This window comes from Rhinoderma darwinii, chromosome 3 (assembly GCF_050947455.1).
Source record: "Rhinoderma darwinii isolate aRhiDar2 chromosome 3, aRhiDar2.hap1, whole genome shotgun sequence".
In the NCBI taxonomy this organism is placed as follows: domain Eukaryota; kingdom Metazoa; phylum Chordata; class Amphibia; order Anura; family Rhinodermatidae; genus Rhinoderma; species Rhinoderma darwinii.
In genome coordinates, this window is record NC_134689.1 from 292,491,771 (window position 1) to 292,635,949 (window position 144,179).

General features: G+C 43.7%; 2 protein-coding genes and 1 long non-coding RNA gene across 4 annotated transcripts in view; 2 read left to right on the forward strand and 1 right to left on the reverse strand.

Moving 5' to 3' along the window:
• LOC142748112 (uncharacterized) overlaps positions 1-780 on the forward strand; it is a 5,603-nt gene extending 4,823 nt beyond the window's left edge. Inside the window, exons 3-4 of the long non-coding RNA XR_012882142.1 lie at positions 1-66; positions 251-780. The exon at positions 1-66 is cut by the window's left edge and continues 45 nt beyond it. This is a non-coding gene — a long non-coding RNA (uncharacterized LOC142748112). The remainder of the gene's footprint in view (positions 67-250) is intronic.
• Positions 781-21,344: 20,564 nt separating this feature from the next.
• TM6SF1 (transmembrane 6 superfamily member 1) lies at positions 21,345-74,366 on the forward strand. The gene is made up of 10 exons (XM_075855239.1): positions 21,345-21,436; positions 27,902-28,005; positions 30,658-30,755; positions 44,045-44,148; positions 54,873-54,955; positions 59,113-59,234; positions 60,262-60,366; positions 67,803-67,895; positions 72,616-72,735; positions 74,175-74,366. Exons 1-10 carry the CDS (start codon positions 21,345-21,347, stop codon positions 74,364-74,366), a joined length of 1,113 nt encoding a protein of 370 aa, XP_075711354.1.
• Positions 74,367-92,037: 17,671 nt separating this feature from the next.
• On the reverse strand, positions 92,038-133,420 carry HDGFL3 (HDGF like 3). Of its 2 annotated transcripts, none has more exons than XM_075855240.1 (8): positions 132,942-133,420; positions 117,985-118,061; positions 116,003-116,141; positions 114,989-115,000; positions 109,680-109,838; positions 105,137-105,280; positions 100,900-100,986; positions 92,038-92,334 (listed from the first exon to the last, which is right to left on the reverse strand). In XM_075855240.1, exons 1-7 carry the CDS (start codon positions 133,023-133,025, stop codon positions 100,927-100,929), a joined length of 675 nt encoding a protein of 224 aa, XP_075711355.1. In that variant the 5' UTR covers positions 133,026-133,420; the 3' UTR covers positions 92,038-92,334; positions 100,900-100,926. The 2 variants fall into 2 exon arrangements, with proteins under 2 accessions (XP_075711355.1, XP_075711356.1); XM_075855241.1 differs by lacking the exon at positions 132,942-133,420 and adding an exon at positions 129,760-129,825.
• Between the last annotated feature and the right edge of the window lie 10,759 nt (positions 133,421-144,179).

The window sequence follows — 144,179 nt, forward strand, 5'->3', positions numbered from 1 at the left end:
AGAGCGGATTACCACCGTGGAGACGAACAGGCCATTCTGAGCAGCATAAGTAACGAATTATAGAAAGTAAGTAATCCCTAACATAGGGAGTTAATATAAACATACATGACACACAAGTTCACCAGAGGAGCCAAACTATGCAGAGTGATCAGACAGGGATGTCATTCTTCCAAAGCGACCATGTTGCGCATAGTGCAACGCTTGAAGTTGATCAATCCATTGATACATTTTTTATTTTATTCTTCTGTAGGAAATATAACTTTGACATGCCGCATGATTGGCTGAAACGTTCTGTAATACAATGTGAAGGTACGGTGGTATTATGTGACAAAGCAAGGTGTTTTCACCTGCTGCTAAAGGTCCGGTTGGATGATGAGATGAGAAAAAAAAAGTTGTTTTCATCTGCTGATGAAGGTCCAGTTCGATGATGTGACAAAGCAAGGTGTTTTCACCTGCTGCTAAAGGCTCCGGTTTGATGATGAGATGAGGAAAAAAAGTTGTTTTCATCTGCTGGTGAAGGTCCAGAAACATGATGTGACGAAGCAATGTTTTTTCATCTGCTGATAACTTCTTTGTGATTGTCGTTGACGTGTGTATTTTCAATGTAAATCTCTTTTACATTTTCGTCTTCCAATTTCTACTTTTATATGTTGGTCCCTATCCGTCAATGTTGACTTTTTAACTGAACTCTTTTTTGGTGACTATGTAACAAAAACTTTTTGTGTTCTGCATGTAAATTTTATATTTGTGTTTATGATGGAACACTTCTTCTGTGTTACTTTGGAAGGCAGTTATGGCTTCATCAATAAAAAAAAATTGGTTTATAAATGCTATTCTCTTTAATTCACTGTCTCTATTACATAAAAAAAAAAAAAAAAAAAAAATGGGTTGGTCAGCCAAAAAACCTATACTCAAACATTGACATGGTGAAACTGTCTGGCACTGAGATCATTGACGGTATTACAATGATCGTCTAAAACGACACACTATTTTGTGCCTTGGTCAACCGTAAATTCCCAGTGCCAAACAGTTACCTATAAACAATGTAACATGTTGAATACTCACTTCTCCACATGACAATCTACAACACACCATAGGCCACATTTGTGTGATAAATATGGGTGACTTCGCACGCGGTGACCCAAGAACTGCCACAAATGTGATGTTATGTCTTCAAAAACACGCTGTGGTTAATCTAATTTTAGACAAACTCTCGAGTTTTACTCTTGCACTTAGAAAAGGCAAACTCACACATCTAAATTGGAATAGTAAGTATGGTAGTACACAAATACACCTCATTCCGGGTATCAACTATCTTCATGTAATCCCTCGTTATTACCGTAATGATCTTTTCTCATGCCATAATATTTACATTTACTTTTTTGATAGAAATGCCGTCGTGCATTGTCTCTGGTTGTGACAGTCGGTCTAATCGAGCTACTTACTCTCAAGGAGTGACCCTGCATGTTTTTCCAGGCAACATTGACAAGATAAAAGTTTGGCTCCAACAGGCCAGACAATCGTTGGACAATCTAGATGCACTCTCACAAAGAATTTTGGATGGGAAAAAACAAGATTTATTTAGACTATGTTCAAAACACTTTGCAGAAGACTGTTATGTTTTTAAGTCGGAAAAGAAGATACGATGGCTGAAGGAAAGTGCAATTCCCACGATATTCCCTTATCAGGAAACAGAGTGTCCACCATCTAAACGGAAACGTACAGAAGAGGAACACAGTTATTCTTGTGCAACACAATGCATGCAATTGCCTTTGCCTACTACATCCACCAACAGAATTACATACGCTTCGACCGGTACCTCAATGCAAAACGATCCACCAACGTCAATGTCCAAAGTCATGGGAGTGAAACATGTAAAAATTGGTGTCAAGAGGAAATTTTTTGAAAGAAATGCAGCAACAAACACCCGACAGACGACATTGTCAACGAGAGCCACCAACACACCTTTCAAAAGCAAAAGAGATGCAACCACTCAATCACACATCTTCACAGTGGATACAGGATGCCAGTTTCCAGAGGAAGAACTTTCTTTTGATAACCAAATAACAATGAAGTTGGATCATTTTTACCCATCAACGTTCTCAACCCCCCGCTTACAAAGACAAACATCAAGCAAAGTCATATTGGAGGATCCAGAGGAAAGCTTTGTTTCTTCTACTGTCATAAATGATCCAAGAGATCTGGACTACGAACCACCATATTCTAGTTTATCATTTGACAACGTGACAACAAATTTGTTTTCAGAACGAGCAGATGAAGACCTAGTAAAAGAGCGGAAATTTTTGGTTTTTGAATCGGCTTTAGATGTACTGGTTGCTCAGTGCGCGTGTTTCTGTGGCCACAAAATAGAAAACACAGTCAAATTCCTTCAAGGTACCTATCTTTCACTACAAGGGAAATGTCCCAATGGACATGATTATTTTTGGGAAAGTCAACCTAAGTGTAATCGTATCCCGGTTGGGAATGTTCTGATTGCAGCTTCCATTTTATTTAATGGTGGGAACTATGCCAAGATGTCTGACATTTGTAAATCGATTGGGATGCAATTTATTTCACATTCCACTTACTTTCGTCACCAAAGAAAATTATTATTTCCAGTGGTGGACATTCACTGGAAACAAGAAAAAATGGAACTTCATAAAGAAATCAAAGAAACACCATTGTGTCTCCTTGGTGACGGACAATGTGATAGCCCTGGGCATAATGCAAAATATTGTGTGTACACATTGATGGATTACAAGAGCGACAAGATTGTTGACTTTGAAATCGTTCAGGTTACACAAACCACATCTTCTGTGGCTATGGAAAGTTTGGCCTTTCAAAACTGTCTTAACCGTGTTATTCAAGATGGGCTCAATGTGTATGTTCTTGCAACAGACCGTCATGTCTCCATACGTAAAAAAATACGTGAACAATACCCAGAGATTGGACATCAATTTGATATATGGCATTATGCTAAGTCCATTCGGAAGAAGCTGAAGGCTGCAAGTAAAAAAAAAAGCTGTTCCCAAATTGTTGATTGGATCACGTCAATAACCAATCATTTTTGGTACTGCTGTAGTACTAGTTGCGGTAATGTGGATGTGCTGCGGGAAAAATGGCTCTCTGTACTTCAACATATTTGTAATGTACATGAATTCCCGGGGGACATTGTCACACAATGTGATCACAGATGTTTAGACATTGATGACGATCGCAAACACAATTGGATGTCAACAACATCGGCAGCCTATCAGGAGCTTGAAAAGATTGTCAAAGATAAACAATTATTGAAAGACTTGCCCCACTTGTCATCTTTCTGTCATACAGGAAAAATCGAGGTATTCCACAGCTTTATTCTAAAATACAGACCGAAAAGAATACATTTTGCTTTAGACGGAATGGAAGCACGGACAAAACTTGCTGTTTTGGCCCATAATCATAATACAAAACGGGAACAATCTAGAGTCCACCGACAGACCACAAAGTCGGATCGGCTTGGTAGCATGAGGTATAATGTAGTTTTCTCTAAACTAAGCAAAAAATGGACTGCAAAGAAAGAGTACGTACCAATGTCGTTCTCACACCTCTTTCCTATGTTTGTAAATGTGATCAAATTGACAAAACAAGAAATTGAACATAGTTGGCAAACACGTACATTGACCCTACCACCAAACATAGCCACAGAACCACGGCCGGATAAAGCATCAACTGTTCTAGCTCACAAGTCACGTTTTTAATGTACTGAACTATGTTGTGTTTGCCCTTCTACAAAAAAAGCGTACAACTATTTGCCACTATTTATATTGCCTGTCACTGTAATAATTTGTAAGCAAACTATCTGTGGATATTGGGTGTTGATTCTGGGATTTAGTCTGATTGCCATATTTGGAGTCGGGAAGGAATTTCCCCCACTAATGAAGAACAAAACGTAAATAACCATGGGTTTTCGCCTTCCTCTGAATCAACACTAGCACTTTAGATCCTGTATATTTTGTTTTGTTATGTACAATACTTATGCTGTGTTAATATATTATAATAAATAAACATCTAAAGTTTGGATTTTAAAATTTTTTTATTGAAAAATATAGCATAATAAAGTAAACAAACACATTTCAAAAATCGGCCATTTCAGAAGCATTATTGTCAGTGGCTAGCTTGAAACCAACATATACTTGATTTTCTTCTGGAAACATTGCTCTGACTTTCTGAACTGCACATGCTGGAATAGTACGCCTGTTTTTTCGTCCAAGGTAACCGTGAACCCACACGGTGAACATTCTGTATGCAACCATCCGTAAGGACCTATACATCATAAAAAAAAAATGTTTAGGCAATCATATTTGCACACTATACAGACCACAATTGTATACTGTCACCCCTTACATGGTAAGATTATTTACAATAATACATAACGGCTCACAAACGCTGGAGCGACAGACATTCTTAAATTGGTGCGTGTAACAAGATCAAAATTTACTTCTAGTGTTACAGGGACCACAGAAGATTTGTCAGACACATATTAGACACATGCATGCTGCTGAAAGCACACATAATAATATTTATTTGGGCAATACGGTTTGGATCACAATACCATCATTGAAACTTGACTGGAACACAAACTAATTTCCTTACCTGTTATTTAGCGGTGCTTGACGTGTTGGACCCAAACATCTATAGCTTTCACATAGGGTCAGTTGTTCCTTGTCCAGACATGTGCCAATAAAAGTATGATGCTCTGTAATGCACCTCATCGGCTCATCTTCCTCCATTTTGTTTAGCACATTACGTATATCATTGCAACAGACGCATTCCTCTTCTGTTGGCAAATTAATGCAGTTCCCACACTGACACCACGATTCCACCGGTTTCACGGACGCTGAAGGAGTTTGTCTCGCACTCTGTTCTGCCCGTTTTCTCATTGGCTGTTGTACAAGAATTAGATTTGGATCCTGATATTTGGGACACCTTGCTCGTAGTTCCTGCTCTAATATTGCTCTCTAAAAACAAAAAAAAAAATTGGCACAATAAAATCCAATGTAAGTGAAGATTATCCAGATTGTGACAACAGTACAGAAAGGAACAGATGGACATTGACTTATTTATCATTGATTTTTGGAGTGGACATGTACATCTAATAATTACATTTTTCAAGCTAAAAATGTGACCCCAAACATAGGTATATTCCATAGTGTGCGCTCCACTAACGTCAATGGTGAAGGTGAGTGAAAAGACAATAAAAATATAGGAACCAATATTCGGAATGGAATGGAGGACCAAAAGTTGGCTTACAAATTTAACTTTTCTACCGGTTTGGTTTCCATTCAAACAAGTATATGGGGGTGTGCTTGGCCCCCCACAAATGCAAGAGTCAGCGTGCTATCCAACAGCACAGTGAAGCATTTCACAGACATCAACTGCACAAAGTCTTACCTCCTCGGCTCTTTTTGCTTTCTCCTCTGGGGTAAATGTTGGTGGTATTCGTTTTGCTATTGGTTTATTGTCATCAATGGATTTCCGACTTCTCTTGGGCGCCATAACTGACAATTTGAAACAAAAGTTGATACATATCTCTCCCAAGACGTCAAATAAAAAACAGTATACGCTGCCACATGCCTCCCTGCATATGCTGCCACACAACTTCCTTTGATATAATGGCACACCACCTTACTTGGTATGATGCCACACAATATCCCTGTATAGGATGCCACACAAGCTCATTTGATAAGATGCCACACACTATCCCTGTATATGATGCCACCCAATATCCCAGTATAGGATGCCACACAAGCTCATTTGATCGGATGACAGACAATATCCCTGTAAATGTTTCCACACTAGAAATGCGGCCACACCGTAAATGCTGCCACACTAGAAATGCTGCCACACTGTAAATGCTGCCACACTGTAAATGCTGCCACAGGCCTCCGCTGGTATGATGACACAGGCCTCCGCTGGTATGATGACACAGGGCTCCGCTGGTATGATGACACAGGGCTCCGCTGGTATGATGCCACACCGTACATGCAGCCACACCGTACATGCAGCCACACCGTACATGCAGACACACCGTAAATGCTGCCACACCGTAAATGCTGCCACACCGTAAATGCTGCCACACTGTAAATGCTGCCACACCGTAAATGCTGCCACACAATAAATGCTGCCACACTGTAAATGCTGCCACACTGTAAATGCTGCCACAGGCCTCCGCTGGTATGATGACACAGGGCTCCGCTGGTATGATGACACAGGGCTCCGCTGGTATGATGCCACACTGTACATGCAGCCACACCGTACATGCAGCCACACCGTAAACGCTGCCACAACGTAAATGCTGCCACACCGTAAATGCTGCCACACTGTAAATGCTGCCACACTGTAAATGCTGCCACAGCCCTCCGCTGGTATGATGACACAGGTCTCCGCTGGTATGATGACACAGGCCTCCGCTGGTATGATGACACAGGGCTCCGCTGGTATGATGACACACCGTACATGCAGGCACACCGTACATGCAGCCACACCGTACATGCTGCCACACCGTACATGCTGCCACACCGTAAATGCAGCCACACCGTACATGCTGCCACTCTATAAATGCTGCCACACCGTAAATGCTGCCACACTATAAATGCTGCCACACTATAAATGCTGCCACACTGTAAATGCTGCCACACTGTAAATGCTGCCACAGCCCTCCGCTGGTATGATGACACAGGTCTCCGCTGGTATGATGACACAGGGCTCCGCTGGTATGATGCCACACCGTACATGCAGCCACACCGTACATGCAGCCACACCGTAAACGCTCCCACAAATGCTGCCACAGCCCTCCGCTGGTATGATGACACAGGTCTCCGCTGGTATGATGACACAGGCCTCCGCTGGTATGATGACACAGGGCTCCGCTGGTATGATGCCACACCGTACATGCAGCCACACCGTACATGCAGCCACACCGTACATGCAGCCACACCGTAAATGCTGCCACACCGTAAATGCTGCCATACCGTAAATGCTGCCATACCGTAAATGCTGCCACACTGTAAATGCTGCCACAGCCCTCCCTTGGTATGATGACACAGGCCTCCAATGGTATGATGCCCCAACATATACGCTGCCACAACGGATACGCTGCCACAACGGATACGCTGCCACAACGGATACGCTGCCACAACGGATACGCTGCCACACCGTAAACGCTGCCACACCGTAAACGCTGCCACACCGTAAACGCTGCCACCCCGTAAATGTTGACACACCGTAAATGCTGCCACACCGTAAATGTTGACACTCTGTAAATGCTGCCACTCTGTAAATGCTGCCACTCTGTAAATGCTGCCACTCTGTAAATGCTGCCACTCTGTAAATGCTGCCACTGCCCTCCCTTGGTATGATGACACAGGCCTCCAATGTTATGATGCCACAACCTATACGCTGCCACAACCTATACGCTGCCACAACCTATACGCTGCCACAACCTATACGCTGCCACAACCTATACGCTGCCACAACCTATACGCTGCCACAACGTATACGCTCACACAACGTATACGCTCACACAAGGTATACGCTCACACAAGGTATACGCTGCCACAAGGTATACGCTGCCACAAGGTATACGCTGCCACAAGGTATACGCTGCCACAAGGTATACGCTGCCACAACGGATACGCTGCCACAACGGATACGCTGCCACAACGGATACGCTGCCACACCGTAAACGCTGCCACACCGTAAATGCTGCCACACCGTAAACGCTGCCACACCGTAAATGTTGACACACCGTAAATGCTGCCACACCGTAAATGTTGACACTCTGTAAATGCTGCCACTCTGTAAATGCTGCCACTCTGTAAATGCTGCCACTCTGTAAATGTTGACACACCGTAAATGCTGCCACACCGTAAATGCTGCCACTCTGTAAATGCTGCCACTCTGTAAATGCTGCCACTCTGTAAATGCTGCCACTCTGTAAATGCTGCCACTCTGTAAATGCTGCCACTGCCCTCCCTTGGTATGATGACACAGGCCTCCAATGTTATGATGCCACAACCTATACGCTGCCACAACCTATACGCTGCCACAACCTATACGCTGCCACAACCTATACGCTGCCACAACGTATACGCTGACACAACGTATACGCTCACACAACGTATACGCTCACACAAGGTATACGCTCACACAAGGTATACGCTGCCACAAGGTATACGCTGCCACAAGGTATACGCTGCCACAAGGTATACGCTGCCACAAGGTATACGCTGCCACAAGGTATACGCTGCCACAAGGTATACGCTGCCACAACCTATACGCTGACACAACCTATACGCTGACACAACGTATACGCTGACACAACGTATACGCTGACACAACGTATACGCTGCCACAACGTATACGCTGACACAACGGATACGCTGACACAACGGATACGCTGCCACAACGGATACGCTGCCACAACGGATACGCTGCCACACCGTAAACGCTGCCACACCGTAAACGCTGCCACACCGTAAACGCTGCCCCACCCTAAACGCTGCCACAACGTAAACGCTGCCACAACGTAAATGCTGCCACACTGTAAATGCTGCCACACTCTAAATGCTGCCACACTGTAAATACTAGCAGAGGCCTCCCTTGATATGATGCCACAGGCCTCCGCTGGTATGATGCCACAGGCCTACGCTGGTATGCTGCCACAGGCCTCCGCTGGTATGATGCCGCAGGCCTCCGCAAACATGATGCAACAAGGCCTCCCTGTTATGATGCCACAGGCCTCCTTGGTATGATGCCACAGGCCTCCTTGGTATGATGCCACAGGCCTCCTTGGTATGATGCCACAGGCCTCCTTGGTATGATGCCACAGGCCTCTGCTTGTATGCTGCCACAGGCCTCCCTTCGTATGATGCCGCAGGCCTCCACTGTTATGATGCCGCAGTCCTCCCTGTTATGATGCCACAGGCCTCCCTGGTATTATGCCACAGGCCTCCCTGGTATGATGGCAAAGGCTTCCCTGGTATGATGCCAAAGGCTGCTCACACAAACGCACATGAACAGAACTTACCTGCTCCTGACGCGACCTCCGCTCTGTCAAACTTCTTCAGACTGGTCTTCTTGCGCCTTCGCCTCGCTGCGAACACATGACCGGAAGCCGCGGCCGGAACTCGTCATCTCACAGTCCGGCCGCGGCTTCCGGTCGACATGAACATGGCGCCGGATTTCGCTCTAGCAAACGCCTCAGTTTTGGTCTGTGTGTGAGCGGCGCATGCGCCGCTCACACATAGACCGCGTACGCTATAGTGGATGGGACGGCTCCCGTTCCCATTCTCTATGGGGATGTGTGTGCCGTATTCCATCACTGTATGTGTCGTTAATCGACACACACAGTAATGGAAACAAAAATGGTAGCCCCCATAGAGAAGTAAATGAAGTAAAAACGTAAAAAGTACAACACAGCAACATACATTAATAAAATGTATTGATCTATCACACTAAAACACATAACATATTAAAAAAAAAGTTGGTCGTGACACTGTTCCTTTAATGAGAATATGGGTTTTGCGGCATTTCTATAACTGGTGTCCAGATCTCCCGTGTGGTGTTTTTAGGTGTCCTATGATGACATGATGGTTTTAATTATATAGATTCTTTTTCTTCTTTTTACACAGTATTTGTAGGTCCATCTGATGATCCATGAGTCTGTCTAGAGGTTTTCGTGTGTCCAGTATGAATATTTGCTCCAGTACTTTATTTCAGATGGCTAGATGATCGTCGTCCTTGGCGGCTACCACAACCCTTTTCCTCCTTTGAAATAATTTTTATTTCTTTTTCATCATTTTATATTTTTTATTTATATTCACTGAATATTTATAAATTCACATACATTTCTATATCTTTTGTTTAGTTATCACTTCGCGTACTTCACATTTTTATTCTATATTTTTATTTTTTCGTCTATTTATATGTTTAGATATGTATATATTTTTCACACACATATTTATATATACACATATATATTTGTTGTATATTTTTCATATTTATTATCTGGCAGTATTTATTCATTATTTATCATTTTATTTACACAATATTTTCCATCATTTATGTGTTTAAATTGGTATATGTGTATGGCATATTAATTATATGAGGTATATTGCACTTACACTTTATTGTTATGTGTCACGTTAGATCATTATCATTTTATTGATTTTATGTACCATTTGTGTGGATACATTCTTTATATTTTTTATATTTAATTTTTCAGATTTATATTTGCATTTGTTTGCATACACTTTTTAACTATTTTTGTCACATTTGGTTCACATTATTATTATTATTGTTGTTGTTACACGCTCTTATATGCACACAATCATGAAAGAAGGGCAAGGACATTATATGTTCTCCTCTCTTTCTTTTATAGAGCCTTATGGTTCTCTCATATATATTTGATTTATTATTGTGTATCTGTTCACTAACTAAAACACAATGAAAAAAAAAAAAAAAAAAAAAAATATATATATATATATAGTATATTTTTTATACTTCTCATTTTTTGGTTTATATATATATATATGTGTCTCTGTTTGTATATTTTTGAGTCAACTATTGGTGTGATATAATATATTGTAACACTCCCACGAATCAACTATATACATATATGCTGGTCACATGTATCGGAGTGGTGTTCGCACATGTGCTCACCACAGTAACGCTTTTGAGCAATGTGGTGTGTTATATGCATGACGCTTGGGGCGTTTCTTTGTCGACCTCTTACTCTTTGTTTTGCTCCAGATATGTCACAGCCCTTTCATCAGCTGTGACTGATGAAATTGGTTAGCTGATCCCACTTGTGATTGGTGGCTGGTCACATAAATACCTCCCACAGACTCTCTGGCACCACCCCCAGATGAAGGCTCTCAGCCGAAACGTACGTCGGGTGTGACGCCAGACATCACAAATCTATGGGTAAGTTGCTTATACTATATATCCACATATACTTTTTATGTAACCATTTGTTTGGGTCTGGTGCTGACTGCATCTATGCCCTCAAATGATTACTCAAACCTGGGACTCTTTGCATATTATCTAGAACACATTACATGTCTCCTGGGTTTATATATCTCATACACTATGTAGAGCACTGAATGTGCTTTCATGGTTGCAGTTACTCCAAGCCTTACTCATGATACTTCCAAAACACATATATGCTTATTTATTATCCAACTATTTACAACTGTCTGGCCTCATCTGCTTCACACTGTGGTAATCCTCTTTGATTTTAATGTGTGTGTTTTTTATATTTTGTACCAATAAAATTATATATTTTATCAGTATAAGCATGGTTTTGACTCTATTTTTAGGTTTTTATTCTGATTATGTTATGAGTCACCGCTGACGTCACCCGTAGTCATGGGCGTTTTCTAATATATGCCCTCCCCCCATATAATATATTATACATGACCTACTGATATCTATTTAGTTTCTTTATAGAGGGGTATTTAGGTTGTCCTCCATATTGGTTAAGTAACTTTATAAGATGGGAATGACCATTCAATGTTCAACTGGTATTGAGTGCTTGTTGTCTCATAAAAACAACCCCTTTCCGTATCTTGCATTACATAGTCGGCTATAACAGCTGATTGCTGGAGAGTTAAAGAAACCAGACCCTCGGCATTCGTCCAGCTCCTTTTTAAAAAGTGGTTGTTTCCCTTTTCTAATGGTTTTTTTAATATAACATTCTATTATGGAAAAAGTTGTTGTCTTTGTGGGACAGTTACTTTAAAGGGGTTGTTCCAGAATCTATCATTTTCTTATCGCTAGGGGCCTCACCGCTGGGACCTCTACCAATCGTGAGAACGGGGGTTTCGAACCCCCAGATTCCCCTCACTGCACCCCCACAGTGGGAAACGGTTTGAATAGAGCAGTTGTCAAACATGCTCAACCGCCGCTCCAATCAATGTTGTCCCAACTGATTCCAGCTGTGAGGAGGGACAGGGGGTTTGGGACCCCTGTACTCACTATTGCTGGGGGTCCCAGTGTTGGAGCCCCCAGCGATTAGAAAGTTATCACCTATGCTGTGGGTAGGTAATCATTTTTTATTCTGGGACAATCCCTTTAATGCAACACTTACCCAAAAAAATGGCATCTATACTTAGATGAGTTGCTTCATTATAAATTAGTGTTTCACAATGCAGTGCAAAAAACCAGCATACTCTAAATCAGGGGTGGGCAAACTTTTTGACTCGCGGGCCACAATGGGTTCTAAAATTTGACAGAGGGGCCGGGCCAGGAGCATTTGGAGGGAGTGTTTGGGCCGGATATACTAAAGCATTAAATGTAGTGTGTGCAAACCTCATAGCACAGTAAGAACACTACAACCCAATTTATTAACTGTCTTTCAAATGTGAAAAATAGCCCTTATCAGTTAATAAATTTGTCTCAAGGAATATGCAAGATATGGCATTTACATACTATTTCGCAGATACTGGGAGAAGGAAATGTAAATAGATTAAAATAACATACGCACTGTGATTTATCAAGAAAAAAGTTCTGTTGACTCTGTAAATTAGCTGCCAACCTCTGAGCAGTAGCCGCCCGTTCTTGTGTTGACTGCTTGCTAGCATAGTTTGCATGCTTCGTGGCAAAGTGACGGCTGATATTGTACTCTTTGAAAACCGAAGGGCTTAATGGTGACGTGAAACGAAGTGAAAATTAAAGTGAAATAAAGAGAAATACGCGCCACATTAACCCCTTAATGACCGGGCCATTTTGCACGTTAATGACCAAGGATTATTTTTTGTTTTTCCACGGTCGCATTCCAAGAGTCGTAACTCTTTTTTTATTCCGTCGACATAGCCGTATAAGGGCTTGTTTTTTCCGGGACGAGTTGTATTTTGTAATTGTACCATTTTTAGATGCTTATAACATATTGATTAACTTTTATTAACTTTATTTTAGGAGAGAATTGAAAATAAGCAGCTATTCCAGCATTAATTTTCACGTTATAAATTTACGCCGTTTACTATGCAGCGTAAATAACATGTTACCTTTATTCTATGGGTCGGCACGATTACAGGGATACCAAATGTGTAAAGGTTTTATATGTTTTTTCTACGTTTGCACAATAAAAACCCTTTTAGAAAAAAATTACTTGTTTTTGCATCGCCGCGTTCCAAGAGGCGTAATTTTTTTATTTTTCCGTCGATGTGGCCGTACGTGGGATTGATTTTTGCGGGACAATGTGTAGTTTTCATTAGTACTATTTTGGGGTACATAGGACTTATAGATGAACTTTTATTTTATTTTTTATGGGGGGAATGGGAGAAAAGAGAGAATTTTGCCGTTGTTTTTTGCGTTTTCTTTGGACGCCGTTCATCCGGCGGTTTAATTAATGTGTTCATTTTATTGGTCAAGTTGTTACGATCGCGGGGATACCATATATGTGTATGTGTGATTTGTTTTGACCGTTTTATTAAATAAAACCACTTTTTGGGGCAAAAAAGTAGTTTTATTTGACTTTGACTGTAATTTTTTTTATTTTTTTTTTCACAAACTTTATTTAACGGTTTTACTTTTTTTTTTTTAGTCCCACCAGGGGACTTCACTATGCGATGTGCCGATCGCATATATAATGCTTTGGTATACTTCGTATACCAAAGCATTATTGCCTGTCAGTGTAAAACTGACAGGCAACCTGTTAGGTCATGCCTCTGGCATCGCCTAACAGGCAGATGCTGAAGACAGACCTGGGGGTCTTTGTTAGACCCCCGGCTGTCATGGAAACCCGACGGCGACCCGCGATTTGTTTGCGGGGGCGCCGATCGGGAGACAGAGGGAGTTCCCCCCTCTGTCAAACACATTAAATGCCGCTGTCACTGTTGACAGCGGCATTTAATGGGTTAAACTGCCGGAATCGGCGCGTGCTTCGATTCCGGCAGTTGCAGCAGGAGCCAGGCTGTGTATAACAGCCGTGCTCCTGCCGCTGATCGCGTGGGTAAACTGTCAGTACCCGCGCGATCACAGGACGGATATATCCGTCCTCCTGCGCGAACTAGCAGCTGCTGAGGACGGATATATCTTGGACAAGTTCGGCGGGCCGGATTAAAAAGCCTAACGGGCCGTATGTGGCCCGCGGGCCGTAGTTTGCCCATGTCTGCTCTAAATGGTAGATGCTAAATCTGTACAAATGTATCAATGCTTCTTAGGCACTCCACATGCCGCCATATGGTTCCTCCCTGTTAAGCAATGCTAATACAACATGCGATAGAGCATGCCAAATTGTTTTTTTGTTTTTTACCATGCCTGCATTAGTATAAAGTTGAAGTCACACTGAGGTCATGTACATTATGGCATCATATTACCACACTGTACAAGAAGTAACTGTAATATAGTACTGTGCATGAGCACCTAGGCCCCATGCACACGAACGTGCTTTTGTGGCCGCAATTCCCTCGAAAATCCACGGGAGAATTGCGGCCCCATTCATTCCTATGGGGCCATGCACACGACCATGGTTTCCACGATCCGTGCATGGCCCAGGAGCCCGGACCACAGAAAGAACGAGCAACTCTTATTACGGCTGTGTTCTGAGGTCCCGGCTCATCGAAAATGATGGCCGCGGCCATGTGCACAGCCCGCGATTTGCGGCCGGCTTGCGTGTGACACTCTGCCCCCGGCCGACCCGAAAATCACGGCCGTGCCCATGGCTACGGTCGTGTGCATGAGGCCTAAAGCTTACAAGATTAGGCTGCAATAGGAAGAGATTGCTGCCATTAGGCTCGGTTCACATGTTTGCAGTAGGTTTTTGTGAAATACGGTTTGACAACTGATGATGATGATGATGAATCCTAATAACTTTTATGAGACACAAACTTATGCCAGTCTTCACACATGCATTGTTTTAGCATGTGCTAGAGAAACAGAAGGATCGATCAACAGATCCTATCCTTTAACATTGTTTTGACAGACACCAAAGTGGATCAGTTTCCATTCACTTGCATCCATTGCATCATTGTCTATTTTTTAGCAGAAAGAAAAACTTAGCCTTAGGTTCACATGGCAGTAGAAGCCACCAAGGGGAGAAGTAGCAATAGATATGCCATGAATACCCTTTTAAAAGGACCCCCCCCCCCCAGGATAACTAGAGGAAATATATTAAGACTGGCGTGTCAAACATTAGTCTTATAATAATAATCTTTATTTATATAGCGCCAACATATTCCGCAGCACTTTACAATTCAGAGGGAACATGTACAGACAATATCAGACATTACATATTAACAAAACTAATTTACAATTCAAACAAGGGGAGTGAGGACCCTGATCGCAAGAGCTTACAATCTATAAGGAAACAGGGAGACACAAAATGTAAAAAAGTGCTTGTTAAGTACAATGGCCCAGCCATCTTGGGGTAGTACACATAAATCTGCATGAGCCGGTCACCAGCCAGTATCTGTGTATGACAGACATGAAGTGCATTAGGGTGCAAGGAGTGTGGGGGATACTGCTAAATGAAGGGGTCAAGTTCTCATGACTAATGTAAAAGGGGGGCTAGGGAAAGGAATCAGATTAGGGAATGTTATAGGCCTGTCTAAAAATATGTGTTTTTGGGCACATTTAAAACTTTGGTTGTTGGGAATTAATCTGATTGTCTGGGGTAGCGCATTCCAGAGGACTGATGCAGCATGAGAAAAATCTTGGATACGGGAGTGGGAGGTTTGAATTATGGAGGATTTTAATCCAAGGTCGTTGGCAGAACATAGACCGCGAGTAGGGTGGTAGACAGAGATGAGGGTGGAGATGTAAGGAGGTGCAGCACTGTGGAGAGCTTTGTGGGTGAGAGTAATTAGTTTGAATTTAATTTTGAAGGGTATGGGCAACCAGTGCAGTGACTGGCACAAGGTAAGTAGAGGCATAATTGTAGTGGTTGGTCAGAAAGATGAGCCTGGCTGCTGTATTAAGGATAGATTAGCGAGGGGAGAGTTTAGTGAGGGGAAGACCGACTAGTAATGAGTTACAGTAATCAAGACGAGAGTGAATCATAGCGACAAAGAGTTTTAGCTGTTTCCACAGTAAGAATTCTAAAGATGATTTTGAGGGGAAATTGACAGGAGCATGTAAGTGACTGAATGTGCAAAGTAAAGGAAAGTTCTGATTCAAAAATATCTCCAAGACAGCGGGTGTGCTGCATAGGAGATATGGTAGTGCCGCACACAGAGATGGAGACATCAGGTTTAGGTAGGTTAGTAGACGGTGGCAACACAAGGAGCTCAGTTCAGTTTCAGATAGAGAGGGGACATGATGTTATAGACAGCTGATAGACAATCACTGGTGTTTTGTATTAGAGCAGGGGGGATGTCATGGGAAGAGGCATATAATCGGGCGTCATCAGCATAGAGATGGTACTGGAAGCCAAAGAAGAAGAAAAAACAGCAAATGATACACTGAACGAGCGGTCATAGATATAGGAAGAAAACCAAGAGAGAGCAGTGTCTTTAAGGCCAATAGAGTGGAGCATGTTAAATAGGAGTTGGTGGTCTATAGTGTCAAAGGCTGGAGAGAGATCCAGAAGAATCAGTAGAGAGTATTTGCCGTTAGATTTAGCCGCCAAGAGATCATTTGAGACTTTAGTAAGGACAGTTTCTGTGGAGTGTGGAAACCAGATTGTAAGGGGTCAAGAATTGAGTTACCAGAGAGATAGCGGATAAGGCGAGAGTAGTCTTAACTAATGTTGGCGAGAAATGCGACAAATATATTAGGAAATGCGCACCTCTTAATAAGTTTGGCACATCTTTGCCCGTCCGTGTAACAGAAATGCAAATCTACGCCTGCTATGAGTTATTTTGCTATTTTTTTGTGCTCTCTGTCGTGCACTGCCTCCTTAGGCCCTGTATGAGTTTTCCTGAAGTGTTCCTTTAAGGCGAAGGCCTACACACAGACATTTTGTAGCGCTACAGTGAGCCAGTCATAGTTCATAGGAATATATTGTGTCACATTCAAATTTTATGGTTTGTTCATTCGACTATTGTGCTACAAAATATCAAGGCGGACGGGCAAACAAAAAAAATGTTGCATAACTACAACTGTCATGCAACAAAAGTCTGAATGTAGCCACTGCATAAATGGTACCTACACTCTAAATTTGACTAGTGCTTCTTTATGAAAAGCTTTAGGCCAGGACCACACACGCCGTTTTTAGTGAAGTTTTTGGCTCAGTTTTTTAAGCCAAAGCCAGAAGTGAATCCAGAAGGAAGAAAAGGTATAAAGAAAAGACTCATACAACTCCATTCTTTTGTGTCTGCATCAAAACTGTGTGTGTCTGGTCCTGGACTTAGGCTGCCTTTACATCCACGGTTACACCGTCCATGAGGCGAGATAAGTTTCTCGCCTTAGGTGGCACCTGAAACCACTATGCACTATAATTGTATCTGCATCCATAGGACGCAGATACAATTACATGCATAAGCACTGAATGGCAGGGCACGTTTCGTGTCCTGTTATTCAGTGCCTTTCAATGTTGCACGTCATCGCGCCACTTGTGTCATTGAATAGCAGGGAAAGGCGCGATGATGTAATGGCGCCGTTTGCATCATTAAAAGGCGATGAGTGGCAGGGCAAGTCATTCTGCCCTGCCAATCAGCACCTTTCAACTACGCAAGCGGCGCCATGACATTATCGCGCCGCTTTCGTCGTTCAACCCCAGCAGACCTGCTCAGAAGAGAGCAGGTCTGCATTGCAAATAGGATGGCGCGGGAACGGGATCAGGTGAGTATGCAAAGTTTTTTTTTCTCGTAAGTGTTAGTAGCATTATCTATAGGAGGCACTATCTACAAGGGGGCTATATCTGGGGCATAATCTACATGTGGCTATATGTGGAGCACTATCTACAGGGGTAGCTATATGTGGGGCACTATCTATGGGGGGCTATATGTGGGGCACTATCTATAGGGGGCTATATGTAGGACACTATAGGGTGGCTATATGTGGGGCACTAACTACAGGGGGGCTATATGTGGGGCACTTTATACAGGTGACTGTATGTGGGGCACCATCTACAGGGGCTACTATATATAGGGGGATCTATGGGGGCCACTATCTACAGGGGGATCTATGTAGGGCACTATCTACAGGGGCTCTATGGGGGGCACTATCTAATGGGGCTCTATTGGGGGCAGTATCAACAGGAGGCTCTATTTGGGGCACTTTATATGAGGGGGAATGTCTACAGGGGGCTTTATGTGGGGCACTGTCTACAGAAGGCTCTATGTGGGGTACTGTCTACAGGGGGCTCTATGTGGAGCAGTGTCTACAGGGGGCTCTATGGGGGGCACTATTTACAGGGGGCTCTAGGGGGGCACTATTTACAGGTGGCACCATACACTGTGTGTGTGTGCGATACACAGTGTATGGTGCTATTATAATCAGGGACACAGTGTATGGCGCTACTAGAAATAGAGGTGCAGTGTATGGCGCTATTATATTTAGGGTCGTAGAGGGTGGTATGATTATATTTGTGAGCTATATTTGTGCTGGTGTTGTATTTATGTAGAGAGCTTGGTTCTGGGGATGTATATATGTATTGAGCTTGGTTCTGGTGTATATATGTACTGAGCTTTGTTCTGGTGTTGTATTTATGTACTGCGCTTGGTTCTGGAGCTGTATTTATGTACAGGGCTTGGTTCTGGTGCTGTGTGTGTGTGTGTGTGTGTGTGTATATATATATATATATATATATATATATATATACTGAGCTTTGTTCTGGTGTTGTATACACTACCGTTCAAAAGTTTAGGGTCACTTAGAAATTTCCTTATTTTTGAAAGAAAAGCACAGTTTTTTTCAATGAAGATAACAATAAATTAATCAGAAATACACTCTATACATTGTTAATGTGCTAAATGACTATTCTAGCTGCAAATGTCTGGTTTTTAATGCAATATCTACATAGGTGTATAGAGGCCCATTTCCAGCAACCATCACTCCAGTGTTCTAATGGTACATTGTGTTTACTAACTGTGTTAGAAGGCTAATGGATGATTAGAAAACACTTGAAAACCCTTGTGCAATTATGTTAGCACCGCTGTAATCAGTTTTGCTGTTTAGAGGAGCTATAAAACTGACCTTCATTTGAGCTAGTTGAGAATCTGGAGCATTACATTTGTGGGTTCGATTAAACTCTCAAAATGGCTAGAAAAAGAGAGCTTTCATGTGAAACTCGACAGTCTAGTCTTGTTCTTAGAAATGAAGGCTATTCCATGCGAGAAATTGCCAAGAAACTGAAGATTTCCTACAACGGTGTGTACTACTCCCTTCAGAGGACAGCACACACAGGCTCTAACCAGAGTAGAAAGAGAAGTGGGAGGCCCCGCTGCACAACTGAGCAACAAGACAAGTACATTAGAGTCTCTAGTTTGAGAAATAGACGCCTCATAGGTCCTCAACTGGCAGCTTCATTAAATAGTACCCGCAAAACGCCAGTGTCAAGGTCTACAGTGAGGAGGCGATTCCGGGATGCTGGCCTTCAGGGCAGAGTGGCACAGAAAAAGCCATATCTGAGACTGGCTAATAAAAGGAAAAGATTAATATGGGCAAAAGCACACAGACATTGAACAGAGGAAGATTGGAAAAAAGTGTTATGGACAGACGAATCGAAGTTTAAGGTGTTTGGATCACACAGAAGAACATTTGTGAGATGCAGAACAACTGAAAAGATGCTGGAAGAGTGCCTGACGCCATCTGTCAAGCATGGTGGAGGTAATGTGATGGTCTGGGGTTGCTTTGGTGCTGGTAAAGTGGGAGATTTGTACAAGGTAAAAGGGATTTTGAATAAGGAAGGCTATCACTCCATTTTGCAACACCATGCCATACCCTGTGGACAGCGCTTGATCAGAGCCAATTTCATCCTACAACAGGATAATGACCCAAAGCACACCTCCAAATTATGCAAGAACTATTTAGGGAAGAAGCAGGCAGCTGGTATTCTATCTGTAATGGAGTGGCCAGCACAGTCACCAGATCTCAATCCCATAGAGCTATTGTGGGAGCAGCTTGACCGTATGGTACGCAAGAAGTGCCCATCAAGCCAATCCAACTTGTGGGAGGGCCTTCTGGAAGCATGGGGTGAAATTTCTCCCGATTACCTCAGCAAATTAACAGCTAGAATTCCAAAGGTCTGCAATGCTGTAATTGCTGCAAATGGAGCATTCTTTGACGAAAGCAAAGTTTGAAGGAGAAAATGATTATTTCAAATAAAAATCATTATTTCTAACCTTGTCAATGTCTTGACTATATTTTCTAGTCATTTTGCAACTCATTTGATATATATAAGTGTGAGTTTTCATGGAAAACACAAAATTGTCTGGGTGACCCCAAACTTTTGAACGGTAGTGTATATGTATGTGCTTAGTTCTGGTGTTGTATTTATGTACTGAGCTTTGTTCTGGTGCTGTATTTATGTACTGAGCTTGGTTCTGGTGTTGTATTTATGTACTCGGCTTGGTTCTAGTGTTGTATATATGTGTCACAAAGGGTCTGTGGACCCACTGGGCCGTACCGCTTTGGTGGTAAGGCAGCTGGCCAACAGGGAGCAGGTGACTGTCTATAGTTCTATAGGTACCTGTGGCAGCTCAGACAGCAGCAAGGCAGGCTTGGCTTGGACTAGGTAGCAGACGGACGTCAGGCGAGGTGAAGCAGGTCAGACGTGGATGTAGCGCACCACGACTTTGGCACGATCAGGCATAGAACTAGGGGGCTGGACCTCTCTTATAGTCCAGGGTACTCACGGGTAAAAGTTCGTCCATGAGGTCCGGCGCATGCACTGCCCCTTTAAGAGCGGGCATGCTACGGGATCCGGCAGAGGTGAGTGGACGCGAGCGCTGGCGTCTCCTGAGGAGGAGGCTGGGGCCAGCGCTTGCCGATTCGTGGCTGCGGCTGTCAGGGGGAGGTTGGAGCTGACAGCCCGCAGCCACGGACATTAAAATATGTATTGTTATCACCTGTCGATTAGCTCAAAGTTGACTCAATTAATTTGTTGTACAGCCAATGAGTTCAGCCAGTCACTCAGTATAGGAATCCGAAGCAGCTAATGTTCTGAAAACAGCAGTCAGCTGTGTCACTGCACAGAACAAGGGGAGGCTCCGGTGTCTTGTGTTAAACCTTGTGTGAGCTGAGCTGCAAGCACTGGATCAACAAGAGAACTATGAAAGTTTTCTAAGAGATTTGTTAACATGCACAATGTATGACAAGTGTTACATGACCAGCACCGCAACGTAATCTGTGCATTGTTTCAAGCCTAAACCTGGAGATAGTGGTCATATTGTGAAGAAGTTGACAGATCTATAATAATGAGCGCACCTGCAGCGACAGGGGTTTTTATATTGTCCCTAACAGCCATTCCCGTCACTTACCTCTTCAACTATGTTTCTACAGTCCATAGGTAAGTGCCGATACAATGTACAAAGTTGAATTTATCCTCTGCTGTATGTATCAATATATATATATTACAATGAGGTTGATCATTGCTGAATGAACTGATTAGACGTATGCAGAAGTCTCTGGATTCACTTCTGCCATCAGCTATTTGACTTGAGGAGCACATTTGATCACATTCATAACAAGTGTAATTTTGTTGACACTTTTCTATGGCAAAAATAGCGTAATTTGTATATGATCATTCAAATTCACAAAAACATCACACAGATGTATTTAAGCTTTGCAAAAGTAGCGCCCTTTAGAAAACCCTTCTATAGTAAATGACTGGTCTGACCATTCATCACTTCTAAAACAGTATAGTCCAGCAGACTATGGCTATATTCACTTCATATTTGTGGTGTACATTTGTCAAGCCTTCCGACGTATATATGCCGAACATATCCATAACCTATCATGGACCCGACGTATCCCAAAATTTTTTTATTTTGGCATACGTCTGGGTAGTGTGCTTTGGCATAGGTTTTTATTTTTTGCTGATTCTCAAATCTGATTTGTTGCAAAAATGTTCCTGGGTCCCACTGCAGAATAGCATGTGAACCAAATGATCTAAATACAAATTATGAATAAGGTGAAATAACTTGCAGCACTTTCTTGGGTACACTTAGATAATTAAAAAAAACCAGTCTGAGTCCCTATTTACATCTGCGTTCATCAATTCTGTTTTTCTGCTGCCCAATTTACTTATAAAAGGGGTCCATCATTGTTCGTGATGGGGTCTGTCATTTACGCTATTTTCCCGTCAAACGTGACAGAGGCTCTAAACGGATCCTCCAACGCAGATGTGAACAGAGTCTTAGCCTGCTTTTATAAATTTGCCTTATTAAGTTTGACTTCTAAAATGCCAGTACTCCTCATATTATGTCGGATATCAGCCAGCAATTGAATGTGTATGGGGACAGCCCAACAATCCTGCCAACATCTTCTATTGGAGGAAGGAAGGATTGGACATGTTGAATTTCAACATGTGTGTTGCGGACTGCTATGTGTATAGTTTGCTTTAGAGTCTGTGAACTTATTTGCCGTGTCAACAGATTGACAGGACCAAACCTAAAAAGCTGAAGCATTTCAGTAATGACAGCTCATAGGCATATTAGTTTAATGACACTCGACCTCTATAAAACATCATACCTATGAAAGATTGCAAGGACAAATGGTATATCCGAAAGATAGACACATAGCACAAATTATGTACCATGACAGTAATAAAACAAACTTTATTTATAATACACATAACAGCAAATTGGCCATCACAAGATAAAAACAGTATTACACACGTTTAAAAGGAAAGTGTGGAGAAACAACGTGAATAATCCATATAAAATGCTAGCACAATGTAAACATCATATGATGTGGTACAGTACAGAAATCAACATCCAAAAATGATATATCATTAGCCAAATTATACAACAAGAAGAGGAGGCCGTAGATGTGTTATACACCCAGCCACAAGGCAGAAAGTTGTGCACACCTATACAGAATACCAAGCTAGGGCTGAACAAATAGACCCAAAACTGGCCCTACTTCATGGGCTAAGAGAACTGTATAAACCCGTGGATTGCATAGTGGATCATGCACGAAATAACTCCTCACTGACCGCCCCCGACGCGCGTTTCGCCGTCAGCTTTCTCAAGGGGTACTGACTGATAGAATAATGGTCATCTTAAATAGGGAACGTAGAGGGAGGGGATTGTAAACATGTCCAATGAATGCAGAGTGTACACAGCCTATAAGTATTGTAATCAAGGTAAAATTATACCCACCATGCTGTACAGGTGCAAGGATGTAAATAGACACCGGGAGCTGCACTCGTGCGTGTCGGCGCCATATTGCCTCCATCGCGCATGCGCACGGACGCACATCCGGGCTTCAGAGATCATGCCCATAACCATAGGAGTCATTCAAGTCCGTACTGCGCATGCGCATCTAAACGCTCGAGGGAGGGACTATCGTGCCCCTTACTCAATGGTCTGAAGAAAAGACGGTGGCCATCTTTGGGCCTGGCAAATATGCCAGAAAGCCCAGACTTAAAAATAAGGCGGTGGCCATATTGGAACCTGGCAAATATGCCAGAGACCCGAGCATACAAAAATAGGGAAATATATGGAATGGCAATACCGTATATAGCGCTAAAACTGTGCTCCCCAAGACAAGGAGTGGACAGTAAGTAACAGTAATCTTGCCCAGCAGCCCAAATTTTCAAAGTGATCCCACATGACAGAATATATACATCGACAATCCATATACAGCACCCATAGTATCGATGTTAACATACCGTATAAATATACATAGATCAATACATACATATATACATCAATACAGACATTATCATACATATATTTCAACATGGAAAAATTATATATATACACATATACCATATACAGAAAATTTCATTTGAATCTACAATAAAAACCATAGAAATAAAAATATATATGTATAAATAGAAAAATACATATATATTAGTATCTATATAATATAAATAGGTGAAAGTGCAAAAAGTCATAATGACAAGCAGAGGGTGACAAAGGGTGAGTGAACACTCGTGCACGTCAAAGTGATAAAAAAGAAAATTAGAGAAATGAGAGTGAAGAAATATATATAAGACTGCACCTGAAAAATATATAACCGCTGTTAGTCATGCAGAGAATAATTAACGTTATTAATATAAATAATGATATAATGTGCTAATGGAAAAAATGACGTGAAATATATACAAATGTTAAAAATAAATATATTAAATAGTAAATATATAGTAGCCTAAAATCCATATGTGTATATAATATATAGATATATATCCAATATTAAATATATAGTGACCAATATATACAAATGTTAAAAATAAGTATATTAAATGATAAATATATAGTGGCCCAAAGTCCATATGTGTATATAATATATAAATGTCTATCCAGTATTAGATATATAGTGACCAAAAATCCGTGTATTTAAACAATATAGCACATAATTATATTTCCTTTAATAAATATGCAATGGAATAAAGTGCAGTGTGTGAATATAATCTAATAATAAATATTTAATAAAACATGAAATATATAAGTTTGTGCATAATATATCTAATATAGTATAGTGTATAAATATGAACATGCAAATATATTGATTTTTATACCAATAATCACATGTAATGCTAAAAATATATAAATACAGTCGGTACGCAGAAAAGATTTTTCTTGTGAGATATATGTATGCAATAAATATGATGTGGTGCAGAAATACAACTATGCCTATAAATAATTTAATGTACCATTGGGCACATGTGAGAACAAAAATGGATAAGGCACACATAAGTGTACCCATACCTACCCCTTGAGAAAGCTGAAGAGTTATTGAGAAACCAGATCTATACATAATACAGAGCGACATGTGTACATGGAGGGGTGACACATATACGTAGAATAACATTCCCATATATAAAGAAGGCCCACATATGGCCATATCCCACAAAAAAAGGAGGAAACAAGCCCTCAGTTCCAAAGTCGAACATCATAGACACCCTCCACTATTAAGCTCGACAGATGGACCGTAGGCAGCCATACCATCTGTAGAAAAATTGAGACATGTCAGAAAGATGGTATGCAATAATCCCAATACGCACACCTAAATATACAGGTTACACCAACAAAGGGTTGCCTCCCCAACGCGTCACCATAGTCACAAGATATTTATCTACCATAAATTATCCCATCACTCAATAATAAATACGATAAAATAATAAAAAACAATGCTATAGGGCCCACATAAAAAATCACAAAAAAGAAACTAAGGACATCTTTTCATTTAGACCATATGGTGAACTGGTCTATAAAACATGCCTGTATGTTGCGAGATGATAGAGTATATCTTTATTGTAATCATTTATATAATGTTAATCTAAATTTTCAGACAATGTTATATAATAATATTATATAAGACTGTATAATGATACAACTGGTGTTATTTAAAAGCCCAATAACAGCCCAGAGTTAGGGCCTGTTCACATCAGCGTTCGCTTTCCTTTCCGGGGTTCCGACGGAGGTTTCCATCGGGTGAACCCTGCAACGGAAAGTGAAAGTGAAACCACAGCTTCCGTTTCAGTCACCATTGATATCAATGGTGACGGAAACATCGCTAATGGTTTCCGTTCGTCACCAATCCGGCAGGTTTCCGGTTTTCCATCGGAATCAATAGCGCAGTCGACTCGGTGAGCGGATATGCTCCCTCTGCTCCTCCGCTCTGAACTAATTCTGAAGCAGGAAACTGATGATTCCCTGCTTCAGAATTGTATTCAACTGTATCTGCATCCCCAGGACGCAGATACAGTTGACAGCGGGCCATACCTCTGTCAGGGTAAAACTTCCTTTTTTCCCTGTTATCTCACACCGAATAACCACCTCTGTAAATTGAAAACTGAGAGCATGCATGCATGTAGAAAATATACCACGAGACAAGTTGGTATAGATCCTACCTCCGTCGAGTAGGAAGTGAACTGAACTTTTTTTATTGAACAAAAGAAAGAAACACAAGTTCCCTCCCTAGAGATGTGGGACATGCTTAAGCCCCATTGGCTCCTCAGCTGTGAGTTCTTCTGTACACTCCTCTTGCATTCCAGGGGCGCTGTCTTCCATAGGCGTGTTTCTCATACAGACTCCATCTTGTTTCATTTACAAATCTTTGTGTAATATACTGATTTTTAGTTTATATAAAGTAATAGTGTTTTTGCAAACAATATACATGGTAATGATCCCTGACACCTTCGACCGCCCGGGACAGCGAGACACTGCCTGGAATCTGTCCCGCGACGGTTGGGAGGTATGCATACAGAGATTGTATAGAGGTACACGGAGTAGAAACACTTAAAAAGGCTGCCTGCTTTACCACTAAGTGAAAATTGTAAGGGTGGGGGGGGGGGGGTTTGCGAAAACTGTCCGTCTGCCCTACCGCTACAATATAGTGGTAGAGCAGACAGGCATTTAATGTATTTCCCCATACACAGTAAACACAGTGGTAGAGGGCAGACATGTCTATAATGAGGTAATATTAGCCGATTACTTCATTAAAAAAACCCTCACAAAGATTCAATTCCCCTCAACCAGGTCATTTGTGTACAACAATGCTGAAACCCAACATCCACCCTGCCCCCATAACCCCCTGGTAAAATCACCTCAATAAACTCCCTCAAACCTCAACTGCTGCCTTAAATTTATCAACATGATTTTGTGAGCCATCCTAATCATTATTCATCATGTCATTTTAAATGTAATATATTATTTTAATAAACCCTTCCTCCCTGCCGCATCACCAAACATTAGAACCACTGCATGTAAACATTGCAGCAGGGCTCAGCCCATACAAAGTCTCCTTCTTCCCTTTGGCCCTGTACACACAGAATATTTTGCAGGCAGAAAAAATCTTCCTGCACTTTTCGGCCGCGGCCATTGAGCGCCGCGGGCAAAAAAGACAGCGATTTCAATGGGAGGTCAGAGATGGAACCGCGGGAAGAAAGAGCATGTCGCTTTATTTCCCTGTAAGTGGCTAAAATCGCTAGCGGCAAAAAAACAACTCCACCTCCCATTGAAATCAATGGGAGGCGGTTTTGGCCGTTTTCTGGCGCTGATTATGACGTGGTTTCCGTGTCAAAATCAGCGCCAAAAAACTCAGTTGAACAGGGCCTTAGAGTTTGTGCAATATACAGAACAGTAAGTGCAGTTGCACACGACCGAGTGCCACTCGGGCTGTTAATCACGGAATCCAAGTGGCACCTGATAGTTTCCACTGACCCATTCACTTTAACGGGTGAATCGGGTCCGTGAAAACTGACCCGATTCTCTGATCCATGGAAAGATGGGACATGTCCTATCTTTCCACAGATCACGGATGGAACCAGGCAGGTGCACACTGTAGTGTGCTTGAGTCATAAGGTTTTCCTCTCTGACACAATGCTGCCAGAACTGTTTTCCATATTCAGTAAACATGAAGGTGACAGAAGTTACTTTATTGTAAGCACATGCTCAGATTTGTTTTTCCACCATCTTAGAGGACGTGTTAAAACATTTTTCTGCCCGTAATTTTACATTCATGTAGATTCCTGTAAAATAAAATGGATCCTTATATGAGCATAAAATATGGCAAAGCCCTGTGTCAGAGCCTTCATTTGTATATAAATGTATATATACAGAGACACAAACAAGGCAAATAACAATCTGGCTAAACCACAGTATTTTGTCTCTATATACATTTTATGCTCTACACCTGGAAGTCTAATTTTCATGAATAAGTTGCACCTTTCCTATAAATCCAAGCATTGTTACGTCATAAAGCTGCAGCCATGTTTCTTAGCAAGTTTTATTTGTTTTATTAGTTTTATTGAGTTAAAATTCAATCAAACACTATATATAACTTATTTTCCCTTTTTCAGTACTTGGCCCGTTGCAGTTGGTAGTGGAATGGTTTTGGTGCTGGTAACAGTATTTTCGCGTCTGCTGGTGATTCAAAAACCACCCAGAGATCCTTTGTTCTATGGTATGTATGTATTTGGACATCCGTCATGAAAACTATTCAATGGAGACATTCCTGCTTTCTTTACACTTAATTTTAGAAGCATTCATCTACTATATTAGGCTCAGGTACTAAGAAGAGCACTCTAAAAGGAATCACCCGTTCCTCAACCTAAACCCTGCAGGTAGGTATGGACTTTGCTGCTAAGATTCCCTGGTGGCGGTCCCAAGAATAATCCACAATAGACAGTTGTGCTGCAGATTGTGGGTGTGAACAATTTTGTGTTCATACAGATACAGATAAGTGACAGACAGGCAACGTCGGGTTGAGTAATCAGAATCAGTAGGCAGTGTTAGGCTAGAGGGTGGCACATGGTCAGATCAAGTGGAGTCAAGATGAATCTCAGAAAAATCACAGGAAACATTAGGAAACTCACCACCAGGGCTGATAACCAAGCACTGTAACACTAGAACATTCTCCTTTAGGGTCCAGGAGGAGTGACGTGTCGTGCCCTGATCCCGGGGCTTGTGTCACGCAGAACAAGCAGAGGAGAGCCGTGGCATTTTTTCGCCATGGGGACACCAAAGCTCCAGACGTACCAACTCGCTGCTCAATGAGCGGAGAGAACGTCACATTGGCACTATTGGTACTATAAAGGCAAACCATTTGGTACTCCTGGAGTGAGGGGATCAAGCCCTGGTAAGATAGATCACTTGTTTTAATAGGCAGTGAAAACCTATACAGCAATCCCTGTCTACAGGCCTTACAATATCATCATACAAGGGTGTTCTCCCTGTGTTTGCATGGGTTTACTGATCGATTAACTGGCCTCCATTAAAATTGGCCATAGTGTGTTTGTGTGTCTCAGATTGGTAAATTACATTGTGAGCCCTATGCTGGCGCTATATATTCAACACACACAAATTAATATATAGGGGGCCTCCTCACCTCTACGTACACCTCTAATATGACACTCAAGTTCAACCAAGCAAAGGGAGGGTGGCATGACGAAAATAAATCCTAGGTTACCATGGTTAATCCAGAGGAAGGCAAAAAAAAACGCTTATGAAGCATGGGCCAGTTTACCCTATAAGGCAAATAAAATTCTTTGTGACACTGTGTGGTGGCGACCAGATTGGATCAACATTCAACTATTCAGGTACTTTTAGTTTCCATTTGTTTTTATGACAGATCACATAGCATATGAGCAATTGGACATATATACCAAAAGCTTATAGCTATAAAACTTAAAGGCTATGAACACCTTTGAAATAGTTTGAAATAATAAAAATGTCTATCAGTGTGATTGGTGCAACTTTCAAAATACTTTTTATTAAAAATTATTTTTACTTTTTGAGATACAGCAGCTTTGTATACTGTATACAGAGTGGCTGTATCTAGCGCTGAATCCTGTATCTGTCAGGTCCGTGGGATTGACGGGTTCAGTGTCAGCGGGTCCTACTTGTCTCTGACATGCAGGATTGAGCTGAAATTGATCACATCTTACTTTCATAACTTAGATGTGATCGATTACAGGCAGATCCTGCGTGTCAGAGACATGCAGGACCCGCTTTCACTAAACCAGTCAGTCCTACGGATCTGACAGATTCGGGTCGTAGTGCATAATACAGCTGCTCTGTATACAGGAGACAAAGCACCTGTATATGAAAAAAGTAAAAATAATTTTTAATAAAAAGTATGTTGAATGTTGCACCAATCACACTGATAGATATTTTTATTAAAAAACAAAACAAAAAAAACACGATTTCAAAGGTGAACATAGCCTTTAACTATATAACGATAAAGATCAGCCATATCAGTGAGTATCCTATATAACCAGAGTAAAGTTAGTCCAAAGGTAATGTAGCTGAATTTTTCCAAAAGACCTGGCCACTTTTTTCTTTCAAATAACAAAACAGGCGATATTTAGCATCTTCAGGATCCCCCTTACAGCAGGCCTTTTGCCTTATCATATTTGGGGACAGTACCCTTTTCTAACTGGTGGTTTAGTTGCTGGCAATTTGTTCTTCCCTTGTCACTAGGAATTCAGCTCTCTGTGCACCAACTTCCTGGGGTGCTTTGCACATATATAATAACTTACATACAATTTTTTAAGCCTATATCCTATTTTATCTGCTGGCAAGTCAGACAGTTGTTTACCCAACTATCAACAGAATGCAAACAGCACACATAAAGCCAAATGGTCAAATTAGTAATTTGATTTATGTTTTTTTAGCTTTTGTATGTTTCTGTAAATGTGCTTTCTCCCATAAAAACACCTAGGGTTTTTTTTAATTCTTTTTTTTATGTAACAAGAGGCAGGAGTACATAGAAGGAGAAATGCGTCCACACCTGACAGTTCACAGGACATGTACGGCCAGATGAAATGCAAAAGTACAAAAACAAGATCAACTAATATACATATGCAGTACATAAATAAAATGATTATGGTAAAGAGTCACAGGTTTTATTTTAACAAAAACTGAGGGGTCAAAGGAAGAGGTATTTCCATCTTAGACATTTAAGGCATATCCACAAAGCATCTGTGGGCCAGTGCCTTGGGCGGCAGGATTTCAGGGGCGGCACTTTGCTGGCACTTTTACATTTTGAATCTGTTGATAATTTTGATACTTTTTTTTATGTATTTTTCTAAATATTTCATGTTTTTCCTTGTAGTATATGCTGTTTTTGCTTTCACCAGTGTGGTGGGTCTTATCATTGGTCTTGAACAGGATGGAATTATAGATGGATTTATGACTCTGTATTTAAAAGAGGTAATACCAACAAACCTGCATAAAAACTGTATAAAAGGGTGGAATGGCATGCTATAAAAAAAAATCTATGTTACTACACAAAATAGAATGAATGTAATAGATACTTGAGTTTTGCTGGTGTACTTTATTGTGTCATCAAACTATATGATCTCTACTGACATTTTGGACTAATGTTTTAAGGGGTTGTCCCAGGATTAGATTATAACATTTCTCTGTTACAGGCAAAACATTACTTTTTTTTTTAATAACATTTTTCGATTAGAATCATTAAAAAAATGTTCCTGTGTTGCTGTTGCTTACTTGTTATGGCACCACATGGTGTTTTTTTTATTCCCCACCTAATGTGTCCAGTGGACATGAATGCCCAGTAGCTCAGTCCCACGTCCAGATCCTCTTGTACGCGGGCGGTGGAGTAAATTCTGCTGTTTTGCAGGCCAGCCCAAAAAAATGTACACACTTTGTAGAATTGCACAAATTCCCTTTTGGATTACTTCCTCGCTGCTTTCTATTGCTTATATGCAGCAGAAATTAAAATGATCACCCCCCAACTCCAGCTATTATTTTGCATGTTTCTCTTCCTTGCCCAAGCTTCATTATATAAATCAGGCCTCATATGTGTACCAACAGTTAATAAAACGCAGCTAAGAATTATAACACAGCACAGTGTAGCAGGTTTATAGGATTGTCCCATAAATACGTGTAAACATTGATGGAAAGATGGATTCATCTATTTATATTGTTTATTATATTAGTATTTGTGTACATGAAAAAAGCACTTTTACATAAACAGAGTATGCGGCTTAAATAAAAATCCTTTCATTTAACATATGAAAGTATATCTAGTCAATGAATTTCCATTATTTGCAATCACTTGTGATGACCAGGATATTAGATCTATACCATAGACCATGGGTATCAAACTCGGCCGGGTAAGTGGGCCACACATAGAAAAAATGGGAAGTTGAAATTTGATACAATACAAAATTATTGTTAATCAATTAGTTATTTGAACTACTATAACACTATATTACTATAATAATACCGCTAGGTTTAAAATTTTAGAGATTTCTCCACGTGCTTATTTCAACAATCCAGTTTAAGTGTCGCTAAATGCAGTCCGACGGCTCAGTTAGCAGCGTTTGGCAGACACACATGTCAAGATTGGGCAGCCCCTTTTTAGATAGTGCCACAGTGCCCTCTGTGGATGCTGCCACAGTGTCCTCTGTGGATGCTGCCACAGTGTCCTCTGTAGATGCTGCCACAGAGTCCTCTGTAGATGCTGCCACAGTGCCCTCTGCAGATAATGCAACAGTGCCCTCTGCAGATAATGCCACAGTGCCCTCTGCAGATAATGCCACAGTGCCCTCTGTAGATAATGCCACAGTGCCCTCTGTAGATAATGCCACAGTGCCCTCTGTAGATAATGCAACACACCCCTAGATAATGCCACAGTGTCCTCTTTAGATGCTGCCACAGTGCCCTCTGTAGATGCTGCCACAGTGCCCTTCTGTAGATGCTGCCACAGTGCCCTCTGCTGATGCTAACACACACACACCCCAAGTAAATAGCTCCATTGGGACTCCCTCTAGAAGTGGAATCCCCAGCCAGAGCGTTGCCGACGCTTTGGCTGGGGATTCCTCTGCTGTTGGAGCCCCTGACGTCACTGTCCATACACAGTGACGTCAGGGGATCCTCCTGGACTGGAATGTGATATAAGGGGCAACCCCAGAGCCGGAGTCCGGTCACAGCGTTGGCAGACACATGGGGATTCCGCTCCTTCAGGGAGCTACAGTGGCGCTAGTAGATAGCAGAGCAGGGAGATACCTCTCTGCTCTGCTATAGTGGCGTCGCTACCACTGTAGCAGCCAGAGAAGCTGCTAGCGGTGCCACCGCACTCATGCCCGTTGTCGGAGCTAGCAGCCGCTATCGATGCTACGGCGGTAGCGACGGCCACTAAGTGAAGAAGTGCCAGTGGCGGAAAGGCGACTGCTGAGTAGCCAGGCCCGGGCACTTCTGAAACAAGCAGGGAAGGGAGCCAGTGCAGTGCCCCCTTCCACCTTCTGTAGTGATGCGCCCTGTGCGAAGGCACAGGTCGCACACACCTAAGGCCGGTAGTCTCCATAATGCCACAGAAAGTTTTATATCCACACTTGAGTGATTCTGAAATAGACTTTTATGTGTATAAGCCTTATAAATTAATCTATTCCACGTACCCATAGCAGCCTGACCACAGCTTAATACATACAAATCATTAAAAAAATTACTGTATATCACGAGCTTGTTTGATTTAGTTTGTGCCAATTAATTTTACATGTTTTCTTTAAGAAATATTTTAATCCACCTTGATGCTCTTAGTGTTGAGTTCTTTCTGATCCATAAATGTCTTTATGGAGTCATTTATTTTAATGCTTAACACAGAATTTAAAATATGTACCGTAGATTACTAATTTCTAATGATCATTTTGATAAAAAAATGTATTACATTTTTGTTTATTACGTTTTTTTATTTAAATGGCATTTAACAGGTACAATTTCATTAATGCACAATAGTATAACGGACACGCAGGTCCAAGTACAATTGTATAGCATGTCATGTTTATACTGCTACGTTTTTGCTGAATATATTATAACAAAGGCACGCATTAGTCTTTTATAATTAACAAATTAAATAAAGTCATTATAATTTTAAATGTACCCTGTTGCAGGAGAAAGACAGCTTAGGCAGCTGTCAGGACTCTTCAAAAAACAGTCCACATTTTTGCTGCCTGGACCACTTCAAGCAGAAGTGTAACTATTGGGAGTGCTAAGGTTTCAGTTACACACAGGGCTGTTGCCTAAGGCCTCCCACACACGAGCGTGTTTGGTCCGTGATATACGGTACGTATGTCGACCGCATTTCCCGGACCGAACACACTGCAGGGAACCGGGCTCCTAGTATCATAGTTATCTATGACGCTAGGTGTCACTGCCTTGCTGCGGGACTACTGTCCCGTACTGTAATAATTTTCAGTACGGGACAGTTGTCCCGCAGCGAGACAGTGACACCTAGCGTCATAGATAATTATGATGCTAGGCAGGGCCGGCCTTAGGTTGGATGGCGCCCTGTGCTGGATTCTCTATTGCTGCCCTCCACAAACCCAAAATATTAACCACATATATATATATATATATATATATATATAGACACGCACATACTGGAACATATATACTACACATACACAGAGGCACATATTTAGACATACAGGAAAAAGAAAAAAAAATAAAATATATATATATATATATATATATATATATATATACACTACCGTTCAAAAGTTTGGGGTCACCCAGACAATTTTGTGTTTTCCATGAAAATTCACACTTATATTTATCAAATGAGTTGCAAAATGACTAGAAAATATAGTCAAGACATTGACAAGGTTAGAAATAATCATTTTTTTATTTGAAATAATAATTTTCTCCTTCAAACTTTGCTTTCGTCAAAGAATGCTCCATTTGCAGCAATTACAGCATTGCAGACCTTTGGCATTCTAGCTGTTAATTTGCTCAGGTAATCGGGAGAAATTTCACCCCATGCTTCCAGAAGCCCCTCCCACAAGTTGGATTGGCTTGATGGGCACTTCTTGCGTACCATACGGTCAAGCTGCTCCCACAACAGCTCTATGGGGTTGAGATCTGGTGACTGCGCTGGCCATTCCATTACAGATAGAATACCAGCTGCCTGCCTCTTCCCTAAATAGTTCTTGCATAATTTGGAGGTGTGCTTTGGGTCATTGTCCTGTTGTAGGATGAAATTGGCTCCAATCAAGCGCTGTCCACAGGGTATGGCATGGCGCTGCAAAATGGAGTGATAGCCTTCCTTATTCAAAATCCCTTTTACCTTGTACAAATCTCCCACTTTACCAGCACCAAAGCAACCCCAGACCATCACATTACCTCCACCATGCTTGACAGATGGCGTCAGGCACTCTTCCAGCATCTTTTCAGTTCTGCGTCTCACAAATGTTCTTCTGTGTGATCCAAACACCTCAAACTTCGATTCTTCTGTCCATAATACTTTTTTCCAATCTTCCTCTGTCCAATGTCTGTGTGCTTTTGCCCATATTAATATTTTCCTTTTATTAGCCAGTCTCAGATATGGCTTTTTCTTTGCCACTCTGCCCTGAAGGCCAGCATCCCGGAGTCGCCTCTTCACTGTAGACGTTGACACTGGCGTTTTGCGGGTACTATTTAATGAAGCTGCCAGTTGAGGACCTGTGAGGCGTCTATTTCTCAAACTAATACTAGTACTCTAATGTACTTGTCTTGTTGCTCAGTTGAGCAGCGGGGCCTCCCACTTCTCTTTCTACTCTGGTTAGAGCCTGTTTGTGCTGTCCTCTGAAGGGAGTAGTACACACCGTTGTAGGAAATCTTCAGTTTCTTGGCAATTTCTCGCATGGAATAGCCTTCATTTCTATGAACAAGAATAGACTGTCAAGTTTCACATGAAAGCTCTCTTTTTCTAGACATTTTGAGAGTTTAATCAAACCCACAAATGTAATGCTCCAGATTCTCAACTAGCTCAAAGGATGGTCAGTTTTATAGCTCCTCTAAACAGCAAAACTGTTTACAGCGGTGCTAACATAATTGCACAAGTGTTTTCAAGTGTTTTCTAATCATCCATTAGCCTTCTAACACAGTTAGCAAACACAATGTACCATTAGAACACTGGAGTGATGGTTGCTGGAAATGGGCATCTATACACCTATGTAGATATTGCATTAAAAAACAGACGTTTGCAGCTAGAATAGTCATTTAGCACATTAACAATGTATAGAGTGTATTTCTGATTAATTTAATGTTATCTTCATTGAAAAAAACTGTGCTTTTCTTTCAAAAATAAGGAAATTTCTAAGTGACCCTAAACTTTTGAACGGTAGCGTATATATACGGACACACAAACACACACACACACACACACACACACACACACACACACACACACACACACACACACACACACGAGGCAGGTATACACACTTAATGGGTCATATACAAATACATATAGGTAAATATATGGACATACAGACCCAAATATACCCACACAGGCACATATATACACAGAACAGATAGTTACCTGCAGTCCTATGTAACAGATAACACAGTGATAACTCTCTGAGTACAGCTAATGTAGTAGATGTTACCTGCAGTCCTATGTAACAACATAGATACACAGTGATAGCTCTCTGAGAACAGATAATGTAGTAGATGTGACCTTCAGTCCTATGTAACACTACAGATAACACAGTGATAACTCTCTGAGTACAGATAATGTAGTAGATGTTACCTGTAGTCCTATGTAACGCCACGGATAACACAGTGATAACTTTCTGAGTACAGATAATGCAGTGGATGTTACCTGCAGTCCTATGTAACACCACATATAACACAGTGATAACTCTGAGTACAGATAATGTAGTATATGCACACACAAAAATATATACACATACAGATACATATCTAGGCACTTAGACCCACACCTACAGTCCTATGTAACACCACAGATAACAAAGTGATAACACTCTGATTACAGATAATGTATAAATGTTACCTGTAGTCCTATGTAACACCACAGGTAACACAGTGATAACTCTCTGAGTACAGATAATGTAGTAGATGTTACCTGCAGTCCTTTGTAACACCACAGATAACACACAGTGGTAACTCTCTGATTACAGATAATGTATTAGTGTTACCTGCAGTCCTACGTAACACTGCAGATAACACACATAGTGATAACTCTTTGATTACAGATAATGTATTTGTGTTACCTGCAGTCCTACGTAACTCCGAAGATAACACACATAGTGATAACTCTCTGATTACAGATAATGTATTAGTGTTACCTGCCGTCCTATGTAACAACACAGATAACACAGTGATAACTCTCTGATTACAGAACATGTATTAGTGTTACTTGCAGTCCTACGTAACGCCACAGATAACGCACAGTGGCACATGCAATATGGTTGGAATACACATCCGCCATACATACACGGATAGTGTTAAGAGGTTAAAGGGGTTGTCCAGGTTTAAACTTTTTATGTGGCAGCAGGAGAGGAGGGCTTCAAATAAAAAAGCAGCCCATACTTACCATTGACGTCGTCACAGCATCACTGTCCGTATATGGACAGTGATGTCAGGAGGAGAGGAGGAGTCCCAGGCAGAGCGCTAGAAGCGGCTCTGCTCTGGGACTCCGTCACTGGGGATGCCCCTGACATCACTGACCATATATGGACAGTGATGTCAGGAGCAGAGCAGGAGTCCCAGGGCAGAGTGCTTGTAGTGCTCTGCCCAGGACTATGGCTCTGGGCTGCCTCGGAAAACACTGTCCATATATGGACAGTGACGTGAGGGGCTGCTCCTGAAGCGGAATCCCCACCCAGAGTGTCGGCAATGCTCTGGCTGGGGATTCCACTCCTAGAGGGAAAACCAAAGGCACTACCTACAGGGAGGGTGGCTGTGTGGCACTACCACGGAGGGTGGCTGTGTGGAACTACCAGGGAGGGGGGCTGTGTGACACTACCAAGACAGGGGGCTGTGTGGCACTACCTGGGAGGAGGGGGCTGCTTGGCACTACCTGGGAGGTGGGGGCTGTGTGGCACTACTTTGGAGGGGGGTACTGTGTGGCACTACCAGGATGGGGGGCTGTGTGGCACTACCTGGGGGGCTGTATGGCACTACCAGGGAGGGGGCTGTGTGGCACTACCTGGGAGGGGGGCTGTGTGGCACTACCTGGGAGGGGGGCTGTGTGGCACTATCTACAGAGCGTGCTCAATTTATGGGGGTACAAACTGGGGGCCTAACTTCTATATGGGGGCATAAACAGGGCCTAACGTCTATATGGGGGCACAAAGTGAAGTTTTCTGCCATTTTACTGCCGCCATGAGATCCCCCACAAAGGGGCCTACTAAGTCTTGTGTCGCCCAAGGGCCCACATAAACCTGGAGCCGGCCCTGATACTTACCTTTCTCCTCCCAGACGTTCCTGCACTGGGGGCTTCTGTCATCTCTGTTCTGTATGTACACAGAGTGACTGTAGTGGTAAAATCACATCGACAGTACATCACCGCCGCAGCTAATTACTGGTCTCAGCTGAACACCACTGAAGCTATTAATAGGCTGCAGCGGTGGTGTACGGTCAACATGATGTCACCGCTATATACAAACAGAGAACAATTCTGACGGGAGCCTCCAGCGCAGGAACGTCTGAGAGGAGAGAGGTAAGTAGAAGTTCTTTTTTTTATTTTAACTCCTCCTGCTGCTTCAACAAAATGTTTAATTTGTATTCCGAACAACTGCTTTAAAGATATGAAATCGTTTTTGTTTTTTTTGTTTTTTAAATAATCAGTCAGTGTGTTTTGTGCAACTTTCTAAATAAATACTTTTTATTAAAAACTATTTTTACTTTTTGAGATACAGCTGCTTTGTATTCTGTATACAGAGCAGCCGTATCTAGCGCAGAGACCTGAATCCATCAGGTCAGTGGGACTGACGGGTTCAGTGTCAACAGGTCCTGTGTCTCTAACATGCAGGATCCACCTGTTATCGATCACATCTAAGTTATGAACTGTCAGAGACACGCAGGACCCGCTGACACTGAACCCATCAGTCCCACTGACCTGACAGACTCAGGTCTCAGCGCTAGATACGGCTACTCTGTATACAGAATACAAATCAGCTGTATCTCAAAAAGTAAAAATAGTTTAATAAGGCTCCGTTCACATGTACGTCAGGGAACCCTGACTGAATCAATACTGTAGTCGACTGCGCTTTTCATTCCATCAAAACGACGGAACCCTTGCACAATGGAGACGAACGGAAACCATTTTCACCGGATCCGTCACCATTGAAATCAATGGTGATGCAAATGGAAACCTATGGTTTCCGTTTGTTTGAGTCAGGGTTCCGTTCTGACGGAAAGCTCAGATGGTACGCCTGAACGGAGCCCTGACGCAGATGTGAACGAAGCCTTAAATGTAATTACAAAGTTGCACCAAACACACAGATTTTTATAAAAAAACAAAAAACAAAGAAAAGATTTCAAAGGTGTACATAGCTTTTCACGTAATCTGAACAGGGTTTAAAAGGGCAACAAATGGTAAATGTGCACTATGAAGGCACTTAATTCTGTGCCCATTTGACATTTATTAACACATTAGTGTCTTTCAGTGCTACTATGGTGCCCATTTGCCACTTATTGCCCCTTTAGCGTCCTTCTGTTTGGTGGCCCCTTGATGCCTATTTGCCATTTACTGCCCTTGGAGCCTTTAGCATCTTTCGTCACAGAAGAACAATAAAGGGGCAACAAATGGGCATCAAGGGGGCACTGAATAGAAGGACACTAAAGGGGCAATAAGTGGCAAATAAGCACCAAGGTGGCACTGAATCCTCTGTTCATTTGCCATTATTGCCCTCTTTAGAACCCCATCAGTTCCCCCATTCAAACAAAGTCCAGTCAGTGACTTACCTGCTGGGCTTCTGTCAAACACTGCCTTCTGGAGCTGGAGCCGCCCTGGAGAAAACTTTCCCTTGCTGTCCTCACCAGCCCTGGAAACGCACAGGAAGTGCAGTGTCTCCTCCTTTTGCATCCTGAATGATGACATCACGCCTGTCTCATCATTCAGGACGCAGGACAGAGTGAGCGGATGAGCGGTCGCCAGGGCGCGGGGCAGCCAGTATTGAGGTCGGTGCAGTAAGTGAGTGGCACCTGACCCCCTTGCACCCCGAGTAGTGGCAATGGCGCGGGGCATGCACACCCGGTGATGCCTTCCTTAGAATGCGGCGGGCGGCGCCCTGTGCGACCACACTGGCCGCACGTACCTAAGGCCGGCCATGATGCTAGGAGCCCTGCTCCCTGCAGTGTGTTCGGTCCGGGAAATGCGGCCGGCATACGGACCGTATATCATGGACCAAACACGCTCGTGTGTGGGAGGCCTAAGGCCTCATGCACACGACCGTAATAGTTTTTATTGTCCGCAAATACAGATCCAATGGCTACTGATACACATCCGTACCTGTCCGCAATTGCGGAAGCGCCCATAGACTTCTACGGGCGAATCTGTGCCGCAATTGTGGACAAAAATAGGACATGTTCAATAATTTGCGGATCATTTCTACGACACGGACACATATCCGTAATTATATGGGGAGGTGTCTGTGGCCAATAGAAATGAATGGGTCTGCAATTTCATCTGTAATTACAGATGAGAATTACGGTTGTGTGGCATAAGGGGAACCAAAGGCTCTGTGCAGATGAGAGAACAGCAATGGCACATGATAGTTTGGACGCCATTGTATACATTTTGTATTGGGCGTCCAGGAGCTTCAAGATATGCCTAGATCTGTGAGGTTGACCTGTAAAGAAGGTGCCGATTAATGGCACCAAAGTCTGAATGTTCAGGTTTGACTAGAGGAGTGGTTTAATCCTCCATTGTACTAAAAAATATGGAAACTTGACATACATGATAGTACATTGCAACAGTGCTTTTCTATACTGTAGAGTGGGCCATTGCAAAAAAATAAGTGTATCACATGGTATATGTTTTAGAAATATACATTATATCTGTATGTTACTGTTTAGCGTACAGTGGCATACATTGGTGCATTATATTCGGGGGAAAAACATTGGGAGATTTTTCCGGCATATACACTGAATGTAAAGGCAAAATGCAATGTGAACAACAGCTTTTTTTCTCAAACGCAAAATGAATCTAGACTTTAGTCTGGCTGCAGCTTTTATTTTATTTTTTGCACAGGTTAGTTTCCGTTGCAGATTTCGTCATATTTAATGAGAATAGTGCAGCATGCAGTGCTATTCTTCCCGTGAAAGTGAGGGATCCCACAACTAAACCCGATAGGCCTCATTATATGTCACTTCCGTCCGTCAGGTGCGATTGGTGTCCGTCATGCAATGGATCCAGCATCCTATCAATTTCAGTTGTCTGCTCCTACGATGGAACAGAAAAACAGAAAAACAGACTTGACGGTGCAGATATGAACTCCTAAGATGGTGAAAGCAGTTATTTCAGTGACTTCTCTGCGTAATGACTCCAGTTTTTCTTTGCACTAATTTTCATAAATTCAGTAAATAACAGTGTACTCACCAGTAGTTGCCATTTTGTGGTACTGCGATGTAGCTCGCACCTTGGCACAGGCTGCAGATTTTTATTGAAAGCACTTGTTAAGTAATACAGTATGTTGATTGATAATAGTTATTTGTTTACTGCTTTCATTATGTGGATTACACTTTAGGATGGGGCTAGACTTAGATTTTTTTTTGTAGTGAGCGCTAAATCTCTGTAATATCGCTGTCAATAGGAAAGTATTGGGTAAATCGCTCCTGCCAACTGTGTAGCTCTGAAATCTCAGCATGTAGCAATGAAAAAAAAAATCCCTAGAAAATCGCTAGTATGCAACAATTTTGAATCGATTTTCAAGCTACTCAATGCATTCCTATGGACAGCGATTTTATCTATAAAAGAAAGTGTAGGTCTAGCCCCAGCATTAAGGCACTTTTACACCGGCTGATAAGGGGCCATCGTTGATCGGCGCTTGTTTGCTCCTGTCACACGGAGCTATGGATGGGGATAAGTGATCGTTACTCCGATCGCTCGTCCCCCTACATTATTATCATGTCGGCAGCGCGTCTCTCTGTTTACACAGGGAGATGTGCTGCCGACAACGATAATCTTTTCCTTTTTTAAAACGATACGACCAGCAGATGATCGTGCGTTTGCTTGTTCATCTGCTGATTTCTGCCCCTTTTACACAGGGCAATTATCGGCAACGAGTGTTATATGAACGCCCGATAATCGTCCTGTGTAAAACCCCGTTTAGTATGCTTAAAACAGGGGTAGGGAACCTTTTTTCTGCCAATGGCCATTTGGATACTTATTTCGCGGGCCATACAAAATGATCAACTTAAAAATGAGCCTGCTATATTTGGTCAAACATTTAATTAACTCACCCCTAATGTGATGGCTGGAACTGCTTTTCTATGGTGAGGCGTGTGATGTTTGCCAGTATTGATGATGATGCGTCGGTCAGTTTGGAGCGCAGTCGACTCTTTATAATGGTAAGTTTTGAAAAGATCTGCTCGCAACAGTAAGTTGTTCCGACTTACTTACTTAAAGCGGGTTTCCCATCAGGGACATTTATGACCTATCCACAGGATATTTCGAAATCAAAGATATTCCTCAGCACATCCACAATGTGTAGAATAAAAAGAGCTTTATTTGGTCATCTTTAAAAATCCATAGAGGACAGAGGTAAGGAGTGTCACAGCTATACACAGGATAAGTCATAAATGTCAGATAGATGCAGGTCCCACCTCTGGGACCTGCACCTCTCTGTGTTCCAGCTGATTTCCAACCATGAAGAATAAAACAGCGTAGCTCGCTGAGATGTTTCCATAACTCCCATAGTAGTGAATGGCAGTTACGGAAGCAGTGTAGCATGCGAGTTACGCTGTTTCTGTAACTACTATTCAGTTCTATGGGACTTACGGAAACAGCGTAGCTCAGCAAGTTATGCTGTTTTCTTCTTCATGGTCTGAAATCACACGCCTCAGCCACAACACATAAAGGTAGAACGATGTTTAGGGGCCCTGTTCTAGAGATAGGTGTGCGACCCGCATCTATCGGACATTTATGACATATCCTGTGGATATATCATAAATGTCCTTAATGAAAAAAGCCCCTTTAAGTCACCTGACCTCACTTCGAGTAAGTAGGGCGCGCGGACAGAGCCAAGGAGGGTATGACATGGCAACAGCAGCGGTCAAAGTGACGTCGGGGCGTGCAAGGATTCGGCTTGGGCACCCCTACCCCTCCCCAACACCACCAGACCGCTGTGCACGCCTATGCCCAGCAGCCTTGCACAACAGACCCCATGAATTCCCCCACAGTATAATGCCCTCCATAGCTGCCCCCACAGTATAATGCCACCACACAGTCGAATGCCCCCCACACAGTATAATGCCACCCCCATAGCTGCCCCGCACACAGTATAATGTCCCCCATAGCTGACCAACACAGTATAATTCCCCCATAAGTGCCCCCACAGTATAATGCCCCCATAACTGCCCCACAGTATAATGCCCCTATAGCTGCCCCCACAGTATATTGCCACCCATAGATGCCACATACAGTATAATGCCCCCATACAGCATAATGCCCCCCATAGTTGACCCATACAGTATAATGCCCCCCATACAGTATAACGCCCTTCATAGCTGCCACACAGTATAATGGCCTCTTCCATTATAATGCCCCCATAGATGCCACATACAGTATAATGCCCCCATACAGTATAATGCCCCCTAGCTTTCCTATACCCAGTATAATGCCCCCATACAGTATAATGCCCCCTCAGCAGCTACCATACGAGCCCCCCTCCCATACCCAGTATAATGCCCCCATATGTATGTACCTAACAGAAAAATAATAAAATAATTACTTACCTATCCCCGTTCCCACGACAGTTGGAGATCCTTCTCCTCCTCTGCACTGTGATGTGCCTCGGCACAGATTCAGTTGGAGGCGGGACCAGCGCAGTCAGTGCCTAGGGGCCCGGTCACATTTGTGACCATTGCGACCCCTATTGCTACACCACAGCTAGCCCTCAAGTGACTGAGTCAGGTCAGGTGGCCGAACTGATCCACTCTTGGGCTGGCACGCACCGACCTAACTCAGACCGCCGCTGCCGCTGCCATACTTGGCTCCGTCCGCCCTTCTCCTGCTCCTAAATGTGAGTGAGTAGGGCAGACTCACGGCAGCAGCGGCGGTCAGAGTGAGGTCGGGCCAGAACAAATGATTCCACGAGCCTTATAAGGTCCGTGGGCCGGACGTTCTCCACCCCTGGCTTAAAGCAATCCTTTAAGTAAATATCAGGATTCAGGTTTAACTGGATTAAAATCAGCAGATATTGTTCTTAGGGATTATTCAGACGGACGTTGAATACGTTAGCGTGATGGCCGTTAATACAACACAGACACATGTATTTCAATGGGGCCGCTCACACGGCCGTTGTTTCAAGCCCTTAGTCATATGCATTGTAGTAGATTGTGGTAGATGTACTGCTATGTTCTACAGTAGCTAAGCAAATAAATGAATATAACATGCTTGTATGATATTTATTATGCTGCCGGACTGGCAACTGTGATATAATCCTCATGTGTGCATGACATCTAGTCAGAGCATATGTGTAACAAATAAACATTAATTTCTCCTTGCATGTATTTTTCCGCAGACAGAGCCTTACCTGAACACAGCACATGGCCACATGATCTGTTACTGGGATGGCACGGCTCATTACTTGATGTATCTGCTGATGGTGGCGGCGATTGCATGGGAGTAAGTGTCTTTGATAACAGGAATCATTTGCATTCTAGAATCATTAAAAAAGTCATCCAGTCTTCTGTAAAAAAGGTTTTCAGAGGATCTGTCGCCTCCACTGACATGTCTGTTTTAGTAAATACTTGTATTCCCCTTGAAATAACAATTCTGGAGCATCTTTTCTTAGAACTCTCCGTTGTGATGTTCCTCAAATAAGACTCTGTTCACACTTGCATTGGAGGCTCCGTTGCTCCTATATCGCTGTTGCGCTGTTCTTCCCATAAAAGCGACTGACGTAACAACGGAGCCACACCAAACCCCATTGTAAGACAATGTGGTTTATCGGACGCCTGTGGTATCCATTGTACGATGAATACAGCACTAACACAAGTGTAAACTTGACATAGTGTGAACATTACTAGTCCGCTGTGATGCAATGGTTAAATGAATTCTCAAATTTGGATAGCAAATACAAACGTCCAGTGTACAAATAAGCATCAAACGGCGTAGCTCACCATCGTGGGCATATATATATATATATATATATATACATATATACGTATATATGTATATATATATATATATATATATATATATATACATACACCTACAAAAACACACCATGATACAAAAAACGCCAATGGTAGAACAAATATATCACAAATTTTATTGTAAATTACATACAGACGGTAGCGTGACCACGTTTACTTTTGGGTAATCTAATTGGCTCTTACATGCGGTACGTGGCTGTGGTATTGGTGGCTGGGTGACTTTGGTATAAGAGTATAAATCACTGTAATTCACCATCCTGGTGTTTGAGAGTACCATGAGTATGTAATTAGAGATGTAGTGTTAATAACAGTTTCAAGAATTACCTGGATTACTGCATTGATTGCTAATACAATGTGATCTGATTGTTATCAATGTCACAATTATGATCGCGCAGCTGAAAGTCGGGAGACTGCTGGGGACCCTGGAAGGAAGACAGAAGCGGTTTTCACTGCTTGTGTCTTCTCTGTATTCTTGTACAAAGGGCCGCTGTGGTCATATGATTGCCAGGATGCCGGAGGCTGCTGCCCAGTAAATAAAGTCACTATAAGGGTGCACTTACATGAGAAGTCTTTGGCTGCGGAGTAAAAAAACTGTGGTTTTTACAGGTGAAATTTAAAGACGATCTCCTTGCTCAAAAGAAGAGTACTGATGAATTCTTCAGAAATGCCTTCACTAGACAGGATCGTCCTGTCAGTCTACATGACTTCAGACATAATTTGATGGGGTTCTGAAACAGCAGGTCTGGAGCCTGAGGAAGATGCAAAAAGTTGCCCATCGAAAGAGTTAACATCTCTGGCAACCAGGCCTTTCAGGGCTAACAAGGTGATATCAAGATTGCTTGAACCTTCTGCTCCCTGATCTTCCTGATGACTTGAGTAATCAGAGAAAATGAGGGAAAGATGTCAATTAACAGGCGACTACAATTCAGAGAGAAGGCTTCCAGGGCTTTTGTGTGATCTGTCCTGTACACCGAACAAAAACAGGGAAGTTTGGCATTGCTACTCCTGGCCATGAGGTCGATCTCTGGGCATCCCCACCTGTGGACTAACTGCTGAAAGATGTGAGTCGAGCTCCCATTCCCCTGGTTTGAGGGGCTGCATGGATGTTCTCTTTCACTCGTATGTGAACTGCTGATAAATCCTGGAGTTGTTCCTCAGCCCAGCACATGATCTTCTCACATTTGGACTGGAGAGCAATACTCTTGGTACCCCCTTGTTTGTTTAGATAAACAGTATGCATATTGCCCAAATGAAGCTTGACAGATTTGGCTTAAAGTTGGCAAGAGAATGCGAGAAAAGCCATTCTGACCACCTTGAGCTCACTGACATTGGAGGGGAGTTGTTCTTGAAGAGACCAACTGCCCTGCGACCATCTTCCTTAGAGGAGCATAACCCATCTCTTATGAGAGGCATTTGCGATAACATACAATTGAGGTAGAAGGCAAAACATTTTCCCTCCTGCTGAGGCTGAGAGGAGAGAGACACCACTTCAAATGTTTCCTCGAATGACTGGAGACATATATAGTCCTGTACAGGGACATCATTTTTCTGTCCCAAAATTAAATGTGATATGGTATTGCTTCTATTGATGTAGTCAGGTATCTCAAAGTCCTCGTGACTGTTCGGATAGAGACTCTGGGATGAAGAATGAAATGCTTGATCGCCTCCCAAAGTCTGAAAATCTTCTCTGGGGGAAAAAAACATGGAAATTGGAAAGATGGAAATTGAGGTTTACAGAATGGACTCTTTCCAGTTTATGAGAAATCCATGGTTGGACAGACACTAGATTGTGATCTGAAAGATGACACTGGAGCTTGAAGGGGCCTTGAGCAACCAATTGTCCAGCAGGTAGGGAATAATATATTTTTCAGAAGTCCAACTATCATCTTGGTAAAGACACTTGGTGCAGAGGAGAGGCCGAATGAAAGAGCTACAAATTGCAGGTGTCTAATGAAGCCTTGATGTTAATATGCAATCTTGACAGCTGGAATGGATGGGCACATGGAGGTAAGCATCTTTTAGATTAGATCGAATTTTGCAAAGAAGTCTCCCTGTTGAAGGACAGATACTACAGAACGAAGGTTCTCCATCTTGAATTTCCTCTTGATAAGGAATTTGTTGAGAAACCTCCAACCTCCATCTACCTTGAGAACAGGAAAAATTATGAAATAGATTCCCTTTCCTTGTTGAGATACAGGAACCTACCTTTACTGAACCTTTTAGGAGAAATTCTTAAAGAAGTTGAGAGACCACAGAATTGTCTCCACGGTTGAGACTACATTTTTCTGGAGGTAGGTGATAGAATTCCAGCTGGTAACCCATGTGAACTGTTTGAAGAACCCAGGCATATGTGATAGTGTTTGACTATACAGTAGAGAATCAGGGAAGCATGACTCCTACTCTCTCTGCAAAACTGGCGTCATAGCTCTGACTGAATTATTGGAGAAGGATTTCTTCTTGAAGGTGGAAGAATTTGTCTTCCCTTTAGTCTTGTCATACTGTTTTCCTGATGTTCCGACCCTTCTGTTAAACCTAGAATATCTTCTTCTGGAGCAAAATCTAGCTCTTGAGGTAGATGGAAAAGTGTGGCCTTTGTCCTCATTAATGATCTCAAGGATGTTGTTTAGTTGTTTGCCAAACAATTTCTATGGTTAAAACGGGAGCATACAAAAGTGGTTTTTTGAAGTGGAATTCACATTTTTCAGCAGCACTCTTCATGAAAGGCAACATTTGAAGTAGATCTTATTTAAGGGTTTCTCTTTCAATTTCTCTGGTAATTTGACTAAGCCAGATTCTGAGTGCTCTGGCTACAGGCACCAAGGCTATAGAAGCCTTACAGATCACTGCAGAAGTAGAATAACAGTGTTGTAGAGTGGTATCGGCCTTTCGGTCCATCAGTCCTGGAGAGTTTAGTTTCAAAATGAACTCTGGGGGTACAGTCCCAACTCTCACTCTCTTTTGGATCTATCTTGTAGATGGCTCTAAACTGACTCCCCAAGTCCACTCCTTTCTCTGGAACTTTCCATTCTTCCTCTAGATCTTCTTTCTGGAAACAATGCTCCAGAAGACCTTGGCCTTCTTTTTAGGAAAATAGCAAAGATTATTTTTACTCTCTGGTGGACGCAGTTTCTCAGGTATCTCCATAATGTCCTTCACTGCTTGAATTAGTTTAGAGACTTGTTCCTTTTGAAAAATAAATTTTCCTCAGGCACTTCAGTTTCATTTTGGAGGAGGAATGAGTATATAACTTGGACCTTAGAACCCCTAGCATTCAGAGTCATTCTCAATATGGCTAACTGACACTAAAAGAAGTGCAGATTTAACATCCTGGAAGGTCTCAATCATTTTGTATTTGAACCAGGTGAAAAATGATTTCGTTTGTAGAGAAATGTCAGGTTCTTGGGGAGAACAGTTCACACAAATATTGGAAGCGGCATTATCAGGCAGAGGCTGAATGCAGACAATACAAAGTGTATGCCTTGATTTTCTCTTATTTGTCCTCGAACTTCACAGGCTAGACATCTGGAAAATAAAGGTAAAATTAGAAAAAAAATTCCAGCTTCAGACAAATAGAACAAGCACTTGCTAGCTACTGAGCAGTCACTTAGTAAGGCATATGTAAATATAAGGAAAGTACAGGGTGGGCCATTTATATGGATACACCTAAATAAAATGGGAATGGTTGGTGATATTAATTTCCTGTTTGTGGCACATTAGTATATGGGAAACTTTTCAAGCTGGGTGTTGACCATGGCGGCCATTTTGAAGTCGGCCATTTTGTATCCAGCTTTAGTTTTTTCAATGGGAAGAGGGTCATGTGACACATCAAACTTATCGAGAATTTCACAAGAAAAACAATGGTGTGCTTGGTTTTAATGTTACTTTATTCTTTCATGAGTTATTTACAAGTTTCTGACCACTTATAAAATGTGTTCAAAGTGCTGCCCATTGTGTTGGATTGTCAATGCAACCCTCTTCTCCCACTCTTCACACACTGATAGCAACACCGCAGAAGAAATGCCTCCCGATCTGACCTCCTTAGACTTTTATCTTTGGGGTCATCTTAAGGCAATTGTCTATGCTGTGAATATACGAGATGTGCAGCAACTGAAACTACGGATACTGGAAGCCTGTGCTAGCATTTCTTCTGCGGTGTTGCTATCAGTGTGTGAAGAGTGGGAGAAGAGGGTTGCATTGACAATCCAACACAATGGGCAGCACTTTGAACACATTTTATAAGTGGTCAGAAACATGTAAATAACTCATGAAAGAATAAAGTAACGTTAAAACCAAACACACCATTGTTTTTCTTGTGAAATTCTCGATAAGTTTGATGTGTCACATGACCATCTCCCCATTGAAAAAACTAAAGTTGGATACAAAATGGCCGACTTCAAAATGTCCGCCATGGTCAACACCAAGCTTGAAAAGTTTCTCCCCTCCCATATACTAATGTGCCACAAACAGGAAGTTAATATCACCAACCATTCCCATTTTATTTAGGTGTATCCATATAAATGGCCCACCCTGTATGTGCTGGCCAGAGCAATACAAAAAATAACCTCTAGAGGGAGGGAACATAACAGTGCTGCTTCTGGCCACTAGAGGGAGGAAGAGCCCAAACCTTTGAAAAGGTGAGCGTTCAGCTGCCAGGCACAAATGATCCGCTCTTACCTTGAATCCACTGCCTTAAGACATGACCTGCTCACGTGATGCCTCTAGAGCCCACACCTGTACAGGAGATACTTCTAATGCAGAGACCAGAAAGGAAGACTGGAAGGAAGCATGCGCAGCCAAGTTCAAAGATGCTGCAGGGAAGTAAACTTCCTCCAAACATGCTGCCAGTGATATTATACTGCAATACAGGAACCTCCTATGGCAACCCACAACTGGGGAAAAGATAAAAGGCTCAAGTAAATGACTACAGACAAGAATCCTCTCCACCTGGATTTATCCCTACTTTCCCGTACTGACTGGACACCCCCAGTCAGGATAGAGTGTCTGCCTAACCTGAAAAAAAGGTAAGTATGCTGCTTTTTTTTATTCTTCAAGGTTTAAAAACCCTAAAAGCTAAATGTCCTAAACAGACCGGAAATAAAAAAAAAACATCTAGTGTTAGACTATTCTACCATTGGGCAATTAATAAATTTTCTACTTAACCATTTGTATACTGTTCATGTTCTGGCCTAAGGAATGCATTCAGAAGAAGACCCTCGGGTACTGCCAAGGACAATTAGGAATCTGAATTTTCACCATTGGTAGACAATTTGTCTAAATGTGGATTGATGTAAACAATCAGGTGTAACGTCACAAACTCCTCTCATCCTGCCGATGCCTTTCTCTCCAGAGATGCCAGCACATGCGGCCGTCCTGTCCCGCAGTGACCACTAGGGTCCGCTCGAGCTCAGTCCAGCCTTAAAAAGGCGGGGTGACGAATGGAAGACGGCATTTAACACTCTAGATGGGCACTATGAATACCTGGTAATGCCCTTCGGTCTGTGTAACACTCCCGCGGTCTACCAAGAGTTTGTCAATGATATCTTCCGAGATCTCCCCTATGTCTGTGTTGTAGTCTATCTCGATGACATTCTGATTATTTCCCCAGATCTAGTGACTAATCAGAGACATGTCCGTCAAGTTTTGCTGCGATTAAGGGAGAATCGCCTGTATGCCAAGCTGGAGAAGTGCGCGTTCGAGAGAAAGTCTCTACCCTTCCTGGGCTACATTATCTCAGATCAAGGTCTCAAGATGGATCCTGAGAAGATAAAGGCCTTCCTGGAATGGCCATGCCCTCAAGGCTTAAGAGCCATACAGCGTTTCTTAGGATTCGCCAACTTTTACTGGCAGTTCATCCCAAACTTCTCCTCACTGACAGCTCCCATCTCTACCCTCACCAAAAAAGGCATGAACGCCAAGGTGTGGACTACAGTGGCAGAGGCCGCATTTAATAGCTTGAAGAGTGCCTTCACGTCAGCCTCAACCCTCCATCATCATAATGTATCTCTACAGTTTTTGTTGGAGGTGGACGCCTCCTCTGTTGGTGCTGGCGCACTTCCAGAGAGGTCCCAAATGCAAGACAGTGGTATGTGGCTATTACTCCAAGCTCTTCTCTTCTGCAGAGCGCAACTCCTCGATTGGGGATCGGGAGTTACTGGCCATCAAAATGGCCCTGGAGGAGTGGAGACACCTACACGAGGGTGCAGCTCATCCCATCCTGATATTCACTGACCACAAGAACCTCACCTATCTCCAGATGGCCCAATGGCTGAAACCCCCTTCAAGCCAGGTGGTCGCTGTTCTTTGCCTGGTTCCAGTTTGAGCACCTGCCGACAAGAATGTGAGGGCCGATGCCTTGTCCAGGTCATTCGAGACAGAAGACAAGATGGAGTTTCCACAAAATATCATTGACCCATCCTGCATCATCTCTGTCAACAACCTGCAAGTTAGAGACATCCCTCCGGGGAGGACTTTTTTGCTCCGTTGGAAACACAGCTCCAAACTGGCTGGTCACACGGGTGTCCGTAAGACCCGATACCTGATTGCCCGTCAGTTCTGGTGGCCCACGCTGCCCAAAGACATCATGGACTTTGTTTCCTTCTGCACGCAGCAAACAAAGTTGCTCACTCCAAACCAGCTGGCCTGCTCCAGTCGATGCCTGTGCCCAATGCTCCCTGGAAGCATATTGCAATGGACTTCTTCACAGATCTGCCTCCCTCTGCTGGATGCAGTACGGTCTGGGTGGTGGTGGACCGATTCTCTAAGATGGCTCATTTTGTTCCGCTGACTGGCCTACCTTCTGCTTCTCTACTGGCCAACCTCTTCATCCAACACATCTTACCTTTGCATATCATGTCTGATCGGGGGGTTAAGTTCACCTCAAAGTTCTGGAGGGCCCTCTGTAAACTCTTCGATATAAAGTTGGACTTTTCCTCAGCCTACCACCCCCAGTCCAATGGCCAAGTTGAGAGGATCAATCAGATCATGGAGAACTATTTACGACACTTTATCTCCAGGCAGCATGGTGACTGGGTGCAGCTTCTTCCTTGGGCCAAGTTCTCGTATAACAACCATACTAGCGAGTCCACAAAAACCACACCATTCGCCATCGTTTACGGATAACACCCTAGAATTCCTCTCCCGGTGTCAGTTACGTTCCAGGTGCCCGCAGCTGACTCTGCTTTCAGGGACTTCCTGCAGATCTGGCAGCAAACCCGATCCTCTATTCTGCAGGCGGTTGACCACATGAAGTGAAAGGCGGACACAAGGAGAAGAGAGCCGCCTCAGTTTCTTCCGGGTACCAAGGTCTGGCTGTCCTCCAGAAATATCCGGCTGAGGGTGCCGTCATACAAAATCACTCCCAGGTTCCTCAGACCCTTTGAGATCCTGCAGCGGATCAAACCGGTCTCTTATAAGCTTCAGCTGCCCGCTAACCTCCGGATTCCTAACTCCTTTCACGTGTCTCTTCTGAAACCTGTGGTCTTGAACCGCCCCTCTAAGACTATTAGCCCTGCAGTTGCCCCCAGCATTTCTGCTGAGATATTTGAGGTTAAGGAGATCCTGGACACCAAAATAGTAGGAGGAAGAACCTTTTATTTAGTGGATTGGAGGGGGTTTGGTCCAGAGGAGAGGTCCTGGGAGCCAGAAGAGAATCTCAATGATCCTGTCTTATTAGGAAGTTTCTCTCTCGTTCTGTTCCCAAGAAGAGGGGGCGTAAGAGGGGGGATACTGTAACGTCTGTGGTCACTGACCACGAACTCCTCTCATCCTGCCGACGCCTTTCTCTCCAGAGATGCCAGCACATGTGGCCATCCTGTCCCGCAGTGACCACTAAGGTGTGCGCGCGAGCTCAGTCCAGCCTTAAAGAGCCAGAGCGCACACATGTGTGAGATAGAGCTGATTGCTCCCACATCACCCTGGACTATAAGAAGGCCCTTGCCCCTTCCTTCATTGCCTGAGCGTCGTTTGTACCTACTCGTGTTAGTTTTTGCAATGGTCCCTTGAGGGTTTTCCAGTTCCCAGTGTTCCCGTTCCTGCTACTTGTATTCTAAATCCTGTGCTACCATGTTCCTATGCTGTACAGAGTTGGAGTCGTGTTGTGTTGCCTACTACACCCACTGTGTTTCACCGCACCTGTTGACTGCCTGCTGCCTGAGTTCCATCCGAGCCTAAACCATCACTACTGTCTGTATTGCCACAGGTACCTTTATCTGAACTATAGACATTGACTTTGTACCCTGTTTGGCCAGCTACTATCCCACTACGGCGGTACGGCCCAGTGGGTACACATACCCACAGATCGTGACATCAGGTCTTTAGCAATGCTTTTGTAGCCTTTCCCAGCTTAATGCGTCTCTATGACGTTTTCTGAGTTCTTCTGAAAGTTGTTTGCCTGGAGGCATAATTCACACTGACCAATTTTCCTTGAGAAGAGCAGATTTGTTAGTAACCAGGCTTTGTGTGTCTGTATTTAATGGGAAAAGTATCTGTGAAATCCACACTTCCAATCTCTTCTCCTTAATTGAAACACCTTTGGCCAATTAGCTCTTGGAGATCTCATTAATAGATGGCTTCACTTACTTTTTATCCCTGTGCAGTGGATGTTTACTCAATGTGCTTGATAAAAGACGTCAACAGTACAACTGTTTGTGTGTTATTCGTTTAGTTAGATTGTGTTAGTCTACATTTGCAATCCACTCCATGTAGATCACAATACCTATAGACATATATGTAGATACTACCATGTAATTATTATAATAACATACAGTAATAGCATACCATTGGTACCATACAAAAGATTTTTATTACATATAATCAAATAGTAAAAAACAATGGCCATCAAGACCTAAAAATGACAAACAAGTTTAAAACAACATGGTGGTGGTGAGGGGACCACAATATACAGAGCAGCATATCACAAACATTAATGGAAGCACAATAATATCACATGAAAAAACTGTACATATTACATAAAGAGACAGAGAATATAAGCACCCAGTACTATACTACATATCAGTGCTGTCTCAAGAATAAAAGGATATTATAGTATAGATAGTACTGGGGGTTTAATACCAACCACTGTGCTGCATAATGAGCCCCTATTAACACCAGACTACCACCACAGAGCCCCGACGCGTGTTTCGCCATCAGCTTTTTCAAGCTTTGACCCCTTGAAAAAGCTGACGGTGATATTATTGTGCTTCCTGATCATTAATGTTTGTGATATGCTGCTCTGTATATTGTGGTCCCCTCACCACCACCATGTTGTTTTAAACTTGTTTGTCATTTTTAGGTCTTGATGGCCATTGTTTTTTACTAGTTGATTATATGTAATAAAAATCTTTTGTATGGTACCGATGGTGTGCTATTATGTTATTATAATATTTACATGGTAGTATCTACATATATGTTTATAGCTATTGTGTTTATGTATTGATATAAGTAGATCATTCTATGGATTGTTTGGCCTGGATTGGTATAGGTATTGACACTCCATGTAGAAGTTATCTGTGATTTTTGTGGCACTGATCTGATGTGTGTTACCTCCTTTTTACTGTATAATTCATGCACTTTAGCTATGATTAATATTTGGTACATGGGTGGATTTGTTATGTAACTACAAAATCCCATGCTGCTCACTCCGGTGATGCCATTGTGCGGCTCATTTTTTAATTGCGTTTGTATGTTATATACCATAAAATTTGTGATGTATTTTGTCTACCATTGGCATGTTCTGTTTCATGGTGTGTTCTTGTAGGTATATATGCAATGGTAAAATGTTGCATCCTCTTGTAGCTCATAAAAAAATGCATTGAATTGCGCCAATCAGCTTAGAGGGGTATTCCCAGAAATGACCACTATGGTATGCCATCACTTTATGTTCAATAAAGAAGCCTCTTCCACAGTCCTAGCAATTAGAACCCCACTGATAAGGAAGATATAGCATATCCTAGTGATATACCATCAATTCTTCTGATGAGAAAACACCTTTAAAGGGAATTTTAACTTAGGACGTTTAACAAACACCTTATGAATAACAAAGTAGAACGCTTCTCTGATTTAAAACAGATCTGTCTGATAATCCAGAATATCTGCTAAACAGGCACCTATACAGTCACATAAATGCCTAAAAGTTTACTATATATGTATCTCAAGGAACAGTGCTGCTTCTTACAACTTTCTTATGTCTAACAGTCAGAACTACAGGACAATTGGCCTTTACTGGGTGGGATCCATTATAATGAGTATGATTGTGTTTATTCCTGGAAGCATTGTTGGTAAGTAATACACATTAACACTATAAGCACTGATCATTAAAAGGGCTTAATTGATTGTTTTAGTTCAATTAACATAATATTATTTTACAGTTGGACCTTAAACCTTTATTGTTGCCTGTATATAGAATTGAAAGGGTTATTCCCATAATCAACTTTTATCACCTATCCGCTGGGACCCCCACCGATCACTAGAACGAGGGTCCCGAGTCCCCTGTTCCTCCTCACTGGAAGACCGCAGTGAAGAGAACTTTGACTGGAGCAATGGGCGAGCATGCATAGTGCCACTCCATTTAAAGTCTATGTGAGTGACTGAGAAATCCGAGTACAGTGCTGTTTTCATCAGTTCTAAAGACATGCTTATCCTCCACTCCATTCAAGTTCCTCCTCACTGCAGGGGGTGCATTGAAGAGAAACAGAGGAGTTCGGGGGTGGGGGCTAATGTTCCTTCTAAGTCTTGGCAGCTCCTGAGTGGAGCAGTTAGGGAGCAGGGCGAGTCTCCATCAATGTTGGGCGATCTGATGACCAAAAGTAATACCCCCAGTAAACACTAATATAGCGACTAAGTAAGAGAATGAGAAAATGTATTTTAAATTAGTTTTAATTACTTTTTTAAATACTATAATATTACAAGTACACCAATAAATAGACAGTTATAAACACCAATTACAGGCATCAATGAAAGATTCCTTCATTACACCACTGCCCCTATAGATAGCGCCACACAAACCGCCTGTAGATAGCGCCACACAGCCCCCCTGTAGATAGTGCCACACAGACCCCCCTGTAGAAAGTGCCAGACAGACCCACACTGTATATAGTGCCACACAGGCCCACCTGTAGATAGTGCCACACAGACCCCCCTGTAGATAGTGCCACACAGCCCCCTTGTAGATAGTGCCACACAGCAATCCCCCTGTATATAGTGCTACACAGCTATTCCCCCCGGTATATAGTGCTACATAGCCCCCCTCTCTCCATGTATAGTGCTACACAGCCCCCCTCCTCCCCTTGTATATAGTACTACACAGCCCCCCTCTCTCCTTGTATATAGTGCTACACAGCCCCCTCTCCTTGTATATAGTGCTACACAGCCCCCCTCCCCTTGTATATAGCGCCACACAGCCCCCCTCTCCCCCTGCATATAGTGCTACACAGCCCCCATCTCCCCTTGCATATAGTGCTACACAGACCCCTCTCCCCTTGTATATAGTGGTACACAGCCCCTTCTCCTCTTGTATATAGTTCTACACAGCCCCCCTCTCCCCTTGTATATAGTGCTACACAGCCCCCTCTCCCCTTGTATATCGTGCTACATAGCCCCCCTCCCCTTGTATATAGTGGTAGACAGCCTCCTCTCCCCTTGTATATAGTGCTACACAGCCCCATCTCCCCTTGCATATAGTGCTACACAGACCCCTCTCCACTTGTATATAGTTCTACACAACCCCCTCTCCCCTTGTATATAGTGCTACACAGCCCCCGCCACTTGTATATAGTGCTAGACAGTCCCCTCTCCCCTTGTATATAGTGCTACACAGCCCCCTCTCCCCTTTAAGAGTGGGCACGAGCGCGCGCGCACCCTCCGGGAGACAGGCTCGATACCCGGAAGTGAGTGCCGGCGCCTCACAGGGGGACGTCCATGGCCGCGGTCGTCGAGGTGTAAGTTAGAACGACCGACCGTGGCCATAGACGTTACAGCTACACAGCCCCCTCCTCCCCTTGTATATAGTGCTACACAGCCCCCTCCTCCCCTTGTGTAGTGTTACACAGCAATTCCCCCCTGTATATAGTGCTACACAGCCCCCAACCTACCCATGTGTATATTGTGCTACACAGCCCCCCTCCTCCCCTTGTGTATATAGTGTTACACAGCAATCCCCCCTGTATATAGTGCTACACAGCCCCCTCCCTCCTCCCCTTGTATATGGCGCTACACAGACCCCCTTCTCCCCTTGTGTATATAGTGCTACACAGCCTCCCTCCTCCCCTTGTGTATATAGTGTTACACAGCAATCCCCCCCTTGTATATAGTGCTACACAGCCCCCTTCTCCAGTTTATACAGCCCCCTCCTCCCCTTGTGTATATAGTGATACACAGCCCCCCTCCTCCCCTTGTGTATATAGTGTTACACAGCAATTCCCCCCTGTATATAGCGCTACACAACCCCACTCCTCCCCTTGTATATAGCACTACACAGCCCCACTCCTCCCCTTGTATATAGCGCTACACAGCCCCTCTCCTCCCCTTGTATATAGCGCTACACAGACCCCTCCTCCCCTTGTGTAGTGTTACACAGCAATTCCCCCTGTATATAGTGCTACACAGACCCCAACCTACCCATGTGTATATAGTGCTACACAGCCCCCCTCCTCCCCTTGTGTATATAGTGTTACACTGCAATCCCCCCTGTATATAGCGCTACACAGCCCCCTCCCTCCTCCCCTTGTATATGGCGCTACACAGACCCCCTTCTCCACTTGTGTATATAGTGCTACACAGCCCCCCTCTTCCCCTTGTGTATATAGTGCTACACAGCCCCCCTCCTCCCCTTGTGTATATAGTGTTACACAGCAATCCCCCCTGTATATAGTGCTACACAGCCCCCTCCCTCCTCCCCTTGTATATGGCGCTACACAGACCCCCTTCTCCCCTTGTGTATATAGTGCTACACAGCCTCCCTCCTCCCCTTGTGTATATAGTGTTACACAGCAATCCCCCCCTTGTATATAGTGCTACATAGCCCCCTTCTCCAGTTTATACAGCCCCCCTCCTCCCCTTGTGTATATAGTGATACACAGCCCCCCTCCTCCCCTTGTGTATATAGTGTTACACAGCAATTCCTCCCTGTATATAGCGCTACACAACCCCACTCCTCCCCTTGTATATAGCACTACACAGCCCCACTCCTCCCCTTGTATATAGAGCTACACAGCCCCTCTCCTCCCCTTGTATATAGCGCTACACAGCCCCACTCCTCCCCTTGTATATAGCGCTACACAGCCCCTCTCCTCCCCTTGTATATAGCGCTACACAGCCCCACTCCTCCCCTTGTATATAGTGCTACACAGCCCCCTCCTCCCCTTGTGTATATAGTGTTACACTGCAATCCCCCCTGTATATAGCGCTACACAGCCCCCTCCCTCCTCCCCTTGTATATGGCGCTACACAGACCCCCTTCTCCACTTGTGTATATAGTGCTACACAGCCCCCCTCTTCCCCTTGTGTATATAGTGCTACACAGCCCCCCTCCTCCCCTTGTGTATATAGTGTTACACAGCAATCCCCCCTGTATATAGTGCCACACAGCCCCCTCCTCCCCTTTTATACAGCCCCCTCCTCCCCTTGTGTATATAGTGCTACACAGCCCCCCTCCTCCCCTTGTGTATATAGTGTTACACAGCAATTCCCCCCCCTGTATATAGCGCTACACAGCCCCACTCCTCCCCTTGTATATAGCACTACACAGCCCCACTCCTCCCCTTGTATATAGCGCTACACAGCCACCTCCTCCCCTTCTATATAGAGCTACACAGCCCCCCTCCCGTTGTATGTAGCACTACACAGCCCCCCCTACCGCACAGCTCCTTAAAAAAACAAAAGATTGTACTTACCTTGCCCTGTTCCCGCGACAGACTGAGCACTACACTGCCTCTCTGGCGGGACACATGGGCAGACTGTCGTGATGTGACGTCGTCACGCTGGTCTGTGCGACTCCCACCTCCTTATAGGCTGCAGGGGTAACGTGGCCTGCAGCCTATAGTATTCATTTGTATGTGCGTCCTGAGGACGCACATACAAGTGAATGTGGCTTTCGCTAGCCCCTAACAATCCCGTAGATTGTAAAATTCATCCATCTCCTTCTACTTTCTTTTTTTTAGTTGCATAAAATCTTTTCTTTCAAAAAATTCAAATTTTGTCCATCTACCTAGCGCTTTATAATTGAAGTCTAATTTTTAATTTAATTTAAGTTTCCATATGCCACAAATATTTTGTGCGAGGGTCAATCAGTTCAGTGAACTACTGACATCAAAAGCGGGACAATGGCCCGGATAAACCTGCTGTGTTTCAGCAATCGGTATTGTACGCATTATAGTTTATAACTATGTATCTGTGATTTTACAGGGCTTTTATAAATATAGAAAGCTTTTTCCACTAGGTAAATATGGAACAAAAATTTGTCCTGCATTTTTCTTGAACTTCCTGTATATTTGCCTTCCATTATGGGCTGGATTTAGAATTTACAAACAACCATCTGTTACCAATAATCTATCTACAAAGGTAAAATATTGAAAAACAAAATGATAAAAAGTATTGCTGAAATGATTACTGATACACAGTTTATGACCTGTAGACTAGCGCTCAGTTGATGTATTTACCCTTGTAATGTAATATCATTACAATCTGCTCTATAAGATAAAGCATACTAACCAGGTTGCTGGTCATACACATTAAAGTTAACCAAACTTGTTGATTTTGTCTGACGATCTAATGTGTATGCGGTTTTGCGGTTGTGGGAAAGAAGAGCAGTGCAGGTTGGATTTCAACATGTCAGCTCCTTGGTTCTCCTGGTAGATAAGACTATGCTGGAATTGGCAGATTGCTGGTGGCTGATCGGGCATTTGGCCAATAGCTATTTCATGTTTTTATATATATATATATATATATATATATATATATATATAATATTTATAGTACAATTTCTTACAGTAATGGGAATACCAAATATGTGGGTGTTATTTTGGTTTTCACTAAATAGGATACATTCTAGGCAATACCATGGGATAGTCCTGGGCACCTCTAACCTCCACAGTGATGCCAGGCCTGGATGTACTGTTAAAATAGGGGCACCTTTCCCTTGTACAGTGCTGTGAGTTGTTTTTTTATTCCAGCAGTTGCAGAATTATATTACAGCAGCGCTCCCGCTGCTGATCTTTTGGGCACAGTGGCAGTACTTACAAGATCATCATGATGGATATAACTGTCGCGGTGCGGGAACTAGCACTTGCCTGTAACGGATATATCAATCATTGATCGCTAAGCGGTGAAAGTACAGATAATCAGGTAAAACTGGCCAATTAGAACTGCCCCTAAAACTATTAGGCATTATCACATTTTCAGGATTCGTTATGGAAATTCTTCATGGACAAGCCTTTTATTTGCAGTTTTTATAAAAGAACATCTGTTTTTATGTAACTATTAATATAAAACATTTTGATAGAGTATTAAATATTCACTATTCTTGATTAGAAGACTCTATTACTTGTGAGCCGTATGTTAAGGCTTATGACTTTATTGTGTTCTGCAGGTGGTCCAAAATATTCAGCAAAAAAATATATTAAGCAGACCGTCTGACCTACTGTTGGCCATGTATCTTATTGCTGCAACTATCTTCTGTATATTCAGAGGAATGGTGAGTTACACAATGTACCCATTCACAGTGAAGCCAGTGTTCAATAAAGACACTGAAAGACGAGATCAGTTATGAGAAAAACTCAGAAAGTGATAGTAGATTAAATCATAAGACTTTTCTCAAATACATATTAACGAATGTGAGTATTATTAGAGCAGAGTTCTTCTTCCAGATTTCTGAGATTCTGGCTGCATTGTAAGATTAAGGCCTCATGCACACGACCGTAAAAACACCCGTTATTGCGGGTCGTAATTACGACCCGCAATAACGGGCTCATAGACTTCTGTTACCCACGGATACCTTCCCGTTTTCTCACGGGAAGGTGCCCGTGCCGTTAAAAAAATAGAACATGTTCTATTTTTCTATTTTACGGGCCGTGCTGGTATACTTTATAATGACAGCACGGCTCGCAAAAGCGGCCGGCTGCCCGCTGCCGGCCGTGCCCGGCCGTGCTCGTAATTACGAGTCGTAATTACGAGCACGGTCGTGTGCATGAAGCCTAACTTAGTATCTGGGAGGTACCAACTGTGAGGGGGAGGAGTTTATCCTATACACTGAGCTTTGTGCTCAGATCTGGACAGGATTAGTCGTGAGTGAAGCAATTCGCCTGTTTTGCTGGTCCATAAAATACAATAGAAGAATCAATGACCTTATTTTTATCATAAATCCTCCAAAAGCAAATCTCAAACCTGGTGAAATAATTCCCCAATGCTTCCTAATAGGTAGCAAATCCATTTCCTTTTTTATACAGAGTTCAGCTTTAACATTTAAGCCTCCTGCCTAATATCGTATAGGTCCCCCTAGTGCCGCCAAAACTGTTTTGATTCATGGACTCCACAAGACCTCTGAAGGTGTCCTTAAGTATGAGGCACCAAGATATTATCAGCCAACCCTTTAAGTCCTGTTAGTTGCGAGGTGGGTCCTCCATGAAACAAACTTACTATGAAGTTATAGGCTGTCTTTAAATAGGTGCATTGTAACAAATGCAAATACAAATTTCAACCTTCAAAATAATTTTTGCTATGGGGCCTGCACATGACCTTATGTTTTTTTTTTCCTTACAATAAAATTTAATTCATTGGTCATCCACAGGACCAGCCAAAAAAAATAATTATAAAAAGGCCCTTTGTGTGCTACTAATATGCTACTTTCTTTGGCTAAATATAAACTTGAAGTTAAAAGGCCCAATTTATGAGGCTGCACTACAGAGAGATTCTGATTCATGTTCCTTTCTTATTCCTGTTAGGTGCAATGTTGAAACAGGCACCTGTTGGTGTATATACAAATCACAATCCACAATGATGGCAATATATACAGTTAGGTCCAGAATTATTTGGACAGTGACACAATCTTCATGATTTGGGCTCCGCATGCCACCACATTGGTTGTGAAATGCAACAACTGAGATGAAATTGAAGTTCAGACTTTCAGATTTAATTCAAGGGGTTGAACAAAAATATCCTGTGACACGTTTAGGAATTGCAACCATTTTTCTACACAGCCTCCTCATTCCAGGGGCTCAAAAGTAATTGGACAAATTAACATTACCATAAATAAAAGTTTTTTTAATACTTTGTAGAGAATCCTTTGCAGGCAATGACTGCCTGAAGTCTGGAACCCAGGGACATCGCCAAACGCTGGGTTTCCTCCTTTGTGATGCTTTGCCCGGCCTTTACTGCAGATGTCTTCAGTTGTTGCTTGTATGTGGGTCTTTCTGCCTTAACCGCTTCCCGACCGCCCACTTTATATTCACGTCGGCGCTTGTTGGGCTCTGTGCAGCGCCGACGTGAATTCACGGTGGGTGTTAAAAGCGCGATCCGGGTGTCTCAGAGTAGCGCTGACACCCGGATCGCGCTGTTAACCCCTGCCTCTAGTCCCGGAGACATGACCGGGACCTAATTGGTTCAGGTCCCGGTCATGTGATCTCAGGGAAAGTTTGTTGTAGCAACGAACTGGAAAGTTTGTTACTACAACAAACTGGAAAGTTTGTTGCTACAACAAACTTTCCCGGGGACCGATTGCAGGTGCTGCAATCGGTTATAAGGCAAAACCGGAGGCAATACAACAGCCCCCGGGTCTGCCATGCACGGCAGCCTATGAGAACCAGCCGGAGGTCGGTCCTCATAAGCTTCCTGTCAGTGTGACTCTCAGCGTCACACTGACAGTTTATAATACGTTACACTACCTAGGTAGTGTAATGGATTATAGCAGCAATCAGTGCTGCAGGTCTTCAAGTAAAACAAGTAAAAAGTAAAAAAAAAAGTAATAAAAATATTTTATAAAAGTGTAAAAATAAGTTCTAAGTTACAAAAACCAAAAATGCTTTTTTTTCCTATAATAAGTCTTTTATTATAGGAAAAAAATAAAAATGTTAAAAAAAAGTACACATATTTGGTATGACCGCGTTCCCAACGATCCAAACTATAAAACTATAATATTATATTTCCCGCACGGTGAATAGCGCAAAAAAATAATTAAAAAACAATGTCAGAATCACTATTTTTTTTGGTCACCACCCCTCCAAAAATATAGAATAAAAAGTGATCAAAAAGTCGCATGTACCCTAAAATAATACCAATAAAAACTACAACCCGTCCCGCAAAAAACAAGCCCTTACACCGCTTTTTTGACTGAAAAATAAAAAAGTTATGGCTCTCAGAATATGGTGACACAGAAAATAAATAATTTTATCGAAAAGTGATTTTATTGCGCAAATGCCACAAAACATCCAAAAACTATATACATCTGGTATCGCCGTAATCGTATCGACCCGCAGAATAAAGTAAAATGTCATTTATAGCGCATGGTGAAAAGTGTAAAAAAAAAGACAAAAAACGTCAGAATTTGTTTTTTTGTCACTTTGCTTGCCAAAAAAAATCTAATAAAAAGTGATAAAAAAATCACATGTACCCTAAAATGGTACCAATGAAAACTGCAGATTGTCCCACAACAAATAAGTCCTCGCACGGCTCCGGTGAAGAAAAAATAAAAAAGTTCTGGCTCTCAGAATATAGCAACAGAAATTGTGCAGTGTCCAAAAGCGGATAAGATCGGGCGCCATTTATCAGTGCGACATTGGCCACATATCTGCGGATTATTATTTATTTACCGAATTATTATACCCTCTTATTATGTCCTGATGTACTCTGCCCAATTTACACATACCCCCACATCATAAACTGAAATACCAGCAAAACCCCAAACAGAACAGTTACCAAGCAAACTCTGCGCTCCAAAAGCCAAATGGCGCTCCCTCCCTTCTGAGCCCCACAGCGTGCCCAAACACCAGCTTACGTCCACATATATGATATTTTATATCCGGGAGAACCCGCACAACATTGTATGAGGTATTTGTCTTCAGTGGCACAAACTGAGCACAACATATTGTGTATTAAAATGGCATATCAGTGGAAAATTGTAATTTTCACTTTGCACCATCCGCTGCGCATTAACGCCTTCGCGCACCACGACTTAATAGCATGTCGTGGTGCGGGGGGTTATATATGGAGCGGGCTCATGCGCTGCGCCCGCTCCATATTTTGCAGGTGTCCGCTGTGTATTACAGCTGACACCCTGGACTAATGGACAGGAACAGCGATCGCGCTGTTACAGGAGCCTGTAAAAATGATATTATACTGCAATACATTAGTACTGCAGTGTATTATACCAGCGACCTAATGATCACTCGTTCCAGTCCTCTAAAGGGACTTTTGGGAGGTTTCCACTGTTTTGGTACCTCAGGGGCTTTGTAAATGCGACATGACACCCGAAAACCATTCCAGCTAAATTTGAGCTCCAAAAGCCAAATATTGTTCCTTCCGTTCTGAGTCTTGCCGTGGGTCCAAACAGCAGTTTATTACCACATATGGCGTATTGCTGTAATCAGGACAAATTGCTTTACAAATTTTAGGGGGATTTTTTTCCTTTATTCATTGTAAAAATTAAACATTTCTATGTTTTTTCAGAAAAAAGTAGATTTTAATTTTCACGGCCTAATTCCACTAAATTCAGCAAAAAAACTGTGGGGTCAAAATGCTAACTATACCCCTAGAAAAATTCCTTGAGGGGTATAGTCTACAAAATGGGGTCACTTTTGGGGGGTTTCCACCGTTTTGCTCCCTCCAGGGCGTTGCATACGCGACATGGCACTGAAAACCAATCCAGCACAATCTGCGCTTCAAAATCCAAATGGCGCTCTTTCCCTTCTGAGCTCTGCCGTGGGCCCAAACTGCAGTTTAGTACCACATATGGGGTATTGCTGTAATCGGGAGAAGTAGCTTTACAAGTTTTTGGGTGCTTTTTATTCTTTATTCCTTGCAAATATGATTTTTTTTTATATTTTTTCAGAAAAAAAGTAGATTTTCACTTTCACAGGCAAACTCCAATAAATATAGCAGAACACCTGTGGGGTCAAGATGCTAACTATATAAACTAGATAAATTCCTTGAGGGGTGCAGTTTCCAAAACCGTGTCACGTTTGGGGGATTTCCACTGTTTTGGCACTACAAGACCTCTTCAAACCCGACATGGTGCCTAAAATATATTCTAAAAAAAGGAGGCCACAAAATCCACTAGGTGCTCCTTTGCTTCTGAGGCCGGTATTTCAGTCCATTATCACACTAGAGCCACATGTGGGATATTACTAAAAACTGCAGAATCTGGGCAATAAATATTGTGTTGCGTTTCTCTGGTAAAACCTTCTGTGTTACAGAAAAAAATGTATTACAAATGAATTGCAGCAAAAAAAATAACATTTGTCAATTTCCCCTCTACATTGCTTTAATTCCTGTGAAACGCCTAAAGGGTTAAGAAACTTTCTGAATGCTGTTTTGAATACTTTGAGGGGTGCAGTTTTTAATATGGGGTGATTTATGACGTCTATCTAGTACATAAGGCCCTCAAAGCCGCTTTAGATCTGAACTGGTCCCTGTAAAAATCGCCTTTTGAAATTTTCTTGAAAATGTGAGAAATTGCTGGTAAAGTACTAAACGTTGTAACGTCCTAGAAAAATAAAATAATGTTCAAAAAACGATGCAAATATAAAGTAGACATATGGAATATGTGAAATAGTAACTATTTTGTGTGGTATTACTATCTGTTTTACAAGCAGATACATTAAAAAATTAGAAATATCATAATTTTTGCAAATTTTCTCTAAATTTTGGTGTTTTTCACAAATAAGCAATGAATTTATTGACCAAATTTTTCCACTAATATAAAGTACAATATGTCACGAGAAAACAATCTCAGAATCTGGCCTTTCTATTCTTGAGGCTGATTAATGGTTTGCACCTTGTGGTGAACCCTCTGTATTTGCTCTCATGAAGTCTTCTCTTTATGGTAGACTTAGATACTGATAGGGCGGGTTCACACATGGCGGAATTGCACTTAAATTCCGCTGCGGACACTCCGCAGCGTTAATCCGCAGCGGAGCCGTTTCTACATTGACTTTCACTTTAATTTAGCAGTGTTCGTTTACACGATGCGTACAATTCCGCTGCGGAGCATAGGCTGCGGAGCGGAATTTGGTGTCCGCAGCATGCTCTGTCTGTTGCGGAGCAGTGGCGGACTCATGGCGGAATTTCTCCATTGACTTCAATGGAGATTCTAAGTTCCGCAATGAAGTCCGCAGCTGTCATGCACATGTCATGTGTGCTGCGGATGCGTCTTGCTTTTTTAACTTGACATTTCTTCATTCTGGCTGGACCTAGGTATTTCTAGGTCTACAGCCAGACTGAGGAAGTCAATGGGGCTCCCGTAATGACGGGAGCGTTGCTAGGAGACGTCTGTAAATAGTCACTGTCCAGGGTGCTGAAAGAGTTAAGCGATCGGCAGTAACTGTTTCTGCACCCGGGACAGTGACTACCGATCCCAATATACATGTATCTGTAAAAAAACATATAAGTTCATACTTACCGAGAACTCCCTTCGTCTGTCTCCAGTCCGGCCTCCCAGGATGACGTTTCAGTGTAAGTGACGGCTGCAGCCAATCACAGGCCAAGCACAGGCTGCAGCGGTCACATGGACTGGCGCGTCATCCAGGGAGGTCGGGCTGGATGCCGAAAGAGGGACGCGTCACCAAGACAACGGCCGGTAAGTATGAAAATCGTTTACTTTCACTAGGGAAAGTGCTGTCCCTTCTCTCTATCCTGCACTGATAGGGAGAAGGGAAGCACTTTTCCCGCAGTCTGCAGCAGCTAGTCCGCATCAATGTACTGCACATTTTGTGCAGATCCGCTGCAGAATCTGCAACGCAGATTCTGTGCGGCATCGATGCGGACAGTTGCGGAGGAATTCCGCCATGTGTGGTCATGCCCATACACCTACTTCCAGAAGAGTGTGCTTCACTTGGGTAGATGTTGTGAAGGGGCTTCTTCATCATGGAAAGAATTCTGAAATCATCCACCACTGTTGTCTTCCGTGGATGTCCAGGCCTTTTGGTGTTCACGAGAGTGTGCTCTTTTTTTTTTCAAGAATGTACCAAACTGTTGATTTGGCCATTCCGAACATTTGTGCTATCTCTCTGATGGATTTCTTCATTTCTATCAGCCTAACGATGGTCTGTTTCACTTGCATTGAGAGCTCTTTTGACCTCATGTTGTGGGTTCACAGCAACAGCTTCCAAATGCAAATGCCTCACCTGGAATCAACTCCCGACATTTTGCCTGCTTAATTGATGATAGATTAATGAGGGAATATCCCATGCAGCACATTAAATAGCCTTTGAGATAATTGTCCAATTACCTTTGGTCCCTTGAAAAAGAAGCAACTACATATTAAATGTAGCTGTAATTCCTAAACCCTTCCTCCAAATTAGGATGTGAATACCCTCAAATTAAAGCTGAGAGTCTGCACTTTAAGCCCATATTGATTATAGAACTGTATATTCAATATGTTTTGGTAAACAAAAATACCAAAACTTGTGTCACTGTCCAAATAATTCTGGACCTAACTGTATGTGTTTATATGTGGGGACATTGATATTGGGGTTGACTTAAAACCATATAAAGTTTTCATGAGGATATACCAGTCACAAATCAGAACAGGAAAGGTTAACATCATAATCTGCTCCAGACGTTGCGCCTGTAAATTCAAGCAATCATGCCTCAGCCTTTTATACATATTTTCTAATGGGTTTCTATGCAGTTTCAGGTGGTAAGCCGTATATGCACTAGGTGGGACATAGTGGGCAGTGGTGGTAAATCGCAAGTGATGTCTCAGTTCTCCATTGGCAACCACTGATGCAGCCCTGTAGTAACCGACTACAGATTATCGCTCAAGTATGACAAAGTTGTATCGTTTTTCTAATTAGTTATTCAACTGCAGTAAAAATCTATAGTGACCATTAACATAATAAGCAACTTGGAAAGAAACAAATCTATAAAGGTAAACTTGGATATGTTTAATATAATTGTGCATTTTACCCTGGTCCACAGATTGCCTTAGACTGTCCTTCTGGTCTATGTCGGTTATATATGCAGCTTCAAGAGCCGTATATAAAAGACCCTGCAGCCTACCCAAAACTCCAGGTAATTATGTAAAGATACTAGAACTATAAACATGCACTTATTGCCAGGTTTCCTCATGGATTACAGCTGATCGCTGGGGATTCTAGCAGGAGGCACTTTGTGATAAGCAATTTTTTCATTAATGAAGCCAACTGAGAGTTTGTTTTTTGCAGGAGTCATATTTTTTAATGTCACCCTTTTAGTGTACGCTCAACTTAAAGGGGTTTGCATATCAGGGACATTTATGACATATCCACAGTATATGTCATAAATGTCAGATAGATGCGGGTCCCACCTCTGGGACCCACACCTATCTCTAGAACGGGCCCTCTAAACTCCGTTCTACTTTTCTCGGTTCCCGCTGCCTCCTGGGCTACTTCCTGATGACATGGTCGGAAACACTACGCTGCTTACGTAACTGCCATTCACTTGGGAATTACGGAAACAGCGTAGCTCAGCGAGCTACACTGACTTCCTGATTACATGGTCGGAAATTACAAGGTGGCCCGGGAGGCTCAGGAACCGAGAAAAGTAGAACGGGGTTTAGGGGAGCCCCGATCTAGAGATAGGTGCAGGTTCCGAGGTGGGACCCGAATCTATCTGACATTTATGGCATATAATGTGGATATGCCATATACACTACCGTTCAAAAGTTTAGGGTCACTTAGAAATTTCCTTATTTTTGAAAGAAAAGCACAGTTTTTTTCAATGAAGATAACATTAAATTAATCAGAAATACACTCTATACATTGTGTTTGCTAACTGTGTTAGAAGGCTAATGGATGATTAGAAAACACTTGAAAACCCTTGTGCAATTATGTTAGCACTACTGTAAACAGTTTTGCTGTTTAGAGGAGCTATAAAACTGAACTTCCTTTGAGCTAGTTGAGAATCTGGAGCATTACATTTGTGGGTTCGATTAAACTCTCAAAATGGCTAGAAAAAGAGAGCTTTCATGTAAAACTCGACAGTCTATTCTTGTTCTTAGAAATGAAGGCTATTCCATGCAAGAAATTGCCAAGAAACTGAAGATTTCCTACAACAGTGTGTACTACTCCCTTCAGAGGACAGCACACACAGGCTCTAACCAGAGTAGAAAGAGAAGTGGGAGGCCCCGCTGCACAACTGAGCAACAAGACAAGTACATTAGAGTCTCTAGTTTGAGAAATAGACACCTCACAGGTCCTCAACTGGCAGCTTCATTAAATAGTACCCGCAAAACGCCAGTGTCAACGTCTACAGTGAAGAGGCGACTCCGGGATGCTGGCCTTCAGGGCAGAGTGGCAAAGAAAAAGCCATATCTGACACTGGCTAATAAAAGGAAAAGATTAATATGGGCAAAAGCACACAGACATTGGACAGAGGAAGATTGGAAAAAAGTGTTATGGACAGACGAATCGAAGTTTAAGGTGTTTGGATCACACAGAAGAACATTTGTGAGATGCAGAACAACTGAAAAGATGCTGGAAGAGTGCCTGACGCCATCTGTCAAGCATGGTGGAGGTAATGTGATGGTCTGGGGTTGCTTTGGTGCTGGTAAAGTGGGAGATTTGTACAAGGTAAAAGGGATTTTGAATAAGGAAGGCTATCACTCCATTTTGCAACACCATGCCATACCCTGTGGACAGCGCTTGATCAGAGCCAATTTCATCCTACAACAGGATAATGACCCAAAGCACACCTCCAAATTATGCAAGAACTATTTAGGGAAGAAGCAGGCAGCTGGTATTCTATCTGTAATGGAGTGGCCAGCGCAGTCACCAGATCTCAACCCCATAGAGCTGTTGTGGGAGCAGCTTGACCGTATGGTACGCAAGAAGTGCCCATCAAGTCAATCCAAGTTGTGGGAGGGGCTTCTGGAAGCACAGGGTTAAATTTCTTCCGATTACCTCAGCAAATTAACAGCTAGAATGCCAAAGGTCTGCAATGCTGTAATTGCTGCAAATGGAGCATTCTTTGACGAAAGCAAAGTTTGAAGGAGAAAATTATTATTTCAAATAAAAATCATTATTTCTAACCTTGTCAATGTCTTGACTATATTTTCTAGTCATTTTGCAACTCATTTGATAAATAGAAGTGTGAGTTTTCATGGAAAACACAAAATTGTCTGGGTGACCCCAAACTTTTGAACGGTAGTCTATATATACACGTTTTTTTTTCAGAAACTTTATTATTTATTTTATTCCGACTAGGGGACTTCACGATGCAATCTATTGATCGCTTCTATAGTGCTTTGGTATACTCAGTATTCCGAAGCTCTATTGCCTGTCAGTAATAGGTTGGATCCACACATGGCGGTAGTGTGCTGCACACTATCGCAACGTGTGAACCTAACCATGAACTGACAGGCAATCCAGTAGGCTGTGTCATTGTTAGCATTCCCGCTGCCATGGCAACCCATCGGCTGCCCATGATTGCGACGTACCGATAAGGAGACAGAGGGAGCGCTCTCCCACTGTCTAACCACTTAAATGCTGTGGAGCAATTGCTGCTGAAAACAGGTTTAAAAAAAGTACAGGGACAGCCTAAGCAGCTTGAGGGTATGTTCACACGGCCACAAATGCCACAAAAAACGTCTTAAAATAGGGAAGCTGGACACCTCCAAACATCTGCCCATTGATTTCAATGGGGAAAACTGCGTTTCGTTTCGACGGGGCGATTTTTTACGCGGACGTTTGAAAAAACGACACGTAAAAAAATGCTCCATAAAAAGAAGTGCATGTCACTTCTTGAGCCATTTTTGGAGCCGTTTTTCATTGGGTCATTAGAAAACCAGTTCCAAAAACGTCCGCAAAAAACACATCAAATAACATTTGATGCTTAAAAAACGGCTGAAAATCAGAGTCTGTTTTCCCTTAAAAACGGCTCCATATTTTACAGCCGTTTTTCATTTAGCTTGTGAACATACCCTAACGGTGTAAACTGATCCTCACAACCCCTGTGAGTGTGACATGGAAAAAAGAGCGATATTGAGGTTAACTGCAATCATTCGTGAATTATTAAGATATGAATGTAGTCAAAGAGGCTCTGTCACCAGTTTAAGGGTATGCTCACACTGAGTTTTTTTTGCAGGCAAAAAACGTGTAAACAAACTCAGTGTGAACAGGGCCTAATACTTCCCTATCTCCTACCTAATCTAATAAACGCTTTGTTGTGGATAACTACTGTTTTGTTTTTTTCAAAAAACTTTTATTAGGGTAAGGCCACACGGAGCGGCCCTGACACGGTCGCAACGTGGCCAACAACTGCTCTGGCACTATGTAGGCGCGGCTGTCAAATAACTCGTTAAGGAGTATTCCAGTTACATGCGCATGCGCATTAACGCTCCATTCATTCTCTATGGGAGCTCCAGAGATAGCCGTGTGCAGTGTTCGGCTTTTTCCGGTGCTGCCATAGAGAATTCATAGGGGGTAAGTTGTTGTAATTTGCAAAATCGTGCGGCCATAAAGGGTGTATTAATTAATGGCCGCACGGTTTTGCAGATAAAGTGACGGTTTACCCGTGCAGCCACTAACAGGCTGTTGGACAGCTGCACCGAACATGGTGCCGGCGTGGTTGTTAGCCGCGTTGCGACTGTGTCAGTGCCGCTCCGTGTGGCCTTACCCTAAGGCCTTATTCACACGGATGTGTAGATTTGTGCGCGCAAAAAATGCTGCGTTTTGCGCGCGCAAAAGGTCCGTGTGGCATCAGCATATGGTACGTGGCATCATTATGACACTCTGGTTTTATGTTGACAAACAGAAAAGCATGTGGTGCTTTTCTGTTTTCATAAATTTATATTACTACTGTAGCGCGCATCACGCGCGCCACCCGGAAGTGCTTCCGTGTGCCGTGCGCGATTTGCACGCACCCATTGACTTCAATGAGTGCGTGCTGCGTGAAACACGGCCAAATATAGGACATGTCGTGAGTTTTACGCAGCGCACATACGCTGCATGAAATTCACTGACAGTCTGAACAGCCCCATTCACTAACATAGGTCCATGCGACGCGCGTGAAAATCACGCGCATAGCACGGACGCATAACACATTCATGTGAATAAGGCCTAAGTGACAAAGTTCTGATTTTGTTGTACATTTATGAACATTTTTTGTAAGGCGTTTTTTTAGTTTCACCAAGTGGGCGTTGTAAAGAAAAGCGTATGACGCAGCATCATACACTTCTCTACATTCATGCCCAGCTTTATTTACAGCACAGCGTGATCTCGCGAGATCACGCTATGACGTCACTTACTCCCGCAGTTCCTTCACCGGAGCGACGGGAGAATGATCAGACATCGCCTCCAGCTGTGTCAGGGCTGCTGCTGAGGAGGATAATCCTCCTGGCATGGCTAGAGGCGATGTACTGGCATTCTCCCGTCGCTCCGGTGAAGGAACTGCGGGAGTAAGTGACGTCACAGCATGATCTCGCAAGATCACGCTGTGCTGTGAATAAAGCTGGGCATGAATGAAGAGAAGTGTATGACGCTGATTGGTCAGCGTCATACACTTTTCATTACAACGCCCACTTGGTGAAACTAAAAAAAACGCTTAGTTGTGCTTTTACTAAAAATTTGCATAAATGTAAAAATCATCAGAACGTTGTCACTAATAAACATTTTTCAAAAAAAACAAAACAGTAGTTATCTACAACAGAGTGTTTATTAGGTTAGGTAGGAGATAGGGAAGTATTAAACTGGTGACAGAGCCGCTTTAAGATCCCGCTGTGGTTACGGAATATGTGTCGGTGCTTATTTTGCAGATGCTGGTATATATGTTCTTCTCTGTTCCTTACAATGTAATCGCTCTGTATGGACTCCTGGTTCCTGGATGTGCATGGATGTCAGATCTTACCATTATTTATGCTGGTGGAGTGGCTCAGGTATTGTGAACATGACATTCAATAAAATTGGATTTTTACATACAAAATACAAATAGAAGAGAATTATGCCAAGATATAAATACTCATGAGGATAACATCATATTTATTACTACTGATTAGAATGAGCATGTAAAGTAACTCCACTTTGGGAGACAATTAGAAAATTGCCTGAAAGGGAAGTTCCAGTTCCCAAATGGCATATTTGTTGGAGATATATGGTGTGAATACTGCAACAAAGTACAGTACAATGCAAATGAAATCCACTGCAAAATCCACATGTAACACAATTTTCAGCGAATTTCTGAGTGATGATGAGAAAATTCACAAATAGGGAAATTCTCATCAGTAGTGGCCTAGGGTAGTTTCTTCATATAACTTTATGAGGTAGATTACACCTAGATGAACCTTTTAACAAACCCACATTCACTATCAAATGGGTAGTATATGTGTTAGTTCTAGTTAGTGTTGAGTTCTACTGGTGACTCCTGTGGCTGAAGGCTGCAGTTCGCTTAAAGGGGTTTTTCCACCAATAACGTTTATCACCTAGGATAGGTGATACATTTATAATTGCTGGGGGCTTCATCGCTGCGACCCTACCGATCACGAGAATGGGGGTCCAGAGCCTGAGCCATACTACTCCATTGAAAAACAGCGCCGCCTCCTTTTTTAGTTGTTTTGTATCATTCTGGCCAGGAATTGCGGATGTAGGTATCTCCCCGATCCCTGGCCAGCATGATACAAAACAAGGTGTAAACAAAGAACTTCTGGGGGAGCAGAACGCTCTTAGAACGTCACCTTGGCAACCTACACTTGTCTGACGGTAAGAGGATCCCAGAGCATGACCACTCTTACTATAGAAACCAGTATAGCTGTGAATGGACGATGTTCCCAGATAACTTAGATTCACCGGAAGTATCTGCAGAGCGTATCCAATATAACACAATATAACACACATTAGTGACACATTTCAAGACTAGCACACTTGATTTTATAGAATGAATACTGTTCTTCGAAACAGACCAATGAGATGACCTGATGTCATGCCCGTTTTCTCTCTCTGCCTCTTTGACTGTTTTTCTTTTATGTGTATATAAATAGCTCGCTCTGTCTGTACTTATAATGACCTGATGAAGGGACCAGTTCAGTCCTGAAACGCGTTGCCTTTACTAATGAATCAAATATTACTAGAAACTAGCTCCAGTTATTTTTCCCACAAGCCAGGTGCCGAGACCAGAACACTGCAACTTTTTTAAACTCTTACCTGTAAATCAGGGAGGACATTTCACAGGGCAGTGACATCTCTCACACCAGGTCCTTTCTAGTGTTTTCGGTGATGAAGATGTTGACATGTTGCACAACCTGACCGTCTCTGTTAGTAAAAAACAAAGCCTTCTGTATCGACGTGTGATTGTTGACTTCACTTCCCCTCCATCCTGCAGGCGCAGTTTTCTCACATTGGTGCATCCCTTCATGCAAGGACTCCTTATATCTACCGAGTTCCTGATGAGGCAAGACTTTTCGTTTTAATTGTAAATTTACTTTTTGGGATTTGTCCACAGATATTAGCTCATCGCTGTATAAACCAACCAGAATTTTTTGTGAACATGAAACCAGGTGCCAAATCTAACTGAATAAGGGTTATGATATCAGGGATATTTACAAGATGAAAAATGTGATATTTTTGACATGAGTAAAATTTTGTTTTCTACTGTAAGGTTCCTGCAGAAATATTTTTAAATCACTACCTAATATAATGTGAGTTGTTTCGATTAACAATGTCTGTACAGAATTATATTGCTAATAGCACTATTATAACCTTGCCTTTTAGTGAGATGAGACAATGAGGTCATGTTTAAAAATTTTAGAAAGAGCACGCATATAGTGGATATGTTGTGAAGGAACATGAGTTATGCAATAGCCACAGTATGCCTGTTTTGGCTAGGGGAGACATAGTAGGTTGCCCTGACCCTTCTAGAAGGGGAGGTTTATTGGGATTTGGGGGTTGGAACAGCTAGACAGCTCAGAAGAACCAGGAAGTGTTGGTGAAAGGTCTCTGTTTGTTCTGTTGTATGATGGGATCTATTAACTGTCTGTCTTGGAATGTCCGGGGTCTGCTGGAAGCTAGAAAACGCCATGCTGTGTTTGAATTTATTAAGCAACAAGATGTCCTGGTAATAGGATTGCAAGAGACACATATGACCAAAGATTCGGTGTCCCTGATGCATAGAGTTTGGATCGGACACAGTTTTCACTTGTGTCATACCAATTATTCCAGGGGGGTGAGTCTTCTAATACATAGGGCACTGCCATTTTGTCATTCTTCCTTTATAGATGGTGAGGGCAGATTTGTGGGAGTGCATTGTACATTGTACCACTGGGAATGTGTATTGGTGGTGCTGTATATCCCCCCCCCCCCCTCCCCGTATTCTAGTGTACCCATGAAGAGAGTTGTGGAGGCTCTAGCTAACTTCCCAGATGTACCACTGCTGATGATGGGTGATTTCAAGACTGTGGTTGATGGCGCGACAAATTTAACTGGGGGGGGGGGGTATTGAGGGAGGCGACAACACCGTTTGGGAGGCTTATTGCGGAAATAGGTTTGAGGGATGTCTCGAGAGTCAAACATCCGGAACTGCACCAATATTCATGTGCTTCATCCACGTATCAGTCCATTTCCAGAATAGATATGGTACTATGATCCCCTACAGCTACACCCTTTATTGCACAATTGAGTATTTGCAGAGAGCATTGTCTGATCATTCACCCCTGTTATTGAAGGTGTTGGCAGGAGATAGATCAGGACGGGGACAGGGGTGTTGGAAATTGAATGCTTTTTGGCTAAAACTGATGATAAGCAGATGATACTAGAACAGATAAAAGAATATTTTCAGTTTAATAGTGGTACTGTGCCGCAAGGAATCCTATGGAATGCGCTAAAGGCCAGGTTGAGGGGGATGTTTATTCAGACCATAAAGGCGATTAAAACAAAATCTAGGCAGCTTGGGGAAGGTTTGTTAGAGCAAGTAGCGGAGACGGAAAAGAAACATGTGGAGAAGAACACCCCTGACTCTCTCAAGAACTGGGTTGAAGCTCAGAAGTTATTGAGACAACAACTAGATAGAGCAGATAACAAAAGGATGTTTCTTAAACAACAATATTATGAGGAAGAGGAGATGACAGGACGGTTGCTAGCACGAATGGCACAGGCCCAGAGAGGAAACAATTAAATACATACTATAAGGGGAGAAGGGGGACAGTTAGAGACATATACGGGACAAATCTTACGAGTGTTTGAACTTTTCTACACCAGTCTATATGAATCAGAGGTACAATATACTCCGCAATAGCTGGGGGAGTATTTGGGGGGGGGGGTTAGACTTCTCAGACTGGAGCAAGAAGAGACTGATGCTCTGGAGGAACCTATTTCCTTAGAAGAAATCACAATGGCAATAGGGAAGATGACTTGCGAAAAGTCTCTGTTACCGGATGGTCTACCGGTAGAAATATTTAAGGAGTACGTGGAGGAGCTGGCACTACAGCTGCTGGCCACATTGACGGACAGTTTTGAACGGGGGAAACTTCCTGACTCATAGTATAAAGTGACGATAATGGTGTTGCCGAAAGAAGGGAAAGATGTACAATTAGCGGAATTCTATAGACCTGGTATCTTTGCTGTCCTCAAACGTTAAGATTCTAGCGAAAGTTTTAGCGCATAGATTATCTAAGGTTGTGACCATGGTCGTGCACGGAGACCAAACGGAATTCATGCCTTCAAATTCTACAGCAGTAAACCTGAGGCGACTATCTCTTAACTTACAGGTGACTCCAGATAACCTGACGGGGTGAGCTATTTTGACATTAGATGTGACTAAAGCCTTTGATTGTATGGAGTGGGGCTACTTGTGGGCAGTCCTGGGAAAAATGGCATTTGGCCCTAATTTTGTAAAGTGGATACAGTTGCTAAATGTGGCCCCCAACGGCTAGAATAACGGCGAATGGAACGCTATCCAGACGGTTATCATTGGCTAGGGGGACAAGACATGGCTGCCCATTGTCGCCGCTGCTGTTCGCTCTGGCAGTGGAACCACTGGCATGTGCAGTATGCCAACATGATTTAATAAAGGGATTGAGATATGGTATGGTGGAGGAGCGTATAGCTTTGTATGTGGATGATATAGTGAAAGCGTCTACGTTTAAGGGGTTAATTTCATGGGCGTACTCTAGTTTACTATCCAAGCACCTAGGGGATCTTATAGAACCTGTTAAAGAGAAATGGGAGAGAGACGTAGGTCCCATACCTAAGGAACACTAGGAAATTGTTGCGTCTCCCAGCACGCTATCTCTTAATGTAGCTCAGAGAAGGTCTCAACTTTTTCTCGTACATAGGGTGTATAGGACCCCATGGGTCTTGATACAGATGGGAATCAGAACAGATGCTAAATGCCCTAGGTGCCCTGAGGAGAAAGCTGACATTTGCACGTTTTGGATTTGTGGGCCTCTGAGGGAACTGTGGAGAGATTTCCAAATTGGTGAGTCGAGTGTATGGCATACAGCTTCCAATGGACCCGATAGTGCTGCTTTTGGGATATGTTGGAGATTTGGAGGGGGAAAGTTGGTGAAGGTTGGCCATTGCTAAGCTGCCATATCTTGTCCGGAAAGGAATAGCTAAACACTGGTTGGATGAGATGCCGCCCTCAATGAACAAAATTATTGGGACAATAAAGCACACGGTTCTGATGGAGTATAACATTTATTTAAAAAGGGGGGCTGATAAGAAATTTGGAAAACAATGGGATAGATGGATAAACCACTCAGGTTTGGCTTCGTGTGAACTACTTGCACTTTGATTAGTTGCTTAAGGGGAGGGACACTAGAATGAAGGCTTGCTGGGTGGGGGTGAAAGGAAAATTAGGGCCGGAAGGGGATGAGACAGTTAATGAATATATATTGCCTGACATTTAACAATTGTGATTTGAGGTACTTAGATATGCACTGGACAACACCTGGGAGGAGAGTTGACAGATGGGTTTTTTCTGGAAAGAGCTGACAAAACTGGGATGGAGAGCTGGGGCAGGGGGGAGTTGGGGAAGGTTTCACTGTTTTGTTTAAGTACATGATTTGTTCGTGATGAGATGAGGATTCAAATGCTATTGTCAACTGGACTATGTTATTGCTGCATTTGTAAATAAACGTAATGTTTTCATGAAAAAGTTAATTTATTTCAGTAATTCAATTCAAAAAGTGAAACTCATATATTATATATTATAATGGAGGGAGGAGGAACAAGGGAAATAGGGAAAGAAACAGGAAAGGGGATATAGAAGGAAAACCACTGATAAGTAGGCACTCGGCTCAGCAATGTATAAAAATATCAAAATTTATTGACAATAAATTTTGATATTTTTATACATTGCTGAGCCGAGTGCCTACTTACCAGTGGTTTTCCTTCTATATCCCCTTTCCTGTTTCTTTCCCTATTTCCCTTGTTCCTTCTCCCTCCATTATAATAGATTTTACTCACTGGTTGGCACCATACGATTTGTACTGAGCTCTAGCACTGGACATAATTCAACTCTATATATATATACTCATATATTATATACCGTATTTTTCGGACTATAAGACGCAGTTTTTAGCAAGAATAAATCTTGCTAAAAAGTCCCTGCGTCTTATAGTCCGCAGTCAAGGGACCTGGCCTGACCGCTTCATTACTTAATCCCTTCCTGACCCATGATGTGCCGGCACTTGATGGAGCAGAGGGCGGGTGTATGGAGCGGTCTCGATACACTGCAGGTGTCAGCTGTTTTACAGCTGACACACTACTGTAACGGCCAGGAACAGCAATTTCGCTGTTCCTAGCAGCTTAAAGGGGTTGTGCAATAAAACACATGTATCCCCTATCCACAGGAGAACGGGGACTGAAAGTCACCAAGAGCGCTACATGAGAAGCTTTGACTTCCGAGTTCTGTGTCCGGCAGCTTCATAGAGATGAATGGGATTCTTCTGCGAATGTGTGAGCGGCTATCCACTGATTTCTATGGAGCTGCCGGACACAGAACCCGGAAGTCCAAGCTTCTCATGTAGCACTCTGGGTGACTTTCGGTCCCATGTTCTCCTTATTGCTGGGGGTCCCAGAGCTCGGACCTCCAGCAATCCCACATGTATGGGATAGGTGGATAGGGGATACATGTGTTTTATGGCAAACCCCTTTAACTAGTTAAATGCCGTGGTCAATAGCGACCGCGGCATTTATAGGGGTTTTTCCATGAAGGACATTTATGACATATCCACAGGATATGTCAGATAGATGCAGGACCCGCACCTATCTGTAGAACCTATTTCTGTGCTCTCCCGGCCACTTGATTACATGTGGAGTTACTGAAACAGCGTAACTCGCTGAGCTACGCTGTTTCCGTAACTCCTATAGAACTGAATAGTAGTTACGGAAACAGCATAGCTCGCATGCTACACTGCTTCCGTAACTGCCATTCACTACTATGGGAGTTATGGAAACAGCGTAGCTCATCGAGTTACGCTGTTTCAGTAACTCCATATATAACCAAGTGGCCTCTGGTTCAAGTCCCCTAGGGTAACTAATAAAATGTGTACAAAAAAAAAACATTAGATACATTTTCAGGAGTGCAAAAAAAATAAAAAAAATATTCAAAGTTTGAGGGGCGTGGCTAGCAGCGGAACTGGATGGTTGCATCTATGGAGAGCTCCTGAACACTGAGCCTCAGCCAGCGCCATCCAACCTCATCCGCCATCAGTCCTAAGTTATTACCAGCGGCGCTGTGCTCCTCACCTCCCGCTGAACATTTTGAGGCAGAGTTTGGCCTTTTCGGCAGCATCCGGGTTTGTGGCCCAGCGGCGGGACTGAAGCCGCGGCCTCGATTTTCAACTGTGGCCGTATGGGAGACTCATCTGGCGGCTTGATTGGCATCCCATCCAGAGCCTCGGAAACGGAGGGATTCACTACCAGGCCTCTTACCCTAAGTACTGCGGCAGCTGGGCTCCTCTCTGACACTGTGGGACCATGTGGTCGGCTGGGAAAGCTGGTGCAGGGCCGCAGCCGCCATCTTGGACTTCTCTCTGCCTGCATGTGGGGACATCCTTGGGGGTTAGTGAGTAGCCTGAGGCAATTGTCACGGTCTAAAGCCCACAGTGGTACCTGCTGCAATACTACCCTAGTACCACCCCAACCCCCCCCCCTGCTATACCACCCCACCACTCCTGCCTGCCACACCTGCCTTTACCACCTTTACATAGGCGCCCGCCGCTTGGAAGTTGCTCTGGCGAGCACAAACTCCCTATTTGTCCTCAGGACCAACAAGGGGCGTGGCCCCAATTTTTCTGGACCTCGCTACAAGGGACTACTCTGGTGTGTCTTTTAGACTGTCCAACCTCACCTCTATTAAGGGCTTGGTCAAAAATTTTCTTGGATAGCCACAGGCTTTCTACCACACTTCTTCATCTACGTCCATTCGGAGGGCCTGAATATGCCTTGACCCTAGACCTATCTACGATGGTCAAAATCAGTCCCAGCAAACCTAGAGAACCTGCTACCTCTACCAGACACGGTAACCTTGATACCTTCTTAAAAAATAACTCAGACTTGGTTAAGTTTCCTCAGAGGCATCCGCAATGGGCCCAACCAAACCTCCCGTGAGTTCACAACAGGACTCGGGCAGCGACGATGATGACCAACCATCCTCATTGAACTTGCCCATATCCAGATCTTTCATTAACAGGGCCCTGATCAAAGCTCTAGATCCCGAGATACGGGACCTGCAAGACATCAAACAGGAGGTTAAACAGACTGGCTCTAGGGTGGAGGCCTTGGAGTCCCCTCACTCGCAGGTCGTTGCCTATACTGCGGCTTCTATTACCTCGTTCCAAGCTTGCCAAACCCATCTCAACTCGTTGATGGATCTTATAGAGGATCAAGATAATAGAGGAAGACGGAATAATTTGCGCATAAAGGGCTTGCCGGAGTCCGTCGAGTCGGAATCCTTGACTTCCATGGTTAAATAACTGTTTATTTCCATCCTGGGTGACAACTTCTTGGAGGAAATTTCAATTGAAAGGGCTCTCAGAGCTGAACCTAAACCTGCCGACCCTCCTAGAGATGTTATCGATCGGCTCTTCAGCTCTCAAGTTCGGGATGCCATTCTTAGGAAGTCAAGGGATGCACATCCTCTTAGATTTGAGGACTCTCCCATTGCTATCTTTCGTCGCCAACGTATCCTATACAGATGGCTCTTCCCGTTTGGAATCACGTTTTTGGCTTCTAGCAGATGATTTATCATCTGTCATCACAGGGACCTCCCTGATGTCCTGGCAGCCCTCAACCAACCGGATTTATCCATACCTGACTGGGCAGGAGTTCAGGAACTAGCTTCTGTTCACGCTCTACAACCACCCACTCCCTGGGAGGTTGTCGGCCCAAATAAATAGAGCAAATCAAGCAAGTCACGCAGGAGGTCTGGGAAACTTACACCTCAGAAGATCAACATGGATGACACCTGATTTGTGAGATATAATTTGCCTGTCATTACATGCTGTCACTAACGCTTTGTCTGCAGGTTTCAGCTGGGACATGTGATATATGTTTTGCAATGTTGACCTACATGCATACCTTTTATGTTTCTTTTCTTGTTTTTCTGAACATTGTTTGAATATTTTTGAATTTATATTGGATCCTGGGGTACTGCCCTACCCCTGATACACCATCCATTATGACTGTTTTAGTCAATATCCCTCCCTTTGCAACACCTGTACTTCTGTTTTACACTCCCCCGTCCCCATATGGTTACACCTGGACCCAGATCTCTTGACTGGGTGAGTGCGGACCTATAGTGTCCAGTTATTGTTCCCATTACTTGTTTGTGTATTTGTCCCATCGGAGGTTTACTGTGCTCATTCTTCTGTCTTTCATGATTGGGTGACTTTAGTTCTGGGAGGGGCGTCGTTGCTCTCTGGGCATCTCCCCTGGTAGGAAATAATTCTCATGGCTAGTCAGGATGTTTGTGTTACTTCAAATAATGTAAAGGGGTTCAATGATCCTAGGAAGCGAATACTTTCCCTTTTAAAAAAATAGGGATCCGATATTTTTCTACTGCAAGAGACTCATTTTAAAAAACAAAATATCCCCCAGCTGTCCCGTCACTATTATTCACAGTGGTTCCACCGCACACACCCTTCCTCTGCTTCCAAGGGCACTAGCATTGCCATTAAGAGGTCCTTGCCCTTTTCTCCCCAATCAGACTGAGGGCCGTTTTCTTTTTATTAAAGGACACCTGGCTGGGACTATGGTTACAATAGCTTATTTGTACGCACCGAATGTGAATCAGGTAAATTGGCTGCTGAGGTGATAGTCTTTTACTTTTTGCAGAGGGCATGATTATTGTGGGTGGAGACCTAAACATAGCTATCAACCCCCTGGTTGATTCCTCGACCACAAGATCCACGCAAACCTTTTCTTCTCTTAAGCGGTTGATTGCCAAATTACACTCAGCCAAACAAGTGATAGGGACTATACATTTCATTCCGCCGTACATAACACCTACCATAGGTTAGAGTAGCTTTTCATATCTGAGCCTCACCTCCCGTTAGTGCATTCCACGCAGATTGGACAGCTCACACTGTCCGACCATGCACCTATTCACATACAACTTGCTATTACTTCCCTTCCTCCTCGAAGCTGGTCAAGGAAACTTAACAAGACACTTCTAGACGATGCTAGGGAGGTTGCTCGATTAGAGGTAGCCTTATCTGAATTTTTTTAAAGGAACGAGACCCCGGGTGTTTTCCCTCATCTAGTGTGGGAAACACATAAGGCCTTTATAAGGGGCAAATTCATTGCTTTAGGCTCAAGATTGAAAAAACAGAGACAGTTTAAACTGAATTCCTTACTAGCCCAAATTTCTTCTTTGGAAACAATTGGTAAGAGATCCTTAGCAATCTCACTGCAAGATGACCTCTGTGAATTACGTCGCCAACTTAGGGACCTTCTCAACGTCAGATCAGCCAAACTTTATCAACGTAGTCAATTTAAATTCTATGCGCACGGTGACAAGGGATCTAAAGTTATGTCCTCCCTGGTTGCTAAACGGGTGGGGGCGGCCCATATATCAGAAATTAAAACTAACCCGGGTTCTACAGTCTCAGATATTGGCGATATTACCCGCAAATTTCTGTCCTTTTACACCTCTTTATATAACCTACTGGTAGACACACACTCATCCGCTCACATCGAAAATTTCTTGAACTCTCTGAGTCTGCCTTCTCTTTCCGAAGCAGATAGAACTGCTTTACTGGCCCCATTTACCCTACAGTAACTGACCCTCACGTTGAGTTCAGTGCCCAATGGTAAAAGCCCTGGACCTGATGGCATTCCTATCTCTTACCTTAAAAGATTTCAGGGTCTCCTTCTCCCCAAATTTCTTGCTGTTTGCAACTATTTACTCCAGGGTTACCATTTATTACCTCAAGCACTTGAAGCTCATATTACCCTTATCTCCAAAGAGCGAAAGGACACAGCTGAGTGCGGTAGTTATCGTCCTATCTAACTATTCAATATAGACCTGAAACTGTGGGCTAAGCTACTCGCAAATAGGATCAAACCCCTGTTGCACAATCTGATTGGTCTGGAGCAGGCTGGGTTCGTTCTGGGTCGAGAGGGCAGACATAACACTACCCGCCTAATAAATCTCGTATATTACGCTAGAAAATCACACGTCCCTTTCGTATTCTTAAGCACCGACGCGGAGAAAGCTTTCGACCGCGCCAACTGGGAATACATGAGAGCGGTTCTGTCAAAATTTGGTTTCCCTCCAGGGTTTATTCAGGCAATTTTTCCATTATACGCTTCCCCTAGGGCTAGACTGAAACTTAACGGCACTCATTCACCTTCTTTCCAAATATTAAATGGCACCAGACAGGGGTGCCCCTTATCCCCTTCCCTTTTCATATTAACAATGGAAACTCTCAGCCAGAAGATACGGGGGTCAGACGGGTTCGAAGGTCTAAAGGTGGGAAATCTTACACACAAGACTGCTGCCTTTGCAGATGATTTATAGCTCATCATCAGTAACCCTGGACCCGCTTTCCCGGAGATCCTTCGGATCTTTGAAAACTTTGGCTTAGCGTCTAATTTCATAGTTAATTTTACTAAATCTGAAGTTCTAAACGTTTCGGCTCCCCCTACAGTTGTCGACCCTATTAAAAGACTCTCACCCTTTAGATGGCCAGACACTGCGATTAAATACCTCGGTATCCTCTTACCTAGAGATCCTGCACTCTTATGTTCTCTTAATTTTAGCTCGTTCTTACTACATATTCAGACTCACTTAGATGGCCTGAACCTACCCTTTTTGGGCTGGCTAGGCAGGAAAAACTTTCTTAAAACCTACATTCTCCCCAAATTCTTATACTTAATCCAGATGGTACCCATCTTCCTACCCTTGTCATTTTTTGTTAAATTAAGGAGAGTGTTTGCACGTTTCTTGTGGTCCAAAAAACATCCCAGGCTCTCATAATAGTTTACGGTCTCTGCAACCTCACCAGGGTGGGGCTGATTTGCAGGAACCGTACAATTACTACCAGGCGGCACACTTAAGTAGATAGGTTTCCCTGTGCAGAGGAAACGAAAATCCTCCCCATATTGATCTCGAACGCCATTTATTAGGTAACGTGCGCTCCCCGCTATTGTGGGGATTGTTCCCATACCTTCCTGTCACCAAAACCATCAGCCCACTCTCCAGAGGGACTATAATGTTCTCACCCGCTTCCGCTCAATTTTCTCCACACACCCCCTTGCGTATGGTTCCTGTCATATTGGTCGGTAAACCCCCACTAGAGGGCGTATGGGACTCATTAGGGAACATCCCCATTTTAGAGGTCTTTGATGACCTGATTTCCGCAGATGTATCCTCCATTTTACCACCACACCACAATAACTCTCTGCACTTGCTGGGTTTTCGCCATTCCTGTAAAACTTTCTAAAATAGCTTCCCTGTTCTCCCTTGCTAGATGTTCTCACCCGCTTCCCCTCACCCCCTAAAAAATTACTGTCCAAGATCCATTCAGACATTATGATTCGTAAAGCCCCGGCAGACAAAAAACGTCTTCATTCTGGCGTGGGAAGTGGAATTGGGGATGAGTATTGATGAACTCGACTTATCCCGGATCCTCGGGTGTTCTCATGGTTTCACCGTGTGTGAGAGTTCAAGAAAATTTCTTTAAAACACTCACCCGGGGGTATAGGACCCCGGAAATTTTTGTCCAAAATAGGTATAACCTCAGATGATCTTTGTTGGCATTGTAGAACACACACTGGTTCACTCTCGCACATCTGGTGGAGATTGCTCCTCTCTGGCGGGTAATCTCCTCCATCCTAGCTGTTTGCAACAAACACGCGACCTTGTCGGCCGCTTTGGTTCTCTTGTGGAAACCTGACCCAACTCACCAGCCCGCAAAACATGATGAACTTTCATGATTACTGCAGCTAAATTACAAACTCCCCTTAAATGGCAGTCTGTTGAGCCGCCTTCTATTCGAATGTGGGTAGCTAAGGTTGACCACCTATGTAGGATGGAGGAGCTTGCTAGCTGGGAGGATAGGAATCGTGATAGATTTGAAAGGACCTGGGGTCCTTGGAGGGCTGCCAGGGACACTATCGTCTTGTATTGATTCATCCCCCCCCCCTGTGTACCCAGGCCATGCCTCCGATTACTCTCCCCGACTCTTTACCATGGTGTCTGTTTCATAATACACATGGTCTTTAATGAGCACAGTTCTCAACCTCACCCTTGTACATAGTTGTTAAATTTTTGTTATGTTTCCTTTGTACTTCATATCACTGCATTAGGTACTTACAATCTTATGTGTACATTTTGTATATGTGCATATCATCTGCTGAAATATGATTTACAGAGATTGTCTAAAATGTTCTTTGCTCCTTTGATATACAAAATATTGTAAAATTGTCTTTCTATAAAGAATTGATAAAAAAAATAAAAATATTAAATGTTAAAAAAAAAAACAACCTTTTCCCATTTTTCCCCAAGCACAATGTAAAACATAAAATAATTTGGTATCGCTGCGTCCGTAAAAGTCTGATCTATTACAATATACCATTATTTAACTCGCACGGTGAACGGCGTAATTTTTTTTAAAAACATCAGAATCGTTTTTTGGTCACTTTAGCGTTTAAATATATGAAATAAAAAAAGTGATCAAAAAAATCGTATGTACCAAAAAATTGTGTCAAAAACTACAGCTCGTCCCGCAAAAAATAAGCTCTCACACCGCTCAATCGATCAAAAAAATATTAAAAGTTATGGCTCTCAGAATGTGGTCAAACAGAACAAATAATTTTTTCTCTATTTTCTATTGTCTAAAACCTGGGTGCGTCTTATGGTCAGGTGCGTCTTATAGTCCGAAAAATACGGTAAATTATGGCTAACAGTTAATGAAAACCCAAAATTTAGTGTCTCAGAAAATTTTAATATTATGTAAGCCCAATTTCAAAAATGTTTTTTTTTAATACTGAAATGTTGGCCTACTGAAAAGTATGTACAGTAAATGCACTCAATACTTGGTCGGGGCTCCTTTTGCATGAATTACTGCATCAATGCGGCGTGGCATGGAGGCGATCAGCCTGTGGCACTGCTGAGGTGTTATGGAAGCCCAGGTTGCTTTGATGGCAACCTTCAGCTCATCTGCATTGTTGGGTCTGGTGTCTCATCTTCCTCTTGACAATACCCCATAGATTCTCTATGGGGTTTAGGTCAGGCGAGTTTGCTGGCCAATCAAGTGCAGTGATACTGTGGTTATTACACCAGGTATTGGTACTTTTGTCAGTGTGGGCAGGTGCCAAGTCCTGCTGGAAAATGAAATCTGCATCTCCATAAAGCTTGTCAGCTGAGGGAAGCATGAAGTGCTCTAAAATTTCCGGGTAGACGGCTGCGTTAACGCTGGACTTGATATAACACAGTGGACCAACACTGCTGCTCAGTGTCCAAAGTCCTGTTTTCAGATGAAAGTAAATTTTGCATTTCATTTGGAAATCAAGGTCCCAGAGTCTGGCGGAAGAGAGGGGAGGCATCAATCCAAGTTCCTTGCGGTCCAGTGTGGAGCTTTTCTCAGAAGTGTTGGAACATCATGAAAATTATCTCAAAATTAAAGGAGTTCCATGGGATTTAAACATTGATGATCTAGGCCATCAATATGTGATCAGTAGGTGTCTGACCCCTCCTAATCATCACGCTAAAAGGAGCAACGTTGCCTCCAGTTTACACAAGCATACTTGTTCGTACAGATGGCTGTACCTGGTACTACGATGGCACTTTAATGGGACTGATCTGCAGTTACAGGCACAGCTGCCTTTAGGCTGGGTTCACACGACCTATTTTCAGGCGTAAACGAGGAGTATTATGCCTCGATTTACGCCTGAAAATAGGGCTACAATACGTCGGCAAACATCTGCCCATTCATTTGAATGGGTTTGCCGACGTACTGTGCCGACGAGCTGTAATTTACGCGTCGTCGTTTGACAGCTGTCAAACGACGACGCGTAAAATGACTGCCTCGGCAAAGAAGTGCAGGACACTTCTTTGCAACGTAATTTGAGCCGTTCTTCATTGAAGTCAATGAAGAGCAGCTCAAGATTACGAGCGTCAAAGACGCCTCGCATAATGCGAGGAGGAGCTTTTACGTCTGAAACGACGCAGCTGTTTTCTCCTGAAAACAGTCTGTCTTTTCAGACGTAAAAGGAAGATAGCGTGTGCACATACCCTTACAGGGAAACTGTTGTGTCTGTTTAAGCAATAAAAAGAGTCACGATGCTTGCAGGAGTACTGTGAACCCCACTGTGCGGGGATCGGAACCCCACCAATTAAAGTTGTTTAAGTCCCGGAGAACCCCTTTAAAGTTTTAATTATAATATTTCCAACAGTGCTTTACATAAATATCACTGGGTTATTTTATATATGTGAATATATACTTTATTTAATAGTGAATATATTTTATTGTGAAATGCCAGAAACAAATAATATGTCTATTTGATATTATGCCAGTAACAAATAGTTTGTTGCTTCATCTTACAACATGAGACCTTTGACATGTCAGCAGCTTTTTTTTATGCGACTTTATTACTGTACCATAATGGACCTTCTCCTGCCATTTACACAATCAATATAATATGCCTCATACACAATTATTATAACCAACGCCAAAGTTTACATAAGTTTTTCTTTTAATAACTGTGTTACATATATTGTAAATGAACTTGTGTGACCTGTTTCCTTCTTTACCATCTTTAACTATAATTTCCAACATACACCAGGAGTGTTAATTTTGTAAAAACAGCAATACAACGGTATACGAGATGCGTTTCCACTACAAACACTGGAAATGCCAAAGATGCATTACAGAAGAACAAATGTAAAGAAAATGTTTTCACAAAAAATTGCAATAAAATAAATAAAATCTATTATCACAATAACAACATTATTGTTCACAAGAAAATACATTCTGGAATGGCTAATTATTAGTATTGTAAATACAACTGTTAGGCTTGGTAGAAAATTATTCTGTCTTCCACTATAACGCCTAGATTGCCAGGTATGTAATGTAATGGCACATACTTTACATGAGGAAAGGCTATTCCTTCCAATGTGCCTTAAAGCAGCACCTCCCAAACGATTTGAGGAATCTTAATATTAACTTTAGTCCGCTCCCTCCGTGTTTCCAGCGGGTATTTTTTCTGCTCCTTCCCCCGTTCTTGAGTAATGATGCTCTGTACTTTAGGTGCCCGATATGGTAAATCACTGCGTGAACTACAGTGAATCTCCCAGGGGAGCCATCTTCGTTGCCTCTGACGCTGCCCAATCAGCGTGGACTCGCTGGGCAAGGCTTGTCAAATGCTGCCTTGCGCTGATTGGACAGCGTCAGAGGCAGTGACCATGGCTCCACGCGAGGAGATTCACTGTAGTTCACGCCCCGTTAGCTAACTGCAGTACAGGCGGCTGTACCTGGTACTACAATGGCACTGATCTGCAGTAACAGGCACAGCTGCCTTTACAGAGAAGCTGTTGTGTCTTAAATAATAAAAAGGGTCACGATGCTTGCAGGAGTACCGTGACCGCCACTGTGCGGGGATCGGAACCCCACCAATTAAAGTTGTCGAAGTCCTGGAGAACCCTTTTAAAGCTTGAATTATAATATTTCCAACAATGCATTGCCTAAAGTACAGCGAGTGCCTAAAGTACAGAGCATAATTACTCAGAAATGGGGGAGCACAACAAACAAAAAAAACAGCGCTAGAAACTGGGAGGAGGCAGGTTAAAGGTAATAAATGTAAATTGGATGTTAGGACTTTTAATTAAGGACTTTTAGAAAAGCATAAGGCGGGATTAGAGTTATCAATAACGTCTTACAAGGGTTGTCCAGTGTTAACAACCCTTTCAATCCGCTGGTTTCCTGGAGTCAAGTTGATGATGCTTGGTCCGGCTAAAAACCGGAACACAGGCTCTCAATGCATTTCTATAGGAGCCTCGTTCTGGCAGTGCCGGACCCGAAAGCGACATGATGCAGGTATCGTAAGTATTTCTGGACACAGCACCCCACAGAAACAAACACCAATGTACAAATAGAGGGGGCAATAAAAGAAAAACGTGGAGTGCTTCGTTAAGGGCTTGGTCTAAAAATGTGTAGAGCACACTTTTGCTTTTACTATGAGACCAACGCTAATAACAGCACAAACTCATAATATGAATATATGACTGTGGTAATGAATAGACACGCAGAAACTGATATACGGGAAAGGAATCTAAATAACCTATACAAATCAAATGCATTCAACCGGGTATGCACAGAGTTCAAACATAACTGGCTGATAACTTGGCTTAAGAGTCAGAAAATGGGAACAGACAGGAGTTATATTGACTAAAGTCCAGTATATTATGTACATGTATGTGAAATATATGTACAATATATTTAAATTAACTTTTAAGAACGCAAACTGGATAATCTGGGTGGATTTGTGATCATAATCTGTACCATTATAAGTCTGCCAGGGAGAGGAATAAAACAGGGTTCTATTATGAGTTTGTCTATGATGTTTACTAAAAAGTATGTTCACCTTGTCACATAATTTTACCATTTACATATAAAATTAATCTACTTTTCTACATTACTTAAAACAAGTTGAGTTACAGCACATATTACACTTCAGAGCTGCATTCACAATTCTGCTGGTTGGTATTGGAAATGGTCAACAAGACTATTGTCAGCTATATGGGTCCTTTCACACATTGAGGTGCGATCAGAACTGCATAAAAACAATGCACCAAACAAAACATGCATTTTTACCGCAATTCGGTGCACTTTTTCGCTTTAATTGCAAACACATCGAAAGATGCACCAAATCGCGGTAAAAGCGCATGTGGTTTCTGGATGCGGTTTTAACCAAACCTCAACTGCAGCATGTGAATGGAACATAAATCCCCCCCCCCCCCCCCAAAGCTTTCCTGAACTCCTATAATGCAGCAGGAGAGTGTACTTTTTCTGACATCAGATTACTGTATGGTGTTAGGTGTAAAGACTATGCTTCCCAGAATGCAAATCAACAAAGCAGCTCAGAAGCCTGCAGAATGGGAATTCAGCCGGTAATTCAGTAACAGTAATGTAAACTGTAAAATTGCGTTCAAGGATGGATATTCACTTTAAGTATTATTTCTAAACATACATTAAAGCAGCAATTCTAATTCTAGTAAATTACATTTAATAGTCAGCAACCACCAAAAAAAATAATCTATCAGCACTGTAAAACATAATTTGCACATACAATAACACATACGTCTGTGAAGATGATGTTGTAGGGTGGATTCACTAATAATTTTACTCCACGTATTTGGCCGCCACTACAAATTGGATTTGCTGTGGACTGTTGCAAAATTCACCCTTCGCAATGCAAAGGTGTTGCATAAATAGTGCTGTACTAAGGGCCTGGTAACATCAGCGTTTGGTTTCTGTTCATCGGTTACGTTCAACGTCGGAGGAACTGATGAACGGAAAGCCGAATGAAAACGATAGCTTCCGTTTGCATTATTATTGATTTCAATGGTAATGCTTCCGTTGCAGTTGGTTTCCGTTCTGTAAAGCTTCAGTTTTTTTCACGGAAACAATAGCATAGTCAACTACGCAATTGTTTCCGTGAAAAAAATGGACACTTTACAGAATGGAAACCAACTGCAACGGAATAATTACCATTGAAATAAAAAGTAATGCAAACTTAAGCTATGGTTTACGTTCAGCGTTCCGTTGATCGGTTCCTCCGACGGAAAGGTTGAAAGGAACCGATGAACGGAAAACAAACGCGGATGTGAACAGGCCCCAACACAGTATGCTGTCACTTTATGTTACAATTAACAAACTGGACAATCCAATAAAGACAGTTATTTCACATTTGCTTCTGTTTGCTACGCAGCCTTAGGCTGGAATCACACGAGCACGTTAACGTCTGTAATGGACGGAACGTATTTCGGCCGCTAATCCCGGACCGAACACACTGCAGGGAGCCGGGCTCCTAGAATCATAGTTATGTACGATGCTAGGAGTCCCTGCCTCGCTGCAGGACAACTGTCCCGTACTGTAATCCTGTTTTCAGTACGGGACAGTAGTTCCACGGAGAGGCAGGGACTCCTAGCATCGTACATAACTATGATGCTAGGAGCCCGGCCCCCTGCAGTGTGTTCGGTCCAGGACTTGCGGCCGAAATACGTTCCGTCCATTACGGACGTAACATGGTCGTATGAACCCAGCCTTAGAATGACTCTGGAATTCATTTACACAATTACATACAAAAGTAAACAACGTGCTTATTAAGTACTATTATCTGAATATTAGCATTGCTTCAACATTCGGTACAATTAAATTCCCTTTATCAGCTTTTGCCTTTACTTCTTGAATGTGAAGGCCTTTTATACAGTTTATGTGAATACACTGTCAGCAATACATGTTTAAGAGCTGCCATAAAATTTGTACTAAGAATGTACAATGAGGTTTCAGGGACTTTAAATAGCATCTAACATTTATAGTGGTGAGCAAGAAAAATACATTATGCCCTGGCAAATATACCAGTATATGCAGTATATCCAGGCCTCGCTACCAGACTGCCTATGAAGAATGACAGCTAAAAATGGGATGGCCAAATCATTAACTACATATATCTTATTTGAGTCTGGATATTTATCAATGTGTTTTGCAATTTTGTTGCTGTATTAAAATACATGTAAGTCAATTTCCTTTTTTCTTTAATTAGAAATAATTACACACATTGAAGTTTGTGAAAACATAATGTTAGCTAATTTAAAGGGCAACATCATGCAACAGAATAATGAAAATGAAAAGCTGCCCTCTCGAGAAGAAAGACTTCTGATGCCAGCAAACACAACAAACAGGAATATGATATTATGTATACAAACGGACAAATTCTTGGTGGCAACAATTAAATGTGTGGAGCCATATCAAATCCAAGAATACTAAACTGCGAAATACGGACCTCTTCTCACGGTATTCTGCACTTCGTTAAGTCTGAAAAAAACAGAACAAAAAAAAAAAAGACGTCAATTTATATTAGAAAACTACCTCTAATTTCATTGTTTTACAGGAATAAAAAAGAATTTGAAAACCTAAGTAAACACTTTGGAAGTGTATTGTCTGGAACATATAATAAATGGTTCACATACTATTTTTATAATTCAAACAAGAGGTACCCAACTTTTTGGTGTTGAGCCACATAATGTTTAAACAAGAAAAAGTCTATATCTTTGACAGATTGCAATTAAGTTAAATCTTGTAACAATTTACAACCAAATCCCAAGAAATACAATAATATAACCAAACAAATAATTTAAATGTCATCGATATTGTGCTGGTGCAGCCTAGTTTCACAATGCTGGCTATAATGCAACGTGCCTGCTTTATGATCCTGACCCAGAAGCCAAGTGCCAGTGATCTGGCTCCGAAGCTGGCCATGCACATAAGAACATACTAGGTGAAATGGCCAATCTTAACCATCTTGGATGACTATTGTTTACAAGATTAACGCAAATGATCGTTCGCGGTGGCCAACGTCAGACTTCTAGTTTGCCAAAAACGTGATTAGTCAGGTTGGAAAATTTGGCTGTCTGAAACTACCTATGTATGGCATGATCGGGTGCATTCAGTTGATCATTTGCTACTTTGCGCTGGCCCCAGGGAATCAATTTAAAAAATCAAATAAAAAAATGACTTCCTGATAGGTCAGTAAAATCTGGAATCAAATTTTTAGAAAAACTGACGTCCGGATAGGTCAGTAAACTCTGTTATGTGCTGGTGAGATTGTTTGTATGAATAATCCCACAGATGACTGACCGGCCATTCTGGCCAATCACAGTCTTATGTACATGGCCTGCTTAAGCTTGGTGCCAATGTTCAGTACTACTATGACTTCTATAATATCTATTGTGCACAATAATATCTTCAGGTGCCGACAGCTAGGAAGCCACATGCAGAGGGCCAGAAAACAACATATGGTTGCCAAACCGCTGGTTGGGGAACACTGCATTAAACACCTGCAGTATCCTTGCCACCGATACTGTAGCTTCTGTAGAACTATCTGCTGGTATCATTGTACTACAAGCCCCAGTTTATAGAAGTTAAATGGGGTTTTCCGAGTTATTCCAAAAAGTAGCAGCGGTAGGAGGAATGCATTAAAAAATAAAAGAGACTACTCACCTCAAAGATCCCTGGCGTTCCAGTGCCGTTTCTCTGGTCCTCCCCGCAGCTGTTTATTGTAATAACTGCAGCGATGATGTGCTTGTATACCCACATGATTTCTGCAACCAATTGTCAGGGTTTGCGGGTATGTGGACCCACTAGGCCACACCGCCGTAGCAGGGAAGCAGCTGGCCAAACAACAGGGAACCCCAGAAATACAAAGTCCCGCACAAGGGTACCTGGATAGTCCAGACAGTGGCCGCAGCTCTGGCACAGATAGAGGTGGGTTAAGCAGGTAATGGCAGATGTGGCGGATGACAGCAGGTGCCGCAGGTTGCGCCAGACGTGGCGAATCCCTCAGGTCGTGGCAGAAGACACTGGACGTGGCAGAAGACACTGGACGTGGCAAACGACAGCAGGTGCAGTAGACACGACTCTAACACTAGTAGGCACAGGAACAAGAACACAGCACGGGATACAGGAACAGGTAACAGGGCACAGGTAACAACTGGAACGGCAAACACTAAGGGACCATTTGCAAGATAGACTTGGGATAAACTAACAACGCTCAGGCAAGGATCAGACGGGCTGGGGCCCTCTTATAGTCCAGGAAATCATGTGTGTTGATGATGATGATGATGATTTCCTACATGTGCGCGCGCTGGCCCTTTAAGAGCGGGCACTAGCGTGCGTGTGCACCCTACGGGACACAGCGGATCGGAGCGGAAGTGAGCGCTGGCGTCTTCTGGGAAGGAGGTGGGGACCAGTGCTCACAGATCCATGGCTGCAGGCGTCAGGAGGTGAGTGGACCCGACGGCCATGGACGCTACAGTATCCCCCCTCTTCTTGGGACTAGAGCGAGAGAGCAACTTCTTAACGAGAGCAGGGGCATCGAGGTTCTCCACCGGCTCCTAGGACCAAACCCTTTCCAGTCCACCAAATAGAAATTCATTCCTCCAACCCTCTTGCAGTCCAGGATCTCCCTGACCTCGAACACATCAGAAGAACCGCTGGGAGCAGTTGTGGAACAGGAAGTCTTGCTGTAGCGGTTCAGGACCACTAATTTCAGGAGGGACACATGAAAGGAGTTGGGGATTCTGAGGGTAAGAGGCAGCCGCAGTTTATAGGAGATAGGGTTAATCTGTTGCAGAATCTCAAAAGGACCGAGGAACCTAGGAGCAAACTTGTATGAAGGCACCTTCAAACAAATGTTCCGTGAGGATAGCCAGACTTAGGTACCTGGAAGATACTGCGGTGGCTCCCTTCTTCTTGTATCCGCTTTTCGCTTCATGCGATTGACAGCCAGCAAAATAGAGGACTGGGTCTGTTGCCAGATTTGCAGGAAATCCCCAAATGCAGAGTCAGCAGCGGGTACCTAAGAAGTAGTAGACACTGGAAGAGGGACTCTAGGATGTTGACCGTAAACAATGTAAAATGGAGTGGAAGTGGTGGACTCGCTTGTGTGGTTGTTGTACGAGAACTCGGCCCATGGAACAAGCTGTACCCAGTTATCGTGCTGTAAGGAGATGAAGTGACGGAGATAATTCTCCATGATCTGGTTGATCCTCTCGACTTGCCCATTGGACTGGGGGTGATAGGCTGAGGAAAAGTCGAATCTCACATCCAGGAGTTTACAGAGAGCCCTCCAAAACTTTAAGGAAAACTGAACCCCCTGATCGGACACAACGTGAAGGGGCAAGCCATGCAAGCGGAAGATGTGCTGAATGAAGAAACTCGCCAGTCGGGGCGCAGAAGGTAGGCCGGTCAGCGGGATAAAATGTGCCATCTTAGAGAACCGGTCCACCACCCAGACAGTGTTGCATACTGCTGAGGGTAGAATGTCAGTGACAAAGTCCATCGCAATGTGCTGCCAGGGGGCAATGGGTACAGGCAGAGGTTGAAGGAGACCGGCAGGCTTGGAGTAAGTAACCTTGTTAGAAGCACACACCGTGCTAGAAGAGACAAAGTCCACAACATCCTTGGGCCACCAGAAGTGACGAGCAATCAGGTCTCGGGTTTTACGAACACCAGGGTGCCCAGCCAGTTTAGAACTGTATCCCCATCGGAGAATTCTTCTCCTGTCTGCTGATCGAACAAAAGTCCTCCCCGGAGGGATGTCTCTAACCTGCAAAGGATTGGCAGTGATAATGCAGGACGGGTCTATGATAGTTTGAAGAGACTCCACCGTGACATCCGTCTCAAATGACCTGGACAGGGCATTGGCCCTCACATTCTTGTCAGCGGGACGGTAGTGGAGCACAAATTGGAAACGGGTGAAGAACAGCAATCACCTGGCTTGACGGGGATTTAGTCGTTGAGCGGACTGAAGGTAAGTGAGGTTCTTGTGGTCGGTGTAGATCAGGATGGGGTGAGCCGCGCCCTCCAGTAGATGTCTCCACTCCTCCAGAGTCAATTTGATGGCCAGTAGCTCCCGATCCCCAATAGAGTAATTGCACTCTGCAGAAGAAAAAAGTCTTGAGTAGTAGCCACATACTACTGCCTTTCCTTTGGAGCTCCTCTGGAACAGAAGTGCACCTGCACCAACAGAAGAGGCGTCCACCTCCAAAGAAAACTGTCGAGATACGTCAGGATGATGGAGGATCGATGCTGAAGTGAAGGCTTTTTTGAGACTAATAAATGCGGACTCTGCCTCTGGGGTCCACACCTTGACGTTCACACCCTTCATGGTAAGGGTGGAAATAGGACATGTCAGTGATGAGAAGTTTGGGATAAACTGCCGGTAGAAATTGGCGAATACCAGGAAACGCTGTATGGACCTCAGACCTTGAGGACGTGGCCACTCCAAGACAGCTCTCACTTTCTCAGGATCCATCTTGAGGCCTTGATCCGATATGATGTAGCCCAGGAAGGGCAGAGAACTCCTCTCAAAGACGCACTTCTCCAGAATGGCGTATAAACTATTCTCCCTTAATCGTAGTAGAACTTGACGGACATGCCTCCAATGAGTCGTTGGATCTGGGGAGAAAATCAAAATATCATCGAGATAAACAACAACACAGATATAGAGGAGATCTCGGAAGATATCATTAACACATTCCTGAAATACTGCAGGAGCGTTACACAGTCCGAAGGGCATCACTAGGTATTCGTAGTGTCCGTCACGGGTGTTAAATGCCGTCTTCCATTCGTCACCCCGGTGAATCCGGATTAGGTTATAAGCCCCCCGCAGGTCTAGTTTAGAACATTTTTGGGCTCCTCGTATGCGATCAAACAGCTCGGATATAAGTGGCAACGGGTATTTGTCCTTGACCGTGTTCTGGTTGAGACCACGGTAGTCAATGCAGGGTCGAAAGGATCCGTCTTTCTTTTTTACGAAGAAGAAGCCAGCCCCAGCCGGGGAGGAAGACTTTCGTATGAAACCCCTCTCCAAATTCTCCTTGATATAGGCCGACATGGATAGAGACTCTGGCAAGGAGAGAGAATATACTCGGCCACGGGGGAGAGAGGCATTAGGAACCAGTTCAATGGGGCAGTCATAAGTCCGATGTGGAGGCAGCGTCTCAGCCTCCCTTTTGCTGAAAACATCTGCAAACTAAGCAAACTGGGGCAGTCCCGCCAAAGACTGAGGTAGAGGAGGCTGGACAGGATGGATCTGCAACAGACAACGATCAAAGCACTTGGAGCCCCATTGGAGAACCTCTCCGGAATTCCAGTCCAGGACTGGGGCATTTAGTCGAAGCCAAGGCAGGCCCAACAGAACAGGATTGACGGCCTTGGGCAAAACAAGGAAAGAAATTTCAGAATGAAGGACTGCAACCTGGAGCTTCAACGGCTTGGTTTTAGAAACGATGGGATCAGGCAGAGGCAGTCCATTCACTGAGGCAACAGCCAAGGATGTCTCCAGAGGAATTGTGGGCAACTGAAGATGATCCACTAGCTCCTTTTGGATGGTTTGCAGCAGACCCAGAGTCAAGATAGGCAGAAACCCGATGCGTCCTCTCGCCGGATACTTGGGTCACAGGAATAGTCAGCTTGGAACAGAATGCTTTATTAGGTACCGTTCCACCAATTCTAGGCAATGGGGTCTCTCTGGCCTCTAGGGACACAGACGCACAATATGGTCTCCGAGGCCGCAATACAGACAAAGTCCAGAAGTGCATCTGCATTGCTTCTCCTGGATAGACAATTTGACATGGCTCATCTGCATAGGATCCTCTGGTAGGACGACTGAGGAGGATTGCTGGAAAGTAGAATCCAGCTTAGAAAGTTCTCTCTCCCGGAAAACCTCTTGGGAACGCTCCCGGATCCTCATGATAACCCGGGTGGCAAGTAGGATAAGATCGTCCAGGGTAGATGGCAGATCGAGAGCGGCCAGCTCGTCATTAATCCCCGAAGACAGTCCCTGCCAGAATGTGGCCACCAAAGCCTAGTTGTTCCAGGTTAACTCAGCAGGCAGGATACGGAACTGAATGGCATACTCGCCCACGGAGAGGTCTCCCTGGTGTAGGGTCAGCAGGGATGCAGCAGCCGAAGAAACTCTCCCAGGTTCCTCAAAGATCGAGCGGAAGGTCCGTAAGAAGCACTGCAAGTCACGGGTCTCTGGTCCCTGATGTTCCCACAGAGGATTAGCCCATGCCAGGGCTTTGCCAGTAAGGAGAGAGATGATGAAGGCGATCCTGACGTCATCTGAAGAGAAGGACCTGGCATGTAGTCTGAAGTGGATCTGGCACTGAATCAAAAATGCCCTGCAGGTCCTCGGGTCTCCGTCATAGCGTGGAGGTAGCGGCAAGAAGCGCAGGGGGTCGGTACTGCTATAGACAGGAAGTATAGAAAACACTGAGAACAAAGGAGTCATAAACTATTAGGATAATTTTGCCAATGGCATAGAGAAATAAACTTTATTAGGACAGTACAAATTACATACAATTTAAAAATAGACTACAAAATCCAAGACCTGTACACCTCCCAAGTGGCAAAGACGAACATAGAGGAAATACCTCTTATAAATGCAGCTCCGGGAAGAAAGAGATCATTAAATCAAAACAAGCAAGGGCTCAGACAAACATATTGTCAGTTCAGTATGATTGAATATCAAGTGAAGGCGAAACGCCAGAAAATGAAATGTAAGTGAAATCGGGTCATATATTCATCCAGACTCATAGTAGCATTGTAGGTAAATGATTAAATGCTGGACTCAAAAAATGACGACAAATTGCTTACATAAGCCCACATCAAGCAAGATATATCTTCCCAGCAAGTAAAGCCACAAGAGGAAAGGTAAGTAGAAAAGGTATAAGGTAAAAACCTATGGTGCTACTAACCCATATAATTCCTGTGGTTCAGTGACTTCCCGAGTACGGAGGGACCCCGACGCGCGTTTCGCGTAGATGGCTTTTTCAGAGGGGTATACCCCTCTGAAAAAGCCATCTACGCGAAACGCGCGTCGGGGTCCCTCCGTACTCGGGAAGTCACTGAACCACAGGAATTATATGGGTTAGTAGCACCATAGGTTTTTACCTTATACCTTTTCTACTTACCTTTCCTCTTGTGGCTTTACTTGCTGGGAAGATATATCTTGCTTGATGTGGGCTTATGTAAGCAATTTGTCGTCATTTTTTGAGTCCAGCATTTAATCATTTACCTACAATGCTACTATGAGTCTGGATGAATATATGACCCGATTTCACTTACATTTCATTTTCTGGCGTTTCGCCTTCACTTGATATTCAATCATACTGAACTGACAATATGTTTGTCTGAGCCCTTGCTTGTTTTGATTTAATGATCTCTTTCTTCCCGGAGCTGCATTTATAAGAGGTATTTCCTCTATGTTCGTCTTTGCCACTTGGGAGGTGTACAGGTCTTGGATTTTGTAGTCTATTTTTAAATTGTATGTAATTTGTACTGTCCTAATAAAGTTTATTTCTCTATGCCATTGGCAAAATTATCCTAATAGTTTATGACTCCTTTGTTCTCAGTGTTTTCTATAGTTAATTTGGAGTCTCTATTCCCACAGTAGGGAGGCCTGAATCCGCACTTGTTGGTGGTCTAACCCTGATAACTATTTTCCTGTTGAGACATATGTTGATATTATAGACAGGAAGTGTAGCAGGAAGAACAGCAGGAATGGGTGCGGTGACGACTGTGGTTGGAGCAAGAAACCGATGGGCTATAGCGTTCACCGACAGGAAGAGTTGGTCTTGCCGTGACTGGAGGTCTTGCATCTCGGCCAGCACGGCTTGTGTCGTCAAGGTCTCAGGTTGACCAGTGGGGTCCATGGCCTGAGCCTACTGTCACGGTTTGTGGGTATGTGGACCCACTAGGCCGCACCGCCATAGCAGGGAGGCAGCTGGCCAAACAACAGGGAACCCCAGAAATACAAAGTCCCGCACAAGGGTACATGCATAGTCCAGACAGTGGCCGCAGCTCTGGCACAGATGGAGGTGGGTGCAGCAGGTAACGCCAGACGTGGCGGATGACAGCAGGTACCGCAGGTTGCGCCAGACGTGGCGAATCCCTCAGGTCGTGGCAGAAGGCACTGGACGTAGCAAAAGACAGCAGGTGCGGTAGACACGACTCCAACACTGGTAGGCACAGGAACAAGAACACAGCACGGTATACAGGAACAGGTAACAGGGCACGGGTAACAACTGGAACGGGAAACACTAATGGACCATTTGCAAGACAGACTTGGGATAAACTAACAAAGCTCAGGCAAGGATTAGATGGACTGGGGCCCTCTTATAGTCCAGGAAATCAATTGTGTATTGATGATAATTTCCTACATGTGCGCACCCTATGGGACACAGCGGACCGGAGGTGAGCGCTGGTGTCTCCTGGGAAGGAGATGGGGACCAGTGCTCACAGATCCATGGCTGTGGGCGTCCGGAGGTGAGTGGACCCCACGGACCACGGCCATGGTCGCTACACCAATCACTGGTTTCAGTGGGTATATGGAACAGGATCGATGAGACCAGTGATTTTATTAATACATCCCTCCTATCGTTGATTCTTTTTGGAATAACTCGGAAAACCCCTTTAAAGCTAAGCGTCATCAACAGCAAATATATAAAATAAATTGTAAATATTAATTGGTTAAATGTCTTTCTTAGACTGATTTCCAAATACTTTATGCCTATACTATGGGAACCACTTTATGTGCTATTTACCTGCAATACATCTAATATCTCTTGTATTAAACTTCATAGTGAATATTAACATATCCCATCAACTGCAGTAATGTACAATCATTTGTGACACAAAGTAATAAAAATATACAGACAGAAAAAATTCTAACTATTTTCAGGGTGTTTTGGAGATAAGTAATGCAGGATGTACTACAGTTCCAAACTTGCTTGCAAGATAACATAACATTATGAAGATGAATGTGTGTTGTGCCTCAGTTCATGTCATGTGGATAGTTGACTGTATGCTCACCACATCTTGCCTGTGTGCCACTAAGATTTATAATTTCTCTTTAGCATCTGTGCATTTCTTTCGGGCTCCAACTCTTGCATATACATTCTGCAGGAAAATCACAAAACACCTTGTGTAAAACCTTTTGTTCAAGCAGACAATGTTTTGGTGTACTCTTCATGCTGGACATAGTATAATGCCCAACAGCCAGTACTGCAATAATAATACGCTGCCAATAAATACATTACATATACAAAGAGCAAAACTTAGGTAAGGCCAAACTGCAAGCGACCAAGTTCCCACAGCAAGGTTCCATCATGATTCTTAATGTTTGTTTGTTTTTGTTGTTTTTAAAACAGTAAGCTGATGGAACAGATCTCATAAGTGGAGTGTGAAGAACAGCTTGACCTGTCTTTGGGATTGATTTCTGGTTTTAGTTTAAAAATAAAACATAAATAATTCAAGAAGAAAACCCTAAGCATTCACAGTTTGTTACCAGGCCTTACACATGGTCCCTGAATACCCCAGCCTTTCCCATAAAAATGAAAGCTTAGCTACTTCAATAGGAAGAGGGGCATACGCTGGCAGCGCTTACACCTGTGGTAACAAAGCATCTGGAATGTACAAAATTACACCAAATGGAAAATGCCACAAAAAATGCCACTAAAAACACCATAAAAAACGCATGTTTCATTTGAAAACTGCTAGCATTCTTAGAAGCGTTTTCTTATGCATTTTCAAACGCCAACATTTTGTGTATGTGAAAGGGGGCCTTATTCACACGGACGTGTCTGTTTTGTGCGCGCAAAAAAACGCGGCGTTTTGCGCGCGCAAAAGTTCCGTGTGTTATCAGCATATGGTGCGCGGCTGCGTGATTTTCGCGCAGCCGGCTTCATGATGACACTCTGTTTTTCTGTTTACAGACAGAAAAGCACGTGTGTTATGGACAGACTGCTGCTATTATATTACAATGTGTTCTTTGTGCAGTTAACGGCATCTTCATAATGTCCGACCGCATGCAGTTAATGACCGCGCTGCCAATGTTGTTGCTGAGCTGCTTACGTTTTTGCTAACAGTTCTGCAATGCATTGTAATGAACTATATACAGGCAGCCCCTAACAAACTTCAACACGGGTGAAAACTATGTCCATCAATTATTTCCTTTATAAATGCAACAGAACTGCCGCATTACAGAGATAAGAAACGCATGCAGTTGACCGCATGTGATTTTAAAATTCAACAAAACTGCGTCAACGACGCACCATGTGGCCTTAGGGTATGTGCATACGATAACGTCAATTACGGCTGAAATTACGGAGCTGTTTTCAAGAGAAAACAGCTCCTGAATTTCAGACGTAATTGCTCGTACTTGCGTTTTGCGAGGCGTCCATTACGGACGTAATTTGGAGCTGTTCTTCATTGGATTCAATGAAAAACGGCTCCAATTACGTCACAAGAAGTGTCCTGCACTTCTTTGACGAGGCTGTTATTTTACGTGCCGTCTTTTGACAGCGACGCGTAAAATGACAGGTCGTCGGCACAGTACATCGGAAAAACCCATCTAAATGAATGGGCAGATGTTTGCCGACGTATTGGAGCCGTGTTTTCAGGCGTCAGTTTTCAAGTCAATAGTGACATTTTTGTAAGGGTAAGGCCACACAGTGCATCGCTGACGCGGTTTTGTTGCGTTTGAAAACTGCATGCGTTTTTTGTCTCTGTAAGGCTGCAGTTCTGTTGCGTTTTTAAAGAAAATAATTGATGGACACAGTTTTCACTGGTGTTGAAGTTTGTTAGTTGCTGCCTGTATATAGTTCATTACAATGCATTACAGAACTGTTAGGCCTTATTCACACGAACGTGTCCGTTTTGCACGCGTAAAAAACGCAGTGTTTTTCCTGTGTTGCATTTCCGAGTGACATCCGTGTATGGTGTGTGTCTGCGTTTTTTACGTGCGTATGTCGTCCATATGTCACGCGTTTTTGACGTCTACAAAATAAACTGAAGGAGGTGGTTTTCTTTTTCTCATCATTTCTTTAGCAACTGTTGCGTGAAAAACGCATGTCACACGGATGTGCGTCCGTGGGCTGTCCATGATTTTCACGCACCCATTGATTCCAATGGGTGCGTGATGCGCAAAAAACGCACAAGTATAGGACATGCAGTGAGTTTCACGCAGCGGACACACGCTGCGTGAAAAACACTGAATGTCTGAATGGCCCCATTGACTTACATAGGTCCGTGTGGCGTGCAGTTTTTAACGCGCGTAACATGGACGGGAAATACGCTTGTGTGAATAAGGCCCTAGGGTAAGGCCACACGGTGCGTCATTGATGCGGTTTTGTTGTGTTTGAAAATCGCATGCGGTCAACTGCATGCCTTTTTTGTCTCTGTAATGCGGCAGTTCTGTTGCATTTATAAAGGAAATAATTGATGGACATAGTTTTCACCCGTGTTGAAGTTTGTTAGGGGCTTCCTGTATAATAGTTAATTACAATGCATTGCAGAACTGTTAGCAAAAACATAAGCAGTTCAGCAACAACATTGGCAGCGCGGTCATTAACTGCATGCGGTCGGACATTATGAAGATGCAGTTACTGCACAAAAAACACATTGTAATATAATAGCAGCAGTCTGTCCATAACAAACATTTGACCATTGACTTCTATTGAAAAATGACGCTGCAGTTTAAAAACGCAACATAAACGCACCGTGACTGCACCGTGTGGCCTTACCCTTAGAACGCAACATAAACGCACCGTGACCACACCGTGTGGCCTTACCCTTATGGACAGACTGCTGCTATTATATTACAATGTGTTCTTTGTGCGGTTAACTGCATCTTCATAATGTCCGACCGCATGCAGTTAATGACCGCGCTGCCAAAGTTGTTGCTGAACTGCTTACATTTTTGCTAACAGTTCTGAAATGCATTGTAATGAACTATTATACAGGCAGCACCTACAAAACTTCAACACGGGTGAAAACTGTGTCCATCAATTATTTCCTTTATAAAACGCTTGAATAAATATTTGTGGTATTATTTGAAGTCCACCACCTGGACAAAAGTAATTGTAAATTTGTTCTCCATGATATTATAACAAGAAAAAAATAGTATGCTCTTATTAGAAAGCACTTTTCTCGGGTAGACAGCTATACTAATCTCTAAGCAGCCTCCTATGAACCCGGATGAAGCTGCTCTTTTGACCTATCTCCCCTGAGGAATCGTTTGGTCAGGAAGAAACGCGTTGGTCGAATACTCATTTACCAGTCACTACCTAAAAGAGGTTTACCACTATTTTGGCATTGGATACAACTGTTAAAGGACTACTAACACCGGAAAAAGGGGTAGGAGTGCAACTGCCCTAAAATCCCTATATTACCCCTATATGTTTTTCATGCAAATTAAAGAAACTAGACAAATGTGGGGGAACCTCCTGAAGAGAATAACAATCAAATAATACAGATTAAGAAACCTTACACAGGTCATGATGAAAATGAATATCATAAAAAATATATGAAAAATTGCATGCAATATTGGCACATGAAATTTTTATGTGTATATGTTGCATATTACGAATGTTTTAAACAAAACTCAGTAAAAGTTATATTTTATATACACTCCGGATCTTCAAACGCAACAAAACCACGTCAACAACGCAGTGTGGCCTTACCCTGAATGTGGTTGTTTCTGCAGCACCTGCATGGATTTCTGCAAGTTTCATTCAGATGAATGGAACTGATTTTCGCAACAAATTTTTTTGTGTGTTTTGCGTCTGACTGTACCCTAATCACATTTTGTCCGTCCACCAGTCCAAACCAGATATTGATAGTTGCCATTTAGTTGAATTGAGACTTCAAGATCAGTTTTATTGTATATTATTTGCACGCCTAATCATTTTATTTATATATTGTTTTATATTTTTGCCAAAATACTTTCCCAACCAAAATAAGTTCATGTATCATCAAGAAGATTGTGATAAAAATAACAACGATGTTTTGGCTATGACATAATTGTATAAATGGGAATGGAGATCCCCTCTGGTTTTCCCCCAAATAATAAGATTAAAATAGACGAGCCTGAAAGTCCAACACTTGCCTAGATTTACCAGTTTTATATGAATGTGATGCAACACTGCATAGAGAATATGGAGGGGCAGACAATGCTTCTCTATTCATGGGTAAGATGCCATTAAATAAGTTTTCAAGGTACAAGCAAGACCTTATAATATGCAATACCATAAGACGTATGCAACCATACCCCTGCACTGCTTTTCTGCACCTCTGACGCATTTCTTGTGTCATTGTCCGCATCACCAGCCTCTGAACCACTCTTATTTTCATCATCTTTGCTGTCTTTTTCTCCTTCGTCTCCAGAAGATTTCCGAGAAAGCTTGGATGGTTTCTAAAGTGGTTATAAAAGTGGAACAAATACACAAATTGTTAAACAAGTGTTTCAGTATACGCCTTCAGTGTAAGTCTTTTTTATTTAATTAAAAATTACAGACTTTTTAATGCATATAAAACTTACCCCGTAGGACACGCTCAGACATAGCGGAAATTTACCACTGCGGATTTTGCTGCATATTCGTGCAAATACGCAACGAACTGCAGAAAAGTTTGCATATTTGAGTGTTCCTCCAGACATGGTGGATTTTGCAGTGGACTTGCTGTATATTTCAGCCTTTGCATTGCAAAGGTTGAAATCTGCAGTGAAAATCCGCTGCTTCTCTGCAACAGACTGTGCATGCTGCAGAATAGAGATGAGCGAACTGGGACAACCGAACCCGGTTTCGGTCCGAACATCGTGAAAAGTTCGGTTCGTAGCGAATCCGAACTTCACCGGGTTCGGCCGAACACGTTTTGACCGAACCCGGCTTATGAGTCACTGATTTTCTGGTATGCGACGTCAGGAGATAGTCACTGTCCAGGGTGCTGAAAGAGTTAAGCGATCGGCAGTAACTGTTTCAGCACCCTGGACAGTGACTTCCGATCACAATATAAATCAACGTGTAAAAAAAATAGAAGTTCCTACTTACCGAGAACTCCCTGCTTCTTCCTCCAGTCCGACCTCCCGGGATGACGATTCAGTCCAAGTGACCGCTGCAGCCAATCACAGGCCAGTCATGTCAGCCAGTCATGGGCTGAAACGTCATCCAGGGATGTCAGGCCGGATGTCAAGAGAGGGACGCGTCACCAAGGCAACGGTGACGCGTCCCTCTCTTGACATCCAGCCCGACATCCCTGGATGACGCGACAGTCCATGTGACCGCTGCAGTATGTGATTGGCCTGTGATTGGCTGCAGCGGTCACATTGGCTGAAACGTCATCCAGGGATGTCGAGAGGGACGCGTCACCAAGGCAACGGCCGGGAGACCAGACTGGAGGAAGAAGCAGAAAGTTCTCAGTAAGTACGAACGTGATCGGAATTCACTGTCCAGGGTGCTGAAAGAGTTACTGCCGATCAGTTAACTCTTTCAGCACCCTGGACAGTGACTATTTACTGACGTCGCCTAGCAACGCTGCCGTAATGCCGGGTGCACACATGTAGCCACCCGTCATTACGGGAGCTCCATAGACCTCTATGGGCTGCCCGTGCCGTTATCACGGCCATGATTTTTATGGGCTTTCTTGAATTACAGGTTCGGTCCGAATCGAACTTTTTCATGAAATTCGTCGAACCAGCCGAACCGAACTGATCATAAGTTCGCTCAGCTCTACTGCAGAATATAAACTCCGCACCACAAGCTATTTTCTGCACAGCTGTTTTCCACAACGTCTGCATTAACTGCTGCGTGGTTTTCCCGCAGCCGCCATCATTATGACACGCCATTCGGATGTTTGTAAACAGAAAAGCACGTGGTGCTTTTCTGTTTACATTCATCCTTTTGACAGCTGGTGCGCGAAACAGGCAGTTCGCATGGAAGTGCTTTCGTGCAACCTGCGTGATTTTCACGCACCCATTGACTTCAATGGGTGCGTGATGCGCAAAATACGCAGAGATATTGACCATGTCGCGCTTTTTGCGCAGCGGACAAACGCTGCGCAAAAAGCACGGACTGTCTGTACTGCAACCTAAGACTTGTATTGGTCTGTGCGTGGCACGTGAAAACCACGCGGCCCGCACGGACGCAATACACGTTCGTGTGAATCCAGCCTTTGGGTGAGTTGATGTTCGTCTCCTCATACCTCCTTCAGCGTGGGTGACCTTCAAACTTCCTTACCGCAAGACATACTGTCTAACTGATTAATTGTATGGGACTCTGCATTATATTATAAACTTCTATCTGGTGTATACCTAAACTGCGTGCAGTGATTTTGTTTATGTAGACTTTGATCATGCCTCATTTTCCTTGTATTCCATTTTGATAATTTGTGAGGCAGTACGGATTGGATGCTCTTGCGCAGGACTGTTTTCGTTATAGGAATGTCTTCTTTCCTTATGGTTTATTTGTATATCCCCTGTCGTGTTACTTATGATTATTTTGTCATTCGTACATTGTATAGAATAAACCAAGTTTAAAAAAAAACAAACAATAGAAACCAAAAGGAAAAAATGTCTGCTGCGGACTTCCACTGCGGCCTGTCCGGGATTTATATTAGACTATGGACTGATTGGTGACAGTGTTTACACTAGACTGGGAACTGACCAGCGTCAGCGTTTACATTACACGATTCACTGACTGGCGGCAGCGTTTACATTAGACTGTACGCTGACTGGCGGCATTGTTTACACTAGACCGTGAACCGAAAAGCGGCAGCGTTTATACTAGACTGTGAACTGACCGGCGGCAGCGTGTACTCTAGGACTATGGACTGACCAGTGGCATCCTTTACACTAGACTGTGGACTGACCGGCGGCTACGTGTACTCTAGGACTATGGACTGACCAGTGACAGCGTTTACACATGACTGTGGACTGCCAGCGACAGCGTGTACTCTAGGACTATGGACTAACCAGAGACAGCGTTTACACTTTACTGTAGACTGCCAGCGACAGTGTTTAAATTAGACGATGGACTGACCAGAGACAGCATTTAAACTAGACTGTGGGCTGACCAACTGCAGCATTTACACTAGACTATGGACAGATTGGTGACAGTATTTACACTAGACTGTGATCTGATCGGTGGCTGCATTTACACTAGAATGTCGACTGACCGACTGCAGGATTTATACTAGACTGTGGACTGACTGGTGACAGCATTAACACTAGACTGTGAACCCACCAGTAGAAGCGTTTACACTAGAGTGTGGACTAACCGACGGGAGCGTGTACACTACAATATGAACTGACCGGTGACAGTGTTTACACTAGACCGTGGACCGATGTGACAGCATTTATACTAGACTGTGGACTGACAGGCGACAGCATTTACACTAGACTGTGGACTGACCGGCGACAGCATTTACACTAGACCGTGGACCGATGTGACAGCATTTACACTAGACTGTGGACTGACACGCGACAGCATTTACACTAGACAGTGGACAGATTTGTGACAGTATTTACAATAGACTGTGGACTGAGCGGCAGCAGCATATACACTAGACTGTGATCTGACCGGCAACTGCTGGACTGACCAGCGGCAGCATTTACACTAGACTCTGGACTGACAGGCAGAAGTGTTTACACTAGATTGTGGACTGACCAATGGCCATGTTTACACTAGATTGTTAACCGACCAACTTAACTGTGGACTGACCGGCGACAACGTTTCCAGTAGACTGTGGACGGACTTACTGAAGTTTTACTAGCCTGTGAACGGACTAGTTAGTGGACTGATTGACTGACCGAAGCATTCACATTAGGGCCCATGCACACGACCGTGCCCGTAATCACGACCCGCGGGCACGGCCGGCCGCCGACTGCCACCCGCATTTTCCGGCTGTGCTCCCATACAAAGTATGGGAGCGCGGCCCGCAAAATGCAAAAGAACGGACATGTTCCATAATTTTCGGAACATTTCTATGGCACGGACACCCATCCGTAGCCATACGGAAAGGTGTCCGCATTCAATGGAAGTGAATGGGTCTGTTTTTGCGGACCGCAATTGCGGTCCGCAAAAACTGAGGTTTTTTACGGTCGTGTGCATGGGGCCTTAGACTATGGAGTGACTCACCACAGTGTTTACACTAGACTGAGGACTGAATGAGCGACAGAAGCGTGTACAGAAAACCATGTGCTCTACGTTCTGGCTACTGCAGCCGCCACTAGCGAACTTACTACATACTGTTATTCATTTAACTCAATAATAACACAGTATACAGTAAGCTCCCATGTCCCCCCTAGTGACGGCTTCAGACAGCCAGAATACGTTTTAAATCTCTATGTCTCTAAATCTATGCAGCATGGCCACAGGGTTAAAAAAAACACTTGGATGTCATTTGCTTCAGTCTATAAAATTTAGGAGCCGAAACAATATATTTTGGTTGTATTTGAATTAATCGTCATGTAAATATTTTTATCATGAAACCTGAGCAAAAAAAGTAAAAAAACTGTATTGTAAGGCACAAAGTAGACATTATGCTATAATTAGAGTTAGGTAGCAGTTCACACCGCTGCAGAAATGCACACAAACTTATGTGTGCACATAATTGTAGTACAAGAACAAGGAGAACTACTGCATTGCACATTGCAAGACTTTAGGTGTGATGAAAGGCCAAGAAAACATGTCAAGGTTTTCTGAATATCATTGTATTAACCCTTAACCACATTAAACATTTTCAGTGGATAAACATGCAGTGCAAATCCCAAGGGTAAACATTAGACAAATAGAAACATAATCACACTATGCCATCACCTTTGAAGTATATGACTTCTTCCTCTTGGAACCTGCTTTCTCATTCTTCCTTTTGCCTTTTCCATCCTCTTCTACCTGGTCCCCTTCTTCTTCACTGCTGCCATCTGCTACATTCCCTCCGTCGCCTTCAGTTTCTGAAGAGCTCTGTTGTTGAATTGCCTAGACAATCAGAACAAGGGGTCAATAAAGAAATAATTAGGACTCGGAGCACACTGATGTTTTGATGCCAATTGACAAGTGTATGGCCAGGATCACACACACAGTTTTGGTGCAGTTTTCGGCTCAGTTTTTTTAGTCAAAGCCAGAAGTGGATCCAAGAGGAAAGAAAAGTATAAAGAAAAGACAGATGTATCTTCTTTCTTTTGTGTTCACTCACGTGTTTGGCTAAAAAACCTGAGGCAAAAACTGCATGTGTGCCTGGCCTAAGGGAGAAATGAGACCGTTTTCTAGCTCGAAACCGTTTGATATAAGAAGAACCTTTTTGACACAAACTATTAGGCCAGGATCACTCACATAGTTTTGATGCAGTTTAAGGGTATGTGCACACACACTAATTACGTCCGTAATTGACGGACGTATTTCGGCCGCAAGTAGTGGACCGAACTCAGTGCAGGGAGCCGGGCTCCTAGCATCATACTTATGTACGACGCTAGGAGTCCCTGCCTCTCCGTGGAACTACTGTCCTGTACTGAAAACATGATTACAGTACGGGACAGTTGTCCTGCAGCGAGGCAGGGACTCCTAGCATCGTACATAAGTATGATGCTAGGAGCCCAGCTCCCTGCCTTGTGTTCGGTCCGGGACTTGCGGCCGAAATACGTCCGTCAATCACGGACGTAATTAGTGTGTGTGCACATACCCTTAGGGTATGTTCACACGGCAGCCTCCGTTACGGCTGAAATTACAGAGCTGTTTTCAGGAGAAAACAGCTCCGGAATTTTAGCCGTAATGGTATGTGCAGGCGTTTTTCGCTGCGTCCATTACGGACGTAATTGGAGCTGTTTTTCCATGGAGTCAAGGGAAAACGGCTCCAATTACGTCTCAAGAAGTGACAGGCACTTCTTTGACGCGGGCATCTTTTTTCCGCGCCGTCTTTTGACAGCGGCGCGTAAAAAAAATGACCGTCGGCACAGAACATCGTAAAACCCATTCAAATGAATGGGCAAATGTTTGCTGCCGCTTTGGAGCCGTATTTTCGGACGTAATTCGGGGCTAAAACGCCAGAATTACGTCCGTAAATAGTGTGTGTGAACCCAGCCTTAGGGTAAGGCCACACGGTGCGTCGTTGCCGCGGTTTTGTTGCGCTTGAAAACCAAATGTGGTCAACTGCATGCGTTTTTTGTCTCTGTAATGCGGCAGTTCTGTTGCATTTATAAAGGAAATAATTGATGGACATCGTTTCCCCCCGTGTTGAAGTTTGTTAGGGGCTTCCTGTATATAGTTCATTACAAGGCATTGCAGAACTGTTAGCAAAAACGCAAGCAGTTCAGCAACAACTTTGGCAGCGCGGTCATTAACTGCATGCGGTCGGACATTATGAAGATGCAGTTAACTGCACAAAGAACACATTGTAATATAATAGCAGCAGTCTGTTCATAACAAACATTTCCCCATTGAATTCTATTGAAAAATGACGTCCGTGCTACGCGCGTGGAATAATGGTACTGAATGGGGCCGTTCAGACTGTCAGTCAATTTCACGCAGCGTATCTGCGCTGTGTGAAATGCACGACATGTCCTATATTTGGCCGTGTTTCACGCTGCACGCACCCATTGAAGTCAATGGGTGCTTGCAAATCGCGCTCAGCACACGGAAGCACTTCCGGGTGCCGCGCGTGATTCTCGCAACAGCAGTAAAAACAATGAATGAAAACAGAAAAGCACCACATGCTTTTCTGTTTGTAAACATAAAACCAGAGTGTCATCATGAAGCCGGCTGCGCGAAAATCACGTTAATTGACGTTAATAGGTGAAAAACTTGAAATTTGCAATTCGCAATGAATAGCGCTTCCTAAAATTCACACTGATTTTGTTCACAGCATGTCAATGGGATTTTTCTAAATCAAATTTACTGGAATAAAAGTTTTTCCTACATCAAAAACATGTGACAATTCTGACAAGATAAGTACAGTGACAATTTTGCTCTATACTTGAAGCATGATTTACTTGCTATCTTGTATGTATAAGTTCTACAGGACACCAATTTGTATGTTTTTTTTAGGCACGGTAGTGATGCACTTGCTGCTTGTGAGTCTCTGACACATGGGCAGAGCTGAAGGGAAGCAAATTCATAAGAGCCTGCAGTGCACATATAGGGTATATGCGCACACACACTAATTACGTCCGTAATTGACGGACGTATTTCGGCCGCAAGTCCCGGACCGAACACAGTGCAGGGAGCCGGGCTCTTAGCATCATAGTTATGTACGATGCTAGGAGTCCCTGCCTCTCCGTGGAACTACTGTCCTGTACTGAAAACATGATTACAGTACGGGACAGTTGTCCGGCAGCGAGGCAGGGACTCCTAACATCGTACATAACTATGATGCTAGGAGCCCGGCTCCCTGCACTGTGTTCGGTCCGGGACTTGCGGCCGAAATACGTCCGTCAATTACGGACGTAATTAGTGTGTGTGCACATACCCATACACTGAATAGCTACTTTATTAGACACCTGTCCTTTCATGATTGGAGCTCCCCTGTATGTGACCGTGACCCCGGAGTGCAGCATAAAATCAAGTGAGCAAGTTTTTCGTGGATAAGTTTCAGTGTGAGTCCACATCAGAATGTGAAAATCGAGCGATTTAAGCGACATTCGAACAAGGCATGGTCATCGGTGCTAGATTAGTCAATGCCAGTATTTTAAAAAAAACTGCCAACCTTGCGAGGTTTTTTGGTGCAAGGGTGTTGAGAGTATACCGAGAATGGTGTGATCGAGGAAAAACATCCAGCAAAAGGGAAACCTGTGAACGTAAAAAACTTGTCTATTCAAAGGAGGATGTCAAGAATCGTTCTGATGAACAGACAAGCAAACCGCAGCTGAATACAATGCTGGTTCTCCAACTAACATGTCCCAACGCACAACTCTTCCTTCATTTGCCATTACTGTCTAAGGAAAACAGAAAGGCTGGGTTCACACGAGCACATTAACGTCCGTAATGGACGGACGTATTTCGGCCGGAAGTCCCGGACCGAACTCAGTGCAGGGAGCCGGGCTCCTAGCATCATAGTTATGTACGATGCTAGGAGTCACTGCCTCGCTGCCGGACAACTGTCCTGTACTGTAATCATGTTTTCAGTACAGGACAGTAGTTCAACGGAGAGGCAGGGACTCCTAGCGTCGTACATAACTATGATGCTAGGAGCCCGGCTCCCTGCACTGAGTTCGGTCCGGGACTTCCGGCCGAAATACGTCCGTCCATTACGGACGTTAATGTGGTCGTGTGAACCCAGCCAAAGACAGACAAGATGCCAGTGGACAAGAGAGAGCAAAAATCGGATCGCTGAGCAGTGGAAAGACATCACCTGGTCAAATGAGTCCAGAATGCTGATGGGAGGGTCAGCAAGAATCAATGAACCCTTCCTATCAGGTATCAACAGTTCAGGCTGGTGGAGGTGGAGTAATAGTGTGGGGAATGTTTTCTTGGCACACCCTGGGTCCTCTGATGTCCTGTGGATGGGCATTTGAACAGTAGGGCTTACCTAAGGATTGTGGCCGACCAAGTTCATCCCTCCATGGCAGCTGTTTACCCTATGGCAGAAGGACACTATGGCGGCAAATGCGAGAAGCTGTCCTGTCCGCATCGGCCAATATACCTGCAGAACTTTTTCAACACCCAGTGGAATCTATGCCATGATGAATTGCTGCAGTTTTGAAGCCCAAAGGAGGTCCAATGTGCTACCAGACAGGTGACTCTTAGGGCGGATTTACACGAATGTGATATACGTCCGTGCAATACGCGCGTTTTTCACGCGCCTCGCACAGACCTATATTAGTCTATGGGGCAATGCAGACTGTCAGTGATTTTTACGCAGCGTGTGTCCACTGCGTAAAACTCACGACAGGTCCTATATTTCAGCTTTTTTCGCGCATCACGCACCCATTGAAGTCAATGGGTGCGTGAAAATCACGCGCTCCACACGGAAGCACTTCCGTGGGACGCTCATGATTCGCGCAACAGCAGTCAAAAGTATGTTTGCAAACAGAAAAGCACCACGTGCTTTTCTGCTTACAAACATCCAAACGGAGTGTCATAATGATGGCGGTTGCGTGAAAAGCACGCAGCCGCGCATCCTTTGTGATGCGACACAGAGCTGTTAAGTGCCTTTTGCTCACGCAAAAGGCCGCGTTTTTTGCGCACGCAATCGCACGCGCTTGTAAATCCCCCCTTAGGGCCGATTTACATGAGCGTGTGCGTTTTGCGCGCGCAAAAAATGCAGCGTTTTGCGCGCGCAAAAGGCACTTAACAGCTCCGTGTGTCATCACCATATAATGCGCGGCTGCGTGTTTTTCGTGCAGCTGCCATCATTATGACACTGCGTTTGGATGTTTGTAAACAGAAAAGCACGTGGTGCTTTTCTGTTTTCAATCATACTTTTTACTGCTGTTCCGCGAATCACGTGCGTCCCACGGAAGTGCTTCCGTGTGGAGCGCGTGATTTTCGCGCACCCATTGACTTCAATGGGTGCGTGATGCGCGAGAAACAAAGGAATATAGGACATGTCGTGAGTTTTACGCAGTGGACACACGCTGCGTAAAAATCACGGACTGTCTAAACGGCCCCATAGACTAATATAGGTCCGTGCGAGGCGCGTGAAAATCACGCGCATTGCACGGACGTACTGTATATCACGTTCGTGTAAATGTGCCCTTAGAGTGAAAATTCAATGTGACTTCGCTCCTGGTCTACAGGAGCCCAGGCATTAAAAGGACATTTTCACACGGATATGATATGATTCCCTTTTTATATACGTATTATGGCTGCAACAACACTGAACCTCATTGAGATTTCTGTAGGGTTCTATGGTTGGTGCCCTAAGATTTAGCAAAATGGACAGAGGTCCAAGTGTTGCCACCATAATACACATGTGTGAAACTGTCCCAAGGGTCATTTCGAACCACCTTTTCCAAGCAGTGGCTGTAGCTTTCAATTCTAGGAGCTGCAAGCAGACCCTTCTGAGTGTGTTCCCACCTGCACCTACTTAATCTTAATGCAAAGTTTTCTAGAACATTCTAGAACTTCCTCCACAGTAAAAGGCCGTGTTTCCCTTGTACTGTCTTGTATTGTTTCTTGCAGTTCATGGTGCTCACCTTCAGATGCATCTGTGAAAATAGAAAGAAGTATTCTTTACATATTGTATATTCTTTTTACTATTATTCTGATCTAAGTGCACCTTCATTTTTTTTTTTCTTTTGTAAATGATCCTATAACTTCTGATCTTTTATAAGCTGGGAGCACGTACATTTTGTCTCATCGTTTATCGGCAGTTTGGACTACAACTTTCCCTAGAATGCCTACACAGCAGGATATTCTAATTATTAACAAAAACTGAACCATAACATTAGTAATATTCACACGCACAAAAGCACTTGTGCTAATCTGTGTATGGTTACAAGTGATTTTATACATTAAGGGTGTGTTCACATTAAGGGAAGCTGAGGTTTACGCTTGCCTTTCCGTTGAGGGGTTAACCCGACGGAACCCCTCAACGGAAGGGCAACGGTGATGTGAACACACCCTAAGGGTATGTGCACACACACTATTTACGTCCGTAATTGACGGACGTATTTCGGCCGCAAGTACCGGACCGAACACAGTGCAGGGAGCCGGGCTCCACATCAGTTATGTACGATGCTAGGAGTCCCTGCCTCTCCGTGGAACTACTGTCCCGTACTGAAAACATGATTACAGTACGGGACAGTTGTCCTGCAGCGAGGCAGGGACTCCTAGCATCGTACATAAGTATGATGCTAGGAGCCCAGCTCCCTGCACTGTGTTCGGTCCGGGACTTGCGGCCGAAATACGTCCGTCAATTACGGACGTAATTAGTGTGTGTGCACATACCCTAACCCCAATACCATCTCAGGTTTTCGGGTACAAGTAAACATATTCCAAGTGATAGGATGTGAAATATAGACATAGTGACACCACATCCCATAGCGGCACATAGTCAATGCTTTGCACTGTACCATCTGTAAATTGGTCCAATGCAATGCAGCTGTAATGTGCCACAATAATGCAAATGGTACAACCCAAAATAATGCACGTTGACAGCAGGGTTTAAAACAATGGCCCTATGTGTGTAATTATGAAAAGCACAATACCTGGTATCCAGTAAATTTGACTCCAGGGTTGTTTTCTATTTCCCACAATCCTTCATTGAATCCTTTCCGCTTATTTGACTTTCCAAACTTGTCCTTAAATTCCTTGTAAGGGAACAGATCTTTGGGTCCCAAAAATGCACTGAAATATGGAAAAGATTAAAAATGTTAAATAGATAAAGGCTCCATAAAAATAGGTGGCGATGTCTAAACCCCTTAATGATGGCAATAAGGCTTTTTACAGCGCTCAGCGAGGGTACTTATGTCACAGCGCCGCATTTTCACGGAAGTGTGTCATACGTTCAGCACAGGTCTCCCATGTCAGCTAGAACGGGTGCCGGGCTGTCTATTGACAATCGGGCACCAGCCCCCCCACAAAAAAATAACAAAAGTTAATCAATAACTTATATGAACCCCAAAATGGTGCCATTAAAAAAAAAAAAATCGTCCCACAAAATGCAAGCCCTCACACGGCTATGTCTACTAAAAAATTAAAATGTTTTGGCTCTTTGTATGCGACGAAGAAAAAATAGAAAAAAATTGCTTGGTCATTAAAGGGGTTTGTCAAGTCTCTGCAAATTAGTGTTATTTTTTTGTATATCTAAAGGGGTTTTCCAGTCCTTAGAAATAGATGGCCTATCCTCAGGATAGGCCATCAATAGCTGATGGGTTGGGGTCTGACTCCAGGGACCCCCGCCGATCAGTTGCTTTGAATGGGGTGCAGCGCTCGTATGAGCGCTGCTTCCCCTTCATTTCTACTTGCTCACTGTGAATCGTCGACACACATGTAGTGGCGATTCACAGGTATTGCAGCCTTTTCTCCCATTCACTTCAATGTGAGAAGAATGCTGCAATACCTGTGAATCGCCGCTACATCTTTGTCGATGATTCACAGTGAGCAAGTAGAAATGAAGGGATGAGCGCTGCACCCCCTTCAAAACAGCTGATCGGCGAGGGTCCCGGGAGTCGGACCCCAACCCATCAGCTATTGATGGCCTATCCTGAGGATAGGCCATCAGTTTTTAGGGACTGGAAAACCCCTTTAAGAGTTATTTAATTTTCTAATACAGTTTCTGTATTAATTCTTCACTGTTTTCAAGATCTCTGCTTGTTATTCAGTAAGAACATTCATTGTTTACTTCCAGTATATAAAATTCTGTCCCTGGTCATGTGATGGTTACACAGGTGCATGGCTCGTTACAGTTACAGTATGTGTATGAGAGCTGTGTCTTCTAATGATCCCAGCACCTGTGTGTCCATCACATGACCATGGATAGAATTTTATCAACTGGAAGTAAACCATGAATGTTCTTACTGAATAACAACAAGCACAGATCTTAAAAACCGCAAGGAATTAATACAGGAAGTATATTGGAAAAAAGTACAACTTTTTATTATACAGAAAATAACATCAATTTGTTGAAAATGGAATAGCCCTTTAAGGCCTCAAAATAGGGTTACTAAAGGGTTAATGCAATTACACTGCTTTCCTGCTTTAACTACATTGACAAATTAAATGTTCGGGCAGAATGCAATAATTATGAAGTCCATGCGCCACTTTTTTCAACACATGCGTAATTTCTAAATTGTGTTGAGAAAAATGGACAGGGCTTCATACTCGCACAGAATGCAACTGATCTACTAATGTTCAGCACCATCAGAGTGTCAGCGAACAATTTAAGGTATAATTTGGCCTATTTCTGTTGTGAATGCCGAAATATCCAATCTCCCGTGATAGGGAACATGCACATGCCACGCTGAATTTACAGACTTGCGCTTAGTAGTAAACTTCTCCCTATGTTCTCATACTTTGCAATGTACTCTGTACGGTGAATCGTTTCCCAATAGCAGATTATAGTTATTGTATAAAGCTACAGGCCCTCTGATGTTTGTCTACATGTATCGCATCTGTGTACAAGAATGAGCAGATAGTCATGCTATCGTTATATCATTTACATATAAATCAGTAATACGTAAAAACTTACGTTTCATGGGTGCCAAAGAAGAAGATTGGAAATTTATTTGCCGGTGGTTTCACGGCTCCTTCTGGTAGTTCATCAATCTGTAAACATTAATAAGTGTTTATTTCTTCATGTTTATTTTGTACACATTGTTTTTATTGACAAAAGTCGTAAAATACATAAAAGTCTCACAAATGCATCATAAAACAACAGGCAAGATTCTCAATATTAGGGTGTATTCACACGGTGTGGTTCTGCTGCGGTTTTTATCGCGCGGCTGAAACCCAAATGCATTATTACCGCGGTTTGCAGCAGTTTCCATCCTAATAGCAAAACTGCAGCAAATCGCATGAAGTTTTCAGTCGCGCGGCAAAAAACGTGCCGAAACAGCACCGTGTGAATACATCCTAATTAACAAATGGCCATATAGTCCGAAGAGAAACAGGTAGGAGTATGAGGAGGAGATTCGTAGGCTAGTCTGTGGGGTACGAGCAGAAGTAAGGGGTGATAGGGGTTAGTCCAACCATGCACAGAGAACAAATCAGATTGGCCATTCAGGGAAATAATGTACTCAGCAAATGTGCCTCAAGAGTTCAAGAGGAGAATGCATAAGTAACCCATGGATTCCATATTATCTGAAAATTTGGAAGAGTACCTCGCCACACAGCATTAAGCTTCTCATTGGTCATATAGTAGTGCATCCAGCACCCGACCAAAGAAAAACGAACGACAGGTGGTTGTTTCTAGGAGCTGGCAATAGTTTGCTTATCCCATTCTAAAGCCACATAAATTAATATGGAGTTGTTCCCCACCTTTGCAGCTTAAACAGCCTCCACTCTTCTGGGTAGACTTTCTACTAGATTTTGGAGTGTATCTGGGAATTTTTGGCCATTCATCCAGAAGATCATTTGTGAGGTCAGACACGGATGTTGGATGAGAGGACCTGGTTCACAATCTCTTTCCTAGTTCATCCCAAAGGTGTTCGATGGGGATGAGGTCGGGGTTCTGAGCGGGCCGGTCAACTTCCTCCACACCAAACTCACCCAACCATGCCTTTATGGACTTTGCTTTGTGCACTGGGGCACAGTCATGCTGGAACAGAAAAGGGCCTTCCCAAAACTGTTCTGACAAAGTTGGAACAATACAATTGTCCAAAATGTCTTGGTATTCTGAAGCATTTAGGGTCAGTTCACACGTTGCGTAAATACTGCGGTTTTTCCGCAACGGGATTTGTTGCGGAAAATCTGCAGCAAACACAGTAACAGCAAAGTGGATGAGATAAAACAAATCTCATCCACACGCTACATAAATACTGAGCGGAAAAAGCCCAGAAAGTGACCAGCGGTGCAGAGTTTTATTCCGCAGCATGTCAATTGTATTTGCGTAAACCGTGCTTATTTGTTGCAGGTTTTCCCCATTAAATTTGATGGGGAGGTAAATCCTGCAACAAATAGCAGTTGCTGCTTTTTTTGCGGTAAGTTCGCAGTGGTTCTGCCGCAAAAAACGCAACTCAGAAAAAAAAATCTTCTACTTACCCAGAATTCTGTGTTTCTTCCTCCAGGCTGGCCTCCTGGCATGACGTTTCATCCCATGTGACCGCTGCAGCCAATCACAGTCTATAGCGGTGGTCACATGGGATGAAACATCATCCCAAGAGGCCAGCATGGATGATGTCAGACAGCCGGTCTCCTGGGATGACTCTTCATCCCATGTGACCGCCACTGCAGCCAATCACAGGCTGCTGCGGTCTCCAGGAATGAAACGTCATCCCAGGAGGCCGGCTAAGTGCTGCAGTTTTCTGCAGCGAACATTCCAGGCAAAAAACTAGACCACCAGTTTCGCCCGGAATTCGCTTCGGCTGACAGGGCGGATACGCTGCGTACTATTACACAGTGTATCCGCCCGTGTGAACTCAGCCTTAGCTTATCCACACGTAGCGGAATTGATGCAAATTTTATGTCCGAAATCGCGGACGGAAAATACGCAGCTGAATACAGTAGCAGCAAAGTGGGTGAGATTTAACAAATTTTATCCACACACTGCGCAGAATTTCCAAGCAGAAATTCACCTGCAGTGCGTATTTTTCCTGCGTTTTTCAGAGGAGATGTCACCATCTTCCAGCATTGAGAAAAACGCAGCAAAATACGCACAATTTTCTGCAGGAAATGGTGCGGTTTCTCCGCAGCAGAATATGTGCTAGTTTCTGCGGAATTGCTGCAGAAATTCCATTACGTGTGGACAAGCCCTTTCCCTTCACTGGAACTAAGTAGGCCAACCCCTGAAAAACAACCCCATAGCATTAGCCCTTCTCCACCAAACTTTACAGCTGGCACAATGCAGTCAGGAGGGTAACGTTCTCCTGTCCCAGACTCGTCCATCAGACTGCCAGATAGAGAAGCGTGATTTGCCTCTCCACAGAACACGTTTCCACTGCTCCGGAGTCCAGTGGCGGCGTCTTTTCCACCACTCCATCCGATGCTTGGCATTGTGCTTGGTGATGTAAGGCTTGCATGCCATAAAGCTCCTGATGCACAGTTTTTGTGCTGATGTTAATACCAGAGGAGGTTTGGAGTTCTGCAGTTATTGAGTCAGCAGAGCGTTGGCGACTTTTATGCACTATCCGCCTCAGCGACTCCGCTCTGTAGCTTTACGTGGTGGCCACTTGGTGGCTAAGTTGCTGTAGTTGCTAAACGCTTCCACTTTGCAATAATAACACTCACAGTTGATCGTGGAATATGTAAGAAGGAACAAATTTCACAAATTGACTTGTTGAATGGTGGCATCCTGTTACAGTACCACGCTGGACTTCAGTGAGCTCTTCAGTACAACCCATTCTTTCACAAATGTTTGTAAGTTTTGATGCAATTTTTTGGCTCAGTTTTTTTTAGCCAAACACAGAAGTGGACACACTTGGAGAGGCATCAGTCTTTTATTTACAAATTTCCTTTATTTGGGATCCACTTCTGGATTTGGCTAAAAAAAAACCTGAGCCAAAAACGTCATCAAAACTGTGTGTGTGTGTGTGTGTGTGTGTGTGATCGTGGCCTTAAGGCCGGATTTACACTAGTGTGTGCCTTTTGCGCGCGCAAAAAACACGGCCTTTTGCGCGCGCAAAAAACACGGCGTTTTGCCGGCGCACAAAAGGTACTTAACAGCTCCGTGTGTCAGCTGCGCATGATGCGTGGCTGCGTGATTTTTGCGCAGCCGCCATCATTATGACACTGTTTGTATGTTTGTAAACGGAAAAGCACGTGGTGCTTTTCTGTTTTCATTCATAATTTTTACTGCAGTTGCGCGAATCACGCGCGTCACACGGAAGTGCTTCCGTGTGCTGCACGTGATTTTCACGCACCCATTGACTTCAATGGGTGCGTGATGCGAGAACAACGCACAAATAACGGACATGTGTTTGGAAAATGTAAGTATATTACAAATGTATTTACATTTATAAATTACATGCATTAACACAAAGTCATTAAATCCCGGACAATCCCTTTAATGAAACACCTGAATTCAATGATTAAGAGGTGTATCCTAAGGTTGGGGTCAAACGTTGCAGTCAAAATGCGTTTTGACCGTGATGTGTGAACACGTTTTTACCGCAATCGGATCGAAAAAAGAATCAAAATGCAATAAGCCGTGAGATTGCGCCGATTACGTCACACTATACCCAAGTATAGTGTGATATAATCGGTGCATGCAAAGAAAACTTCAGGGATGTACTGCGCACACGTCGATTTGGAAGCAGAGGCGCGGACGCGCTCAGGAGAATACGGGGTCAGGCATAATCACGGCTTTTACACTGCCTGGCCCTGTCAATCAAAGAAGGACTAGGGTAGAAGGTAGAGCTGTTTGGAGCAATGGTGACGCCCTCGTTACTCCAAAAATCTCATTTGCATATGAAGAATAAAGTTATTATCACTGCAACGGAGCCACTCATCTGAAAAATGAAAACAGCGTTATATTCAGGTGAGGCTACACTATATTGCTGTGCTGCTGCTTTAATGGGAACATTTCTGGTGACAGACTCATTTTTAGGCTACATGCACACGTTGCGCATTTTGCAGCGGAAATTTGTGCATTTTTTATGCGGTTTTCTGTGCGATTTTTTTTTTTGTGTTTTGCGGTGTAAATCGCAGCGTTTTAATGCTGCGGGTTTTGCTGCGTATTTCTGTAGAACTACAGGGATTGAATTCGCATGCGGAATCGCGGGATAAATTTACATGCCGCGGTTTTGAAAATACAAACCGTGGGTGAATTTCCATCCCGAAAAATACCGCAGCGCGGACATGAGATTCCATGGAATCTCATTGTCTTTGCTGGTACTGTATTACTCTGCAGTTTTGGCGCACGCAAATACGCGCGGTTTTAATACGCATCATGTGCATTGATCCTAATAGTTTGGGTTGTTATGGTCTTAACTGTATTTAATAATTATTTTTAGTCATACTAGAGGACTTCACAATGCGTCCGGTCGGAACTTCCGCAGTGTTTACGCTATGTGCGACCTTATGTTCACACGCGCGCATATGCTGCAGATTTTGCATTCACATTTGCAGACAAAAACAAATCTCATCCACATGCTGTGGAAAAAGTCCACGCAGAATACGTGCATATATCCACCTGCAGTGCAGATAATAAATCCTCAGCATGTTAAATTATGCTGCGAATTTGCTGCGCATTTGTTGCAGAATTACCCCATTGAGTTCAATGAGGAAGTCAAATTTCACAACAAATGCTATTGTTTTCGGAATTTGCTGTGATTACACTCCGTATTCCCAGCAAAAAAAAAAGGCAAATCCATACCCTGCAGCCAATCATAGACTGCAGCGGTCACGTGATGAAACTTTATCACAGCAGACCGCCTGGACACAAATAATCCGGAAGAGCAAGGATGTGTTGCTATGGCAACACCAGGAGAGGTGAGTATAGAACTTTTCCTTTCTGGCTGCTGATTTCGGCAGTGGTCAACTTAGTCGTATATACGACTTTTCCGCAGCATATCCGACTGGTGTGAACATAGCCTTAAACTGACAGGCAGTTTATTAGGATGTGCCTCTGGCGCGGCTTAATAGGAATACAGTAATGGCAGGCCAACGCCGCCATGGCAACCCATCAGGCCATTGATGACTAACAGAGGGAGCACCCTCCCTCTGTCCAACCACTTAAATGCTGCGGTTGCAATTGAGCGCAGCATTTAAGGGGTTGAACGGGCAAAATCAATTTCCAATCCCGGCCGCTGCAGCGGGAGCCCACGCAACCAGTATCACATATGTGGATATCGGGATCCTGGAAGGGGTTAATATGTTATTCTAAAATTCTATAGTTCTAAATGATACGAATCTGACATAAAAAATAGACATACATCAATTTCACCAAATTACCGCAGGTATATATATAAAATTGTGATGCAAGTACAAGATTTGAAGCCAAACATGTCGCCCAAATTTTGCAAAGCCAATAGTAACTTTGTGTCTGCAACTTTGTGCTTACGTACACCATGTCGGACCTGGCATAGGATGTCTAACAGGGTTTTGAGCAGAAAATATTGCAGCGCCTGCAACATTTTTACTAAAAACAAGACCCGTCTGTGACGTTTTTCATAATTTGCCCCTATTTTTTTTATCATACTCACACACATTATACAAATTGTCTGAACCATAACTTAAATGTCGCTAGATATTGTCAGTCATTCAGCATCTCCAAAGCCGTGTGGTGGTGTTGTTGACTGATGATGTACAATCGTTCATTTACTAGTTTACTGTTTTTATCTTCAATTCGGACTATAACTGAGAAAGTTGGTATATCGCAACAAATACGCACAATGTGAACCCAGCCTTAACATCGTTGGACACCAAAGAATGCAGATGCATCAGTCTTTTCTATACACCTTTGCTTTCCTTTAGGCCTCATTTACACGAGCGTGTGCGTTTTGCGCGCGCAAAAAAACGCTGCGTTTTGCGTGCGCAAAAGGCAATTGACAGCTCCGTGTGTCATCCGTGTATGATGCGCGGCTGCGAGATTTTCGCGCAGCCGCCATCATAGAGATGAGGCTAGTCAACGCCCGTCACTGTCCAAGGTGCTGAAAGAGCTAACTGATCGGCAGGATCTCTTTCAGCACCCTCGACAGTGACTGCCGATCACAATATACACCAACCTGTGAATAAAAAAAGACTTTCAAACTTACCATGAACTGCCTGCTTCCTCCAGTCCGGTCTCCCGGCCGTTGCCTTGGTGACGCGTCCCTCTCTTGTCATCCGGCCCCACCTCCCAGGATGACGCGGCAGGCCATGAGACCGCTGCAGCCTGTGATTGGCTGCAGCCTGTGCTTGGCCTGTGATTGGCTGCAGCCTGTGCTTGGCCTGTGATTGGCTGCAGCTGTCACTTGGCCTTAATTGTCATCCCGGGAGGTCGGACTGGAGGAAGGAGCCGGGACTTATCGGTAAGTCCGAACTTCTGTTTTTTTTTACACGTATATGTATATTGTGATCGAAAGTCACTGTCCATGGTGCTGAAACAGTTTAAGTCTTTGAGCACCGTGGGCAGTGACTGTCTCCTGACGTGGCGTACCCGAACATTTTTTGCCGGGTTCGGTCAAAACGAGTTCGGCCGAACCCGGTGAAGTTCGGTACGCTCATCTCTAATTTGACACTCCGTTTGGATGTTTGTAACCAGAAAAGTACGTGGTGCTTTTCTGTTTACATTCTTCCTTTTGACAGCTCTTGCGTGATTTTCGCGCATGCAACGCAGGACCGTCCGTGTGCCATGCGTTGTTTTCACGCACCCATTGAAGTCAATGGGTGCGTGTTGCGTGAAAAACGCAAGAATATAGAACATGTCGTGAGTTTTACGCAACGCACTCACGCAGCGCAAAATTCACGCATCGTCTAAACAGCCCCATAGACTATTATAGGTGCGTACGACACGCGTGAAAAGCACGCGCGTCGCACGCGCGTATAATACGCTCGTGTAAATGAGGCCTAAGATCCACTTCTGGCTTTGGTTAAAAAAAAACTGCATCAAAACTCTGTGTGTGACTTTACCCTAAGATCTTGTGGACGGCCGGGTGCGCGAGCGTCTCTAACCTGGGAAGAGTTAGCACCAGGATGCACTATGACTACAAGGCAAGCTGACAGAGGCAATGTGATGTTCTGCTGGGAAAGCTAAAGCCGTGGCTTTCGTGTGGTTTTTTGACATGTACCACCTACCTAAACATTGCTGCAGACCAAATACTCTCCTTCATGGTAACAGTAGTCCCTAATGGCAGTCGCCTCTTTCAGCAGGATAATGTGCCATGTCACACTTCAAAAATAGTTCAGGAATGGTTTGAGGAACATGACAAAGAGTTCAAGGCGTTGACTTGTCCTCCAAATTTCCCAGATCTCAATTCGATTATCCGATCGAGCATCTGTAGGATTGGCGGAAAAAGTCTGATCCATTGAGCACCACCTCGCAACATACATGACTTGAAGGAATTTGTTCCCAAGGAAAAGAAGCCACTGCCTGTGGGGTCTAGTAGTGGATTATTAGCTCTCCCCATCCAAATAAACATGCACGCTCGGACGAGGGTTTATGGTGGAGTAAGCAGAAATAACTGTCGGCAGAATATATGCCCGATAGCTTAAAGGAATTTTTTTTATTTATTTAGTTATTTGATGTATTTTAAATTATAGGCCTATTTTTTATTATTTTAATGTGTTTCCTAATGTAACTTTATGTTTTTATTTTTTTCCTTTTGTGGGGGCAGCCATCTTTATTAGCATCTGTTTATGGGTCTCTTCATGACACATACACAGGTGCTATACGGCATACCCAGAGCATAGAACACTAGGGACAGGGGCAGACCCCATCTCATATGCTGGTGCCCTTCTTACTGTGAACTGCACATGCTCCGTAGCATGTGCAGTACACAGAGACCCTCAAGTAAATAGGCGCCATTTTATTGAAGAGCATCAGCCCTGCAGTCACTGACGCTAATACAAATCTATTACTGGGCCCTGCCTTCTGTGAATGTGGACCGCCCGGCAATTCATGTTTTGAAGGAACAGTGGCGCTAATACGCCGCTGCAACATTCAGTCCTCGCTCCTACTGTCAATCACTGTGTAGCAGCGGTTCACAGTATTGGGCCCGATGCACATGACCGTAAAAAATCTCCGGAGGCAGGGCTTAATAGGTGCACAAAGATGGCGGACCTGGGGGCCTTCACTAGGCCCCCAGGCAGCAATAGCAACCATTGCCCCCCTGCCATTGCGTTACGGGGGGTGCGATGAGCTGTTAGAGGGGATCGCTCCCTCTTTCTAACTATTTAAATGCTGCGGTCTCTGTTGACCGCAGCATTTACTGAGTTAAACGAGCGGGATTGCGCTCGAGTGCGATGCCGCTAGTTACTCTGAAGTGTCGGTTGTAGCAAACAGCCGACACCGGCATCGTTTGGAGCGGGTTCACTCCGTGAGCCCGTTCAATACTTCCCCTACCCGACTTTGGCGTATGGATATGTCAAATGTCGGGAAGGGGTTAAATAAAATGGTCAAAGAGGGTTGTGTGGGGGAGTTTTTATTTGAATAAAAAAAATCTTATGTCTGTGTGTTTTTTAATACTTTAATGGCAGTTATCTGTTTGACGACGTCCATTACTAAGTATCGTACTAGGCTCTTCCCGATACCCCTGATGGCGGTGAGTACCGGTAATAATGGGAGGTTAGTGCTAGCCTTTTTACTGGCTAAGGCCTTATTCACACGAACGTGTCCGTTTTGCGCATAAAAATCGCAGCGTTTTTCCTGCGTTGCAGTTCCGTGTGACATCCGTGTACGGTGCGTGTCTGCGTTTTTATGTGCGTATGTGACACGTTTTTTACGTCAGCAAAATAAACTGAAGGATGTGTTTTTCTTTTTCTCATCATTTCTTTAGCAACTGTTGAGTGAATCACGGACAGCACACGGATGTGCGTCCGTGTGCTGTCCGTGATTTTCACGCACCCATTGACTTCAATGGGTGCGTGATGCGCAAAAAACGCACAAGTATAGGACATGCAGTGAGTTTCACACAGCGGACACACGCTGCGTGAAAAACACTGAATGCCTGAATGGCCCCATTGAATTGCATAGGTCCGTGTGACGTCCGTTTTCTTAACGCGCGTAACACGGATGTGAAATACGCTCGTGTAAATAAGGCCTTAGGCGTTTTTTGCACATTTTTTGGCGCATTGAGAACATTTGGCGCATTTTACGCACCAAATAATTGACACGACGCTTCTTTTTTAAGCAACGCAGTTTTTAAAAAAACTTTATGTAAAAAAGGGCGTTGTATGTATTAACGGTGCGCTTCCCATTGATGGAAATGGGAAGCTTAATAAAGCGTTTTTTACGCATTTTTCACACTTTTTTACTCATTTTGTGTGCGCTTTTTCCACGTGTGTTGTATGTACTAATGCCGTGCTTTCCCATTGATGTAAATGGGAAACTTAATCAAGCATTTTTTTTACATGTTTTTTGGGCACTTAGGCCTCATTTACACGAGCGTGTGCATTTTGCGCACGCAAAAAAACGCCGCGTTTTGCGTGCGCAAAAGGCACTTGACAGCTACGTGTGTCATCAGTGTATGATGCGCGGCTGCGTGATTTTCGCGCAGCCGCCATCATAGAGATGAGGCTAGTCGACGTCAGTCACTGTCCAGGGTGCTGAAAGAGTTAACTGATCGGCAGTAACTCTTTCAGCACCCTCGACAGTGAATTCCGATCACAATATACAGCAACCTGTGAATAAAAAAAAGACGTTCATACTTACCAAGAACTTCCTGCTTCCTCCAGTCCGGTCTCCCGGCCGTTGCCTTGGTGACGCGTCCCTCTCTTGACATCCGGCCCCACCTCCCTGGATGACGCGGCAGTCCATGTGACCGCTGCAGCCTGTGCTTGGCCTGTGATTGGCTGCAGCTGTCACTTGGACTGAATCGTCATCCCGGGAGGTCAGACTGGAGGAAGAAGCCGGGAGTTATCGGTAAGTCAGAACTTCTTTTTTTTTTACACGTTCATGTATATTGTGATCGGAAGTCACTGTCCAGGGTGCTGAACCAGTTTAACTCTTTCAACACCCTGGACAGTGACTGTCTCCTGACGTCGTGTACCGGAACATTTTTTGCCGGGTTCGGTCAAAACGAGTTCGGCCGAACCCGGTGAAGTTCGGTTCGCTCATATCTAAGACACTCCGTTTGGACGTGGTGCTTTTCTGTTTACATTCAGAGTTTGACAGCTCTTGCGCGAGTCACGCAGTTCGCACGGAAGTGCTTCCGTGCGACCTTTGTGGTTTTCACGCACCCATTGACTTCAATGGGTGCGTGATGCGCGAAAAACGCAGAAATTTAGAACATGTCGTGAGTTTTTTTCAGCGCACTCACGCTGAGCAAAACTCACGGACTGTCTGATTGCCCCCATCGACTTGTATAGGTCCGTGTGACCCGCGTGAAAAGCACACGCGTCGCACGGACGTATATCACGTTCGTGTAAATGAGGCCTTAGCCTTTTGGTGTGTCCTAGAGCTGCTGCCAGCTGCCATTTGTAAAATCACTCCCAAACTGGACCTGGACACTGCTCAGGTTTCGTTCATATCTGCGTCAGGGTTCCGTTCTGATGTTCCGTCTGAGTTTTCCGTCAGAACGGAACCACAAACGGAAATCATAGGTTTCCGTTTGCATCACCATTGATTTATATGGTGACGGATCCGATGCAAATGGTTTCCGTTTGTGTCACTTGTGCAAGGGTTCCGTCGTTTTGACGGAATGAATACCCTAGTGAGGGTTCCATTCTGATGGGAAGCTCCGACGGAACGTCAGAAAGGAACCCTGACGCAGATGTGAACAAAGCCGTAGCAATTTGATGACACCTCTTCCTGGCTTGTAGCGAAAAATATGTAGGGGTTGAGTCTCCCACATTTACAGCAGCTGTGAGTCAGGTTTCTTTGCCTGATTCACCTTGCTGTAAATCTGGGAAGTGCTCCCTCTGGTGGCCAACATAGGAAAACATGTCAAATTATTTAATTTTTAATACTTCCCACCTTGTGGAAGAAAAAAAAAATGACACAAAAAAAAAACCATAAAAAAATATAATAAAAATAAGTAACTTACTAAAAAAAAAAAACATTTCAATTTGCGACACATTCCCTTTAAAGGGTAATTGTTATCTAAAAAAAACCTTCTGAAATGTTACGTTTTAATCCGGTGGGGATCTGAGACACCCACTGTTCGCTGAAACGAAGGGTCAGAACTGCTCTGCACCTTGGTTGGGGTTTTTGGAACCTAATCCATGTGTTTCTGCTGAGAATTTCTCTGGAAATCCACAGCGGATTTGTCTATTGCAAATCCTGACCATGTGAACATACCCTAAGTGGATAGTGGAACAGGACCACTAGGATTTATGGAGGTCCCAGCCACCAGACAGTTCACAATCACAGTTTTATAACAGATCTAATAGATATGTCATGTAATGGCTTCACTGGCAAACACACAGAAATATACAAAATCTCTCTTCTGATAAATAGAAGCACATCAAAATAAAAACCTAAGATAATCCCCCTGTAAAATTCATACATCTATGGCTCGGACATACTTCCATTACAAAAACAATATCAGTAACATCTGTGGATTAAAAGTGAAAACATATGAAAGCTGCGGAGCCAATAATAACAAGAGAAAAATCCAGACAAGCCATTTCTGGTAAGTAGGTCTGGAGTACAATCAGAATGGCGCTTCCTCGTAACAGACGGCTCTGTAGAGGGCGAATAAACATGGAGATGCTTTTTCCGTCTTACAATTGTAGATGAGGCAGTGCTAGTGAATGGAGAAAACACAGCAGAAGCCATGGAGGTGCGGTGATCCGAGTAACTGCATGTGCGGAGACGGATGCTGCCGAATCTCCATTATCACACACATCCCTTCCCAACAAGCCAGCGCTGACACCCCTCTTCCACTTCCAATGAAAAAGAAACATCTTGAGCTGTATTAACCCTTGTATTAACCCTCCAGCTTGAAGCCTTTACTTCTCAGGTCGATGTATTCTACAACCTTGGGAAGAGATCCATGAAGGGTCTGATACAATGTGTAATAAGGTTTATCAATATTTTATATCTTATCATGTAAACAATCTTATACAGTAAATAATGGAGTAGATAGGACCAAGGTTTTTGTAAATATATATACTGGATGGGAGAAAAATATTCACATTTTTAAAGTAATAGAAATCTCTTGCCCAGAGTAACAAAGACATGGCAGTAGTGGGGCACACAGACATCCCACTGATGTATGTAATACAGGACTAGTCAGTGGGTGTCCTTGTAATGCACCATAGATACAATCACCATACATCTCCCCGCAGCTCAGCATCTCGGACCCCTGTGAGTATAACATGGAGTATAACTACAGTCACACCTGAATCTTCTGTTGATGCTATTCTGCCCGTCAAAGCAACGTAAATGGAAATAAATCTATCTGCTGCCAACTGATGGTACAATGGGGATATGCAAACTTTTCTATATATTTTCTGTAAAAATGACAGACCTGAAAAGCGCCAGTGTAAACAGAGTCTAATGTAACTGACACATTTGAATGGCCCTTTGCTTATAATGTTGCATCACGTTTTCAGTAACAGAAATAGATGAGCAGCGCCCTTTGGTGTGAGCTCTCTATAGGGCTTTTCGTTCTAGAAATCAGTGGAGGTCCAGGATCACAGGCTCTGATGTGTATATCACGTTATCAGAAAATCATTTGGGCTAGATTTACCATAAGGAGTTTGTGTTAATAGCGGGCGGCCATTAAAAACATTGGACATACTGGGGGAGATAAAACTGCTGCATAGGAAAAGTGGAGTAGTTTCCCATGGCAACCAATCAGATTGCTACTTTCATTTTTCAAAAAGCCTCTGAAAAATGAGAGGTAGAATCTGATTGGTTGCCATGGGAAACTGCTCCACTTTTCCTATGCAGCAGTTTGGATTTATCGCCCCCAATGACTCCAGGTAGCAAGAGACATGATTTTTTGACGGGGAGACATACAGAACCCACGCTTCAGAGAAAAGTCTTGTTGACTGCATTCAGGGTACCTGTCACTATTTCATGCTGCCCATGGTTAGGATGACTCTGCTGCCAGGTTCCCTTAAATGTGATGGCTGCATGAAGGGAAGCATGGGATTTGGTGCTCAGTAACACAAACAGAGCTCCAACCCCTATAAAAATGTATTAAAAATAAATGATGAAAATATATATTATGAGAAAAAGCATTTACACCTATTAAAGCCATGTTCACATTAGTGCTTCCAATCATAGCGGTACAATGACAGATATGCCGGTTTTCTAACAGATCCTTTTGCACACCATTGACTTTAGGTATCCCTTAGGCTGGGTTCACACGTGGCGGAATTTCACTTGAATTCCGCTGCGGACAATCCGCAGCGTTAATCCGCAGCGGAGCCGTTTCTCCATTGACTTCCACTTCTATTTAGAAGTGTTCGTTTAGACGATGCGTAAAATTCCGCTGCGGAGCATAGGCTGCGGAGCGGAATTTGGTGTCCGCAGCATGCTCTGTCTGTTGCGGACCAGTGGCGGACTGGTTGCGGACTCATGGCGGAATTTCTCCATTGACTTCAATGGAGAGTCTAAATTCCGCAATGAAGTCCGCAGCTGTCATGCACATGTCATGTGTGCTGCGGATCCGTCTTGCTTTTTTGACATGACATTTCTTCATTCTGGCTGGACCTATGTATTTCTAGGTCTACAGCCAGACTGAGGAAGTCAATGGGGCTCCCGTAATTACGGGAGCGTTGCTAGGAGACGTCAGTAAATAGTCACTGTCCAGGGTGCTGAAAGAGTTAAGCGATCGGCAGTAACTGTTTCTGCCCCCTGGACAGTGACTACCGATCCCAATATACAGCAACCTGTCAAAAAAATAGAAGTTCATACTTAGCGAGAACTCCCTGCTTCTGTCTCCAGTCCGGCCTCCCAGGATGACGTTTCAGTCTAAGTGACGGCTGCAGCCAATCACAGGCTGCAGCGGTCACATGGACTGCCGCGTCATCCAGGGAGGTCGGGCTGGATGCCGAAGGATGGACGCGTCACCCAGACAACGGACGGTAAGTATGAAATTCGTTGACTTTCACTAGGGAAAGTGCTGTCCCTTCTCTCTATCCTGCACTGATAGAGAGAAGGGAAGTACTTTCACCTGAATACGCAACGGCCAGTCCGCATCAATTTACTGCACATTTTGGGCAGATCCGCCGCAGAATCTGCAACGCAGATTATGTGCGGCATTGATGCGGACAGTTGCGGAAGAAATACGCCACGTGGGGCCATGCCCTTAAAGTCACAGTATTTTTTACAGTAAGAGTAGCAAAGCATATCGTACGATTATTGCAATAAAAAATACCGGAAGCCATTACTAAAAACGCCAGTGTGAACAGTCGTCATAAAACAGTGCCAGCAATATGGAAGCAGTGTATAAGAAGGGGGTGCTCTCCTGGCACTACTGTTTATTGGGATCACAGCTTTTGCTGCGGGGCGTGGCCTGTACTTGTAGGCGGGGCTTAAAAGTAAAAACTCCCATGAAAGGGGGAGGGGACGTTTGTTTACTGACATCTCTTCCACAGACAAAAAATACATTCATAGTATAAGCAAATAGTATGGATCCCCCTCCCCTAGTCTGAGCCCCCCACACATTCATAAACATGTCGGTGTTGTGTGATAGGAGGGGACATGGAGACTAGGAAGGATGCTGGATGCGGCTGCCATACTCAGGCCTCACACATCCTGGGTATCATTCACCTGTCAGTCAGATGCTGCCCCTCCCCCGCCCTAGGTCTGACTATATACTGTATATATACGTAGATATAATGTGTGCATAGCGCACAGCGGCCTTTGTTTCCCCGCCCCTTTGTGGGTGTACAGACTATATAGGGAGGGTTCTTCTCTTCAGCCCTTCAACAACCTCTCCCGCGGGCACTCACCCGGGCCGGCCAGTGCGGGTATCCCTTCATTTTGGCAAACACCAGTTCTCCAGCCTTGTAGTCTCGGGGCCTGGGCCGAGCCATCCTGTCCGCCTCCAGCCCTCGCAGCGACACACAACCCTTACGCCCCCTCCGTCCTGCGGCAGCCGCTCAAAATGGGGGAGTGTGCGAAGTAAAGCACAAACACGGGGGGCAAGTGAGGCCCCACAGCCACCTCCCCTCACGAAGCCCCTCACACAGGAGCAGGCCCTTCCTCCGAGTGTGTGCGGCCAGGGAGCCCCCTGTCTCCTGTCACACAGTGGCTGCCACTGCCAGCTCTCTGAGGCGATGCGAGAAACAACGGGGCGCCTGTCTCTGATAGAAAGCGGGCAGAGACCTCATACAAAGAATATTATTTCTAGGCAGAGGCTTCAGTGTGCGGCGCTGGCTCTGCTCTGCTCTTGTTTCTTTAGGTTCACAGACGTTTTGACGAAATAAATGTGAGCTGGGCTGCGCAGTACCAGACACTTCTCTGTAGCATCTCTATGTGGCCAGTCACTACAAGTGCGTCTCCTCTATCATCATCCCTACCATGCGACAGATAGCTGCCCATGTACACAGTGCGATTATTAGAAAAGCACTGAGCAACAATCCAGGTAGTGAATTAATGTAGTATGGTGAGCGATAAGTGAGAAAACGATCATTGTTTGCTACTATTTGCTTGTTTCTGGGCAATCGTAGATAATTGGCCGTTGTAAATAAGGGAAAAGATCAGCAACAAACCATTAAATAACCGTTGATCTTGAGCGATCGTGTTGGAGTAAAAATGACCGATTTCGGCAGCACAATCGGCAAATATCAAAGCCATTATTTGCTGCCATGTGGACGTTTTTCCTGTCAAAATTGTATAAACCTAACAAATGCATAAAGTGAAGGTAGTGTGAGAAAGTATTAGAGGGGTTTTCTTACCACTCCATTCACATGGGGCACTCAGGGACCCCTGTTTTCAGGATCAGTGTTGGTCTCAGTGGTCGGACCCCCACAAATCAGACTGTGGATAGGTGATAAATGATGATTATGGGAAAACCCCTTTAAAGCGGCCCTCCAGTCCCCCCAAAAATGTAACTATACATGACTATGACCTCCGGACCCCCCGTTTTCCATTCTCCAAGATCGACGCTGAAGTCTCAGACTTCGCTATGGAAAGCTTCTTTAGAAGTCTGAGACATGCCCCCACTCGACTGCCCACAGACAGACCTGCGCTGATGACGTTGGCACTGCTGCACAGCGCAAACACGGGCCGACGTCATCAGCGCTGGTTTATCGGAGGAGGTCGGGCGCATTCCAATGTACAAACCAATTTTTGGCAGGACGCTTAAGAGTTTTTTGCAGGTAGAAAATTCTGACACAAAATTCAGTTTGGAATTTTGAGGCAGATTTTCATCTGCCTGCACGCCGTTTGCTGCGTTTTTCGCTCATGCCCATTGAGTGCCATGGACAAAAACGCAGCAAAATACGCTTTCTCTGCCTCCCTAAGGTTTTTTTTTTATAGATGGTAGTACAAAACTTCACATCCTGCTGGTGACTAGTGTCTAGAAAATTCCATGTTTTGCATAAAAGTTGATGCATCGTAGACAACAGGTGAATAAAGGGGTTTCCTTTTTTATGTGAATAAAGCTCATCTTGTAATGTTAAAGGCTCATGGGCCCTAGTGCAAGAATTCAGCTTGGGCCACCCTACCCCTCCCCAACACCACCAGATCCCTGCACACGCCTATGTCCAGCTGCCTTGCCTGACAGACCCCATGAATGCCCCCATAGCTGCCCCCACAGTATTATGCCACCACACAGTAAAATTCCCCCTATAACTGCCCCCACATATTATAATGCCCCCAATAGCTGCCCCCCCACAGTATAATGGCCACCATAGCTGACCACCACAGTATAATACCCCCTATAGCTGACCACCACAGTATAATGCTCCCCATAGCTGTCCCCACAGTATATTGCCCCCCATAGCTGACCACCACAGTATAATGCCCCCATAGCTCCCCCAACAGTATAATGCCCCCACCGTATAATGCCCCTATAGCTGCCCCCACAGTATAATGCCCTCCATAGCTGCCCCATACAGTATAATGCCTCCCATAGCTGCACCATACAGTATAATGCCTCCCATAGCTGACCACCACAGTATAATGCTCACCATAGCTGCCCCCACAGTATATTGCCCCCAATATCTGACCACCACAGTATGCTGCCCCCACAGTATATTTCCACACATAGCTGCTACATACAGTATAATGCCCCCTACACTATAATGTCCCATACAGTATAATGCCCCCCCCTAGCTGCCCCATAATGCCCCCATACATTATAATGGCCAACATAGCTGCCCCATACAGTATAATGCCCTCCATAGCTGTCCCCCACAGTATAATGCCCTCCATAGCTGTCCCAGACAGTATAATGCCTCCATAGCTGTCCCAGACAGTATAATGCCCCCCATAGCTGTCCCAGACAGTATAATGCCTCCATAGCTGTCCCAGACAGTATAATGCCTCCATAGCTGTCCCAGACAGTATAATGCCCCCCATAGCTGTCCCAGACAGTATAATGCCCTCCATAGCTGTCCCAGACAGTATAATGCCCCCCATAGCTGTCCCATACAGTATAATACCCCAACAGCAGCTACCATATGAGCCCCTCCCCACTCATACCCAGCTTAATGCCCCCATATGTACCTAATGGAAAAATAAAAACATAATTACTTACCTATCCCCGTTCCCACAACGGGTGAAGGATCCTTCTCCTCCTCTGCACTCTGCGACGAGTCACTCACAGCAGACAGGCGCGATGATGTCACTACATCGCGTCTGCCTGCACTGAGCCGCTCACGGCACATTGAATCCAACTGAATGTGGGTCCCGTGGATGCAGATTCAGGTGGAAACGGGACGAGCAAATTCAGTGCTGTGTGGCAATGGGGGCCCTGCAGGCCGGCAAGGCTTAGGGGCCCGTTCGCAGTTGCAGCGGTTGCGACCCTTATAGCTACGTCACTGAATGTTAGGCAGATCGCTAGGATATGCGATAACATTCTGGTTGGTGGCGCGGTTAGAGTAATTGGGTTTTTAGCGTGTGACAAATATTGAAAAAATTATTAGTTTAGACTAAAAAAATGTTTTATCACCTAGAGGAAGCCTATTGGGGCTAGGGTTTCAGACGCATTTGAAGGGGTTATAAGGTTTTTTTTTTCAAAGTTTCTCACTAATATTGCTCATATTGTTATTTTATTATTTTATTTTTTTACTTTAAGGGCCAGTTCACCTCAGCGCTGACCTCCGTTCATCTGTTCCGTTCAACCTTTCCTTCAGAGGAACAGATGAATGGAAAGTCAAATGGAGACTATCGCTTCTGTTTGCATTACCGTTGATTTCAATGGTATTTTTTTCTTTCAGTAGGTTTTAGTTTGCCTCCGTTCCGTTTCTCACAACTGAAAGAAAAAAATACCATTGAAATCAACGGTAATGCAAACAGAAGCGATAGTCTCCATTTGGCTTTCCATTCATCTGTTCCTCTGAAGGAAAGGTTGAACGGAACAGATGAACGGAGGTCAGCGCTGATGTAACCAGGCCCTAACTCGTCCCTTAAAAGTTAATTTTTTTACTGTAAATATCTCTCCTATCACTGAAGAATAGCAGTCCCAATTATAGGGAAAACAGCTCTGATAGGCTATGTTCACACCGGGTGGATAAGCTGCATAAAAGAACACAGTGTATCCGCCCTGGGCACCACAGGGATTTTTTTCGGGCGAGAAACCGCACCAAATTGTGGTGCAGTATTAGTATTTTGGCCAGAAAGTCAGCTGCGGAAAACTGCAAATATAAAAAAAGTTTCATACTTACGTAGCCATGGCGACACATCCCTCCGCTGTCCTGCAGCCCAGCCTCCTGGGATGAAATTTCATCCCATGTGACCGCTGATGCCTGTGATCCAAGTAGGCCGGCATGGACAAGAAACACAGAATTCTGGGTAAGTATAAGGCCGGATTCACACGAACGCTGCGCATCTCGGACGTGAAAAACGCATCCATAGTTGAGAGTCTATGGAGGTATGCGTGAAGCGTGAATAAATAGGACATGTCCTATTTTCTCACGGACCCTTCACACGGTCCATTCAAACAACGGCTGTGTGAATGGCCACATTGAATTATATAGGTCCGTGGGATGGCTGTTGTTTCAACGGCTGTCACACGGACGTTTAACATGTTTGTGTGAATAAGGCCTAAGATTGTTGTTTTTTTCTACGCAAATACAATTTACATGCTGCGGATTAAAAACCACACAGCAGGTAAATTTCTGAGCATTTCTTCCGCTCTCAGCATTTACGCAGTGGGTGGATGAGATTTCTTCAAATCTCATGCACTCTGCTGCTACTGTATTATGCTGCGGATTTTCCGCAACAAAATCCGTTGTGGAAAATCTGAAGTATTTACGCTACGTGTGAACTCACCCATAATGTGTCAGTTTTCACAATCATAATTTCACAGTTGTTCCAAATATCGCATGATTAACGATACCAATAGGGTATATTCAGACGTTGCAGTTGAGGTGCGGTTAGAACCGCAAAAAAAATAACGCATCTGAAAACCACATGTGCTTTTAATACAATTTGATGCACTTTTTGACGCGGTTGCGGTCTCTACTGCAACATCTGTATAAACCCATAGATGCTGCAGCACAGCTACTTCCACTATTGTATAAACAACGCACATTTGGGTGGGAATTCATTTATTATGTTTCACTCACCAGTCTTAGGGTATGTTCACACAGTGCCTTTTATCGAGCAGAAAAAAACAGAAACGCAAGCGTTTGTTTTTTTGGCGTTTTTTCGATATTTACTAAATGGAAAAATCGTGACAAAACCACTCTGAATGAACAGCATTTTTTTTTCCGCCAACCCATTGATTTCAATAAAAGTTTCTGAAGCGGAAAACATAACATAGGGCATGACACTTTTTATTCTGTGAGTGACCAAAAAATACCATAAAAAAGGAACGCCTTTACATCTTTTTGAAATTGTTAAAGGGAGATGTGGAAAATTTTTGGGCGTTGAGTCCGCGGTTTCTGTGTCAAAATCAGTGCAAAAAACGCAGTGTCTTCAAAATGACGGAAACGACGATGGAACCCTGATGGACCCATATAGTCAATGTGACCAATAAAGTCAGTAACTAAGGCCTTATTCAAACGAGCGTATTTCACGTCCGTGTTACGCGCGTTAAAAAAACGCACGTCACACGGACCTATGCAATTCAATGGGGACATTCAGACGTTGTGTTTTTCACGCAGCGTGTGTCCGCTGTGTGAAACTCACTGCATGTCCTATACTTGTGCGTTTTTTGCGCATCACGCACACATTGAAGTCAATGGGTGCGTAAAATCACGGACAGCACACGGACGCACATCCGTGTGCTGTGCGTGATTCACGCAACAGTTGCTAAAGAAATGATGAGAAAAAGAAAAACACCTTCAGTTTTTTTTGCTGATGTAAAAAACGCGTGACATACGCGCGTAAAAAATGCAGATGCACACCGTACACAGATGTCACACGGAACTGCAACGCGCGCAAAACATTGCATTTTTTACGTGTGCAAAACGGACACGCTCGTGTGAGTAAGACCTTAAAATGAGTAATTATGTAAAGGATCTGCCAGGCACAGCTTCGGGGTTAACGCCCATAGATAATCAGTCTGCACCTGCTTCTATGTCTGTGAGACTGACTCCATCTTCCACCACTCAGGGTGGCAGGCTTAGGAGTGGGAGAACCTATCACAGCCTGGCCAGACGGAGCTAGCTCCCGCCCTCTGTCTATTTATACCTGCCTTTCCTGTTCCTCCTTGCTTGTGATTCTTCTCGTTTGGTTTCCTGGCCCTGCTGCAGCTTCTTGTACCATTGTCCTTGCTTCATATTGACCCCGGCTTACTGACTACTCTCCTGCTCTGCGTTTGGTACCTCGTACACTCCTGGTTTGACTCGGCTTGTTTACTACTCTTCTGCTCTGCGTTTGGCACCTCGTACTCTCCTGGTTTGACTCGGCTTGTTCACTTCTCTTGTTGCTCACGGTGTTGCCGTGGGCAACTGCCCCTTTCTCCCCCTAGCTCTGTGTAACCTTGTCTGTTTGTCTGTCGCGCACTTATTGAGCGTAGGGACCGTCGCCCAGTTGTACCCCGTCGCCTAGGGCGGGTCGTTGCAAGTAGGCAGGGACTAATGTGGTGGGTAGATTAGGGCTCACTTGTCTGTCTCCCCACCCCCGTCATTACAAATTATTTTTCCTCTTTCACACAATTGTAGGCTAGGGCTCCATGCCTATTATCCATGCAGATAATTATTGCACTAATTCAATTGGTATTGGCAATATGGAGATATGCGTAATGATAGGGGTAGGGAAACGGACAAGTGAGCCCTAATCTACCCGCCACTCTGTCCCTGCCTACTTGCAACGACCCGCCCTAGGCGACGGGGTACAACTGGGCGGCGGTCCCTACGCTCAGTAAGTGCACGAGACAAACAGACAAGGGTACACAAAGCTAAGGGAAATGGGGCAGTTGCCCACGGCAACACCGTGAGCAACAAGAGAGGTGAACGAGTCGAGTCAAACCAGGAGTGTACGAGGTACCAAACGCAGAGCAGGAGAGTAGTCAGTAAGCCAGGGTCAGTATGGAGCAGGATCAAATAGTCAGGAGCTGTAGCTGGGCCAGGAAACCACACGGAAAGAATCACAAGCAAAGGAGGAACAGGAAAGGCAGGTATAAATAGACAGAGGGCGGGAGCTAGCTGAGTCTGGCCAGGCTGCGATAGGCTCTCCCACTCCTAAGCCTGCCAGCCTGAGTGGTGGAAGCTGGAGTCAGTCTCAGAGACATAGACTCAGGTGCCGACTGATTACCTATGGGCGTTAACCCCGCTGTGCCTGGCAGATCCTTTACAATATGATTTTGTTTCCAAACATGGTCCCCCCCTACTGGATTACAATGTAAAAATCATGTAATTTTGCTGTGCAATTTTGTATGTGAGATCGCACTGCATTATATGGCATGCGATTAGTCACCACAGAGCGTCGCTGTGCACTCTAGGCTCGGGCCTGCTTACCAACTTCCCCCCACCCCCTTCTGCAGGCATGAGGTCCTTAAGGCTGGGTTCCCACATAGCGTAAACAGATTTCTGGGCGGAAATTCTGCAGCATTTACAGTAGCAGCAAAGTGCAAGGGATCTAGAAAATCTCATGCCCACGCTGAGGAAAAAAAACGCAGCGTAAACTAAAACAAATTGACCTGCGGTGCGGAGCTTAATTCCGCAGCATGTCAATTTATGCTGCGTTTTTGTTGAGTTTCTGTTGCGGGTTTCCCCCCATTGAATTCAATGGGGATGCAAAACCCGCAACAGAAAACCAAGTATTGCGACTTTTGCGGCGTAATCGTAGCGATTATGCCGCAAAAATCACAGCTCTGGAAAACTAAAAAGAATCATACTGACCAAGAACGCCCTCCTTCTTCCTGCAGTCTGTCCTCCTCGGATGACATTTCATCCCATGTGACCTCTGCACTCAATCACAGGCTGCAGCATCACATGGCATGCAACGTCATCGTAGAAGGCTGGAGCGGACGTCAAAGGAGGGAGGGAATAAGGCCTTATTTACACGAGCGTATTTTACGTCCGTGATACGCTCGTGAAAATCATGCGCGTCGCACGGACCTATGTAAGTCAATGGGTCCGTTCAGACATTCCGTGTGTCCGCTGCGTAAAACTCACGACGTGTCCTATACTTGAGCGTTTTTTGCGCATCACGCACCCATTGAAGTCAATGGGTGCGTGAAAATCGCGCACGGCACACGGACGCACTTCTGTGTGCCGCGCGTGAGTCGCGCTACTGTTGTTGACGAAATGAAGGAAATAGAACCACCTCCTTCATTTATCTTTCTAAACATTAAAACCACGTGTCATAACGAGGCCATACGCGCAAAAAACACACAGCCACGCACCAAAGATTGATGCCACACGGAACTGCAACGTGCGCAAAACGCACACGTTCGTGTGAATTTCGCCTAAGTATGAGCGCTTTCTTCTGCAGCGGATATTCTGTTAGAAAAACAACACCACAATGTGGGAACCCAACCTAAGACTTCCATCCTCCTCCTTCCAACTGAGATAGCTAATAATTTCAGTCTCCAAACACAGTCCTTTGATATCCTATGGTCGGTGTAATAAGGCTGTGTTCACACGGAGATTTTTGCAGGAGCAAAATTCCTCCTGCAAAAACTGCTCCAGTAGGTTTTTGCACAGTGGTTTGACAAAAACTCGTCAAAACACTCGTCGAGGTTTTTTTTTCCTCTTTCTGACTGATTGAAATGGGGTTTTGGAGGCGGAAACCGCCTCAAGATGGGTCATGACGCTTCTTTTTACTGCGACGTGTGTTTTTTTTACTCGCGGTAAAAAAAACTCGTCCAACTCCCATTGAAAGCAATGGGAGGCATTTTCGGGCGGTTTTTGAGGAGTTTTTTTAGCGCAGTTTCCGCGTCAAAAAACTCGTCAAAAACTCAGTGTGAACACAGCCTAAAATGTAGTATTTTTTGTTGACCCTACATACTTTATACTATCGCCTTTTAAAATGTGGTGGTTATGGCGTACTTTGCCTACTAAGAATCGCCGCCTAAAAAAAGATTGCTGATTTGAGATGTCTACACCGTGTTCCAAATTATTATGCAAATGTTATTTTTCTCTGATTTTCCTAAATAGTCGATGCAAATGACAGTCAGTATAATCTTCAAGCCATCAACCGTTGGAGTATAATGCAAATTTAATTGAACAAATCTCCTAATGATAACAGATTTTTTTTAGAAGTAAAAAACTCAAAATGCACTGGTTCACATTATTATGCACAACAGAGATCAAAACATTTTAAAGGTTGTAATGAGAACTAAAATGGTAATTTGTTGAATTTGCAGCATCAGGAGGTCATATTTACAGAAATCAAAAGCTCTTTCAATCAAAAAAAACTTAGCAGGCCAAGTTACATGTTAACATAGGACCCCTTCTTTGATATCACCTTCACAATTCTTGCATCCATTGAATTTGTGCGTATTTGGACAGTTTCTGCTTGAATATCTTTGCAGGATGTCAGAATAGCCTCCCAGAGCTTCTGTTTTGATGTGAACTGCCTCCCACCCTCAGATATTTTGCTTGAGGATGCTCCAAAGGTTCTCAAAAGGGTTGAGGTCAGGGGAACATGGGGGCCACACCATGAGTTTCTCTCCTTTTATGCCCATAGCAGCCAATGACACAGAGGTATTCTTTGCAGCATGAGATGGTGCATTGTCATGCATGAAGACAATTTTGCTACGGAAGGCACGGTTCTTCTTTTTGTATCACGGAAGAAAGTGGTCAGTCATAAACTCTACGTACTTTGCAGAGGTCACTTTCACACTGTCAGGGACCATAAAGGGGCCTACCAGCTCTCTCCCCATGATTCCAGCCCAAAACATGACTCCGCCACCTCCTTGCTGACGTCGCAGCCTTGTTGGGACATGGTGGCCATTCACCAACCATCCACTACTCCATCCATTTGGACCATCCAGGATTGCACGGCACTCATCAGTAAACAACACGGTTTGAAAATTAGTCTTCATGTATTTCTGAGCCCACTGCAACCGTTTCTGCTTGTGAGCATTGTTTAGGGGTGGCCGAATAATAGCTTTATGCACACTTGCCACCCTCTGGAGGATCCTACACCTTGAGGTTCGCGGGACTCCAGAGGCACTGGCATTTTAGCAGCTGCTCTCCTAATCCTATTAATTTGTCTGGCAGAAACCTTCCTCATTATGCCTTTATCTGAATGAACCCGTCTGTGCTCTGAATCAGCCACAAATCTTTTCACAGTACAATGATCACGCTTAACACCTTCCCGACTGCCCACTGTCTTTTGACGTCAGGCGGTGCGGGTGCTTAATCTACAGAGACGTCTTTTGGCGTCGCTGTAGATCAGGCTGGTGAGCGCTCGTGTGAGCGCTCATCCTCTAAGCAGGAGCTGTTACTAACAGCTCCTGATCTTAGAGCAGCCTCCTGAACACAGCTGGAGTCGGCAAACATTCGGACCCCAGCTGTGTAACCCTTTGATTACCGCGGTCCGTGACCGCGGCATGATCAAAGGGAATTCCCCTCTTTGATCGCATCACCGGGATTCCAGTGATGCGATCAAACACTGGGGAATCCCTCTGCAGTCAGCCCTGGGGACCTACAAAGGACCCCAGGGCTGTCTGTTCCGTGTGCCTGCTGTTCGGGCACACTATGTGCTGCCCGATCAGCAGCCTGTGTCATAGTGACACAGTGTAATGTATTAGCGTACAGAAGTATACTAATACATTACAAGTAAAAAATAAAGTTACAAATAAAGTTATCCCTTGTTGGGCTTAAAAAAAAAAAAGTAACAAAACAAATAAATAAATAAAAAAAGTCCCAAAAAGAGTCTTTATTTTGCATTAAATACATTTTATTGCCCCTACACTGAATAAAAACAAAAAACCTACGCATATTAGGTATCTACACGACCGTAATAACCTGAAGAATTAATCTAATGGGTTATTTAGCGTGAAACGTGAACGGAATAAAAAAGAACCCAAAAAAACTATTCAGAGAATCGCTTTTTCCTATATTCACGTTGTAAAAAATTTTTTTTTTACCCCCAAACTGTGGGAAAAATAAAATACTATTTCTCTCGCATAAAACAAGGCATCATACAGCCACGTCAATGAAAAAATAAAAAAGTTATGGCTGCTGAAACGCAGAGAGGCAAAAACAGAAAAATTGAGCTGGTCATTAAGGTCTTTTCAGGCCCGGTCATTAAGGGGTTAAGTTTTCTTGAAATATCCAATGTTTTCATAGCTTGCCCAAGGTATTGCACTATTTCACGCTTTTCGGCAGCAGAGAGATCCTTTTTCTTTCCCATATTGCTTGAAACCTGTGGCCTGCTTAACTCCTTAACGCCGAAGGACGGATATATCCGTCCTCAGCAGCTGCTAGTTCGCGCAGGAGGACGGATATATCCGTCCTGTGATGGCGCGGGTACTGCCACTGTACCCACGCGATTAGCGGCAGGAGCACGGCTGTTATACACAGCCTGGCTCCTGCTGCAACTGCCGGAATCGAAGCGCGCTCCGATTCCGGCAGTTTAACCCATTAAATGCCGCTGTCAATAGTGACAGCGGCATTTAA

What these genes read in the sequence shown, in the direction of transcription:
- TM6SF1 (XM_075855239.1), top strand. Translation starts at nt 21,345, where the DNA reads ATGAGCGCACCTGCAGCGACAGGGGTTTTTATATTGTCCCTAACAGCC. An exon ending in CAGAGATCCTTTGTTCTATG is followed by an intron (nt 28,006 to 30,657) that starts GTATGTATGTAT and finishes TTTTCCTTGTAG; the next exon opens with TATATGCTGTTTTTGCTTTC. An exon ending in CCAATAATCTATCTACAAAG is followed by an intron (nt 59,235 to 60,261) that starts GTAAAATATTGA and finishes TGTGTTCTGCAG; the next exon opens with GTGGTCCAAAATATTCAGCA.
- HDGFL3 (XM_075855240.1), bottom strand. Translation starts at nt 133,025, where the DNA reads ATGGCTCGGCCCAGGCCCCGAGACTACAAGGCTGGAGAACTGGTGTTT. An exon ending in TTCTTTGGCACCCATGAAAC is followed by an intron (nt 116,142 to 117,984) that starts GTAAGTTTTTAC and finishes TCCATATTTCAG; the next exon opens with TGCATTTTTGGGACCCAAAG. An exon ending in AGAAGTCATATACTTCAAAG is followed by an intron (nt 105,281 to 109,679) that starts GTGATGGCATAG and finishes TAACCACTTTAG; the next exon opens with AAACCATCCAAGCTTTCTCG.